This window comes from Lichenostomus cassidix, chromosome 1Ab (genome assembly GCF_008360975.1).
Source record: "Lichenostomus cassidix isolate B80296 chromosome 1Ab, HeHo_3.0, whole genome shotgun sequence".
Taxonomy (NCBI): domain Eukaryota; kingdom Metazoa; phylum Chordata; class Aves; order Passeriformes; family Meliphagidae; genus Lichenostomus; species Lichenostomus cassidix.
In genome coordinates, this window is record NC_139481.1 from 6,342,236 (window position 1) to 6,486,414 (window position 144,179).

The 144,179-nt window shown below is 38.0% G+C and overlaps 1 protein-coding gene and 1 long non-coding RNA gene across 4 annotated transcripts in view; one reads left to right on the top strand and one right to left on the bottom strand.

Moving 5' to 3' along the window:
* Nucleotides 1-13,941: 13,941 nt before the first annotated feature.
* IGF1 (insulin like growth factor 1) lies at nt 13,942-67,906 on the bottom strand. 3 transcript variants are annotated; one of them, XM_085049625.1, is made up of 5 exons: nt 67,620-67,906; nt 65,110-65,180; nt 63,204-63,360; nt 28,859-29,040; nt 13,942-22,071 (listed from the first exon to the last, which is right to left on the bottom strand). In XM_085049625.1, the coding sequence occupies exons 3-5, from the start codon at nt 63,352-63,354 to the stop codon at nt 22,012-22,014; spliced, it is 393 nt and encodes a 130-aa protein (XP_084905751.1). In that variant the 5' UTR covers nt 63,355-63,360; nt 65,110-65,180; nt 67,620-67,906; the 3' UTR covers nt 13,942-22,011. The 3 variants fall into 3 exon arrangements, with proteins under 3 accessions (XP_084905751.1, XP_084905750.1, XP_084905752.1); XM_085049624.1 differs by lacking the exon at nt 65,110-65,180 and having other exon boundaries at nt 67,620-67,904; XM_085049626.1 differs by lacking the exons at nt 65,110-65,180; nt 67,620-67,906 and adding an exon at nt 65,742-65,778.
* A 70,465-nt stretch (nt 67,907-138,371) lies between these two features.
* LOC146442839 (uncharacterized) overlaps nt 138,372-144,179 on the top strand; it is a 17,879-nt gene continuing 12,071 nt past the window's right edge. Inside the window, exon 1 of the long non-coding RNA XR_014849414.1 lies at nt 138,372-138,458. This is a non-coding gene — a long non-coding RNA (uncharacterized LOC146442839). The remainder of the gene's footprint in view (nt 138,459-144,179) is intronic.

Sequence of the window (144,179 nt, forward strand, 5' to 3'; positions counted from 1 at the left end):
AAGTTACATCCAGAGTTTTGCTTACTGAGAGCTGTTACACATGAATATATTTCTTATTCATGTCTTGTGAAAAACTGAAAGATATCCTCCACACCAATTTTAACCCCTCAGTTCTTTCTACTCCAAACTTCATGAACTCTTCTTCTGCCCAGTGTTCATAACACTATGATGGTTAGTTATTTTTCTTCCTGGAGACTTCTTGTGCTTGCAGCCATGTAGAGCCTGAAATAAAAGGAACAATATCACCTTTTTTGGCTTAGTCTCAACACTTAAAGCAGTTACGAGAAGTTGTACTATTCTAACATCTCTTACAACATGCCTATATGCTGGTTTATTTTAAAAACAATTTTAATTTGTTAAACAGGAAAACAAAAATTGTAACCCAACCCCAAAAAGCCACCCTTTACTGCATCAGCCTGGATCAGTGTACCTTGGGTGGGCCAGAGCTGCTTAAAACTAAAGTTAGACTAGATCAAAACTGGGTTCCAAATCTTGTTTAAAAGTGCTCAAGTATAGTCCAAAACTATGTCTTTGGAACTTGTGTAAACTCACAGTGCTTGGAAGCATAAATAATTACTCTGACTGAAGTTACTATGACTTTTAAAGATATTACTTTCACAAGGAAGGATATTAACATCTCTAGCTACTTGCTGCTGCTATGTATTGCTGAATTTGGATGGCTGTCAAAAATCTAGAAACTTGCTAGAAGTCTAAGAATGAAAAAAAGCATACTCAAACTACTGAGTTTTTCAGATTAATTGCTGCTGAAACAGAAAATCTGCACCAGATCTTCTTTGTAAGTTCTATGTGTGACTTATGACCGTGAGACTACTTGATCTGGGAGATGAAACTGATTTTCTTCATGGTCTGTTTTTTTTGGCTTCTTATCACTTAAGTTTTCTATTTGTCATGGTAGCATTTTGATAGCAACAAAGATGAGCATTTCATTTATATAATGACAATGAAAAGTTTATTTAATTTGGTAATTGAAATTAAGAAAGATTTATTTCCTTTCCTTTTTTTTTTGTTGACATCTAAACTTTTTCCTATTTGACAACAAAGAGCTAGTCAGAAGAACATTTGCACTGAGTCTGGCTACTTTGTAACTAGTAGAATAATATATTTGTTTTCTTGGAGTCTTGGATTGTCTTAGATTTTGAATTGTTTTTTGCCAGAGATTTTTTTCCCAGCTGTGGCATAACTCAGTTACAACAAGATTGAAGAGTTCTTGTCTTGATTTGGCATTCGACTGCTACAGCAACTGCATCTTGGACTTTAAAAAGCTTTCAAAGCTGTCTGTCAGGTTTGTCAGTAATCTCAAAACTGTCCTTTTTTGACAGAAAATGTTGCTCTTCCTTCCCTTCCTTCCCTTCTTATTGAATTGATTCCCCTTAGAAACTTAGCCCCAGTGAGGGTATTGCTCAGTCATGCAGCTCATCCCATCAGTTTTATCAGCTGATAAAACTGTAATCTAACTGCATTAAGTGTATATTTAGAAATGAAAAATTCCAATGGTAGTTTGTATTAGAGGTCTAGGAGTCCAGGTGATAGGCAGATAAATCCTTTGCATGCCCTTTGGAGACATGATTTTGTTCTTGGTGATCTGAGTTTGTTTGAAATAAGTGTTCTCTTATTCCTGCTTTTTGTCCTCCCTTTTTGTTATTAAATAATTTTAATTTTTGTTATTAAATACCTTACCAATGATCCTTGACTATTCAGAGATGATCCAAACTTTGTCAACATCTCTCACCAAAGAATGTGAATTTCTCTTCTATAAAACTGTTTACCTACCCACTCAATCAATTCCAAAACTTCCTTTTCCTTTGTACAGAGTATAAGATCTGTGTTTTGAAACAATTCACCATTCCCAGTTTATAATTTGTGTATTTCTTCAGATAACTGTCACTTACAGCAGCAATGGTAATAATTGTTTGCAGGTTTACCTTCATTGTACAAGTGTGATAAATTTTGAAAGACTCCACAAAGGAGTTTGCTTCAGTGTAACTGATGTTTTTTAAAAGATGTTAAGTGTTATTGTCAGTGTCAGTATTTCCAAATGCGTAAAATTTGGCAAAGAGATTCCATAACTTATTTCTCCTAAGATGGCTAACATCTTGTATTTCCTTCAAGATTTTAGTAGGACTTCATTCTGCACCATGTCAAATTATGTTTTTAGTTTGGGCCAACAAATGCTCTGTAAAAATACTCTTTTTCTCTCCTGGAAAACTGAAATCTTGTGTAATTAATTCTTGATTGGTGATTATATTGCTTTTTACCTGATTTTTTATTTTCCTGGGTTTTTTGGTTTGGTGTTCTGGTTTTTTTGGGTTTTTTTTTTTGTGTTGGCATATTCTGGGCAGCAGAAAACCTCCAATTTTCCATTAAATATCCTTGCAGGTTTTAAGATAAAATTGATGTATCTTTCAGAACACAGGAAAGTAAGATTTGTAGCTGTCAGTAGAAATGAGTCTCAAGCAAAAGTTAAGAAAAATAAAATAACTAGTAAATTAACTTAAATTTCAGAAATCTGTACTTGGATGTTGTCTGATTGCAATTCCCATTTCCTACCAGCTAACTGAAAGCTTTATATAATTTCCACGAACACTGGAGTCTCAGCTCACATTGTTTGGCCCTTAGCTGGATTTCTTCTAATTTCTTTTCAACTTTAGTCAGAAACCCCGTTGGCTTTTGAAGAGATTTGCCATCCCTAGCAGTCATATTGTGCAGAACAAGAGGAAGAGTCTGTGCTTGGTCTTCTGTTTGACAGGAAGGCTGTCTTCAACAGAAGTGCTCCACTGCTATTGCTTTTGCAACATATCATTACAATCAGGAGCGTTTGTTCCCTGCTTTTTCAGCATCTGTGAAGCAGCAGCTGGTTAGTGCTTTCTTCATCATCAAAGTGCTTTCAAGGACATTGGGCTAGAAACTTCTAGGAGGGTTTTGTTAATTTGCAAACACGGGGACGGGAGGGTTGCGGTGTTGGTTTTAAATGTAGGTCAAGTGAGATGGTAAAAAATATTGGGGAAGGCTCATCCACCATGGGAATGTGTGTGTTAATCCAAATATGAAACATCCTCTTGGAAGCAGTGGGATATTCTTCTTGCAATTTGGATGATTCTCCATTATTTTGATGGTTTAATTTTTCTTCTTTGTAATTTTGTTTTGCTAGGGATACCAGAAATAAAATAGGTCCCTTTAAATTTTCATGTTGACATTAAAATGTCTACATTTGAGACACTTCACTCTGAGGATTTACATGGGTTTAACACAAGTAAATCTTCTTCCAAGAGACATCTTGGCACATTCTAGCCACCTATAATTCTTCTGCAAGGTTGAACATCTACAAGTTGTGCTTTATTGATAGCCCCCAGTCTGCATTTCACTTCTGTGAAGTTTGGCAATAAAACCAAAAAGATCTGGGAATTTCCATTTAGAAGGTATCATGCTGTTGGCATTGCCTTTGTTTATTTGTTCTTACATGAAAGTGGGATTCCATTTTTATGGCAAAGCTATCAAGACGTGTATCATGATGAAGAGACAGCTGCTGTCTTAGCTAATCAGCAACCTCTTTTTAATAATTCAGCATAATCTTGGAGAAGTTAAGATACAGAATGGTCAACATTTAAATGCTTTAAATGGGTAAGAAATGGTGGTAGAGACCCTAATGGACAGAAGAATATTAGATTATCTCAGTTTATATTATAATCTGTTATATTCTTCATTTAGCTAAGGCAAACCCATTGCAGATGGCATTGAATAAAACCATGAAATTGTAAATTGCTTGGAACATACTATATGATGACATCTCTGTGCTACTTGTTAGACCTAGAAATTCAAAACAATTCTTGCTTTCATAGCTCTTTTAAAATGAGCAAGGCTGGTCATTGTGGAAAGAGACACACTTTGCTCTTCGGAATTGTACACCTATCTACTTCTTGCTAAAATATCTATACTTCTACTGCATTTCATTTGGCAAATATAAATTTAAGTAATTAATTAGCTACTATAACTTTTCCCAAGGAGCCTCATTTAGTTTATTCTGTTGTTCCAAAATCATTGATGAGGGAAGGATCAACCTCCTTGCTCAAAGCAGAGTCAACTGCAGCACATTTTTACCTCCATTTGCAGGTGGGCTTGAACACCTCCAGGGGTGAAGACTTCACAGCTCAATAGCAGAACACTTTTTTCCATTGGAATATGATATTAAAGAACCATAATTTCATACAAATAGCAGGATATAAAAATAAGTAATAAAACACATTCTTCTGCAATATATCAAGGTATTGACCAAGTATTCAGGATGAGTGATGCAGCATCCTTGCTGTTTTTTCAGATGGATTTGAAAATGAAGATGCATGAATTCCAGTTAGATGTTAAGAAGAGATTCTTCACTGTGAGGGTGGTGAGGCACTGGAACAGATTGTCCAGAGAAGCTGAGGTTGTCCCATACCTGGAAGTGTTCAAGGTCAGTTTGGATTGGGATTTGCCTGGTCCAGGGTTGGAAACAGATCATCTTTAAGGTCACTTCCAACCCAAGCCATCCTATAATCAGCTGTGGAAACAGAGGAGTTTTTTTCCTGTCTTACTGATTTGTCCCATGTAGTCTTCATATTAACTTTCAGGTAACATTTTCATTTATCAAATACAGCTTCATTTAAAAGCCCAATTAAGATAATGGTTAAAATCCTAAAATTCCTTTTCCACCCCCCTTTCCCTTTCCCCATTCCCTATGTGTTTATGAGCTTGGTTATTGTGGGGAATGTTATATTATCCATATAAAATTTTTCAGTAACTGCATGATACTACAGGTCTTGTCTTGCATCAATCAATGAAGCTAAAATCTATGATTTATATCCAGTAAACTCCCTGACTGTAGTGGGATTTTTGCTCAATTTAAGACCTCCAGAGTTTGGTCTGTAGTTTTCCCTGTACTAAAAGAAGTTGATCATGTTTTCATGAAATAAATCTAGTATTCTGTTCTATTGGTTTCTCCCTTCCAGGATCTCATTTCCTCCAAGACATCTGGCATGTAAAACTGGCTGACAGGAATGTTGCCTGGTGCATGAGCCTTGGAATGTTAGCACTCTAAAGCTCAGTGCCATATCATGAGTGTGTTTTTCATAATGTTGGGAAGGAGAAGTTTCCAGTTTATTCTTGTGCACAGACTCAGGATTTTTCTTTTAACAGTGCCTTCACCAGTTGTTATATGTAGGAGCTAAACCTGTAATGTGCAGAGAGCCACTCTGTGCTCTATTAACCATTCCCAAAACAAGACATCAAAGCTGAAAGGCTTGAATTCCTCTCTGAATTGAATGCCATGAAAACATCCACAATGATTGTAGATGTTTCTTTCTCCAGCTTGTGTTTTTACTTATCTATTACAAGGTTGATGGACTGTAAAAATATTTGCTTTGCAGGATAGTCATGCTCTGTGTCTTTCTAGTAAAACAAACAAACCCAAACACCAGTCAAACAGAAATCATTCTTTGGTTCCACTAATATAAGAGCTTTCAACTGATCATGCTTTATTTTGGATGGGGCTCTTAGGCAGGCTTATAGCTGAACTATTTTTAGCTTTTTAATATAAGGAATGTGTAATTGAACTATTCTGAGCTGCTGTCATCTACAGCACATAACATATGAGAGGTATTATTCCATTAGTCAGAATTGCATCACCCCTGAGCTGTCACACATTCAGCTACACTGAAGTCAGGCAGCTTCTTGTTGCTGTTGAGCAGCTAGCAGAGTAATGAAGGCACCAGTTCTCAGTGGCAAGAAGGAATGACCTTTATTGTTTTGATTTCATCATATATATAGAGTTCTCAAAAGTCACCCAGATTGGTCAGTCAGAAGCCTGATTGGCCAGGCCTGCACTGCCCAAGTTCTGGGACACTGTTCCAACAACATCCAAACTTTATCTTTATTTATGAAATACAAGAAAAATTCTCATGGGAAAATCCTGTGCTAGCCACAGCTTCTCTCAAAACCTTCTCACGGTTCTGTGTCTGTCACATTAAATGATCAGGTGAGTGCCAAATTCAGCGGAGCTCACTGAATATACTGAGGCTGTAATTGCTGTGAGAAGTTAGAAAAGTAAAGCTAAGGAGCAAACAGGGGTAGGGTGAGGAGGAAGAGGAATAAAAAGGCAGGGCTTGAAAGCAAGCAAGCAAAAAAGAATTTGTTAGAATCAAGGGGCAGAGAGAACAAATGTGCACTGCTTGAGCTTCCTCAGAGGTAGTCTGGTCAGTCATGCCTGGCAAACATTCCCAGCTTCTCAGGCTGTTTTATCCTTGGGGTCTCACTGCTCCTCTTTCCTGCTCAGAGCAGGCTGAGGCTTTCTCTGTTCTAGGTTCCCTCTTGGCATATTGGATTTTCCTTTCCCGTCTGGTTCTCCTTAATTCTGTATTATGCAAAAATTTGGCTGCTTTAAATCTGTGGAATTCCAAGAGGAGAAATCAGATTTTTTTTTTTCAGATCAATAACAAATATAACAGTGAAATAGCCTACTAGCTGCCCTACAAACTGTAAATATCCTCACACTTGTACTGTAATAAATGTGTATTAACTCCTAGGATTTCCATTGCTATGGAGGTAGGGAACCTGCTTTGATTTTTGTTTTACTGAAAGATAGCAAGTCACCAAAAAAGTATTTTAAAAAAAATCTCATTTTAGAGAGCAGAACATTTTGCATGCCCTGCATAACCCTGAATCTCTGCTGAGAATTTGCTCCAGAGACAGAATCTAAAATAATGTAGCCCTAGAAAGGAGACTGCATGAATCTGAAATCTCTGCCTGCTTCAAGTTTCAGCTGTTGGTTTTGCACAAAGGAAATAGTTTCTTGTCTGGCAGATGTAAAGTAAAGCTTTCTGTGTCACATACATGTACAGCTTAGAGGAACATTTTTAAAAAATTTGTCAGTTGGTTATTTCTAATTTCCAGTAAATGACATAGTTTTTCATAATGCTGTGTGCATAAAGGATTTAAAATTTTACAGTAGAAGCAGATTTCAGCACCTTCCTTGGACAATTAAAAAGAAATGTGCAGAATCTGAATTTTGAACTCCAGCTTATGCATATCTGTAATATCCTTTTAAACATTTAATAATTCTTCTGTGCTGTATAGATTCACTGAGATCTTTTGCTTGTCAGTCAGTGCAGTCAAAGAAATGCAATAATCTTTTAATGTGTTTCATTTACTCTTCCATCTCTTTTCAAGACTGAAAGAACCCAACTTTTCCTGTTTTCTTGTGTCATGTTTCCTAGGTCAGTGGTCATTTTTACATCCCTTTGGTACTTTTCATCCAACACCATTTATGGTCTTCAATCCAAAAACTGAGTACAGCATTCCAGTGGAAGCCTTAATGATTCTGAAATTGCTATATTTTCTTTGCATCTTTTATTCTTCCTCTCCTAGTTTTGAATATGACTTTTACTCTGAATTGGAAATAAATAGTTAAGTAAATTTAGCTCGTTAAAGATGAAGAATATTTCTTGTTGTATAATGAAATTTGTGTGCAAAATGTATGTGGTTTTTCTTTTTTTTCTTTACTTTGGTCTTTTTCTATTGGGATGTGAGAAATGTATCACTTGGGGGTTGTAATTTTGAATTTATAGCATGATGTTGACTGAGTGATAAGGTGTTCTAAGCTGCTCTATGAGAAGCCTTATAATTTCTCAGTCCTAGATTTGGTGCTAATTGAGAGGTGAAGCATTAATATTTAAAAGAGCTCATCCTACCCATGGCAGGATAAATTTATGGTACTTTCAGAGGACAGTTTTCTCCACTGTTTAACACTAAGTTCTGAAAACTAAGATTTTCAAGAGTTACAAGTAGTTGTAGTGAATGAGTTCAAATGCATAATGGAGAAAGAGGAATTTCCATTAAATTTCTCTCTCTTACTTTTTTCTATAGTGAATGAAGCAGATGCTAAGCTCAAGTTGGAAGTTAAAGTTACCAGAAATCGAAAATCACTTCTTCAGTGTGTCATGATGTCTAAAATTCTGCAGAGATAGGTGTGCATTTGTTTATAAGGATAACCAAATTTAGTACTTTTACCCCAGAGCTGTACCTGGGTCAGCTGGCATTCTTTTTTCAAGTTTCTATCCTGGATTAAAAAGCCAGAACCATGACAAATAATTGCATGAATTTGGTTTATTGATGTTTCCACACTGAAAAACTGCCCACATCTCATAAATGAAGATGATGAGATCTTTATTTATGAAGACTGTAAATGTATTGGTTTATTTTCTTGAACTATTTAGTTTTTCTTTTTTGTCTGTTTTGGAGTTTTTGCCATTTTGCCAGAGTAATCTCTGTTGTGCAGCCCTACAGGAAATCAAGGGTTGAAAATGATGTAGCCATTGCTGATTTCTCCTAATTCAGTATCACTTGATGGCTTAATTGATTTAAATTCTTGTTTTGATCCCATCTAGGCATAGATTTCTCAAGAGATTACTAGAGAAAGAGAAAAAATCCCCTTGCCATTTCTTCTGCTAGCTGAATTTCTATGTTTTTGACAGACCAATGAAACTGTTTGGACAGAAGAAAAATGAAAATAAACCTGGTTTGGGTATGTATGTTCAGATTGTCATTGAAACTGGTGCATGGTTTTTAAAATGATTGTAGAAAACACCTGAAACATTTATCTAACACTATGTTCAAATTAGTGCAATAAGTTAATTTTTCTTTGCAGTTACTCTGAAAAGTCTGGGTTGACTTTATGTGTTTTCAGCTCACAGGTTCATTACTTCAGCCAACAAAGAATTTAAAATAGTGATTAGGAATGATGAAAAGGCAAACTTAAAGGCACGAGCAACAAATTTAAATGTGTGAACTGGCATTGCTCCATGATATGTAAAGAGAAATAATCTCTTTGTAACTGGATAAAGTAAAAATGTCCAAGGCTTTGACAAAACTTCAGGTTTCAGTACCTTTCTCATCAGGTGTATCCTCCATGTGATGCTCTGTTTTCCAGATCTAGAATAATAGAATTGCTGCAGCAAAGTGTTTGGTTTTAACAGTGAATATAAAACCAAAGCTGGGATTCTTGAGTGCTGCTCTTGGTTTTGTTTTGAATTAGCTGTTTTTGAGCAAGTTAGCTAGGATTTGGCCTTTCCCTTTTGTCTGATGCAAAATGAAGATAATTCTGCTTCATTTTCTTCTGAAAAACACTGTGATATGTTCCATAAGTAGAAAGAATTATTCCTTCATGATCTCATAACACAATTATCTGTACTAGTTGCTGTCAACGTTTTTGTTATGTTCAAATTATATGGCATATCACCTTGATAATGTGTTCAGGCTCCACTAATCTGAGGTGCCACATGACACTTTTCTAAGCTGAGAGTTTTAGAGTTTTAATGCATAGATTATTATGTATTTACTGTTATGCTTTAGCTTTTACATTTTTACATTTGGCCTTTCAGTTTCCTGAATCTTTTTAGGTTAAAATTTTGCAGATTTGTTCTCTTCCCTGAGTATTACCTGTAATTGTATGGACATTCTGAAACTGGGCAAATAATAGACATTTCTGTGTAAGGTGGTAAGCTAGATAGGAAAAATAACTGTGTTATTGTAAATTATTGAGGATTCTTTTTAGCCAAATATTGAACAAATTTTTTTTTTAGAATGGAAGAGGCAATCCAAATAAAAATTGCCTTTTTTTGTTCCATTGTTTGCATTGATAGATTGATAACTCTTTTCAAACTGTATGTTGCACATTAAGTCAGCTTTTTGTGCAGCTGGAAAATCTCTCATCTGCACAAGCATGTGCTGCACACATCTAATGATTCTTGCTCTTTCTGCTGCTTGAGAGAGTTTAAGAAACTGATGTAACAAGTCAGGGAGAAATACCAAGATACTAGAAAAGCACTGTGGTGTTAGGGATTAAATTCTGATTTTTTAATCAAGGTCCCAGGTACAATTTACCTGAATCTGACACTATTGTGCTGAGTGATATTGGGAAGTTATTCTGTCCAATCCATAATAAAATGGAAACAGTGGGATTTCTCACATTTGGGAATGAAAGAGGCATAATGAAGGAGGTTTTTTAATATTCCTTGTAAATTTTTGTCTTTTAGTAAATAAATGACTGTGTTTATGTGCTGCTGGAAAGCTTGAAGGGATAGTGAGCCCTGCAAAGAGAAAGGCAAAGTTTCTTTCTCATGGCCTAGATTTTCTCTCACACAGAAGGCATAGAATATGGAAAATGCTTTCTGAGAGATTCTCTGGATGTATAATTGTTGGAATATAAGGGATGGGAAAAGAACGTTTAGCACTGATGTTTTTTTGTACAGAGAAAGTTGTTCACACAGAACAAAACAGCTGAAAAAGAAGCAGAGAGTAAAAAAGAAAGTTCTTCCAGTGCTGATGAATGCTAAAGGTAATGCTCTGGCAAGGGAAAAACTTTGAGCTATATGAAATATAAGAAGCCTGAAGTTTATAATTTGCAATTTATCTGAAAGGCATATAGTAATTTCAAACCTTAAAGAAAATGCAGTTTAAATGTACCAGGTATTGAATATTGCTGAAGAATGTCAGTGAAGAAAGCAAAAAGAAGAGAGAAATAAAAAAGGAATAAAACACCTTGCACAGCCTTCTTTTGAAGTAGCAAGAGGCATATCAAGAGTTCATAAAGAAAAGAAATATAATAGTAAATCTATATTAATAGACATATTACAGGGAAAATACTCCTGGAGTTAGAATTTTAATAACTGTATCAATATCACTTTTATTATTGAGAAAGATTTTAAAATGGACCTAGTTATGGTATATGTTTATACATTGATTCAAATACCTTACTGAGTCTTGGCCAAAGGCTTGGAGAGCATTTCTATCCTGGTAACTGTGTTACTGCACTGGAGCTTAGAACAAATGAGTTTAAAGAATCACTCTGTTTCCTTGTAGAAAGGAAACAGAAATGCAGAAAGACTAAAGGAGAAACCATGCAAAGTAGAGATTTTCTTTATTTGGTGCCCAGGAAAGTTCTAGTCTATCTCAGTAGAGAATGGTTAGAAAGAGGGTTGAGTCTATCCTCAAAAGCACGGAAGTAGTCAGAGCCAGACTTGCTGACCATTGGCATTCAAAAGGGTATAAAAATACAAGCTGTAAATTGATATAAAGGAAAACCCTGAATGTCAGTTACCTGTGAGGGCAGTAAAAGTGTCCACATTGAACATGAGTTCTAAGCTTGTATTAAGCTTGGATAGGGATAGGGTTAGCATGCTGCAAGTTCAGCCATGAAGTCGTCTTGATTTTGAGGTTAGAAACAGTGTGGATGGTGAGATAGGTAGAGCAAAAAGTGAAATTAAGTGTAGGATGACATGTTTTAATATTGACTGGTGCAGTTGTTCTGGCTGGCATAGCAGAGAATATGTAATATTTGAACAAAGATTAGAAGATGGATAAAAAAAGATAAATGCTGTTTAAACAAGACAAGAACAGCAGGAAATGTGTTTGATGGCAAGTTGTACTTGCAGAAAAGGCTACTTGAAGTGTTTTGTCTGAAGTCAATTGCTTATTTATTGATTACTAACACAACAACAGGATGTGCTTAAAGCAGTACAGGATTGTTTTCAGCATGTTAAATTACCAAGAAATTTACTGACTGATTTGGCTGTAGGAGTTTTGTGTACTAAAAAATATTTGAAGCTGGGAAGTACCAACAATGATAACAATATCCAGATGAAGATCTGCAGGAAAGGCAATGATATAAAGCATTTTTTGGAAAGAGAGGATTTGAAGAATGTGGAATGAAGAAATACTCTCCCCCTTGCACGGTATGAATACTGATTCTGGTAGGGAGTCTGCAGGCAGGTAGTTTTAATAAAATCCATGTGAATTCAAACACAGGTAAGAGACTGATTTGAATTAGAATACAAATGGTGGATGTGACATAAATAATAAATAATAATAAATATAATAATAAATAAATAATAATAATAGCAACATAAATAATTTGAAAGAATTAAGGAAAATTATACGTTAAATACTAAAGCCCAGACAAAACCAAGAAAAATTGGCAGCTTCTCTGTGCTCTGTTAACGGTGGAAATAACTGGTTTTCCCTGCTCTATCTGCTTTTGAACCCAAAATATGTTCAAGTGATTCCTGTGTGCCATGAGAGGCTGAGGACATGCTTAATGGTGTAGCACTGGGCACCCCAAAAATTCTGCCATTGTGGCTTTGCCTTCTCCCACCCCTGAAATTTGAGCTAATTATATGACATGTAGAATCAATGGGAGATGTGTTTTCATTCCATATTTTCTCAGCATGCCCAGCAGACTCACCAGCTTTTTTTTGTGGCAAGGACTGGGAAGATGTTTGCCACTTTTCCTATTTCACTGGGGCTTTGTGTAGCCAGATTAGGTGGTAGATGGAACAGAAGGAAAAAGCAAACAGAAAGAGTGAAAACATTACTTAGTGGAGAGAGCACACGCTGAGCAGTGAGTCCTGGAGAGCTTGGAGTCTGATACAAAGACAGTGCATTTGAATTGAATTGGTTGTTTTAATAAAGATTAAGTCCAAGCACTCCCCAAACAAACAAAACCAGCCCAGTGGTAATCTGGAAATCCTGCTTTTAATCTTTGTTTTATCTCAGTTTGACTAACACTTCTCTTCCTGATCTGTTCAATTTCTCCTCAGCGTTTTGGTTGTCAAAATACAGAGATGACAAATGACTTCTTTGCAGAAAATCTGTGTACAGCTGATGCCTCTCGCCACATGTGTGAGCTGTGGTGAATGTTAATGGCTCTGTCACCCTCTGCCTTGGGAAAACACACTTCTCAGAGGTAAATCCTTCTCTCAGAGATGAAATGTTGGCTTAAAACCACCCCTAATTGACTTTATCTGGAAAGTGTGTGCGAGAGATATCATCAGTAAAAATAGAAAGTCGTAAGCCAAACTTTAGGCACAGATGTTTGAATAAGGGTATTTTTAACCAAGTCTAAAGCAGGATGAAAATACGCTGCAAAACCACACACAGCTGAGTGAAGTTGCCCATGATTAAAAAAAAATCAGTTTAGTTCTCCCTATACAATATAAACTTTGCACTAATGTCACTTCCATGGCATAATTAACAGCTGCTGTTGATAGTCCTAATTTTTACTAAGCTTCCACAAGTTCTGCTGGACTTCATATAGCAGTGGATTTCTAGACTGACTTTTCTGTTTCTCTTTCTCTTTGTGATCCAAAAACTGTTTCAAGTTAGGGCAATAAATAAGATGATTTATTCTTGCTGTTTTCTCTCTTCTTTAATCAGCTGTGTGAAGAACTTGCCTCTCTTTCTGTGAGAGTTTAGTGTTTTAAAGAACTTTGGATGAGGGACCTAATTTGCAAAATTTAAGAACTATAAGGTCACCCTGATCTTCCTTGGCTAGGTGCTTGTCCTTTTCTTTTTTCAAAGAACTCCCACTGGATTTTTTGAGGCTTAACTTCACAACAACCACCTTCCTTTTCATGCAAAACACCAAATTTCTCATATAATATTTTTTCCCCTACCCACAAATTCTGCTCTTGAGAAGTGATAGAGACACAAGGCAGAGTATTTTGTAGTTCCTTAAATGCCCCTTGGATATTTTTAAAATAATCCATATCCCTTGGCTGCCACTAAATTCTAATGTGGTGAGGAGTTTTTGAGAGAGCTCTGAGCAACAGAATTCAGTCATTTTCCTCTGTGCCTGAATACAGTTGGTTCCTGGTTGTTCACTCCTATTAATTTTGTCTGTAGGTTCCCTAATTTCATCTGCTGACACTTCCTTTCATGGAGGCTCTTGAGCCACTTTCCCTGCCAGTTCTATTTTAGGATGGATGAATCCTGCTCATCCTGCTAAGGTATGTCCTGATTTTGGTGTGCTCTGAGCAAATTGAAATGTGCATGCCAGGGAAGAGAGAGGAAAAATGCAAACTGCTGCAAAATCTGCAGGGATGAGGAATTTTCAACGCATTTTTTATTAACCATAATCCTTTATTAGACCTCACAGAGGTGTAAACTATACATACAAATACATTAGAAAGATACCCTCTTAACAGTAATGCTTCACATTTTGGACCTGATACCAAGAGGGTCGCAAACATTTCAGTACATTCTACAAACCAAAGGGTGCATTAGCCTTTATGTATACAGAGTGACAAAGCCCTTTACTGAAATCAAAGTAGATAAAAGTGAAAATCAGTCAACTACCTCTTCCAACCTTTACCTACCATAAATGCATATAAAAGCCTTTAAAAGCATGAATACACTATTATTAATGGAGCAAGGTTTACTGTTCTAGACAGCTCATAGAGAGAGGGGAAGAGAATGGTCAAGATGGCATTACATGAACTGCAAACTAGCAAAACTTCTTGAATTTTTTTTTTATATTTGTACATATCAAGAGCTCCATTTTTTTTTTTTTAATTTATTGGTTGTTACTAGAAAAGCTTGTAAGTGCTAAATGGGGAGAATAGCGCAACAAAGACATTGTTGAGGTATTTGGGGGATTCTGCAACACAATGATGTTACATACACAGTATGAAATATTATTTGTCATCAAGTAGTGACATTGTATTATGAGTAAGCACAAGAAAATAAAAAAGAAAGAATAAATCCAGTTAGAACTTTAATAGATATTTAAATGGTTTCTAGTAAATGAACACTTAACACTTGTCACTGTTTGGTTATAATGACTTGAAATGTTAATAGTAGGATTATTCAGTAGTGAAATCAGAAATTCATGTATCCACATTCATGCTTTGCATCATGGAAACCCCAGTTTTAGTCAGGATACCAATTGATGTCCAACACTGAAGAAAGGGAGGACAGGCACTCCTTATGGAAAGGCTGTCCTGAAAACCAAGTGCTGTTAATCTCTTCATTTAGCATTCTGGGTGGCTTTGCAGTAATTTGGGAGAAAAGAAAGCTTATACACGGTTTGATTATCAGCAGCAGGTGGTGCTGCTTCTTCTACTTTAAGTTTGTTTCCTACAATCCTTAGCCTTGACAAACATGTTTAATATTCAACCCAAAGGCTGTGAGGATTAAGGAAGTGTGAAACAGAACCATCTCACTCTGGTAAAAGCAACGGGAGGTGTCAGACTGCAGGTGAAGCTTTCAGAGCATGATGAAGAACCAGTGTGCTTTCAGTGGAGCACTTTATGACTCATGGCTGATGAGACTCACTTTAATCAGGCAACTGTTGATACACTTTTGACAAGAATTTTTTTCACCTTGCACAGGATTTCTATAGAATTTTGTTGGACTAATTCCTTAGAGATGATAATAAATGAAAAGGTGTGATTTATATACTGGCTCATGCAGTGTCACTTGCATGTGATTAATTATATTCCAACTTGTTTCCAAGTGGAAATAATGAAGAGAACCCTAATTCTTATGCAGTATTTATATAAATTTCCTTTCAAATTCTAATGTAAAAACAAAAATTAAGGTTGAATTAATTGCTGTGCACAAAAAAGGACATTTTACCTCTTTACTGATAACACTTTAGTCTGTTGGTCTTGGATCATTTGTCTTTGATCATTGTTAAAATGAGAGTTTTGCCACAATATAAGTCAGGTTACTGCCAGTAAACCAGGAAGAGCAGAACATTCATATGATTTTTTAATTGATGAAGTTAAATATTTCACTACAAAATAGGAGTTCCATTTAATCAGTTGTAGATATAGTTATCTGGCTAAACCTTTTTCTTTAACATTAATACATGAAGCACAATCCCATTTGCCATTATAGAGTCCTTTTTGTTGCTGCTTTAGAGGAATGAAATTTCACTGATGAATGGAAAATACAATAAAATGCAATGCCTTTGATTTAGTTACAAAATAGCAGAAAAATTATCTCTCAATGGTATTTGTTTTGTTTCTTAAGAACTTCAATAAAGTGTGAATATGTAGATATTTTAGGTGGGTGAATGTTAAATACTTGTGGGAAAGAATGTCTAGCAGCAGAAGTATCACATTGGTGCTTTTTATGATTTTTGTGAGCCAAGCTGGCAAAATAAAAAGTTACTGAAGAACGCAGAGAAATCAAGAATTATTATAAATAATCTGGGATATAGGAATTTGCTAAATCTTTTCCACTTCTGATATAGTTAAGGGTGCAGTAGAGAGGGACGAATTATTCTTACAAAAACCACAGAAATGACAAATTAATAGTTGAGGTGATAACAAAAATTTCATTCTGCTCTCTTGATATTACCCATTATTCTTACTTTGAAGAGATGCTTACACTTAAAAAAATTACATTGAATAGAGGTTTTATGGAGAACAACGAAATGAAAGATAAAATTTTAATAGAAGTTTTCATAATATGGCCCTCAGAGTCAGTATTTTATATCTGTATCTAAACAGATAAATATATTTGCCTGATGACAATGAAGAGGTGTCTGATGGTTTAAATATCTGGCCCTTTCTTTAGGTATGAAAAACAAAGACATGATCTCAATTGTGACATCCACATTACACAATGTCCTTATAAAATTAGATTCCAGGTGGATTACTGAACATAATCCACAAGATTTGAAGAGTAAAAAGCAAGCATTTCAAATTGTACTTGACAGGGAAAAGAAAAGCATCATATACATGTGCACACAACATGCACATAGACATGCACACGCTGGAACACTGTGTATATATACACATATTTATATATATATCCATGTGTCTGTATGTGTATAGATACACAAATACACCCTTTATGCAATTAGTATAGATTTCCTAATGCGAGCATCAGGGAGATCCTTCTCCTTTTGGTCTCTGCTAGAATGGTATCTCTGCACTGCCTGATGTGTAATCGAATTTCAGACATCCCCATAACAACCTCCAGGTGACAAAAAATGTGAAAAAAAAAAAAAAATTATATATATATATATATATATATCAGGTACTCTGTGTTTGGACACTTCTAGTCCAGTAGAATATTCTGATGCTGTGAGAAGGGAAATGTTTGGTGTAGGATTAGAATGGGTAAAAACTTGGCGTTAAAAATCTGTTTTCCTCCTTTCCAGACAAATTTAATCTGCTTGTTTTGCTTAATGCTACTTCCACACATTAACTGGATAATTAGCAATCTCATTAAGACAAATTCTTTATTTTATGAGGATTGTACCCAAGAGAAAGAAAAAAAAAAATCACTCAAAAGACTCATCTGCTCTTCCTTACCCCTCACCCCTGGAATCAAGACAAAGTGAATCAGAGAAAACAACCCTCCCAGACAAACAGACAAACAATAAAATTATGTTGCAATAGTATTTTAACTGAGTGGAGCAAGAGGGAGGAATAAATGTTGGTTTTGATTAGAAGTTGGGTGTTTGGAAGACTAATTTCCGCTGAACAGTCTCCTAAAAAGAGGGACCAGTATAAGTAGAATCCCCAAATAAATTATTACTATTCCTTTGCAGACTAAAAATAAAACATTTTAAATATATTGGTTATACCTTCATCAGAACAACATAAGTATTCTGTCTGGCCTATAGGTTCTCAGAATCTCTATTTGGGCTTAACTTAGTATAAGTTTCAAAACAAAAAAATGAAATGTGAAATTTTGCACATTAGGATGTTCATAGTGACCACATAAAATAATAAAAAAAAGGAATTCACAGACTGTTAGCCATATATTTCAACTTTTTCTCACAATTTGAAACTGGTAAGAATTAATAAAACCATCAGTTTCCTGGTCTGAATATTTTTTTTTTCATTCCGTGTTATATTCAGCTGTGTTTCTGTCTTTTGCAGGTTTTTTTAGAGAATATTAAGTTTTGGAGGATTTGCCATGAATGAGAAAGAATCAGGTAAAACTAAAAAAGTGTGCTTAGTGAAAATCTCAGTCATATCATGCCACTGACCAAGCCAAACTCTGCACTGATTTCAGGCTAGAGTGTGGTTCCAAAATCTCTGGAATGATACAGGACTCACCTAATCTGAAAGGATTTCTGTCATATCCATTTTTTCCCTGACTTCTAACACTTTTCTGCATCTGTATTTCTGACTTGGAGTAAAAATTCAGAATTTCATTTAAAAATGAAATTTTAAAATTAATTTTAAATGAAATTCAAAATTTCATTTGAATTTTTGTGGCATTTTGACTCTTTTTCCTGCATCGATATAAGATCACTTGGCTGTTTTCTGAGTGACAAAAAGTTGTAAAATTATGGCTAGTTTTATTTCTATTTCAATAACCATACCTACGTAATTGTCATTTTCATACATTAAAAAAATATTTATGCTTTCTTTTATATTTTAGTCAAGTACTTTCTTAAACAAAACAATAGCACCACTTTGGCATTGTTGGCCAAATCAGGAACAGGTAAAGCAAATATGTAAATACATTTTTCCAATCTTGTCATATTGTGCATTTCTTGTTGAATGGAGAGCCAAGGAGACAGAGAGTGCTTGGCCTAAAATCTTCATTAATTAACTTTAACCACTGATACTGAGAGGTTTTAATGGATCTACAAGGACTGGATGCAATATCCCAGATTTTGATTTTCTTTTCTCTCTTGGCTGAATGGTGCAAATGAGCTCATAGAAGTCTTTCATGGAAATGGAAGTGTAGGTTTGTTGAGTACATTTTGAGTGGAATAAAGAATTTATTCATTTGCCATTTAAACTCTAAATGACTGATTATGTTAACTGTGGAGATGAGATTTAAATTTTTCTACCTTGATGAAAGAGAGATATTAACTTCAGTGGGTTTAGATCTGCAATGCTTTTTTGGAATGACTGGAAATAATGAGGCTTAATGAACTTTTTTACTTCTGCATTTCAGCGACATTCTGTGTAACAACTGGAGTTTTAAGTCTATTCTAGAATGCAAAAATCTGTGATCTCTGTCATGTGACTTACATGATAGGGAAGGATGGGAAATTAGCTTTTCTTTATCATTTAAGTGATTTATGAGAATCAATGGCATCCAGTGGTTGCCCTGTTCCTATCTGGAGTGCTTTTAAAAATCCAGTTTCACTAATTAGAAGTTTTTCAATACAGACTGCTTTGTACTTTTGGGAGGGAGAAGCTTTGGCTCAGGCTGCAGCTTCTTTAAGTGGTGGATTTATTGAGATTGTTAAGCTAATGCTGCCCTTTATCTTTCTCCCTAACTGGTTTATCATGCCCTCCCTGCCATACAACTGGAGATTTCTTATCCAAAATGCATTTTCCCCACCTGCAGGGCTGGGGCCACTTTCCATTTTGTGACACAATTTATTTTCTAGTAAAGCAAAGTCTTGCCTTTGACGTTTGCAGCTATTCATTATTTAGTTTAGTTGCTTTCAATAATTTGTTTAGACAGTTCTCAAATTGTGATAAATATTGCTGTCTCTGAGTGACATTTTCTAATTATGGTTTCTCAACAGGAGAAATATGGTGACATGAATATGAGTGTGTGAATCCCAAGATAAGACCGAAATTTTGAATTAATTTACGGGAATTAATGTAAAATGGTGTATAGTTATTCAGTTAAGTTAACAGTGCATCAGTAAAAAAGTTATCTACAAAGAAACTTGCTGCCACAGATCTCTGCAAATTGCTTTTTACACTCACACCTTTCTTCCCTCTTCCCCTTAGAACTTCACAGGAGATGGGGGACAGAAAGGGTCATGGGGCATGAAATAGAAATATGTATTATGCCTGTGACATCAAAATAATGGCTTTTTCTCAGATTGCATTTCAGAATTCTTACAGCCATTAAAGTCCTTCCCTCTCCATCCCCCCTGCCAAAAAAAGGCCTGTAGGAGCTGACAGGCATCAGAATTGCTAACTCTGCTTATTGAATTGGTGGTAAATAATTTAGCTTAGCTTCCACATCTCTTCCTCTTTACTTTCTTCCTTTTTCAACATAACTACCTCAGTCAGTGAGAGCTGTGACATATTCTTTTTTATTCATTTGCTGTTCTACTTTTACATTGCTACGGCAGCTTACTGTGCATATAGACATCCATCTCACAGCAAGCAGAGGCTTTAAAGGGTTGCATAGGAATACATTGCACTTGGGAAAAACACAAACCGCAGGTTTTCTGTGGGAATAAAAAAGGAACTTCAATAATTTGTTCGATTTTTATGACCTTTCCTAGTCGCTTAGTGAGGAATTATTGAGGAGCTGTGCATGTGCAGTGTGGAGAGAACTTCCTCTTGGGTTTTAGTCAATAGTTATCCACTCCCTTGGTTGGAGAAGGAAGAAAGGGAGATTTGAGCAGCCTTCCAAAGGAGATATTTCCTTTGTGGATCTAATCTACTATCTCCCTAATTTCTCCCTTCACACACTGATCTCCAGCCCCCCTTTGGAGCTGACCAGGAGCTGCTTCATCCCCTGCCTGAGCTTACCACCTGCAGCATGGTGAGTGGAGAAAATTGAGTTGGACCACACTGAGCTTCTTGGCCAGAGTGGAGCAACTCACCCTCCTCTGCCTTCTTTCTCTTCCCTGCTCACCTGGGGACACTGCTGGCTCCTTATCCCCTTCCCTGCCTGGCCAGCTCACTCTGAGCTGATTTACAGAAGTGCAGCAGAGGTTTTTCTGGTTGTTCTTCAGGTGTTATTCAGGGTGGAAGCAGTGCCCTGCCTGTTCAAGTTCCGTGGCACAGATTGTCTGGGATCTCTGTCTCCCACGGGAATGGCAATTGTAACTCAGGGTGTGAGGGTGTTGTGGTTCATCTCTCCTCCAGGACTCTTTCTACAGCCCTAATTTGGTGATTTGATTAGCTTTTCTGATTTACAGAGAGATGCAGCAGCCCAACTAACAGACAGATAAGTCACATGTGATTGTGGGAAGAATTGAAATGGAGGGGAACTTGAGTGTCCCTTTATGAATGAATAAAATGCTGATTCTTCAGGAAGATTTAGGTCCTGGTGGAAAACCCTTTGAAGTCACTTGAGGGCTGTTTTACAAATTCTCTGCTCTGGGCTTAGACATCTATGAGTTTGTGTTCCACATAATCAGAGGTCAAAACACCACCCTTCAAACATCTAAAAGGAAACAAATATCTGAATTTTCTTTTGAAGATGGGAACATTATTTCCATTTTGAAATCTGAAGCCATTTTAGTTGATTTAAGCAGAATATTTTTGCAAGTATTTTGTTTTTTAATCTTTGGCTTGGTCTTTCCATATTTGCTTTTACCTGTTACTGTTTTGGCCAGACCCTTTCATGTAACAAACTATAAAATAGCACCGTTGTACTATAAAACAGAGATTTTTACATACTGTTTGATATATGTGTATTATTGATATGCTAAATTTTACATACTGCATTATATGGAGGAAGAAAGAAGTTACCTATACTGTTGCAAAATAATTACCTGGAAGAATCATTACTGGTTCGAGAGCCTATGTATGCTTTAACTGCTTTTAAAAATCTTTTGTCTCACAAATTGCAAAAAAAATTGCACGTTTGCAAGAGAAGGAAGAATAAAACTGTCTGAAAACAAATGCATCTATAACCCATATTCTGTCGAAATGCCACAGATGGAATTAATGGATGTTGAAAACTGTATCTGTTACCTTACTGCTGCTGTTACTGGGAATGTCAAACTGTGCAAATATGAAGGGGAAGACAAACAATGTTATCAGACACTGTAAAACAAACAGCCTCTTGCTTGTAAAGAAGTGCAAATAAAAAAAACCCACCACTTAGACAAGGCTGATGAATGACTCCAGCAGCCAATGTTCATAGGTTAATTTAGTGCAATTGGATCCATCAAAGGCCCATAAATTTGTAGGCTTTTGAGGGGCACAGGACTTTAAGAAAACTTTTCGTGCAGGACATTTAAAACAGGTTAACAAACAGCAATATATCAACCACAGACTTTTTTTAGCTCTGGGCTGGTTGAAATGTTCTGTTCTCTAAAGACTTAATATTGGAATGTTTAGTTGCATTGTTCACTGGGAGAATGCCCATTGGTTGAAATTGCATCAAGCTTTTTAAAACAAAGGTTTTTTTTTTAAGTCTTCCAATGTTTAACAAATAATTTATTTACAGCAAAGTATCCTGCAGATGGCACATTCATTCTTCATTCTTGTGGATGGCGTGTTCTTACATTCTGTAGTTTCTGTTTCCTGTGTTCCCTCTACTTGTATTCTTCAAATGCACTTCCTGAAAGTTCAGAAAGAAAAAATTATTTCAGGTAAGTTTAAATATGCTGTATGATCACAAAACCTGTAATAGTGGGGAAACCGCAGTCCAGGGTGCTGGAACAGTTAGATAATTATGTTTTAATCAATAATTCAATTATCTGCTGAGAATTTAACTATGCAGAATTCTGTACCTGAAATTCCCTGTTCTCCTAGACACAAACACTACAACAGTTGGCATTATTATCTTGGCAGAGGAGACATCTGCACGCTGGAACCTGGATGGGCTCAGACACTCACAGATTTGGACCAAAGATTTCCTTTCTCTCCCAAAGACATTTGCAAAAGCAGGAGGTTGAGGGGCCAGGGGACTTTAGAGCTGCAACTGCAGGATTTATGGAATCTCTTGGGTACCACATGTTTCCAAAATTGCTCTGCTAACTGCATATTAGATACATTGGATTTTTTGTAGATAAGACCTTAATGGGGAGAAAAAGTGTGGGTTACCTGTAGGAGCTGAGGCCATATAATCTGTATTTTTAGCACAGACAAGGTGATGTGCCAGGCAAATCAAGAGAGCTTTGGAGTGAATAATGTCCCCAGTTCCCTGTCATTCCATGCACAGGCCAGTTTTCAGCAGGAGCCATGGATGTTTTATGTACATTTCAATTTGATTTCCATATTTGCCACACTAGTAAATATCAGCCAGGCCCAAAACTCTGCATATTCTGTATCAGACTAAAGGCAGAATTGTTAAGTGACTCTCCATATTTATAATCCTCATCAGAAGTCAAATTATTAATTAACTCAACATATGGGTTTTGTTCCAAGAGAAGCCAAAAAGAAAAAAAAACCTCTTTGAATGGTGAAGCTGTTTGTATACAGCTCTACCAGTGTGTTAGCTGTTATTTAAGCCCTAAAAATAAGGATACTCTAGAACTTCAAAAGTAATAACATTTTCTTGCTTTTCTAATGGACAGCAAGAAAATGGCAGCTAATTTGGTGCATTAAAGTTTTGTAGGGATATTAGTAATTTCCCATATAAAATACTGTTCTCTATACATAACCTTTCCACTTCCCTTCAGTATCTATTAAATACAAAATAAATCAGAAGCTTTCAAAGGATCACAAATCTTGAGCTCGCATAGAGCTTATTAATTTACACTGGATTTGTATTGGACTCTGATGGATACGAGCTGAATTATTATTTTAAGTGTATAAAACAAAAACCAGGCAGTACTAGTAATTGTTAAATAATTACACCACCACCAAGTATAAAACATTGAGCCAAACTAGGATTTATCATCACTGACAAGCCAAGTTGTTAACAGCAAAATAGTCATAATGAAGAAATGTTTTTGTTAGGAATTTGCCATTACAGACTAGATTAATAATCTAGTCACCATTCCTGTGAACAGATGAGGATGCTGGCTTGTCCTCATCCAGTTTGGCTAATATTGCTGTAGAATAGCATCAATCAACTGCAGAATCAGAAATGTCAACAGAATTCTGCTTTTCCATAAATTAAAATATACTTTGCCTTTCGTTGCCTGTTTCCCTTCCAATTTTTCCAAAACTGCCTTTGCTGTCTTTGCTTTTTCCTAAGTTTTACCTTAGTTTTCACCCTGAAGTGCTCATTCTGGGTGAACCCTTAAATTTTCACTGATTTTCATTAAAATCATCACTGCAGAATTTCTCAGGAGTTGCCAACACTAAGGATCCTGACTTATCCTACAAATGCTTATATTGGTTACAATGAGCTAAGAAAACAGGAATTTCTTTACTCATCTGCCCAGTTTTTTTTTTTTTTTTCTACAAGGCAACAAAACAAAATATTCTCCTCAGTGCTAACCCTAGATTCTCCTCCTCAAAGAGAGTTTACCAGCATATAGGAAAAGTTGTATGCTTCATTTTATTTGCCAAAAGTCATACATTTTAAAAGATTACAAACTCTTGATCTATAAAATATAAAAGCCTTATGATGAAACAGCAGCCATTTTGCACTGCAGTGGCTTTCAAAGTATATTTAGATTGAAAATTAACTGTGTGCTTCCCAAATGAAAATATAAGTTCTTTCCACCGCTGTTGTTGTGAAGAGAGCTTATGACTGACTTGAAATGGTTTTATCATCCAAATAAAGCAGATACTGAGATGCAGGAAGGTTTCACTTACAGCTTTTAATACTGATCTGTAGGTGGGAAAAGAGCTGTCATGACACAGACTAGCTTTGAAATGGAGGGAAGATGACTTTTAGAGCACTTCCTTCTCCAGAAGCAGCATTTTGATGAATAACTACCAATAAGTGTACTGCTACATGCATGCCAGCAATGCTTTGACCCACAGAACACTTTTTTTTCAAGTATGCAATGCTCAGACCACTGGGGGGAAAACCCCAAACCCAAAAATCCAGGTGTGAATGCCTGAATTAGGTTCTCAGACCTGCATTTGTACTGGTATAGAAAAGTTTGGTTCATCTCTCAAGTCTTTGAGAAGAAGATTATTAGAAATAAAATTGCTCTGAGCTGATATTCACACCCAGACCAAGAAATTGTAATTTTAAGGTGAGAGATGCAAAATGTGAGCTTTGTGTAACTCAGCTCAAGAGCAGGGAAGCACAGACAATCTCATCACCTTCAGCATGGATCTTTGGAGAAAAGGCATCATTACCAGTAGGACAACAACCACCTTGGTGATGGCAGTGCTCATTTGGCTGAGCTGGAAGGGTCTGGGGAAGCCTGCAGCAACATTCTTATCCTAATAGGACAGACATTCCAACCTCCTATTGGCATTAAAGTCCTCTTGCTCTACCCATAATGAATGGAAAGTCGTGTTTGTAGTGAGAGGAATGATCCTTTAGCTCTGAACTCCCAGGGGTCTCTTTGAAACCTTTCTAGTTCTGTGATCAGGAGCATAAAAACAGGGCTGCAAAGCAAGCAAGCAGAAAAATATCATTCTCTGGAAAGGCCAAGTCCTTCTATCTGCTGCACCTAAAAGTTCCCTCGTTGGCTTGGCCATGTGGCATGGCTTCAACAGAAATTAGGATTGGTGCCATGGTGCATATTTTGGCCTGTAAATGGATTTGTGAGTTGATACTGAGCCAATTAGAAAAGAATCTTCCAGTCTTAGAAAAATTAATGAAAAATAATGCAATACTTTTTGTGTTTTCTTAATGGCATTTTCTTAAACTAGAAATACTAATATCTTTTCCCATTCACTCTTAGTCCTACTCAGTATTATTTAAATTTTGAAGATTGGATAAAATCTGAAAAGTGTTTTTGAGAGAATCCATTGCCTCTTCATACTTATTTGGTATATATATTTATGTCTATTTTTCACATATGAGGCCTTAAGAAGAATATGGACTGAAAATCAGAGGAAGAGCAAAATTCTTTCTAAATATCCACTTTTTTGCCCTTTTTTTTCAGGTTGCAAAGGGATGGCACAACCCTACGCTCGTGAACAAGTTCCAGTTGTGCCAGGGGTGGTTTAGATTGGGTGGCAGGAAAACTTCTTCATGGCAAACATTGTCCAGCACTGAAAAGACTGCCTGAGAGAGCTGTGGAGTCTCTGTCCCTGGAGGTATTTCAAACTTGTGCAGATGTGGCACTTAGGCTTTACTGGTGCACTTGGCAATGCTGAGTTGATGGCTGAACTCGATGTTCTTAAGGCTCTTTTCCAACCTAAAAGATTGTGAGATTCTTTTTAAACTGGGTTTTAAAAGCAGCCTCAGCAGTGCTCACATTCAGTCGTAATTTTCGAGGTACCTTGTAATCTTACACTGATAAGAACTTTGTGACATCAGTTGTGTGACACTTGGAAAGGTCACAGTCTTCCCTCCTGTGCAGTTGTGGAAATTGCTCAGCTGTTTCCTTTGGTGGAGCAGTTGTTTATCGAGGTGCTACCCACTAGTTTTCTAAATTGTTGTTAAAATTTAGTTCGCTGAAGGGTTATTGACTAAACTTCTAGCATTTTTCAGAACGGAAAGAAAGAAATGAAAGAGAAGTTAGATGACACTGAAGACAGGACTTTAACTCCCCTTCTTGCTCTTGTTTTGCACTTTAGAAGTCTAAATATAAAGTTCCTGTAAAACTAGGAGAAACCATTCCTTTGCTTTCTAGCAGAAATACTGAAATTGGAAACAAAAGCAGATCTTGCTCCGTTGAACTAAGAGCTTCCTCTAAATTGTGTCTAGGAGGAACAATCTGCCCAAGGAACTGGGGAAATAGACCACCTAAGCACTAGAAATACTTAAACAAAAACCCAATCCTGGATTTGTCATTTAAAAAGATTACGAGGATATGCTAAACAAAGACTATATCAGATGTATGAATCACATAAGAAACTGATTGCCTATGAAATCTGAGAGTAACTGTGCAGCATCTTATATATTCCACATAATCTTACCTTACATCTTGCATGTAAATGAGAAAATTTCAAGGAGGTCATATATATATTATCATACATATGTATATATATATATGTATTTTCTATGAATAAGGTATATATCTCATATATAACATATAATGTTAAGAGAAACAAATTTAACTGAAAAATAATTTGACTTTAAGCATATATATTTTTTTTTAGATAAAATCATTGGCACATCAACACTATGAAGCAGCTAAATGCATTCATATTGGGAGAGTCTATGAAAAATAATGAACAAAATTGACTTCCTTAATGCAGTCATGTACAACTGACTGCAAAATGATAAGAGAAAGAACAAAAATTACATGAGAATATGTAGCAGAGTTTTCCTAATGAGTTTTGCTTCTCTTCTCTCCATTGTGTTTTCCTTTTATCCATCATAAATCTGAATTATAGTTTCTCCTACCTCTTCTGCATTTTTGCTTCCTCAATATAATTTTCTCCATCCGGAGACAAAAATGAAAATCTGTTTGTATTTCCCTCAGATTTGTTATTTTATTGCCAAGTTCCTATGAAGAAATATGCATGATTTCTTCTGCTCCACAGGCTCATTTTCACATACAGTTTCTTTAAAGGTGTTGTTTTCTTTAATATTATTTTTTTCTAATTTCATTTTCTCTTCAGTTTTCTCAAAGTTTTATGCGTGACGCACCTTGGTTCATTCAGTTTTGCAATATTTTACATCTTCCAACCTCTTTGGTCTCATTCCCTCCCCTTTTCTTTTTCTTCTGCTGCTCATTGTCCTTTTACTGCCATTTTTACCTCTTGATTTTTTCCCTTTTTAACTGGATGATTTCTCCTGCAGCTAGGCTCTCTCAATTACTCAGTTACAAACTCCTCTATTTTTTCCCTTCTTCCAGTACACCTCCTGAGTGTTTCCTCCCCTGATAAAGACCCAAAAGTCCTTCCTGTCTGTAAGAAAAGTTTTCTCCTGCCTGTGTTTTGAGCTGGGGAGAGGACAGCTGCCTGAAGATGACATCATTCCTCATTCCTCCAAGGAAACTGGTGTGGAGATCCATCAAAGAGCTGGCAGGTATCTTGTCTCCTTCACTGGGATGTTTTATCCATCGCCTTAGCAACCAGCATGGGAAGGAGCTCAGGGATTCCTGGCCAAGCCTGTTTCCTCCTTTTCCAGCAAGAATTAATTTTATGTGTGCCCAGATAGCAATAAAGCACAGGGGTTTCTTGTCCACAGCTGAGCTCTACCTGAGGAAATTCTCTCTTGTTGCCCTGTGTGCCCTTTGGGGTGTCAAGGGCCAAGGTGATATTTCCCAGAAAGGATCACAGAAACACTGATTTTTGGGAAACCCTTGAGGAAGAGGTGAAGGAATCCATTCCGTGGATTGACTTAAGGAAAAGAGTGGATGCTGGAATGGTTACAATAGTTCTTTTCATAAAGTTGATATTAAGGATTTTAATATACAGCACTGGTTTCCTATGAGATCTTAGGTTCCAGGTCTTGTAAGCAGAAATTTTCAGATAACTGCAGGAGTGGTGCCAACATATGTGTAGGACAGACAGGGTCAACAGCAATAAAATAAATCACGGGAGACTCACAGCAGAAGACAGATAATATGTAAAACAGATGTTCAGACCTCAAGCAGGAGAGACAGTTGGACATGAGCTTAATTGTAGCCTAGGCTAAGTTGGGTTTTCTGAACTATAGGCTCTGTTGATAAATATATATACAGTATAGCTGTTATCAGAGGAACAAAACTCTGAATACTCAGAACTCCACTGCTATAAAAATAATACCAATCAATATTGGAAGTGGTTGGAGAATACAGATATTGAACTTTAAATAGTTAAAATGGAGTATGCAATGATTGCAGTAACTATCCATAAAATTCAGTTCTGATAAATTAAAAAAAAAGGCAAAAATAATGAAGAAAAAAAAATTGTTCATTTAAATATAAAATGAATAGCAGAATGGCTGATTTCCTTCTTGAGCATTCATTCTACCTCTCCTTAAAAGTGGAGGATGAGTGAGGACATTCTGGATAGATGAGTTGTTAAACATTCAGCGCTTAGTTTCACTTTTGAAAGAAATCTGAGGTGAAATTTCTGATTGGCTGATGTGAGCTCTTGTCACTTACTACCCTACGGCAGGATAAAACTTCACAACCACTAGCTTAGCAATCCCATGTTTTATTCAGTGTTCTGAGAGATGAGCTGGAGCACACCACTTCCCACTTATTTCCCACCTTGGAAACCATTTCCCAAAGTCCCGCTAAACCCAGCAGGCAGAACACATCAATTGTTTTCCACGCTACCAGCCTTGATACGTATTTTAGGGAAGGGAAATTCTAAGGTTTTTTTCGTTGGGTTTTTTTTTGTTGGTTTGGTTTGTTTGTTGCGAGTTTTCCCCCAAACTGGCCTACCTTCTGTGCTTTTGGCATGTCGGTGTGGCGCTGAGCGCGGACAGAGCGTGCGGATTTGGGTGGCTTGATTGGAGCACAGTACATCTCCAGCCTCCTCAGGTCACAGCTCTGGAAGCAGCATTCATCCACTATGCCCTTGTGGTGTAAACGTCGACTGCTGGAGCCATACCCCGTGGGCTTACCTGGGCAAACACAGAGGGAAGGGGTGGATGTTAGACTGAAAATGCAAAGTGCTCAGAAAAAGCCATGCTTTGGAGCTGTCTGATGTTAGCTGAATCACCAGTGACCATGGCAGAGCCTGCCTGTGTGTGGCTATTCTGAGATCTTGTTGTCAGCTGCACCTTTGGAAGATATTCCTGGAAATGGACAGCTTTGATCTCTGCCTATGGCTGGTTGCTGTTTAAAAATTTGCTCAATTCTATGCCTTGTTAGAAAAGTATTATTGAAATATTTTCTTCAACTAGCATTGAAGAATATTTTCTTTCTCTAGCACTGGAAATGGAGAGGGAGGAAGCTGAAATCTGACATTTAGAAACCTTACAAAGGAAATTTGCCATTTAGCTTTTGTATAAAAATGGATTGTTGAGCCATCTGAGGTCGCTGGTGTGTGAAGATCACAGATCAGGACTGTGTGGCAGACATGTATTTCCTAATAAAAAGGCTGCACTGAGGTGCTGTGGGAAGGCAGAGTGTGTTCCAAAGGGGAAATAAATGCTGAGTACAACTGCACAGGCTGTAGGGTCTGCAAGCTCAAAAGTGGGAAGCAGGAATTGAAATAACAAGGTAACGATGAAATAGGAAGTCTGATGGAACAGAGAAAAGCAGATTTTCTGTTCCCTAGGTTTGCACAAGATAAGAAATGGGACTGACATAGTGTGGCTTTCCTGGGTTTTGCATTTACACCAGGCGTCTGTGGAAACTCCTTCACTGGCAAATATTTTGCATTTTTCCCTCAGCTCCAGGAAAGGCCAACACTTTCATTCATACAACTCTTACACCCTTATATTTTTGTCCTTTTCCCCTCAGTGGTTTATGATTTCCTTAGTAACCACTGAGTTCTGTGTTATCCTACGCAGAGATTAAAAGCTCATTATTTCCTGGGATCATTTGTACACAACCCACTCGGATGTGCTGTTGCCCTGTCAGGAATAACTGGAAATGAAGGAACAGTAAATTCACAAAAAATAACTAGTTGCTTACTTGCTACATGGATCTTAAAATTCTGATAGAATTTGATTTCAGACAGTAAAATTCTGAAAAGATTAAGTGTTTTGTTTTGACATTTTCAGCATTAAATGTTTCCATTTACAGAATGATCCACATTGGTTAAGAACTGAAAAATATGGGAAAAAAAAGACAAGAGTGCCAAGAGCCAAAAAATGAAGTAACTAAATTCAGTCAGCTCTACCAATTTCTTTTCTTGCTTTTTTTTTTTTTTCTTTTCTCCTTCTCAGCTTTATCACTGAGACCAAAAAATCTGTTATTCACAGAGATTGGCAGGAGTTTACATTTGAAGAATTACTCAAGTTAGATGAAGGATAAGGATATCAAAAAAGATGAATATTCACTTTCTCTTCAGGAAATTATTGCCCCCAATGCTTATACAGCAAAGTCTAGGTTAATACCCATGAGTTTGTCCTGCAGTTGGCAATTTGAACAGACAGAACTACATTTTCCAGTTCCCTGTAATTAAAACTTGTATTCACTGATGAGGAACCCTTGAGGCCTCAGAACCTCAGTGAATGAAAAGACCTCTAGTGGTACAGGATGTCTCACATTTTAGCCAGCTAAGAACTAACTATCCCAATGAGCTTTATAAACCCAGAAAACAGGTTTTTAAAATGTCTTTTTTTTTTTTTTTTCCCAGGGACTATAAATTAAACAAAAAGAAAAACATGCTTACTTTGTATATTGCAATCCACTGGGGGCCTCTATATTGTACATTGCCTGCTAAATTATTTGTTTCATAAGACTAAACAGAGCAGCAAGCCAGGAGTAGATTACAGCAATATTTTGGTTTGTGTTTGTTTATGTGTTTTATGTGTATCACTGAAAAGTATTATAAATACTAAGATGTGGAGTTTGGTTGGGTTTTTTTTTTTTTCCCCAGACTATTTTCCCTCAGTGAGTTATAATATGAAATACAAACTTTTCCCTGGAGTTTTTTTCCTGAAATCTGTTAATCTGATTGTTTTAGCCTAATACTTTTAAAATTCACCACTCATAATAACATGTGGAGTGTCATTACTTTGCAGAATACCCAGAGCTATGGCACAGTTGGTTTTGCTCCCATTTAGAGCATGGAAGGGCAAATTCTCTTCCTGGATATGCAGGTGTAACTTCCTAAAAAATCCAGCTGAACTATAGGTACAAGAACTGATTAGTTAATCTTCACTTTCTTAATCTGCCAATTTTTCATAAGCAAGCACACCACAAAAGCTTCTGTTCAAGGTATTTTACCCTTCAGTGTCCAAATTTAATAATTTATAAAATTGATAAAATATCTTTACTAACCTATGCCTGCTGCCTGCTTTATTTAGTAATCAGTAGCAGCATTTTTCCTACTATCATATACATAAATAGTTACTACAAATCCTGAGTCCTGGAATCTTTTTTGGTTAAAATGTCAGAGTACTTCAAAATCATTTTTTAGTGTAGCCAGACCAAAGACATCCATGATTGATTTTTCTTTCTGACAGAACAATAATTTTATGAAGGATTATCTAATGTCTAACAGCTCTTTAAAAAGCCTGTATGGTACATGTAACAAGACTGGAATGGAACCTCTGTCCCATCAGTGATGGTGTTAGCTATGAACATCACTTTATTTGTAGGCTTGAATATTTGTGTATCACATGGCATACTAAATGCTCATCCTTTACATAAAACTAACAATAGTGTTGAGAAGTCAGAATTTTTTTGTTTTTCAAGCAATGTTTTCCCAAGGCTTTTGAAAGAGCTAAGCAATCAAATAGACATAAAATTTGTGTGATGTAGAAAGTGATATTGCCTAAAGTGCTTTACAACAGAGAGAGAAAATTAACAATAAATGTTCCTTTTCACTAATCATGACCTGCAATCATGATTAAGAGGTATCTGATGACCAAAGTAATTTTAAAACAATCAATTTTAAATTGCTGCTGACCTCTGAAGAGCTGCACACAAAGATGCTATCACAGAGAAAGATGAGATAGAGAATTACAAGGAGATACTACCACTTCTGCAGATGTTATCACTGTTTGGCCCATCTGTTCTGGCAGGGCTGAAGGGTCAGATGGTCCAAGTTCATCCAGTTACCAAAGTGTGCACTTAGATCCAGGCAAGTGTTCAAGCTCCTACGTGGTGTGCTGGACTAAATCATTACTGAGCAGTGACCACATGCCTGAGTGCTCTTCTGCATGAGGACTGATAGAACTAAGCACTTCAGTCAATTGCTAGACAAAAATCCATATTAGTACATAAATGGCTGGTGGTTCTCCTTTCTTAATATGATTTCTCCTTTTTTTTTTTTTTTTTTTTTTTTTTTTTTTTAATAATATTGCCTTCAGCATGGACTGGACCTTCTGTGTCACTATACTGGGAACTCACATAGTCTTTTCTCATCTTTCAGACATAATTTGAGTGCTGCCTTCCAGCTGTTATCAAAAATTCCTCATATTTACTCAACCTTCACAGTGCTGCCTGTGGACACACAACAGTCCTAGGCATTCCTTTTTGCTGATGTACACTGATTTCCTTGGGGGTTTCTTTCCTTTTTTTCAGTTGCTAGCTCAAAACAATTTCATCTCGTGTCGGTCAAAGTTTACTTGGAGTATTTGTCTCTTATTTAATCTCCTCTATCAAATCTGTGAAGCTTTCAGTGTGTGACAAGCAGATACAAAGTCAGTCCCACTGTTTGAAGTGCCCTGAAAGCAGGCCAAGGTGTGGAATTCCAATAGTTAAACAGTTGGCTTCTGTGCTCACAGCACAGCCTTTTAAATAATGCAGGCAGTGAAGTAATTCAGCATGGTCTGTTTACACTTGGTTCCTCTGCTCCTCCCCATCCCTCCAAAATATCCTACTGTTGCTGCCACTGGTTTTCCTCTGTCACTGGTTCCAGTGTGAGGAGCACTGGTGCAGGAGGACTGTAGAGATTTCAAATGTCAAGTTATCCAGGCTTTCTGTGTAGGATCAAAATCTACTGCTGTAGTGTTAAATTGAAAATTACATGAGGAATACCCTGGGATAAAGCAAAGCTAATCTGCTCTAGGACTCTGGGAAAGAGCTGGGGTTGTGTGTCCTGGAACTTTTGTGTGACTCTTTGTATTTGCTGTAAGTAATGTCTATTTTAGCCAAGCAGTAGAACTCAAGAGTGCCATGTAGGCTGGAATTCAGAAACACATCATAAATATGAAAATCAGTGGGCTTAATCCTAATCTAATATCAGAATCAATCTTCAGCTGCAACTACAGCTTTTAAAATATGGTGAAAGGCCATTGAGCTGTTAGAGTGCTGCAGCCTTGTAGGGAGAAACTCAAAATGTTTCCACCAGAACATCAGGAAGGCACAATTCTGATGCTCTGATAACAGCTCACACCACCAGAAAGCATGTGAGCATCCTGGGAGGCAGCAGGTGGGTCAGACAGGATGTTCCTGTGGCCTGAACAACAGGCTGAGAGTTTGTAGTGCTGTTTTATTACACAGTCATTGAACAACCATATCCTGTATGCTAGCTCCAGAGTGGGAGTGGTGGTTGGAGTGGGTTTGGATGAGGGATGCTGAGCTTGAGATTCATCTTGCTCATCTCTGGGCTCTGAAAATTAGGGATCTGGTTCAAGGGAGTGAAGTCACCAGAGAGGTGTGCATGGAGACTGAATTATTCCTGTTCTGAATGCTTTGCTTAAAATTAAATTTATTCTTGTCCTCTGAAAGAAACTGTGCTCTTTCATCAGCTGCAGATAAAGCTGATTGATGTAGTCTTAGCATATGTGCACAGTTTCTTCTAGGAAACTGAACTCAAGGAAAATGAATTAAATGAAAAATTATTTGTCCTAAATCACAGAAAGTATACCGCTGGTGGAGTACAAAGCAATTCTCTTCAATTTCCAATTTAACAACTAAATATAATGGCAAATTGTTCCCAAAACCATACCAGCCAGTGTACTATTTAATTATGTATCTCCATACCTCTTTGACTATATTCTGAATGACTATTTTTGCATTATAAATGTCTGCATATGCAAAATAAGGGATTGTTGATATCACTTTTCATCTCCTTGTAATCTTAGACAAATGGGTTAATGTTATATTGGTAACACTTCTGGAGGGTGCTCTGGAATTTCTCATCTGTATTTGAAAAATTATGAGTCAATGTTCAATCAGCAGGAAATGCCTGGGTTTTGATACTTCTATGAAGTGTTAAAACAAACAAACAAGCAAATAAACAAACAAGCAAATAACAAATCTTGGGGGTTGTTGTAAAGTCCCTTAACAGAAATACCTCAAGGTTTAAAAGTGCAAAGTAGGCAACCTGATTTTCATGTAAATAAGTTGCATATATTTTAAAGTGACAATATTTAATATTTAGTTTCCATTTGCCTTCAATGTTTTGTTAATGCAAAAAAAATTATTATGCTTAGACTGATTTTTGTTTGTATTCATCAAAATGAGCATATATTAGCATTTATAAATTCTCAATGAATGGATGCCCTAGCTCTGAAATCTAATTTAATATGCATGAGAATAGAGGATAAGCTTTATCAGTATGCACAAGTAAAATCTTTATGAAAGCACATGCATTTGTTAATATTGAGATATTGCACTACAGCTACTGCTTTGTGGAACACTAGATTGTATTAATTACTGAGTCCAAGGCAAGAAAATGTTTGCTCCTTGCTCTGAAATCCTAGGCAAGTAAGACTGGGAAAACATGGACACTCAGTATTGTCCTGTAAGAGAACTCTATCAAGACTTCACAGAGTGTTTTGCCTGAATAAGTGAGATTTATAAACTTCACCATTTGAAAAAAAAGAGAAAAGATAACTCACTGATGTTTCAAATGCACAGTAAAATAACTATTTCACTTTAAAGTCAGTGAGACAAGTGTAGCTTTATTCCAGAAGATGTCTTCATTTGTAATTTGTATGTCTGTGCTTATTTAGTCTGTGACATAGTTGAATACTTTTTTTTCTTCTAGAAATATCCTTTCAGAAACACTTTCCCCTCCTACATTGTGTATAGAATTGGGAAGAAATTAGTCTCTCCCCCTAAATTTATTTCCAGAGTGCAGAACTTGTAACAATTTCTGCTCACATTTAGGAGTGCTGTGCTCTGCCTGTAGTACAGAGCTGTAGTTTCAAATGTTGTACTGGGATATGAAGCAGGAATTCCAGAGTTTAGACACTTTTGAGGAAAAAAAAAATTGGAAAAAGAATGGGAAACAACATAATGTCTTATTTTACACCAATTCAGTGCTCTGGAGGGTGAAAACCTTGCCGACCTAGCACAATTTACAAGCCTACATCAGATTCCAGGGCTGGAAAGTGCCAGAGGCTGCCAAAAAATATATACTTTGGCAAGAGAAATGCTTTGCTGAAGAGAAATTCACCATTGCAAGAATAGCCAGGTTGATCAGGGTTTAGGACAAGATAATTAGGAGCCAGTAGGTCATTGTTACATTTGAATTTTGCCCCTTACAGTGCACTGAGGAGGGCAATGACAATACAGACATCCATCCATAATGAAAATATATCCTCTCCCCTCTTTGTAAATGCTCTGACAGGAAATAATTACTGCTTACCCTGGTGTGTGGTGGAATTAGGAACAGTGGTGATAGAACCTTTCATATCCTCCTTAGCCCAAGCCAAAAAAATACAAAATTTTATTTGGATTAAAAAATTAATAGCAATGAAACCCCATAACTAGGTGAAATTGTAGCATTGCTGAAGTCACTGGTAAATCATTTAGTGCAGTTGGGATTACGTCTTGATGAATTAGGCACCAGAATTTACTTCTATATAACCTGATCTGAGATCTACTAAAATCAATGGAAATGTTTCCATTGTCCTTAGTGGGCTTTTCAACATGCTGAACACTTGATTTTTCTTCCAACCTTACAGGTCAGTAAGTAAGGCTGGAAGAAAATCTCTTAGTGGCATCTAGAGAGATTGCAGGGAATGGATGGGATGAGATTCCATGAAGGAGGAAAGAAGAACAGGATGCTGATTACAGTGTGGAACAGAATGACTGATATGTGGTTAAAGCCAGTGACCAAGACATGGCTTTGCACTTTGCAATCAGAATTTTCAGCTCTGTAGTTCCTCTTTCTCAGCTGTGCTCTTGGAAAAGGAGAGCAAACAGCAAATGACAAACATGGCACTCTTGCTCTTTCATTTTGGCATCATCACCTGGTTAGAGGCAGGAGGTGGGAATGGCTGTTCCAAGTCCCAACAATTCCTTCCCCATTGTCCAGCAGTGCACATACTGACACAATTTTAATTTTTATACATACAGAATAGTTCTTACAGGAGGATAGGTAGGTTAGCACAGGCCAATGTCACCTGCTATAGAGGTAGACAATTTTCATTCCCTTCTTAGAAACAAGTACTGGTTGACAGCAGCTGAACAAGAGCCAGGAGTGTGCCCAGGTGGCCAAGAGGGCCAAGGGCATGCTGGCCTGGATCAGCAGCAGTGTGGCCAGCAGGACCAGGGCAGTGATGCTCCCTCTGTTCTTGGCTCTGGTGAGGTCACATCTCAAATCCTGTGCTCATTTCTGGGTTCCTCACTGCGAGGAATATCTGGAGGTGGTGTGCAGAGAAGGACAGCAGAGCTGGGGAAGGGTTTGGAGCACAGGTCTGGTGAGGAACAGCTGAGGGAGCTGGGGCTGATTAATCTGGAGAAAAGGAGGTTCAGAAGAGACCTTATCACTCTGTACAACCACCTGAAAGGAGACTGGGGTGAGAAGAGGGCTGGTTTTTACTTCTTCCAAGTAAAAAGTGATAGGAAAAGGGAAAATGGCCTCAAGGAGCATCAGGGGAGGTGCAGATTGGATATCAGGAAAAATTTCTTCACTGAAAGGGTGATCAAGCATTGGACCAGGCTGATCAGGGGAGTGGGGCAATGACTACCCCTGAGAGTGTCCAAAAAACATGCAGGCACTTTGTGCTATGGTTTGGTTCAGTCAAAGGCTGCACTCGACCATCTTGAAGGTCTTTTCTGACCTCAATGATCCTGTAAGTGAGGCAATAGAAGAGAAAGGAGGAGGGGACAAGAAGGCAAGGCCAGCAAGGCCTGGCTCACTCCTCGCTGACACCACTTGTGCAGTTGTCTGCACCATTAAATTTTGTGGATTTGCTCTCATGTACTCTCAGCTCTGACTGTTAAGGTCTCACATCATTGCCAAGGGCTTTGCCAGTGAAAAGTGTCCAACATTTTGCTGTGATGCAGCAACAGAGCATGAGGAATAAACAAAATTCAGTTTTGTATCTGTGAAGTGGTGCCTGAATCTCCTTCAGACTTGCAGTCCTTGAACCTTTCTGTACAAGTCAGAATGACATTAATTACTCCAGAAATTACTTTGAGCATGGTGGGATGACTTAATGCTTTGGTGAAAGTCCAGCATGTAGTTTTCTTACGGCCAACACTTCAGATGTGAATAATTTCCCAGAAAAATTGTTTTTTATTGTCTGCTACTTTTGCCATATTGGGATGCTTTTACTTGTGAAGATTGACTTGCAAGATTCCTGATTCAAAAGTACAAATTAACCACTGCATTCAGAATGGAAATTAAGACAGAGAGATGAAGAGATAGATTCTTTTATCTTCTCTGATGTTAAACAGCACTGCATCCTAAATTACAAGAGCTCTTTGCAGAGCAAGATAGCACTTGATTTGAGCAATATTTATGGAATCTAACTATCAATTATTTGCACAGGAGAAGACTGTGTCAGTGCCAGGAACTGAACCTACATCAACACAAGCACCAGGGCAATGCTTTAATTATATACCTGTCTGTCTTTAACCTCATTTTTGAGTCAGCAAGACATGAAAAAATCTAATCTTGACATGAAACATTCATTGGAGGTCATGATGCTCCTGTTAAATTTGTCAAAGGAAATAAAAGAAAAGTGAAACTTTCCAGAGGACTGCACGGTCATTAGGGAGTGAGGATGAGGTCACTGGGATGAGAAAGGGACAGTGAATTGTGGCTGGAAACAAAACCAGAACTAAACCTTTCTAAAATATAGTGTTGTTTGATTCATCTTTTACTCACACTGGTTTCTTACCAGTTGTAGCTCCATTCTTTAGTGATTTAATATTGCAGTAGGAGCTAGGAGAATCAATTCTGGTGATAGGAACAGAAGGAAAAAGAAGTCAGTGCTGAATAACAAATGAAATTACATTTGCTCTCCTTGTCCTTCCAGCTCACCTTGTTCTTGCTGAAGACATCAGGGAGATTGTCAAGGAGCAATTAGTTCCAGTATAGCACCTTAAATACCAAAACTACAGTTCTTCCTACAGATCTTTGGAAATGGAAGTGCTTGTAGGCAGTAAAGTTGTTTTATTAAATAAATAGGATGTAATCCTTCTTTTATGGGGCTGACAATGCCCTCTGCAGTCACAATTTTTAAAAGAGAATCTAGTTTCTGAGAAGGTTTTTTTTTCAGTTCTCACTTGCTAAGTTTCAGTGGCCTTTTCAGGGAAGTTCAAAGGTTTTAAAAGTTCATTTCCTTTAAGAGAGAAGTCTTTCTAAGCAACCAGAATTATTCCTTTCTTTTATTATTTCCTTTCCAACCTGTTTAAGTTTGATTAATGATTGAAACCTTTGCATCAGTTAAAGCTGTTTTTCAATGGCTTCTCTTATTTTGCAATCCTGCTGTCCTTTTGTTTCACTAGGCTTCTCCTCTGGGTCATATGGGAATATTTTAAACTTTCAAAGGGCTGTGGCAATGCTGAAGTTGATCTTTAAATTTTAGGTACTCACTGACTTTTTTTGAACCACAACATCCACAATTATTTAAGCAAATGAATCCAGTGGAGCAGAAAAGCAGTAGGATGGATATTCTTACAATAGTGTAGAGTTTTTCATTTTTCTTATAGATGTTGTAATGTGTAGCTTAATGTTGACTCTGTAAATCCTGTTAGATGCACTTTGTCTGTAAAATCATTTTTATGAAAATGATTTTCACATCATGTCATCCACTTCATCAGTTTGAGCCTACTGCTGCTCAGGATCTGTGGTGGTTATTAGAAAAAAAAAAGTGAAAAAAAATTTTTGTGGAAAAAATACTTGTTTAGGCATCATTGGCCAGTGGAAGGCTTACATGGTATCAGAGCAAATGGGAAAGGAGAACCAAGTAATTCCTGTAAAATGTGTTTCTAAAGAACCTCTTTCATTCCCATGTTGGTTATTAGAAATCACAGCCATTTTAATTCTCAGCTCTTCAACACCTATCATTCATTTTTTATTCTTTTAAATGCTGATAAATCTCAAAGCCTGGAGGACTTTGAAGAAATCTTTTCATCATCTGAAAGCCTAGATTCTGAGTTTTGCCTTGGACACAAACATCAGTGGGAATATCTTTGCTGTGAATCTCCAGATTTTCAGTTCTGTAGTTACAAATTACTTAGCTGTATTTAAAATTAACAGTCCAGTATTCAAATGAAGAGTCAAGATGTACAAAGGAGAATTATGTTGAGGGTGGGTACCCTGTTGGTACCCACAATTTGATTTAATGAGATCATAAATATTTCCAAATAACTATTCTTAAGTAGTTAATTGTAGTTAATTTTACAATGAAATCTGGTATTGGTATAGATAAACTGAATCAAATAGATTAGAAATCCACATAAGAAAACCACCTAAACACCAAAATCCTCATAATTTTTCATCTTTGCTTCTTCTGATTTGCTAAAACTAAAGGAGTGGGTGAATGTCCTGGTGAGGTTAAGCAATTTTCAGGTTTTTTAGGTGTGCAGTTGAAGAGTTTTTCATTTAATAGCATGTCCAAATTAACCTTGTCATTATCCACTCAAATGTTATTGAAAAAAAAGAAAAAAATAATACTTTCAGCCTCCTGCACTATTAGTATTTATACAGTTTTAGTGTGGATGTAGATGCCAACAGTACAATATTTCTTCCTCTTAGGTCTTCTGTAGCAAAACCTTTCAGAGTTCTTTCCATTGAGAGTGATTTTTTGGATAAAATACGACCATTGCTCTTGCTGAAGCTGTGGGCAAAATGTATCCCAAATTAAATTGAATTTTTTGTGGTTTGGGAAAGTTGTATTAATTTTTTCCCTTGTTTTTTTTCTTTTAAATTCCTCTAAACTCCTCGTTGCTTGCCAGAAAAGGAGGTGCCAAAAAAACCCAAGGAGGCTGAGCAGCCTCTCCAGAAGTGAGAAGTTCAGCAAGTTTAGTGAGAGTGGCTGTTCACTCATTTTCCCCATTTGTGAAATTTAGAAAAGTTTCAGCTCTGCATCCAGGATTAAACCCTAAATGGAAGTACAATGAAGTCACTTTCACAATTCTGCTTGTCTAAAATGGGTCTGAGCTTTCATTTCTTTGTTTCCAAATGATTACCTAAACTGCGTCTCTTGTGATTTGGCTGAATTATTTGCAGTTTCTCATCATCTGTTAGCTGCTTATGCCTCTCATGTATCCCTTCCTGACTTCTTCTGATGCCACTTCATAACTTTTCAAATGCATTTCCTAAACTCATTCCAGCATTCTAGGTGTTCTTTGTTTATCCCTCTAGCAGTTAGACAGCAGGGCATTAAATAGATTGTTATCAATTTCAACTTCAGAATTGTCTTGACTTTCCATTCAGCATCATAAAGCTGCTATGCAATCAGCTGTGATCACTCTAAAGACAAAACCCACAAAAAATAAACTATTGCATATGGTTTTCTCTATGCAACTTCAGAGCAGTATTGCTTTAAACCAGATAAATTCAATGTATATCTCATTTAGAACTGGTGACAATAAAATAAACAACATCCTTGCTATTGTTTTTTCTAATCTTAGTGATACAAAGCATAAACCAAAAGGTTTTTATGCAGAAATAGCTGTGTATTATGGACCTGTGTGGGACTGAATATCTTTCTCTCTTTATATGTCTTTCTCTACTTGCATGTCTGTGATCTTTTGCCATACTAAGGAACCACAGAGGCATAAATTGCCTTTCCAGTGGCTTCTCATCAACTGCATGTATTATGTGAATATTACATTAATTATATGCTGTAGTGGAATATATAGATTTTTTTTCTCTATGATATGAATTAGAATGATGGAGCTGCTGTAATGAAACTCTATCACTTGCAAATAGATCTGAGCACTGGAATTTCCTGGGTATGGTTATATTAAAGTGCAACCTGGCTTTGTCTCTGGAAGATTTGAACGATTCTGTGACAATTGATAAAATTTATCTTAGTGCATAAAGTTTAATAAAAGGCTTTCTGCCCTTCAAATTGTCCTTACCAATTGTTCTTAAGGTCAAGGTCCACTGAAAAATTTAAACAAAATAGTTATCCGATGAGATTATATTTCTACATCATTCTCAGGTTTTTGGATCCTTTTTGCAATTAAGGCTGTCTTTATGGTAAGTCATCCACTAGCCCTGAAATCACATTATTACATATTTGTTTGTTTGTTTGTTTGTTTGACATCAGGGTTGAGATCCAGGAGGTTTTACAATTGCTGAACCTCCTGGGCAGTGTGTGCTGCTGAAATCCTGGAGCCTGACAGTGACCCTGTTGGTATTCATTGTTTTCCTGTGTGGTTTCTGTGCACAACATGGGCTCTAGGTCCCTTTTCATTCACACTAGAGGGCTCCTTCCCACTTGCTCAGCAGTGTGGCAGCTCCTCCAAGTCAGAGCAGAGGAAACTCAGCAGTGCCAGGGTTTGCCTGCATTTCAGGACATCACAGCCTCCTGTGTCTCCTCTGCACAGAAACTGCAGAAATTGTAATGCTGTCACCTCATGAGCAGTGTCAGGATGGCCTGGGATCATTTTCTCTCCTCACCACATAATGTGGGAAGAGCAGAAACTCTACAGAACTATTTCTGTACCAAGAGAAGTCAGGATTTTCTCCCTCTTCAACTTGAAGGTGCTCATGAGGATAATAAATGTCATAACCAAGCCAGCTTACAAACTGGAAATCCTACCTTGAATGTTTCCTATAATTAGGTTAAGACTGTTGGAAATCTATGTCTATCAATCCACTAGTGAAAATCATGTTGAGTTCTCTTTCTGCCTTTGGAGTGGCTGAGTTGATGTAATTTCAGTAGTGGCAGTAGTGTTTTTACAGATTGAAGAAAATGCTTCTGCTAACTGCATGTTGCAGTAGTTTTTCCTGTCGGTGTTTGGATCTTGGAGTACAGTAGCTCAGATCACAGAAAAGAAATAGAAAATTAGAAGAAAGCTTAGCTGTTGGAAGAAAGCATTCCATGTGATAATTACTCTTGGCCTTTTTTTAGACTAGAATTTCATATTGTTTTGGCCTGTAAATACAGCTCTGAAATTTGAAAATTAAGTTGGTGGAGAAGATGTGTAAATCAGGAAGCAAAACACTTCTCAAATATCTGCCCTGTTCTCTGTTATTTGTCCTCTTTTTCACAATATTAATAGTTTTCTTAATTGTCTATGTAGAAATCTCTTAGTATTAATCAGATTAGGCTTTCCTAATGTCTAATTTAAATGAAGTATTATGGCAGAAAAACATGACATTTACTGACAAAATAGCTGTGTGCCACAGTTGAGTAACTTTATAATTTTCTAAAATAACTGAATTATGTTCAGAGCGAGAGGCTGTGTAGTAAACAGTGTCCATTCAAGCAACACTATCAGAAATTGCTCCCAAAACACTGAGTTCTGTTGATATTTTAAAACACTGCTACTGTTTTCCACAGCTTCAGCACTTCAACTCTGCCCTGCTCTTTGTCAGCTTCCCGCTTGGGAAATGTCACTGCAGTGACAGCTGGTGGAGTGAGGGCACAGAGCAGAGGAGAAGCACTGAAAAAGGCAAAGAGCACAGACAAAGCACTGAAAAACGCCTGGAACATGCTCCTGTGCAGGGAGAAAAAACGCCAGAAATTAAGAAAATTGGGTTTTAACAAGCACAACGTGCTCCATCCTATACAAAAGGCTGTTCAGTGATGGTTGCATTTAAACATCCCTGCAGGATGGGCAGCAAATTTGTCAGGACTCCTTGCATTCCTCAATAATGCAGCAACAAGGCAGATTATCTTTCTCCTACTCCAGGGTGACGTCACTGCACCGATAAGTAGGACTTAGGAAAGGTTTATGTTCTTAGCACTAGATTTAAAGAATATAATGCTCCTTTTAATGTAGTAATTTCCAGCTCTTATTAATTTTCAGTGTTTATCTTGTGAGATCGTTAGGAAATTCAGAGATGGTTTGTCTGGTTGGAGAGGGAAAGAGTGGGGTGAGCTGAGGATAAATGAGCTCTCTGCTGTAGAGCTCCTTTACCACTCTATCACATCTGGCAAGTGTCCACGAGGTCTTTCAAAGTGATATGCTGTAAAATTGCTAAAAAATTGCACTATTTAGCAGTTAAAAATATTGTTAAATTGTTAGTGTTGAAATTGGTAGTAGTTATTGAGTAGTTGATTTGCTTCCTAACAGAACAGACATTTTTAATTTATTATTTCACCTTTTAAAGTTTCACATTAGACACCATACTGGCTCAAGAGAAAGTATCAGTGACAGGATATTTGTTCTTTCCTTTTAATCAGAAGCAAACAGATATTATTGTTCCATGTCCTGCATCTTGTTCAGATTCATTTTGACTCTTTTCCTTGCAGAAATTGCTGAAACCTCTCCAGAGTTCTTCATGAACCATTCATTATTGTCTCACTGCTCTGGCACAATTATATTAAGTTGTATTTAGTGGATGTAGAAGAAGAAAGAGAAGAATTAGTTCTTCTGGATTTGCTCTGTGGCATCTGCTATAGCTTGAACTGGAATCAGTGGGGGGCAAGCCAATCCCTAAAGAAAAAATCATCCTGATTTATTTCACTAAGTGCATTGAAGCGTTTGAGAATTAAACACTTCTGAAAAAGCAAAATAAATATCCTTGCAACACTATCATCAACTGAGCAGCAGAACACAAAGTTTGGTGGTGAGACATATTAATTCTTATTTGTCACAGTAGTATTGCCAGTAATTGTTGGAACAGGTGATGACACCTAATCTTCAGATTGCCTGACACTTTCTAATATTAATATTTGCCTTAATGCTGTTGTAACTTAACCAAAGAAAATTTTTTTTCTTTGTCTGGGTTTCAGGCTTTGTGAATTGTGCATATTCTCTACATCCTTGAGGTGTTTTGTTTTCTTCTTGCAGAGGAATTGTAATGAGAAAGGTGCAGCTAAACCCATTGAGTGATTTCTGACGGTAAGATTAGAAGTTAAATGGTTTTTTCCCTGTTAAAACATAATCCCCTCTTCCCTGAAGTGCAGACCTGTTCTACTGAACAACCTTTGTGCTTCCATCATGTGAAAGTGGAATTTGGGGAAGAGGCAAAAAGGAATCATGGCTTGGGTTGGAAGGGATCTTAAAGATCCTCTAGTTCTGAGCACCCTGGAAATTCCTTTGGTTCAGATATTTTTCGTGTTATATTCCCTTCATGACAATAATTCCAAGGAGTTGCCATCTAGCAACTTCCCTGCTGTTCAGAGTGCTTGCTGTCATTGTTGCTGCTGCCATAAGTGAACCTGCTGTCTGATATTGACTTTTCCCCATCTGAACATCAATGTTTCTCCTAAAAACATTTTTTCTTGGAACCCACTGCTGTTGAAGTTAACCAAGGTGTGGCTGCACTGTGCTCAGGCAGGTTGGTGTGGGTATTTCTGCAGAGATGCTTCCCACTCTGCCCTGCCCAGGGCTGCAGAACCCATATTGCTGTGTCCCTCCCTGCCATGCAGCAGCTCCCACACGGGGCAGGCACTGCCCAACCCAGATCTGGGCAGGAAAATGTGACAAGGTGGCATGTGCTGTGCGTTTGGGAGAGGAGAACTGTCCTTGACTCCTGGTTCAAACACCATTCACCCTCACTGCAGTCAAAGTCCCAGGTCAGCTGAGGTAGCTGCCAAACACAGAACTTGGGTAGCAACTTTTAAAGGCTCCCCTGGCTTAAATTAAATTTTCTTCTGATTCATCTTTTTCACCTCTCCCCAGATGAAGTTTTTCTGCCTTCCTTGTAACACCTTTCTCTTGCTGTTAATTCTCACCTTCTCTTCTCTTGTATGCAACTCTGTTGTATAATGAACATTTTAAAGGGAATATACTTGAGTATTGACTCCTTTAAATTCATTATGGGTATCTCAAAGCTCAGACTGACTTTTTTTTCCCCCTATTGTTTCTGCATTAAGAATACTGGAAACTTTTCATCAGAGTTTCTGTTAAATTTGAAAGAGCAAAAATTTTCTCAACTGATTTGTCCAAGTCAAAATCACTTAGCAATTCTGAAAAATAATGCCTTCACAGCTCATCAGCACAGTATTGACCCAGAACTGACAGATATCCTACCTACAGGGAAGTCACTGACTTCAGGAAATTACCCTCATGGGAATATTGATAGAAATGGGGCTTGGAAAAGAGCATTCAAGGCAAGTGAGCTCTTCTCTGAGGTAATCCTCTTGATTTATTGGCAGAACGTTGTGGAAAATAAAAGAAATTGCTTACTAGGCTCTACCACTTTATTGAGAGGATGCAAAGGAAGTGTGAAAAGTGGAATGTGTGGGGAATTAGAGTGAGAGCACAGTATTTTGTTGCTGGCAGATGTGTGCTAGGCTTCACCATTTTCCTGGGGTGGTACAATTCAGTTGTTATGACACATCCAGGAAGAAAAACAGAAAACACGAGCTGGAGGCTTGGAGAAAATTAAATGATGATGATGACTCAGAACTTACACCCCAAAGTAAAATGAAGATTGAAACACTGCACCAATTTGTTCAGCAGAGAAATCTGAAGCAAACATGAAGAAATGAGCTTCCTTCAAGTTAGGGAAGCTTTGCACTGATCCTCAGATGAAAGGGGAATATTAGAAAGTCAGTGTCAAGGTGAAAGGCAAGGATGATTGCAGATAAACTGCAAACTGAGCTCATGTTTTTGCTGTCCTTTTCTTTCCAAAGTGTTCTTTTTGTTAGCTGTGCAGGCAGCCCCACATCTGCTTCTGCTGAAAACCAAGGAGAAGTGTTTCAGTGCCTGAAAGTGTTATTGTTTGACTCCTTTGGCTGGGAGAATGAGTCTCAAGTAACCTCTGAACTCTGTGCCATATTCCTGCAGCAAGCAGAGGGCCTGCTGGGGTGATCTACTTAACTTGCCATTAAGTTTTATGTAAACTGTTAGAACATTGTTTTAAAAGGGTTTGCAGGATTCTCTGCAGTAATATGGCATATATTAGCTTCTAGGCTGAAAGTAGTAGCCAATTTGTATCCCTTATGTAAACAGATCTATTTTTTTTTTGTATTTACTGAGCTGTCTTCCTAGGTTTTATAGACTATTACCTATAATTTATCATCAGTACTGCAATTGACACTTTGCTTAAAATTTTAACCCTTGCAGTATTTGGGTTATGTGTGGGTGAGCTTCTAAAAAGTAGTATTTCCTTGGATCTGAATTGTTACCTGAATCAGGGGATTTCAAAAGCATTTTTAAAAGGTGAATAAACATCATTGCCTCATTTTCACACATGGTGAAAGTAAGACAAATACAGATAAAATTAGTTGGTTCAAGGTAATGTAAACCAGTTGGTCCCATAGCCAGAAATAGTCATTGCCCTCCCACCTGCTGGCTTTTTATCTATTTTCTGACTAAAGAAACACTTTTTCTGTCCTCTGGAATATAGAAAATGGGAGGTGGTTTACACCAATTAGGCTTCTCATATTAGGAAGTCTAATTTCTGGGTTCTTGGAATGCACAGAAAGGGACTGTGCTAGTCATAATAGCGTGCTGCTGGACTCCTACATTTCAACATCTCATAATTTCTTTTTGTGGCTGTAAAATTTATAATTAATTTTTTCTGTACATAGGAGAAAACGGCTAGCAACAAGATCATCTTATGCAGCATGTCAATCAAGTGGCTGTGTGTTTGATTCTGTAGGTAATCTGTGTCCAGAATTCTTGTGCTCTTTAAGTAGCATTTACATTGCCTGGTGTTGAAAGGCAAGATGGTGGTCTTGGTATTTGTTACCAGAGAAATTCAGGTCTTTTATCATTGCCAAAGAAGCTGTAATGCTGTCTGGCCCACAGGATGTTGTATGGAGCAAATCATCCCTTCTCTTCTGCAAGCACAACCTCAAACATCACTGGGCAGCCCAAGGGGCACAGAGAGCCTTTATTTCGTATTTTCATGCATTTAAAGACAGTGCTACTGCTCTCCTTGATGAATTATCAGGAGGGCAAAGGCTGCATTACACCACTGCTGCTGTGACCCCAGCAAGGCACAGCCAGACCCACTTTAGCCCCTGTGGCCTGCAGCTCCAGCGTTCTGCTATTCCAAAAGGGCTGATCACAGATAACTGCACACCACGTGTCACCCCAGGCAGAGGCTACGTGTCCTTCCCTTTACTAGGAGCTGGCAGTGCCTGCTGGGCTCTGTTTATCACCAACCTCCTGGCAGCAAGGACTACTCTTGGTCAGGGCTTTGCTGGTGCCCTGCTGAGCAGCTATTCTGGAATTTCTGCAGCTCGCAAGAGTGAGGCAATTTCTGCTGTTCCAGTGAGAGCAGGAATAGGCTAATGATTCTCTGGAAGGGCACTTAGGGTTGAGAAAAAGGGAGAGGAGGATTACATTCCCAATTTCTGTTCCGTGTTGTTCCCCATTGCTTGTAGTTGTTGGGGTGAACCTAAATTAAGTTCACTCAGGCTGACAGCTACACCATTTATCAGCAATTTGGATGTGCTATGGATTTTTTTTATTTGACTGCATACATTTTGGTGCATTTTGGCCCATTTGCAATGTAAAAGCCCTAGTGTTTTGCTGTCCATGAAAATGCTCATGATTAGCTCTCTTACTAGACTATATCACTGTGAGTTAGATTGGTGATGAAAACTGTTCTCACTGTGTCTCTTGTCTGAATCCAAACTTCCAGTGTTAACATTGGCTTAACAAGCTTTATATTTGCTGTTTCCTTCATAAAAAAAAAATTACAAAGAGCTCATATTTCAAAATAAATCTCCTAAACTGTACTTTATTTAACAGCTGACACAGCTGAGATTTTAAGCAGCTGAATGCACATACAATGCATTTTAAGGAGTGACATTGCTATGGTTATGAGTTACACAACAACATGATGTCAACCCTCTGATTGGTGCCATGGTCTTTAGCAATGCCACTTGGACAGGAAAGTTCACACACAGAAGCCTGTCCAACAGTTCTAAGAATTTTATATCTTTTGAAGTATTCAATATATTTCTTTATGTGTTGAGGCACTGGCCTTCCAAAACCTTTGTTTTCATTTTCCAGCAATCTCAGTGAACTTGGGGTCATTGGATTGTTTGCTTTCTCACTGGCTGCACTGAAATCAAGCAGCCATCAGCTAAATTACTATAGCTTAAATGCATCTAGAAAGAATTCAAAGCAGTCCTTTAAAACAACATTATGACTGTGCTTTTAACGTAGCATGAGGATATAATAGAAAATTAAGAGGTAGAGGTGCTTCAAAGGAAAGGTGGATTTATAGTACTGGCTCAAAATAAGAAATGATGGGACTTTCAGATTTCAGCTGCATGCTTCAGTTTTCTGGGATTGTAGTTTTTTCAGCGAGAAAACAATCTACTTTTGATACAAATTAGGTTTTAGTTTTCCAAGCCATCTCTCCATCTCCTGAGACTATAGGGAAGCACCAAAATGAAAACTCTAGCAAGATATTATCAATCTATGGTGGCATTTTGGCAAAGATAGCCTATCAACTCCCTTGTCTGAAAAATAATTAAAGGCAAATTAAGACAGATTTCATTAAAAAAAATCATATTTATCTGTTTAGGTTGGTCAGAATCAACAGTTTTCCAAGTGTTGTGTACAACGTGGTAATGGATAATGGAAAAAGGATGGAAATTGGGCAACATACAAAATGACTTTTAATTTAGTAGATCACTGTCCATTGCAAACAAGGCTTGGTGTGAGGAAAAACACTAAATTTTTATGGTGACTGTTGAGAAGTGCACTGGTGGTCTCTGCTAAACACTCACATCATAAAATCACTGAAATGGATTCTCAGTCAGTTGGTAGTTCCGACTGACTACCCACGTGGATAATCCTAATTCATGTCACCACGGAGGACAGGGAATTGCTGAAGGTTTAGGATGGAGCTCTGAGCTGGCAGTGTGCCCTGGCAGCCAGGAGGGCCAATGGCTCCCTGGGATGCTTTGGGAAGAGTGTGGCCAGCAGGTCCAGGAGCTGATCCTCCCTCAAGGTCTGGAGTGTCTCTCCTGTGATGACATCTGTAGCAGCTGGGTATTTTTGGTCTAGAGAGGGCTGAGAGGGATCTCAGTGATGCCTACACAACCTCCAAGGTGCCACGAGGATGGTGCCAGACTCTTGTCAGTGGTGCCCAGGACGAGGGGCAAAAGCCATAAAGTGAAACACAAGAAGTTTCACCTCAACATGAGGAAGAATTTTCTCCCCATTGAGGATGGCAGAGCAGCTGCCCAGGGAGATGGTGGAATCTCCCTCTTTGGAGACACTCCAAAGCCACCTGGACTCGTTCCTGTGTCACCTGCTCTAGGTGACCTGGGCTTGGCAGGGTTCTTGGACTACGTGATTTCCAGAGATCCCTTCCAACCCTAGCAGTTCTGTGATTCTGTGAACTCTGAGAAGAGTTAACACAGCTACAGTACTTGATGAGCCTTTTGTGAACAGATTCAGGGGTTTTCTGTACCACATTTCATGGGATCCTTCACTAGCTGAAAAGCAAAATTAATTATTTTATATTCTTTCTTAATTGTTTCTAACCTCTTCTTCTAAAATCTGGTCTCTTGACCAAGAGACTTCAATGATTTAAAACTTTAAATATATTTGCTTTGAATTCTATTTATCACCAAGCAAACCTTGATCTTGGTCAGAGCTTTGCTGCTCTCCTGCCCAGGAGCCTCTCTGGAATTTCTGCAGCTCTCAAGAATGAGGCAATTTCTGTCACTCCAAAAAAAGTAGAAAGAAGCTAATGATCCTTTGGAAAGGTGTTCAGATTTGAACAAAACTAGGGGAGTTTACTTTGCTTCCGTTTCCAGCTCTTTTGGTAAAAGATCTTTATTAGTTCAGGTAGAATAGGGTAGATGCTGAAGCTGCTTTGGAGGAAATGAAGCACTTGCAGCTGCATGCTTTGGAGATGGTTTTGTCTTTATCCTTCATTTTTTCCCTCTATAAAAGGAAGGTACTACTTCACTGTATCCCTAGGTTAAAGTCACTGACGTTTGTATTCTATTTGGACCATGCAAAGTTCCAGCAGAAATATTAGAATTATTTCAGGACAAAAAAGTTCTTGCCATCTCCAGTTGGATAGGCAATCACTAGGGCAAAAATATTTACAAATGTTCCAAGAAATAGGTGATTTCCTGGGATATTGTGGCATATAATGCATTTGTCTGAAGGCTGCAATCAAATACTTCTATGACAAGCCCTTCAGAGGAGTTTGGGGAAAACATTAATTCTTCTTGTCTGCCGTGTTTGGATCTTGGAAGTCAATGAGCCATGAGACCACCCATTACATAATGAAGACAATGGTTTTTTTCCTTCTCCCAAGAAGTGTATCTTCTGCATAACTATGAATACAACTTTTTTGTTAAAGGCTTCAGTCATTTGTTGATGGGCTGTGTGTCATAAAAAAAAATCATTGTCCTGTGACCAAAAGTAAGGCTAGTATTCCCTGATTTTAAGGAATTCTTAAAGACACATCTTCAGTCACTGGTTCTTTCCCTAAACTCTTCTGTTTGCATTGCACCATGTTTAAAAGTGAGTTTAATTTACATGTTCCTGTATTACTTGTTACACAAAGTAATACTTTTTAATGAAACTTATTCCTTCTATTACAATGTAATTTGAATTATTGCAGTAAATTTAAGTGCTGTCAGATAGTCTAACTGCAGGGGAGACAAAGTCTAAGTCACAAGTATGTGAAACTCCTAAATAAAACATCCTAAAGGAGTTTGTGAGAATTTAAATTAAGTTTTCCTGGTTAGAAGACACAGAAAATTACAAGATATGCATTGTCTCCAACTTTCAGCAGGGACTATAATTTTTCTCATGTTTGAAATTCATCCAGTATTGTTTGTGGTGCATGTTTAGGCTTTGGCCTCTTGCAAATGAGGTTAGCAAAAAGGTAGTTTTACAGCACTTATTAACCACTGTCTGCTCCAGAATGCCTCCTTTAGAATATTTATTCAAATTCAGCCATCATTATTTTTAGCTCACTTGGGAAATTATTAGCTTTCATCTGATGCCTCACATATTTATGCTAGAAATAAGAAGATTTCATCCTAAGCGTATTAGTGTGTTTAACGTCAGAGAGGAAGCCAAGTCATTATGCCAATTCTTGTTTTGAAGAGCTTTTAATAGTGATAGCTTGGTCACAAGTAGTCAATAAGGTCCATAAGGAAAGTTTAGACAAGTAGCTAAGGACCCTGACTTGTATTTCCAAAGGTGCTGAGGCAACTAAAAGCACATATGTCTAGAAGGATTAGAAAAACAAAACAAAACAAAAAGCCTGCCTAGGATCACCTATCGTTGATTTTAGCGGAAATTAGATACATGACTGCTTTTGAAAAATCTCTTGAGTGTCCATCTGCCTCTTCAGTGCCTAAAAACCACTGAAAATCTGACTCATATGCCTGTAGGAGCATCAAAGGTCTCCCTGGCTCTCCATGAGACTCGTGCTGATTTTTGAAAATAGAGTAACACTTCTCAAAAGTTAGTTTCCAATCTTTTAGATGGGTGATTGAGCACTGGACAAGCTCCCCAGGGCAGTGGCCACAGCACCAAGCCTGACAGAGCTCAACAAGTATTTGGCCAATGCTCTCAAGCACATGGTGTGATTCTTGGATTGTCCTCTGCAGGGTCAGGAGCTGGATTCCCTGATCCTGATGGGTTTGCTCCAACTCAGCATATTCTGTGATTCGGTGAAGAGCTGAATGGTAGGTGAACTTTTAAATTGCACTACAAACTTTTCAGGTTGGGCTGAATAATGTTAAAAATGAGGAGTTTTTTGATGCGTGTGTTCCGTTTTCAAATCAGGAACAAATAGTATCTATTGATTGCTCAAAAGAGCCTTTATTTGCTGTATTTATACACAGAAAGAAAAATATCAGAAGTTCAGCTGGTAGTTCTTAGGAAAAACAGGTGACTGGTAAGAAAGAAAGCAATGGGAATCCAGTCAAGGGAAAATATTTGTGGTGTAATGATACTTATGGCCAAAAGACCTTGGAAAATCGATGATCAATGTTTTCTTTAGTGAGCATAGCACAGAACTCATGGAATGGATTTCCTCAGGCTAACTCCCACTGTCCTCAATGAACTGAGCTGAAACCATGTGAAGTTAACAGATAAACCTGAGTGAGTATCCTTGGACTCATAATTTTGGGTTATGAAGAAACTCCTGGACAGGGCCAGCCTGGATTATTATTAACATTACTCTTTTCCAATTCTTTGACATCATCTTTGTCCTTTCTTTATTACACTACTTATCAGCTTTTCCTTAACGTTTTCCTCTGCCACATGAAAGAGTAGAGATACACTTTTAAAATATTACATCCTTAAAAAAAAAGAAGAAGGAACTTCCACGTGTTTCATAATTCAAATATAATCATTTTGCATTCAAAATCTGTTGCAAGTTATTTGATTCTTGATGGGGGCAGGGAAAGCCTTATTTATTAAAAAAGTTTTGGTCTTTTTTCACAGATCTGAATTTCATCTGTTTCATATCAGAGTATAAATTTCTATTTGAGAAGAACAGCAGACAGTAAGAATATCACCACTTATGAATTCTGCTCATTTTATTAGTCTTCATCTTAGTGATAACAGGAAATAGTTGTATTTTATGGCACCAAGTCCTGCTGCTTTCAAAAACTAGAATAAAATGACTAGGAAAGAAAAATTAGGGAAGTTGACTTCATGCCATTAGGGTTGCAGTTGTAGAATTCCATTCTGTTTTTGCAAAAATAAAGGGTAAATTCTGCAGAGGAGCTTCCTTTTTTTTTTTTTTTTTTAATGGGCAGGTTTTCTTGACCATTCCTCTTTTGGAAATGTTTGTATCTTGGAATAGCTATATTAAATCTAGTGTATGTAATTCCTGAAATGGTGGAACTCTGTAAGTGTATGAAAAACATTTTTTGTGTCTCATATGAGAACATCCTTTATGTCTTTTAAATGCAGAAGCAAAAACATAACTGTAAAGTGAGAGACTAATTTCTACCCCATTTTCCTCAAGCCAAACCAACTGGGAATTATACAGCATACAATACTAAGAGTACCTTGAAATAAGATCAATCATATACATATTTATTCATAGCATAGTTCTTTCTTGGGTTTAGTGCTTGTTTTCACTCTGCTTCAAAACAAAACAGTTATTGAGAAAGGATTATCAATGTCTGAACGACCTGAAGGACAGTTCCTATCCCCATAGGTGGTTTGGAAATTTAACTACTGTGATTTCTGTTCCCTGCAAAGGGATCACCTTAGAGAGGATCATGAAAGGTGGTTGTGTTTGAAGTGGTTCTGTGCTGTTCTGTATTGCTTTGGATGAAGAGGTGCACTGAGGTGAGGAAAGCAGAGATGCTCTGTGGTGTTGTTTCAACTCACTGAGTGATTTACAGCCTCAGGTGGGATTCTTTCTTTATCCTGTCAGCTTTTAGAGGTGAGCTCATTAGGTCAGCAGTAGCTATTTTTTTAAAGTCTTCAAATTCATAGAATAGTTTGGCTTGGAAGAGACCTGTAAAGGACCAAATCCAGCCCCTTGCAATGAGCAAGAACATGATCTAGAAAATGAGCAAGAAAATGATCTAATTTGCACTTAGATCAGGTTGCCCAAAGCCCTGTCCAACCTGACTTTGAACATGTCATTGCCTGAGTATATTGAATCTACATGAGCATCATTCTGTGTCCTTTCTCCATGATGATACCATGACAGAATTCACAGCATTCTAACAGAGAAAATCCTTCTTTAATGACATCTGATATTTAGATATCAGTCACCGTAGGTTATAAACATTATTATTGCCTCAATTGTTCAAAAAACTGCTGGGAGATGAATATTCATAGGACTAGGAATGATCTTGTGCGAACAGCAGTGTAAAAAACTGCTTCATTACTTATGCATGGGAAAGTGCACCTTATTTTAGGAACAAAACTTGAAGGAGTTTCACCTACTATGGCATGTAAGAGTATATTCTGTTTATTATCTCAAGAAAGAAAAGCTAGATAAGCTTTTCCCTTGTACTTTACTGTGTCAAACTGGAGGATTTCTCCAAAAAGATTCACACTTAGTCAGACTAAAGCCTGGGAGTTTTTAAGAGCCAAAGGAGCAGCTCTAACTGGTGTTACTTGCACAAGGCACTTTCTGGGTCTTTGCTTAACTCTATTATACCACAGAGCCTAAAATAAGCTTGGATTTGCCTTGATCTAAAGAATGATCTCCATGAGTGCATCCTTACCTCTACATGGAAGTTCATTGTGTGGTTTTAAACAGATTAATTCCGCCAAAATTCAGGCTCTTAACAGAAGGTCCTTACTCAACTGACTTAACAAGCAAAAGGACACAATTGTAACTTCCTTGCTTAATTTAGTGGAGAAGAAAAAAGTTTGTCTGAGGGAAAATTCACAACTTAATGAGAGCTCTGAAATTTTGTTAGTCCTCTCACTGACTGCAGGATGAGCTTGATTGGGCTTCTAGCTCAGAATCCCCATTTAAGTGCCCAAAAGGTGATGGACTGAATCTGAACCAGAATCTCCTTGTTTTGGATCAAACTCTGTTCAGTGTTTGTCGTTCGGCAAGTTTGTTCTGTATGTGGATAAATGAAAATTATCTATGTCTAGAAAGGTCTGAATTTAAAAGTCTTTTGTCTGAAAAGACATGAAAGGAACAATGTAGTCAATAACCTAAAAATGAGAGCTTTTCTAATATATCCTTCTCTGTATGAATCATGGAGGAATAATAACATTACCTATTCTTCCTACACCTCTATCCTCTCTCGTAAAAACCAAAAAACCCCAAAAAACCACCACCAGAAAACATCATAAGGAGCCCTTTTATAATCCTGAATTCCAAAATATAAGTAGGATTGTAATGCAAATTGTTTCAACTAGTGCCTCTGCTTTTCATTCAGCGCCCATTGATTTAGAGTAAAATGCCAGAAACAATTAGAAAAAAACCCAGAAGTGCTCTAAAAGCAAATAGATATGGTGGTTTTGCATTTAATCTTAGCTATATATTTCAGAAATAAACATGGCTTTTATTCAGAACATGTACTTGCCAATAATGCATTTGATTAAACTAGGAAAATTAGACATACTATCAGTAGCTTGCTCCCAAATTACACAAGAAGAAATTAGATACATTTTCAGTAGCTTGCTCTCAAATTTCTACAGTCTATGAGTCACCAGATTCTTCCTGCCAAACTAAATATGTCTGTGAAAGGCTGGAAACTTTAATGGAAAGAAACATAAAACTTGAAATACGTAGGAAAAAGTAAGTTTATTTTCATGGAAGACCTGTTGACTAGTAATTCAGGAATTCAGGGGATGTAGAAACAAATTATTACAACAATATTATTATTTGTCCACAGTAGTTTCAAGGTGAGAAACATATTCAATTTAAACCTGCTCTGTTAGCCTAAAATAGATATCCTTTTTGCTTTCATGTAATCTGAAGTAATCAATGAAAACTTACAAAAAGAAGCTGTAAAATTTTCATTATAAGAGTAGAAGCTCAAATCCAATCATTTTAATGGGGCTGAGTTAAAAGAAACCTTCAGTATAGTTAATGCAAATCTGAAAAAAATCCCTCTTGTAAATTGGATTTATTAGACGTGGTCTGGCATAGCCATCAAACATAATTAGGAATGTACTCATCTTTTCAGATCCACAAGCAGAATGACATCTTCCCTACAATATTCCCCACAACACTTAGACTTTTTATACCTCTGCATAAACCAAACATTTAAAATTTTTCTTTTGAATACAGTCTTGTGAAACACAGAGTTTTTGTGCATAATTTAAGATTTTATCCGTTGCCTTAGTAGGATATGGCTGCTAATGAACCTTCTTTTGAAGTCAAACCAATTTTCAGCAGTATTTGTTTAACTTAGAACCTGCTGTTTATGGGATCTGGGGGTATTAAGTGTTTACTTTTTTGGAGATAGAAGCAGTGTTCCTAGAATATTTATTTTCAGAAAGAAAACAGTTTCGTTCACTGAGCTGGATGGAATCAGAATGCTCTGAGCCAACACCTCCTTTTTTCTGCATACTCAGCCTTGTGCAAATCTCTGCCCAACACACCAAGACACAAACAATAGAAACAAATAGTTCTGGATAAAAAACATCATATAATTTCAGGTTTGGGTGAGTCAGAATTTCCCAAAGGAAGTGCTTTCACAGGACACTCTTCCCCTACTTCCACACTTTCATGGGCACAGAAGGAAGCAGAAGAACCTCCTGTCTGGGAGCATTCTCTTGCTCTAGAAGAGTTATATTACATAAATGGGAAGAACTGGGATCACAGCTGAATTTCAAAATAAGATGGGAAATATTTAAATATGCTGTAAACTCAGGAAAAAAAAAAATGAAGAGGCACATGAGCCCTAGAAAATTTCTCTGATAAAAGGAAGCTATTCCAGTTTTCCCTAGCAAAGGGTTTTAACATGAGGTAAGCAATGCTTTCTGCTCTGTTGAAAACAAAATTTCTCTGCATGTGGAATTCAACCTGAAAACACAACAAGTATCTCAGACTTGGGTTGGATTTTTGTAGGAATTTAAGTCACTTTCCTCAAGCTGGAGTGACCCACTGGTATTGCCCTCCAAAGACTATGGATGTGTTAAAATTCTTGTTCTCAGAACCTCATTGACTGATGCAAACATGAAATATGCCTGTCATTTGTTAAAAGTTCACCCCAATACTTGGGCTTTGTCTTTCATAATGCTTTTGCACTAAATGCACCACATAGAAAGTATGAATTAATGGCTTTTTCTTCCTCTTGACATTGAAGTTCCTGTGGTTATTACCAGAGATAAATTTAGCATAAATTCTTCAATAAGTATACATTTGTGGTATTTCTTTTGTCTTGATTTCTAGACTGAGAAATTACTTAACTGTTGGTTATCCCTTTCACTTGTTATATTTTTGAACAATTAAGCTTGTGTCACAGAGAAATACTGACATTAGGGAATGGTTTAATAAACAAGTCCAGATCCATCCTTTTTCAGCAAAGCTCTGAGATGAAAAGGGCTTCAAGCCTCCATTTGATTTTTCAGTGATGTGAAAGGGTTTGAAATGTGTGTAAGAGTTAACTGCTGAACAAACCCTAGAGAAATGGCTCTATGAATTTCTGTCTCTGAGCACACTGCACAGAATGCCCTTTGTGCACAGGTAGCAAATGCAGAAGGTTTTCATGAGCAGAGTGTGGTTTTGCCAGGCTGAGTGATTCTCTTTGTGATTCCTCCTGCTGTTAATCGAGAATCACAAACCCATTATTGACACCACAGCAAACAAAAAGAGGTCCACATGCAAAGGGTTTGGCCAATTGCATAAAGCATGAGCCAGAACTGAAGGCAGTGAAGGGTTTTTCTTGGTATTTAGGATTCAGTGGAAAAGTAAGAGGGGCAGCTATGCCAAGAATTAATGCTGATCTTGCCAAGCGCTTCTTTGAGTGACTTTATCCAACATGAGACTAAACAATGTATTAAATACACATATAGCAGTTAGGGAGTCAAATGTCAAGTAACAGCTTTCTGTTATTTGAGACCAAATTTGAAGCTTGGTCTAGTGCATGAAAAGAAGGTAAACATCATAGAAAGCATTAACATCTCTAATATCTAACAGCTAATAAGGACATGTATAAATTGAACTTCTGGAGAAAATGTACTTATTTGGTTTTGATAGTAGGCACTTTTTGCAGAGATATTTCTTGTTGAAATTTTGATCAATGGTTTGTTTCCAGGCACTTCATTAAAATTATGATACTACTTTAGTCCCTCTGAAGGAAAATGTTAAAAAAGTGTAAAATTATATTCTCAGTTAGCGACCTGAGAAACTAGCTGTAGAGGAGAGACCTGTTTGCAGGGACTAAATTTAGTGTATATCAGTCTAAATCCTCCTAGATTCACTCTGCAATCCATGGAGAAAGAAGACAGAACCTCTCTCTGTTATTAAAGAGGTAACTTAAGAAGATTAACCACACTAAACTAAGGTTAGCCTTTCCGAACACTCCTTACCCTTTCTTAATGTGGTAAAAAAGGAGAAAATTCTTTCAAAGCCTGGCTTAATTTCAGAGCACTTCCTCCACGTTTACTACCAGGGGCAGCAAAGCACACATCAAACTTGTGTCAGCTGTTTGACTCTACAGTGATATCACTCCAGAGCTGTTTTCTTACAGAAATACATCAGTAGCTGTGCCTGTAGCTCTGGTTCCCTGAGCACTGACCCTGTAGACCTGGATAAAACACGTGATAAAACCCATCTGAGCTCATTCCCAGGTTAGCTGTACTGTAAGAACTAGGGAACCTGGGGATTGTCAGAGGAACTCCCTCAGACCTTCCACAGATCCAGCACTTGGACATGAATGGGGCACTCAGCCAGCCCAAGGAACTCACAAACACTCTCAGATCTCGCCCTGTGAGCACAGCCAAGATGACCAGCGTTTGTTTGCAAAGATCTGTGAGACTGTCACCGACACCAGAGCCTGTGTGTGTCCGTGGCAGCTTTTCAGCAAGCCTCTGCTGGGCTCCTGGCATTAGCATTCCTTTCAATCAGGGCTGCAGAGAGCAGCTAATGACTCACAGCTCCTACAGGTATGGAGTGCTTCAAGAACTGAGTGCCATGCCATCTCTGGTAATTATGCTGATAGCTCTGACAGGCCTGGAAACTTTAATAACGTCTTAAAAGCAGACTTCCTGAAGTAAACAAGGAGCTCTTAGCTAGAGGGAGATGGAGGAAGAGAAATGTGATTGCCTGTTGCTGTGCTGCTGGTTTCCTCTTTTCCAAGGCAGCAATTCCTCCACAGATACCTGAGTTCTGCAAAGCAATGAGATCTCATGACAGCTCTCACTACCCAAAATTGTGTTCATGGGCTTATCCTGATTTTCTGATGATTATAAACTAATAGCCTTACATTGTGCATAGCTGGGGATTTTCCCAAGGACAACACATAATTTTGATTGTCTTAGTGGACAGAAAAAAAATGGATTAAAAATCTGCAGTAATTCTCCACAAAGCAGTTGACACAGGGAAAATTAAGCTGAATACCAGGAAAGCCCATTTTTTATGGGATTCACTGCTTTTCACATGGAAGCATGTGCTAGACCATTCTCCATTCTCTAAAGAATATCAGAGGAACTCCAGTGTCTCGGGTATCTAAATTCTTATTAATTCAAGTGATGGTTCAGAAGATTCACCACAAGACTAAAGCAGTGTTTTTAGGAGGAGAAAAGCCGGAGTTTTATGAATGAAGTTGATTGTCGTGATTTCAAACAGGGATTGCTATCTAACTTAGGCTTTAGAAATTAAAAGACTAAAAATGTCTAAGGAAATAAGAAATCTGTTTCTTTATTGGCACTCATGTGTATTGTTAGCCAGACTACTATGTATTTATTGTAAAAGGAAAAGGTATATTTTTGAAGGAGAAGAAACTAGATAAAAAGGAAAATAGTGTTTTCTCCTTAGAACAAGCTGCCTGATCTTTCCTTTCTCAAGGTAGTAACAGTCCTCAGAAAAGAGTATGAGCAAGAATGAATGATTGTCCAACATATCCAAAATTTACAAAGAAAGAAATAATTCTTTTTTTGAGTAATACACAAAGTAATTTCCTGTGACAAGTCTAGACTATTTCAAGGAAAATTTCCCCCTCTTAGGCTATCACTTTTGCAAGCTTCCTGTTTTTCCAACATTCCCTGCTTTCAGCACTGTTTTTTAATAAGTGTACCATGGTAGGCCTTTCTAGACATTGAAATTCAAATGAAGCTTGAAGCCATCTCACTTTGCTCCATGACTGCTGGATCCAGAGGTTTTGAGATTGGAGAAATATCATTAATTGAGGAAAGCTGAGTTAAGTGCAGCCACTCGTGGAGCTGTGGCCAAATTCTCTGTCACCTTCTCCTAACAAAATCCAGGAATTTGAGGGGCAAAAGATGTCCTGGGGAGATGTCCCTAGGTATAAAAGGTGGCAACAAACTGCTTTTGCCTTGTAAATCATGGGAGACAAAAAGCTGTCTGAGGAGTAGCCAGGGCTGCTTGGAGATAAATGTGACCAAGGCAAACAGTAGATGCTGAATTTGGGGATTTGTGCTGTGTTTTCCCCTAACAAAACTTTAAAAAATGCTCCTTGTCAGTTTATCTCCAGACAAAAGAGAGTGGTAGAAACCACATCTGACTTCCTCTTGAAGTCAATGCTTTTCTTGGTGTGTGGTAAGCAGCTGGGGCATCTCCTGAGAAACTATATGGAGTTTCCTTTTATAGCCAAAAAGTTGGGCAGAGTGGACTATATAAAGGAAATTTTTGTCTTCCAGTCCTAGCCATAGATAAAGCCTTGTGGTTGGGAAGTACAGAGTTTCAACAGAAAGTAACACAATTATTTCTATCATCTTCACATCCACCCACAGCTCCCAAGGAATAGTCAGAAGCTTTGACCTTGACTCTGAACCAGGAGTTCCACCTCATCCAAAAGGTATTCTTTATATTTGGAGTCTCTAGTGAAATACAGAATGATGGAAGAAAAAAAATTTTCCTCACAGCTATTTCCTGTGCAAGTTAAAGGCAAACACTGCCATTGATTATACTTTGTTTAAAGGAACCAGAGTATGAGAATAGAAGGTTTAAAATGCTACTTTTATTGACATACTCTTTACAACAACAACAAAAAAAATTCACTGGATTTTTACCTCTACAAGTGATGTAGCATTCTTAAAAGTCCCAAGAAATGGAGCAATATTTTTTACTTTCAATAATATGCTGCACTCTGTAGTATATTTAATATGAAGATCTCAATTTATTTTACCAGTGTTACTGGGTTTACTTTTCCATAGTTTTGTGCTTTAGATTGAACTCTAACAAATAAGAGGAGAAGGTTAAAACACATTAAATTTCTTCCTTGTGAATAAGAAATTGTCAGGTAGAGTGCACTCTAAGCATCCAAGGGGCCATGTAAATATCATCTTCATAAAATTCCTATTGAATGATGCAATAAAATTCCTCTAGAATGATGCATTCTATTGATTACAAGTGTGCAAGGCTTTCCCAAACCAGGGTGGTCATTCATGAATAAAACCTTCCTTACTTTTCCAACTAAACCAAGGTCGCCATTTATGGTGTTGTTAAATTATTTCGAGTGAAAACTCAGAATGTCAGAAAACAGCAAAAACCAGAGAGAAAGTCTAAATTGACAGCAGATAAAAGTCAATATTGCAAAGGCAATGATCTCCTGTGAAACTCTGGAAACCCATCCTGGTGTTTTAAAGTGAGGATGACCTGGTTTAGGGCAGGGATTTGAAACAGATTGTGAAACCTCAGAATAACTGAGATTGAAACCCAAGGGAGCTATTGCTAATGATTAGCATTTCACATGACCTCTTACCTTGAGGAACACAAAGTACACACTGCAGTAGGTCTGATTGCTTGGCAGTGACAGCTACTCTTGTGGAAAGCAAGCATGAGAGGTCTCTGAGCCAGCAGCTAACATTGTGCTGCGAGAGAAACACCTGAGGTACACACAGTGTAAAATAAAAATTGCTGTTCTAAGGATGGAGTGTAACATCTCTGTGTTTTGGTGCAGAAACAGGAGGGGAAGGTGACACTCTTTACAGACACTCCAGCTGCAAAGTGTTTGTAGGACACTCAAATAACCCCTGACTCCTCTGCTAGTAAGTGCAGATTTTGGGGTGTCAATGAACACCTGCAGAGTAGGTAGAAAAATGTGAATTCCCGTGTGAGAGATTCCAGCATTTTTAATGTTGTGTTTAGCAGCAGAATACTGAGCTAAGGAGCACCCTGAAGTAGGTGCTTATTGACAATAGCTGAGGTGTTAAATACAGAAAAAAAGGGTTTTTTTGTGAGTAGTGAATTACTTTGCATATGTGAAACTAAAGTTTCAAAAGTGAACTTTAATGGAATGTACCAAGAAGATAGTGAAAATCTCTACAGTTTATATGTTGAGGAAATTAGGATTTTCTGTAATTTGGAAGTGCAAGAATCTGAATTTCTATTTTTATTGCAAGCAGGGAGAAAATATTAAAAGCAATGTCTCCATGGATAGAAATAAATAGGAATAGGGTGAGTATGATCAGAACATCAAAAATGGTTGCTTGGAAGACAAGAATTTTCAGCCATGAAGAAATATCAAGAATATCATGAAAGCACATATTGTTATCAAAAGTAAATTCTAGCTTAAGAATAAGAGCACAAGAGGCTATAAGAGCACAAATTCTAGCATGTTTTGAAAAAATATATTAATGAATGTATTCAGAATAAATATATTCCTAGCTAAAAATTTCGTTAACTGCTGAAAATCAGAAATAGATTTCTATTACTTAAAAACTGAGTATTTCTTGATCCACACCATTGCAGAGTTAATTTTATCTGTTGCCTGTGCTGGTGTTAGTCTTTATTATCTCACCATGCATGAATTTCCCTCCACCTGTATTTAACTGATGAAGCATGTGCATACTTGGATGTGGTAACTTTCTGCTTGCTGCCTTCCAGCTCTTCTCCAAACCAGATGTTGAAGCTTAGTGTGTTTTTAATATGATACAGTGTGTACTTCGTCTGTTTACTAGCAGTCTGACATAACAGGTACATGTAGTTCTGCCTCATCAATGTCTTGGGTTTAGTGTGTTCTCTCATTCAGTTAATGTCAGTGACAGGGCAGTGGAAAGCAGGGACAGAGCAGGTGGAATAGCAACAGCTGGAAAGTGGTGAAAAACAAGGCTGAAAATGAAAATTTGTCAGAAACTCAGAGGGATTGACCACAGGCACAGCTTTATTCTTTACTGAGGCTTTATGGTAACTGAAGGCTTGAGCATCTTCCAGATATAAGATACCAGTGATAGTTGGCAGCCTTGATAATCATAGTAAACTCATTTAGAGAGCTGCAGACACCAGTGGATTACATGAAAATGTTTAGCAGATAAATGAAAGAAAGGGTTGACTTACTGAAGTAAAAGCCTCTGTCTCCACACACGAACTGAAGAGCATCAACCAGCTCAGCACCACAGAGTGTTTCTGGGCCAGCAGCAACAGAACTGGTTAAGGTGAGCAAACACAGGCCAAGGTAGAAGAAATGGGTGTAGGATACAGTGTGCATCTTCACCTGCCAAGGAAGCAAAAGCAGTGTCAGAATTTCCCCAGACTCTTAGAGAAAATGACTCCTGCAGCCTTGTGGATGAGAATGAATGTGTACTGTGATTTCTTGGACAATAGACATGGTGTCAGGAAATTTCTCACCCTGATTTTGCAACTGCCTACATGTTCTAGTCCATGTATTTTGCCAACTGATTATTTATTCCGGTGAATATTCACAATCACATCTAGTTAGGGAATCCTGTAGTTACTATGATTTATATTTGCCTTTGCAAAGGGAGGATGTGGAAGAGTGGAATAGACAGACAAAGGGAAGACCAGAGTAATGGGAATAAGGAAAACAAATTTGAATTGGTTTGTCTCAGACCAGATAAACTGAGAGGGAATATAACAGGTGCCTGCCAATGTGCTGTGGAAAGTGGGGGCAGCAGGTGATGGAGAACTATTTAAACTAAAACTAACATTGTCACCAGAATAAATGCTCTAAACTTGCTGGAAGGAAATTGGGCCCAATAGGAAAAGAGCTCATTATTAGCAGTCCACAATTCTCCAACCACCTTTAAAAGGAAAATACCAGGACAAACCCAAAACATTGCAAGGCTCGTCTTGCCAAAGTTACAGGAGTTGATGTGGGACCTTCTGGAGCAGAGGATCCATTGGCTCTAACAGTCTCTCTTACCAGCTGGCAAACATTTGAGAAATGACCAGGAGCATGAGCAGGACTATTAAAGATTTGTGTTTTTACATGCTGTGAGCAGCTTCACTTCACTGACCCTCATTACTCCCTCATAGGCAGCTGTGGCTATGAGGAATCCACAGAGGTGATAACTCTTTCCTCATTTACATTGGGTTAAAAACTATCTTTTTCCTGTACTTATGATTGAAGAGAGGCCAGTCCTCAATGGGTGTAAAATTGCACCAATCCATTTATCCACTTGTCTTTGTATCACTTTATGTCCACCAAAGTTCTTACCCAACATGCAAAGATAGCTTTTCCTAGGATTAAAAGAAAAAGCTATTCATGTATAGTAGCAGGACACTGAGTAATGTGCTTAATGCATATTCTGAACTTATTGAGATCACTTGCCAAAATTGAGAGTTTTGAAAGGTGTAAATCTGCATTTAATCTCATTCTCTTCCAAGGTTAACAGTAGCATTGCAGTCAGGTAAGAAGTTACAAGTCTGTCTTCCACATACAGTTAAACTTAGCTTAAAACTGTTTTGCATTAGGAGTCTAGTGCAAAGTAATTGGAGTAAAATGGTTAATCTTCCCTCAAGTTTCTTTCAGGATTTCAGGGACCATTAAAACTTTAATATTTCTTCACTGAACTTTTGAAAAGAAGATGAAATTATCTATTTTCTGATCAATTGGGATCTGATCCAGTGGGCTATTGAGCCTTTTTCAGTCAATAATTTTTAAGAGTTCTTATTTTCTTGGCAAGAGATCTTAGTGCCTTGCTGGATGAGTCCCTTATTTCCACTGTGAAAATAAAGAACACTTTGAAATCCCATGATATATCATAAAAAAGGGAAGAAAAATTATTTTCCCATTCACAAGTGTCTTTAGCCAACTTTGCCATGCAAAACCCAGCAAGCCTGAATGCATGGACATGATTTCAATGGCAGATGGAGAAAGGTCAGATCATAAATGAATGATGATAACATGAGGCACTATTTCCTGTGATGATTCCAAAGATCAACAACCATTCCTTTTTTTCCTTTGCCATATTTTTGGATTTATAAGATAAATGTGATGCACCTGCAGTTTAAGATGGTTCCCAGTTCTGAGGAGGTAAAGCAGAAAGCTGTTTAGCACACTGCCTCAGAAAGCTGAAAGACATTACAAATACAAGAACATTATGTATTTAACAATTTGTTCTCGTATAACACTTGGTCCAGAAATAAACATAAATTTTAGACATTTAACAATTTTTTATTTTTCAAGACTTCTCAGCTGGCTTACATTTTCAGATAAATATCAGCACTGAACTACGACAAAACAGATTATCTACTGTTTTTCCTTCAGTGGAAGCCAAAAAGGCTGCACAGTATAAACCACAGAGAATTTCTAACTTTATCTCCAAATTTAACAACAGTCAAGAACTTTCAAACAAGTAAAAACTTCGCAGAAAAGAAAACAGGCTCACATGTTTCTAGGGCTCAATCAATTATTTGATAAATTAAGCACTGATTCATCAAAGCAAATTCCAAAACACAGTTGCAAACTTGAACTTTACCTCATCATTTTAATTAAACACAACATTAATTGGTTCAACATGCTGGTGATAAAATCAAAGTCCCCCTTTCTATCTGAGGGGAATATCCTTAAGAAAACACAAAGTTGTAATCCAATATTGCTCCAGCTTCTCTACAATCAAGCAGAGTACTTACATTGTCCCCAGTTTGAGCAGAAAGTTGAGAGCTTAAAAGAAAATGCAGTGGCATGTGGGTGGGGTTTATCAAGGCATCTAATTACACTGGGAAATTGAATGCAGGTTCAGGATGAGCCTGGTTAAGCACTTCTTTCAGTTGCATAGAATGACTGACCATATTTTCACAGCTGGAATTTCCTCTTTTTTTTCAGTGAAATAGCCAGCTTTTGCTACATTCCTCCTTTAGTAGTCCAGAAGGGTAGCACCACAAAGGAATGTCATACATGAACACTCTACACCTCATTTACTTCTTAATTCTTCTATGTAAGTCCTCTTCATCTAACAAACTAGCAGTTGACACAAGTTGTGCACAAGAATTCTTCACAAGCTTGGTCATTTAATAACATGTAAGAACATCTGCAATAATTATGAGTGTCTTGAAGGAGGAACATTTTTATGGGGAGTATATGCTATAGAAAGAAATCAAGAGTTATATATTCAAAATTACATTTTATTCCAGAGGGGTTGGGCCTGATTATCAAGGCTTAGTAATAATATGTATTTATTTTGCAATATCAGCATTCACTAGTAATTGTTCAATAAATAAAGCATATATCCTCTAGAGTGGATCAAGGTTTAAATACTGTTAACTTTGAGTAGAGAATCTGGGCTACATGCTAACCTAAATCAATATGTTCCATTGATTCCAAGGAAGCTTGGCAGGATGCACAGCTGAGGAACTAGCACATTACTTTTATGTCTCTTAGTGCCTTGCTCAATACTTTAAAAAAAAAAAACCAAAACCAACAAACCCTTCATCCTTCAAGTATATTGGAAAGGATGCCCATTTATACATTAAGGGAATGATTTCATCCCTTGCAATTACAGACCTGTAATTAGGTCATAAAGGAATGAGATAAGTGTGTTTTAAGTGTAACACCCTCTGAAAAAATAATTAGGCCCATAACAATTAAAACAGGATAATACTTTCAACTGCATAAATGCCCTTGCACAATATTAAGGAGAAAAAAAAACTTTTTTGAGGATATAAATTTGCAGATAATGGAAAGTTGGACTGGAGCCAATTGACAGAAACAGAGGTCAATGCACCTCCTGAAGTCAAATTCACCTTAAGACAGTTTCTACTGCTGTGCAGAAATTACAGGGTCATAACATCAAACTTCACATGCAAACTTTCCTGAAGCAGCCCTCCCTGGAAGGGAAAACTTGGAGATGAACATGTAAGGGAATTTCCATTTTCTTTATGTACAATTGCTTAAGCTGTACAAATATGCAAGGTCAGCAAGAGTCGCAGCTGGTTTCTAATGTAGAAAACAAACTGAACTTCTCATTTACTTTTAATTTATGAAAGCAGAAAAAACCAAGTAAATGCTACGATGCTGCCAGAAAATTGCTGCAGTGACAACATCCCTTAAAAGTTTCCTTGTGAAAGCATGAACATTTTCTCTATAATTGTGTATAATAAAACTGCAGAAACTTAACATGTGAATAATACCTTTTTTTCCTATAAAACCCTGCACCTGCAGAAAATAGCTAAAAGTTCTCGTTTTCAGAAGCATTCATTAACAATATAGACAATGATGTAATTGGACCTTTTAATAATGACATAACTGAAATATTACAAAGTTCCCTGAATAGAAGTGAAATTTAAGACATGTATTTGCAATAGTTTACCCTTATAGTTATCTATGTAATTGCAACTATTACATACAGCCATTTTCCAGATCACATAAAATTGCATGTTCAGCAATTTATAAATAATTCTCAGTTCTAAAATAATGTTATTGAAAAGTGCACAATACTCTCCAAGCCAGAAGCAGACAATACACAGCAAAATAAAACTAAAAAATTATTTGAAATAGTAATAAAGATTTACCTTCAAGAAATCACACAAGCAGCACTTAACTAATTGTGTTGAAAGACTGTTGATTTTTTCCATTGCTTCTTAAAAGTGCAAAGTCTGGAAATGAATTTGTTAGCAGTAATGATGAGAAAAAAGAAATCCAGAGAGATGTGAGATGTTGAGAGCAATGTCACATTTCAATATTGAGGACTTTATTCCATTGCGCAGGCTCTATCTGCTCTGATTTTAGCAGTGACAGTGAGATTTAGCAAACAGAAGAGGGATTTAGAGAAAATCCTCACATTTATCTACATTACACAGACACTGTAGACAGGAAACAGCTGGGGGAGCATTTGCCTCTCTCTCTCTCCCTCTTCTGGCAAAGTTACCGAGTAAGGACTTTTTTGGGCATGGTGACAAATAACATCATACCTTTGCATTTTAAAACTAGAGCACAGAAGCATATTTTTTTCCCCCTTTAAAAGAATGTGAATTAGTGACTGAGGGGTTAGCAGACAAAAAGAGCTTGTGCTGCCATGAAAAATAAGAGAATGTATTCTGGTTAACTTTCAGGTAGCTGTGTGTGCATTTGGATTTCTGTGTGTCTGCATTTCAAATATATAAAAACTTACACATGTATGGACAATGTTTGTATATAAGCACACCTTTGTGTATATATATATCCACATTTTATTTATGCATAGAAGCATAGGTATTTTATTTATATACTACAGAAAGGCAGGCAGTTATCTACTTTCCTCTTCATGTGTCTTTATGTTATTAAACTTGGCACGCCTATATGCTGAGTAACAATTAATACCTCCAACTCTCTGTGCAATTAACCCTGAAATAGCAGCTTGTAATTTGCTAAAAATAACAGAATTGTTGAGAACTGCTTGTAAATAGGGCAAAATAGCTTTGTGATCTTTCAGCAACCACACGGGAGAAATCATGTAATTTCCTAGAACTTACAGTATTATGAATATAGTAACACAAATAGCCCAGCTTGGGGGGCTTCCATGACATTGCTGTCAAATCTGCTGTGGTAATTATAAAGTGATTAACCCCCCTTTTTAGTAGTAATCTTCAAACTCCTCTCGATAACAATGTAAATGACACCGGGAAAGAGAGAATTCAACTTTATTAGTTCTGCAATACCTAACTTCTGCCTTTTTTATTTTTCCTCAATTATGAGCATATTATAAATAACACCAGCTGGCCAGCAACATGCTCTCACGGGTTATGATGTCATTCAAATCCCTCAACTGTGTTAGTGGCTTGCAATGTGCTCCAAGCCAGCTGTTTTTCTATTTATAATGTATGCTTGAATTTCAATACTTAGCTATCGAGAAGAAAGTTGTGATGTTGTTTTATAGCCACAGCTCATGCTTGTCACCCTCTGGGTTTGGAGGATGGCATTTAAAAGTAGAGGGCCAAACGGGACTGCAGCTCCAGAGAGCAAACACATGTCACAAACAGGGCATGATTTCCATAAAAGCTGAATTTTGTCCCTGTCCGCTTGCACTAAGGGAGAGTTGCATGCTGAGGTGCTAGCTGTGCTTTATTATTGAAAATAACAATTGAGGTCATGTTGGCCCAGATCTGCTCTCAGTTTTCAGATCCACCTTGAGCTGTAGGGTGCTTGCCAGGCAGAAAGGACACATTTAGCTATTTGTGGGCTCGATGAGTGGCTGATACTCAGCTCTGGGCAGTTTGAAACAGGGTATGGTTAGCTAAGCTGATTAATCTTTGGAAGGGATTTCTCCTAATGTACCATGATGGCAGAAGCACAGGGGGCTTTGAGGTAAGTTTGCTTAGTTCAGGTTATACTAGTATTTCAGGTGTTCTAGTACACCTTTGCACTGCAGGTGCTGTATTTTGATATTCTGGGGTGGTTTATTGTCCCCCTGCATTCCCCAGGGCACTGATGGTGGCACCACTCTGCACAGAGCTTTTGGATCCTGCAGCATCTCCCAGCACATGGATCACTGACTGCCCTGGCCTGAGAGGACAATGTGGGAAGAGAAACTAGCAAAGCTCTGATAATCCTCATCTTCTCTTTGGTTTCACAGTACTACAGATGGGTGCACACAGCCCTGCCTTTTTCTTCCCAAATCAGAGAAGGAATTCACTCATTCCTAACCTCCTGCAGCTTGAGCTTCCAGCCCTCAGCTCACTCCTCATTTCTTGCTTTCTCCTAGGATTCCCCAGGCCTCTCTAGGTCATGCAGCATGCAGTAGAAGATTCAATTTTGGGCTTTCAGGGCAATCAGAGAATCCCTAAACATCTGCTAATCCTGGTTCTTCCACAAAGCCATTCTCAGCACCTTCCCTCAATGCATCAGACCAGCAGGTTTTGCTGCTCTTCACTTCTGTCTCCTGGTTCTGGTTTTAAAGTGGTGTCGTGGAAAGGCAGGAAAACAGAATAGATTCCAGAAAGGTTTTTGTTAGTGATTTTTAGACTTAGGGCAGCGCTTCTCTTCACTTAGTAATTCCATTTTTTAAAATAGAAAATTAAAAATCCCTCAGGTCATGCTGATCTGGGGATCACTAGTTTCCTAAAATACAGCTTCTATGCTGATGATAATATTCTAGTCAGTCTAGCACTCAGTTAACTATTGGAGATAGATTAATTTCTCCCTTGTTAAATATAATAACTTTTGAAATCACTTAGAATAAAGTTCTCTATGACTGCAGGCTTCTGCAGTTGCATACATTCCCTTGGATAAAATGCACCTGTAAACTACAGAATTTATGGCAGTCTTCAAAGTACTCATAAAATCTGTCCAGGTCACAAAAAGTTATCTAATTGAAATGCGTGTAGCTATTATAATACTAAAATGCAATAGCATATATATCCTTGCTTGGCTTCTTCAGTATAACCTTCAGTAGTATATTAGCCACAAAGATAGATGAAGTGTGTGAGAGATGTAATCAGGTATTTAGGAATTTATATGTCCTGATCCTCATCTTTTGTACATTAATGCTCCCAGGATTTCACTAACATGCTCTAAGGCTGAAGAGCTCCTCTGTCAGTTTTTCCAGGGACAACTCTGTTTTATAGAAGATAATAAATATACAAATAAGCAATAATCCTAATTAATATATTGTCCCCCCTTAAATCCTTTCCTAAAAGGTAGGAACATTGCCACAATGCCTGAAAAAGCCTGAATCAGTGTGCCTTTGTCTTGCACTCTTCTGTGTCAGATCACTCTTACCTGTATGCAGTTATTTATAGCTGGAGTTTGTTTTTCTGGTTTTTTTTTTTACACTGGGATTGTGATTTCTGATAGAAAACCAAGATAGAACCTCTGGAATAGATATCACCACTACAATAAATATCCCCTGAGAGGGTGATGAGGCAGAGAGCATGGTGGAAGGGAGGATGGAAAAAGACAATAAGCACAGTGGTTGGCAAACAGCTGTTCTTCATGACATAAAATAGCAATGAGACAAATTGTCTTTGGAGAAAGAGATGAAGGGGAGTATTTTCTGAACATGGAACTCTGTGTTGAAGTTAGTGATTGGTCAAAGAGATGGTGGAAAATTCCTATCATCAAGTTAAAAGTTGGAAAGTCAAGCAAAAAGTCATTTTCCTAATTCATTTGAGCTAATGAACTGTTTAAAAAAAAAGCCTCAAACACCTTTTGTCACAGTGACCTAAGCATCATCATCACTAGATGAAATAAAAGGGACAAATCTGATGGGAAGGATGAAGATTTGCAATTTGAGGTGTCATTCCATGGTCAGTATTGAAGAGACACCAAGGGGAGAGCAGAGCCTTAAATATCAATTTCTCATTTGGGCAAAACAGGGAGAGTTCAAGCTTCAGGACTGAATTTTAGAGATGATCACATGAATTGAAATCCTTTATGTTTGCTGATCAAGTAAACACCAAAGTGGATTACTGAAAAGTAATCCATGGACATGTAAAGAGAAAGCATGTGGTGAGAATGCTGTGATGAATAAAATAACATTACTGCATAATTTTAATATATAGTATAAATTAAGGTAGCTACTGTTTGAATATCTTTGTATTAATATGGGATTTTCCCTTGTTTTAGAAACAACTGTGCTGAGAATAATACAAAGCCAAATATTGGTCTTGTTTTCCTACTCAAATGAAATGTACATCAACTATTGGATATGATTGCTCACAACTTGAACAATTAAGTTTTTTTAAATTATAATATATTGTGGAAATTACACATTAATTAAGTGGCGTGAGATGAGCTATAGTCAAGACTGTGAAACAAAAATACTAATTCTGAAAAGTAATATTAAATTAACAAAACTAAAATGCTCAAACAAAATGTGTTTCAACATTTTTGAAAGCACTTTTTTTAGCATTTTTTAATTTCTGCTTTGTGGGAAATTTTGAAATAGTTTGTTCTGATTCAGAATAATCAAAATACCAGCATTTTCCATTAAACTGGAAATTCCCAGTTTTAGCTGTTTGTAGTCTTGCTCTCACTTTCCCAATGCTAAGCCCTGAATAGATCATCTTTGCTCAAAAAAATTGCTTACTTTCTTATTCCTAAAAGCAGCTAAAAAGTCAGAATTAGCAAAGAAAGAAAATTAGGAGATATGACTGCATAAGCTCTATCTGTGCATGTGTAGAGAAAAGGTGAAATAAGTGGGAATTGGGATGGGCAACCATTGATATATTTGTGTCTGAAGGGTGATTTCCATGAGTCATTGGAGTGCCTCTATCACAGCAGGAAAAATTCATAACCTTAGATATTCCCTTTATTTCCACATTTAGGTGAAATTTAGAGTTATTCTGATTTTTTTCCTGAGTCATCATTAGCATCAAGGCTAAATCTGGGCCCAGAGGTTTTTATCAATATATAGCACATATGTTTAATGGTATTTTGCTTTTCCTATCAGTTAGACACATGAATGCCAATGCCTACGTGTGATATTTTATTATTTGCTGATTTAGGAAAAACTGTGAAGGGAACAGAATACTGTAAATTTTATTACAAGTAGGCTGGGTATGTCCATACAAAGCAAACAGTGTAAAATGCCTATCTATTTTATCTTGGCCTGCAGAGTTCTTGCATGAGTCAGAGACTTCAGAAACGACTCCTTACTGTACTTATGAGCAAAGTCTCTTTGGAGATGAAATGAGATGTCTCTAAACTGAACAGAACATCTGCTTCGTCCCTTTTTAATTTATTTAATTTACAATTAGTCTGGTTCTTACTCTGTGTTTTAGGACTATTTCTTCTGGGCTCATTTCTCTTCACTCTCATGATTTACTATTCAGAAGGGGCTTATCCCATTAAATTTATAAATTTATACACTCTTTTGTGGACTAAAGCCAATATGTTCTGCACCTTCAAATACTAGGCTCCCTCCTTGACATTTTTCTGTATATTTTATTCAAATAGAACTTAGGTATAAGTCAGTCTTCTCTAGTTTGGCTTATTGATACAGTGATGCTCTGGTTTATTTTGAACAAAGCTTTAAAAGCTAATGGAAAAAAAATTAACCCAAACCCATAAACAACCTCATCTAATTATGATTCTTAGGTTTTGGTCAACTATGCTTTCATTAAGAAACTACTGAATAATTAAAGTCCTGAAAAGAACCCACAGAAGGACAAAGTTGCTCCAAATAAAAGCTGTATTGACACTGATTCATGAGTGCTTCTGTCTAATAGACTTGTGTGCCTTTTAAAGCTCAGACTGCAATCTATACTGTAACCCTAGGATTTAGCAACCTTCTCTTCAAATGTTGTTTTATACAGGATTGTCTGACCAAGTGACCAAATCTAATTTCCTTTCCTTATTTTCTTCTTAAAATATGAAGTCCATTGAACTATGGCAGAATGATCTTGGCTCATGCATGGATTTCGTGGTTCTGAGCAATATTGGCTTAGCAAACTTGATGTATTTTACACCTTTTATTTTTATCTGCTCTGCTTTTATGGTATTTTGTCACTGGTTTTAGGTTTTTCTGAAAGGCAGTGGCAGCTTAGGCCACTGAGTTTGCAAACCTGTGGTTCTGGGTTTCAGGGCATCGAGGATGTGAATGAATTAAAACAAACAAAACTGCACCTTTGATCTCCAACAGATCTCAAATCTGGTCTCATTGAACTTGGCTCTCATTATCATTTCTGCCTTTGAATTACTTGAGCCACTTGAGTGATTTCTCCAATCAGTTTTCCTGCCTGTGAAATAGGAATAATAGGTACTTTAGGTACTTTGAGCCTCATAGAGGGCGAGCAGAACAGGCCATATTATGTATTTTTTGGAAAATGTTATCATGGCTGGAAGAACACCTCTGTGTGTTTATAGGAAGTGACAAGCTACTGTGTTAGCCTTGCACATGTTATGTCTCTGTCATCTTCCAAATGTGTTAAGCACAGCTGGAAGAATTCCCAACAGATGCTTCCTTTTACTTATTTTCTTCTTTTTTTCTATTGCACCATTCACAAGTGTGCTTGTCAAAGACCTTCTGCCCAAAACTTTTTTCTGGAATGATTGTTGTACAATCCAACTATAATCCAGTATGATAAAAAATTATACTTCATTACTGTGCTGATTAAAAAAGCAAATTATTTAAGCTTGAGTAAGTGAGGAGTAACATTTCTAAAAACTGAAATATAGGTTTAATAAAACAAAATATGAATATGAAAGGCTTCAGTTATATGAAAAAAGAAAGAAAGTAAGAAAATGTTTTAACTTGTTAAGAGGAGCAAGTCCTGTGAGGAGTATCATGGGCTAGAAGCTTAAATTATGAAGATAAATAAATCTTAACTGATTTTGTTTTATTGTTTGGAATTTTAGCTTTTCTCACAAAAGATTAAGAGAAGGAGAACACATTTACTTCATATTCTGTGTTATCTGTTTAAACAGGACTTTCCTGTTTCTATGTCTACTTCACAGCTATCATGTTTCAGTTTCCTAAGTCTTTATTTTTCTTGGGGTTTTTTTGTTACATGGGATATTTTCTACATCAAAGATTATTATTGCTTCTTTAAAAAAATATTACCGTTTGAAAGATTTCTTTTTTTATGGGCAACAGCATCAACATTATGGTAAAGAACTGAATATTGGTGAAGTTTTGAGATCATCACACATCATCAGCGTTTCAAAACCACTGAGATTTGAAAAGCAGAGCAGGCTGGGTGGCAGATTTTACCAGTGGAGTAAAAATCTTTGTTTAATATTTGATTTTAAATGTATCTCACTTGTTAGAAATTTATATTTCTGTTCTTTTTCCTTTCGACATAAAAGTAAAATATCCATGCAAGCAGAGTATTTTGTGATGCTCGTATTTATTTGGGATTTTTTTAAAATATATTTTTCTGCCTTCTGGTGAGTGATTCCCACTGTAACAGCTCTTCTTGCTGTGCCTGCAGTCATTATATTGGACGGTAAGGTCCAGTGAGGTCACTGAGGAGCACAAGTGAGGCAGATCAGCTGAGAGCACCAGACCCCATTGCAGAGCAGCAGCCAGCAGTGTGTGCCTTTGGGCTGGGTGCAGGAGGAGCAGTGACATTGCATTCTTCCCAGCATTGCAGGGGGGAGGCAATGGGGGTGTGAGCTGCCAGAAAGGCTGCAGGTACAGCGTTAACCTGGCCAAACTCCAGCAGGTTTGAACAGGCACACTCTGGTTTGAAGCTTTGTGTCAGGTGTGCCTGGAATATTTTTGTCTGGTGTTAGGAGCCCTAAAATTCAGTGCTAATAATTGAACTGTGGACTCTAGCAGGATTGGGACATACTGGCTTGGAATCAGTTGGTTTTTTAAAATTCTAAAATTATCTTCCATTCTCTCTATAGAAGGATATAGTGCTCTGATAGGTGCATTAAGTTTGCTTCTTTTAGTCTAATATTTACTGATAATTTCTATCATTTTCTTCTACTCTTATTTTAGAGATATTGTTTACAGGGAAACCAGAAGTATGTTAGCTGCTTTTCTGTCCACTTTTTGTTGTGATAATTATATATGATTCCAGTCACATTGAAACACATGTAAATTTACTGTTCAGTTCATTACTGGAAAAGCATTTGTCTATTTTGCAAATATTTCTTCCACCACAAGAATCCATAACATCGCTACTGCATAAGAATACCTTTCACTCTAAATTAAATAATGGGATTTTATGGTTGAAGAATCAGGCACAGGATGTGATAAGAATAAGATACAGTTGCACCTAAACACTTTCATCAGCCCCCACTGTGCATTCAGCTTCTTTCCTGAATGAAAATTGAATATTTTTGGGGAAATACGCTGTGGCTGTGTAATTACAGGTTAATAAAAGGATGGACTCAAGGCTACCTGAATGAACACATATTTGGCATTTCCAAGACCACTTTCCAGGCTTGCAAAGCACCCAGCTGAATAGCAAGGAAATAATTTCTTGGGCTTTGTTTTTTTAAAGGCATTGTTTGAATAACAGGTGAGACAGAATAGTTTGATAAAAAGAAAAAAAATTTCTATTCCATCCAAAATGGTTGTTGGCTTGCTTACTACCTACAGAACTGTAAATGTTTACATGTGTATTAAACACTGTTCAGTGCTGTATAGGTTGTGAAATCTGTCCTCAAACCAGAGGTTAGTCATCCTAATATTAATGAAAATGTTCTCAAAATCATGTTTTACAATGCAGCCCTTTAAACATGCATTATGTGTACACGTCTGGTTTGAGTTGATTGTGTGTTATAAGAACCAGCTGAAGCTCATGATGTAACCATGTTAACACTTTTTAATAGCTTTTTGAGAACACAACACAATTGTGTTAATGATAATCAGTTAAAGACTCTATTTGTTCCAGATGTTACTTTCCTAGGCAAAAAAAAAAAAAATTAAAAAAAAAAATTCTTCTATATCCCTGCTTAATATCAAGTACTCAGAAAAGTCCTAATGTGAACCTAATCTCTTTCTTTAGATAACATATACTGAGCCCTAGCTTGAACTGGATATGTGAATACAATTGTGAAAGAAACATAGATGCCTAGAATTGCTTTTTTTTTTTTTCTGGCATGGATCTTTAACTCCCAGTGGCCTAAAGTCCCACACCACAAAATCACTATAATTGGCATGGCTGGCAACTTCTTCTCTCATTGTCAAACAGATCTTTTACAGTAAATTTGTAGGAACTCTGAAACTGAGCTAATACCAGAAGTATCAAAAGAGAAAAAAGAAAGCAAACCACACACAGATTCAAGCATACCATTAAATGACTGATTTTTGATAAACTGTAATATTAAGTGAACTATATTGACAAAAAAAGAAGCACTTATTTATTAGTTGCTTACATTTCAAATGGTCTTCCAAGATAAATTTGAAATTTAATGCCCCATCAATAAGATGGGTACATTTTACTAGACTGATAATGAATACACATTTCCAGGATTGTTAATAAATAAATATTGATCTTAAGGAATATATCTTCAGGAAAGAAAAAAATGGGGAACTTTGGAGGTGGGGAAACAATATGTATGTAAGTAGTAGCTGGAAAAGATCTTTAGTCATTACAGTAGACTGCAAGAAATACCTTTTTCTAGGACTTTTCATTCCTGCATAAAATAAGCATAGGTATGATGGCCCAGAAACTCTCCTGCACTAAGAAAAAGAGAAGTTAATTATGGGTTTTAAATTCCTACAGTATTGTAATTTTCTGCATTGCTCCAGAGTATCTCCCCAATAAAGATATTTCAAGGTATATTTATATATAAGATATATATATACATATATATAAAGACCACAATGAATGAGTGACCCCATGGAATCACCACACAATTTTCAGCTGCTCCATTCACATTCACAGGAGCTCCTTGGTCTGCAGTCACCTGTTTCAAGGATCCTTCCTCCCTTCTTTGCTTTATACCCTAAACACTCTGTGACCATCATGCTCCTTTTCATAAATGAGACTTCTCCCTGCTGCCCTTCAATATTGCCACTGGCCCTGATGGCTGACGATTTTTTGCCTTTTCTATACCCTTTTATACATTTTTACAACCTTTTCCTATTTTCTGTACCCTTTATACACTGTTTGTAACCTTAGCCTGCATACTTGTAATTTTTGCAGTCTGATATTCTAGCTTAGTTTTGGGTCCTGCAGGCAAAAAGACCAAACATCCTCAGTAAGAGGCCAGAGAGATCTATGCTATCAAAAACTTGAGGTTTCAGCCTTGGTTGAAGCCTTCTCTCTGGAATATATTTTATTAAGTGGGCTCTAACCTCATTTGGGGTGTGGTGATTGGAATAAGGGGACAGTTACCTCATTTTTTAAGTTTCTTATTGGAGGGTTATTAGGTAGATATGCTAATTTGCAAGGTCCTTAAAATTGTATGCACGTTGTACAAGTGTGTGCATCTCGGTGTGTTCCACCTGCAAAGAGCTGTGCACCTCAGATCCTATTAAAATACCAAAGCAAAACCCTTTTACCCCCTTTTAGCTGGGTCTGTGTCACATTTCTACCAACTAAAAGGCAACAGCCTTTCCATGACTGTGTTCTTACTGGCCATGACAGTGCTGAATAGGAGTGAGGAGGGAAGCAGGAAGCTCCAAGGAAAAGTAACCCAACTGCCCCCAAAAAAGCAGAATTATTCTGCCCTGGCACATCCAGGGCATGCTTTGTAAATATCCCCGCTGCTCCCCAGTGAGGTGACTACAAGGAATTTAGCTGCAGGGAGCAGGTGCCACATATCTGCTGAGATTTCCTCTAATTTAGCCAAATAGCAAAGGCATTGCCCACGAGGCAGGTGGACTGGCAGGGTGGAGAGTGCTGTAATGATCACTCAGGACTATAGAGCCCTTCAAAATGCCAGCAGGGAGAGCATGGATTGTCACTGTTTATACAAATTCAGTGAGGACCTTGACCTTGGTGGATGCTGCTCTTGCAAGGTAAGGGAAATATACCATCTGTATCAACATATATTGGGCACTAGGCCAAAGCAATAGTCCCTTTGCAAACAGCAAAACCAGTTTTTTTTTTTTGGTCAAGGGTAAAAGTCACTTCTGTTTCCCCATTTCACTCCAGTTTTACAGTTTTGGATGATTTTATTAGCCTTATGTAGAGAAAAGAGTTGTAAAAAGTAGTAAAATCTGAAAGACAGACCCTTTTTTTTCTCAGTTGTTAAATACAAACACTCTTCCCCAAAAGGCATAAAATTATTTTTGCCAATCCAGACAGAATCTGTATAAAAAGGCTACCCATACTAATCACAGTCAGATTAAGCACTGACTTTTTTTAGAAGCACTATAGCATGTTTATGCCCTTGATGGGCTGCCTTATTTTGATGTTTTTATAGTGTTAGCGAATTTTGCAGCTCAGGGAAAACCAGAAAATTTAAATACCAGTCATGCAGTGAAAAGGTTGGTTTTTTCCAAAGTATTTAAGGAAAAAAAGCATCCCCTAACAGCCATATGTGTATGTGAAAGAACAGTGGGCAAAGAGTGAGCACCACTAACCTTCTCTGTCATGCAGACTGCTGAATTCTCTACTGAGTGTGCATTAAAAAATGTCTTTTATCACATTTTCTGTATATGACTGAATATCCTGTGAAGTATATCCTGTGAAGGGAACAGTGGCCATATAGACAGGAGAGATGTTCCACTGCCTTTAAATTCAACCTCATGACTGTAAGCTCATTTTACTTCACCAAATTTCCCCTCCTAGGGGATGATGTACTGCACTTCCTCTTGCCTGTCCCAGATATCAAGGTCACACCTTGTCTCCAAAGGATCAAAATGCTTTCCCATGAGTTTGGTGTGCTCAGCAGGGTTTTGGAAAGGACAAATCCTGTGTAGAGCTAGAGGGGTTAAGCAGTCTGAGCTGAGGTTGGGGCAGGATGGGTTGTGCTGTGCTGGGCATGATGTTTTGGAATACTGGGGTGGGCTGGCAGGAATGCAGATCATCCAAGCAGTGTCAGGAATTCAGGAATTCAAGCCGGAGGGAAACTCTCCAAAGGTTTACTTCTTGACATTAAAACTGCAAAGCTCTCAGTTTCACATGAAGGAGATGTGAAGTGCTAGACAATGTGGGCAGTCAGGGAATCTGCTCTTGAGTGTGTTGCTGAAACTCTAACAAGGCAAACTGTAACTGCAGCCCAGCAGTTGACTCGACTCGTTCTGGCCATAGCCCTGGCATGGGTGTTTCAACATGTGCCAAGCTGATTATAGTCTGCAGGAGACTATGTGCCAACTGAGAATTGCTGGAAGGCAGGCCAACATCAAAACAGTTGGAGGGTAAACTGCTTGTTGACTGTGAGTGACTTCTGGGAAGAGGGGCAGCCTCTGGCAGCCTGTGAAATTGCTGAGAATGGAAGGAAGTAGTGTCCTCTCAGAAATGCAGTTTGGAGTGGTTATGAGAAAAAATAACCCTTGTGCTTCTTTGAGATGAGAGTTGTGGGAAAGATGAAGGGAGAGCATGGACTTGGTGTGGGGGTAGGGAATGAAGAAACTTGCTGGGTTTGTTAGGAAATTGGTTAGTTTTGCCTTGTTCAGTCCAGTTCAGTCTGGAGGATTGGGACCCTATATCAGCCAGGGAAGTCAGGATGGTTTGGATTACATTGGTCTTTATTTGCCACAAATGCCAAAAAGAGGAGGTAAATAAGTACAGCCTTTTAATAAAAATGGGTACACCTCATGCAGATACCCTTGCACTTTATTCTTTTTCTGGTAATAGGTTGACCAACACCCCTCAGCTGATCCTTGCCAGTTTTCTTAATAGGGACTGAAATTCATAAGTCATAGCTGTATTTCTTGGCTTTGGTCTGCGCTTAAAATCATTGCAGATGGAGCAGGAGTGGATAGGTAAACTTGTGGCACTTAAATCCAGGCACTTATTCATGATAAATTGCATTTAGTTCATTAAGTCAATCTCTCTGAGCATTTTTTTTTCTCCTGCCCTCAATTCCTTGTATCACTACAACCGAAGGGAGTTGTAGTGTCTGCATGTTTTTAAAATAAACACAAAAAAATCCTTGATGGTGCTGGACTAGATGTTCCTGATAACATGCTGCCAACAGAAAAGTTCTCATCCTTGAAGAAAGTTTTTCAAGTGGTCATGACACTCTCGAGCGCGTAAGCCTCTCTTCAGAACAGACATTCGGTGCCCTCAAATGACTCTTCAGACTTGGCTCAGCAGCAGGCTGACACAAAAGGGGCTAATTAACACACACATTTTCATGGGGAGGAATCTGGTTTCCAAACAGATTTTTACCAGTAATATAGCTGACAAGCTGAATCTGCTAGGACTGTTTCTTCCGTCCAATTTGAATGAAAATGGGAACAAGGGGTAGGAGAAAGAGATGTTTCATTGCAGGGACGGTGCAGACATGATGAATTCCTCTGAGCCCCACTTCTGTCATGTTATAGTTCTTCTGGAATGGAGGGATGCACAGAACAGAAGAGGAAACAAATTAAAATAGAGATAAATGTTGCATGTGGCATGTGCATATCCACAGAAAATGTGGGTTTGAGCATTTCAGGAGTATGGAGGCATTTATGGAGGAGAGAGAGAACATGGCTAAAAGGGTGGTGGTTCTACATTATAGCCCTGGCACATTATAAACTCCATTTTTCACTCCTGCTACAGACTTCACATCTTGCAATTCCCTTATAATGGTTGCAGCTGTATAGCCCTACTCTGCACAAAGGAATTAAGAGTGTATGTGCATCAGCCCAGCCAATTGTAACAGCACTTGGAGTTAAAAGCAGTGCAATTAGTGGAACTCAGAATTCAAACTCTTCCTATAATCTCTCACACTCCCCCAACACCAGTTAGGAAAACACATCCTTAACATGCAGGGCCTTGGGCTCTCCTGCTTACTGTCATATTCTCTCTGTTCCACCTAGATTGATTGTGAACCAATTATTATTCTACTACCACCTTTATGGGAAATTATATATATACCTCTCTCCTACCATAGCAGCAACTCCCAAGTGTTGATAGCTAATTGCTCCAGACTTATCCTCTGCCTGTAACCCTGAATCTGGCAGGGTGTTGTAGTGGCTCCTAGTAAAGGACTCTGAAGATAAGAACAGATTTTCACATGTTTTGGTGAGACTCACAAGGAGTCCATTGTAACACTGTGCCCTTTGGATTAAGATTAAAGGAATGGCTTTTTTGTCAGTTTATCAAAGGAAAATTAAAGTTCCTCAGACATCAGTTACATTGAATCTGAGCCTTTAATCATACTGACAAGGAAAGATAGAGAATTTGAGCTAAAAAATGTGTTCCTAGCCTTGTTGTTGGACGATTGGTATTTAACTCTGTGTAAACTACAGATTTTTACCAGGAAGTGTTATAGCTCACCAGAGTTATATTCTTCTGTATCATTTCAGTTTAAAGTGTTCTACCCCACATCACTCTATACATTTATCCCATATGGTGGACTGGATCACTCCAAAGACTATTAGACAAAATTCTGGAAATGCTTCATTCAGAAACCTGTTTGGTTTGCATCCAGCAATACAAGGAGCTTGAGCAGAAGTTTAGGGGGAAAAAAAAAGTTGTGATTCTCAATGACACTGCCTGGGCAGTCTTTATTCCATGTGAAACTCTATTTGCAGTATTATCAAATATTAATATACTGAAAGATGTTATAAATGGGAGCTGGACCAACTCCCAGAAAAACCTTTAGGAAATGCTTAATGAAAAAAAGTGCTTAACTTGATGGTTATCTTTGAGGAAGTAAGAGAATGCTAAGTGGAAATCATATGCAAACAGGTGATCTGGTTATTACATGAATCACTATACAGTTATTTCAGATTACAGGTCTGACCAATAGAAAAATGTACAAACAAGTTATAGCTCCAGATAGAAAGCCCCCTGGACAAACATCTGGGGGTAATTGCAAGACCATGACCAAGGCATCAACAGTGTAGGTGTTACTTTCAGGTCAGAGCCAAAGGGAAAAGGAGGAAGTTCCAAAAGTGCTCTGGGGAGGAGAAGGACAGAGCTGTAAATACAATAACAAAGAGGGCCACCTTAAGAAATACTAGTAGCAGTAGAGAGCATGCAAGGAATAAAAAATATACGTGTTTAAAAGAAAAACAGATTTTTAGAAGTAGGAAAGTGTAGAAATAGATTAGGAGTTGTGTGAATCAGATGCTACAACTCCCTCCCACAAAATCTAAATAGAACATGCATCTAATTTTCTCTTCTACTCTTCCTAGGGTGGGTTTGTGACAAGCTTTTTGTCTACTGCCCTATAGTTTTCTGTTTTCTCTTTCTATATATTTTGCAGTGCACCACAAGTTTTGTTACTCCCTTGTGTTATGGGCTATTCTTTAGTTTTATTAATGTGCACTTTCTTGGATTCTCTGCCTCCTTTGGCATTAATTCTCCTTTTCACTGCTATTTACTGACTCTACCATGCTGAAGATTTGGGATGATTAACTTCAGGTGGAATGAGGTATACAAGAGACTTTTCTTTAAAAAGCTTTTCTTCTAATTAAACAATTTTTTTCTTTTTTGTTTTTTTTCCCCCTATGAGGAATGTCCACTCATTGAATGCCATGGGTGGTAACTTCTGCCATAAAACATGAATAGGAGTTCACTGGAGTCTAACATCGTGGTCAGGTACATTTTGGAGAGATACAATCATTACAATCATCTACTTTACATCTCTCATGGCCTTTACTCAACAGAGCAATGTTAAATTCAGTATTGCTAAATAGCTGAGAGGACTAGAATTGTCAGCTCTGCAGTGATGTAAGATGCAGAAAGAGATTTATCAGTGGTGTTGATCCAGAAAGAGTAATTTTTCTTTCTGAACCCTTAAAAATGTAAGCAAGACTGACCAGTTCCAGGCCCTGGAGGGACTAGGAGATGACATTCAGCTCTCATTCAGAGCCAAGGAAAATAATTATGAGAGAAGGTCAATATGCATTCATACAAGAAATGAGGAATGAAAATCAAAGAGGCTAAATCCTGTCACTAAGTCTCATCTGAAACACCTGGTGCAAGCAGAGATGTAGCTCCCTAGTTTTCTTACAACTTGATTAAAGCTGAATTTTGGTTGATTTTGAATTATAGACTTTCTGCTATGTGTTCTACCTTTTAAATAGTTCATTTTTTTCCCATTTCATAAATTGCCTGTTCAGGCTTTGTAACTTGCTTCTTACCTTTGGACCTACTGGTTAGTGCTCTGAAATTCTGGTTTATAATTTGGTCAACACTAGGAGCTATCAGGTACACTACACATAGATTTTGAGCATTTTTTTAGCCTAAGTTCTTGTAGGAAACACCATGCAAACACCAGGAAATCTTTTGACAAAAAAAAAAAAATCTTGAAGGCTGTTGAAAGAAAATATTGAGCTATGAGGAGAAAAAAAAAAAAAACCAAACCATGAAAAAGATGTAATTTTAACTTGTTATGTTGGTGTGGACTGAGCATGTATTCCAGAGTCTGGGAGGTGTCAAGTTGAACTTGCTATCTTAACCACAGCCCTTTCTAGTGGCTGAGGGCTAAACTTGACCCAAGTGCATGTTTAGCCAGATGTCACTTGTGATTACAGGAATTTGGACTGACTTGCAGCTAAACCACAAACCTGGATGAATGAATGTTGTTCCAGATGCATTATCTCATAATCCTAAAGAAAACAGCATCTCAGATGAAAGGGCTATAGAACTTTCCTTTGTAGGAGCTTTGAAAGCTAAGGCTAATCCTGAGATCATTGAGGAGGTTTAACCTACCACTGCATGAAATTTTAGCCAAACAGAACTTAAGAGCTTTAATGCTTTTAGAATCCCCTCCAATTAGTAAAGGAATATTCAAAATTAATTGAACTGGAAGCAGTGATCTTGAAACTTATAACAATTTCTCACTTTAAAACATTTCAATAAATTTTTATGTCTTTGATAGCTTACATTGTGCTAGTTACATCTTGATGATATATGGAATATGCTTCATTGTGGGGAACCCTTTATATGTATTATTATCCAGAAAAATCCCAGAGTAGGGTAAAAAATTCAGTTGCCGTAGAATCTTTTAGGTTGGAAAAGATATTTAAGATATCTTTTATATTATATAAAAGACATTTGTATATATATAAAAAAGATATTTATATATATAAAAGATATTAATCATAAAGTCCAACCATTAACCCAGCACTGTGAAGCCAAAATTTGTTGACATAAAGCCTTGTTTTGAATACCTGGAGAAAAAGGAACTGGGAGAATGTTTTGGGGAGCTCCAATAAATAACTAGCTACTGCACATTTCTAATCATATATACATGTATATATGAGTAATATTGTCACTCTCACTTCAGAAGACACTCCAGGTTACTAGTTTAGTTATTGGCTTTTAGCTTAAGACCTTGGATAAATTCTCCTACCCCCAAAAATATTTCAGAAGACACAAAAATAAGCAGGGCTTTCAAACAGCATGTAAAACCTTTATGTTCAGTGCACAGCTGAAGGTCTACTGTAGTCAGTGCTATTCTATCAACCTGGATTTCAAATCAAACTGTGCTCTGTTAACACGTTTCCTGTCAGCTGAGTTGTTGCAAATATAAGTGGTTCCTCTTAGCCTCTAGCAGGAGCAGCAATGAGCCTCAGTTTTAGCTCTTTTCTTTGTGGACTGACCTCAGTCACAGCAATTTCCCCTTGTTTCTGGCAGAGTGAACTGGCAAACAGAGATCATGTGTTGTACACTGATTTGTCAAGCAACTTGGTGGTGTGTCTGAGTCTTCATTGAGAGCTATCTGAGATACTCTAACAAAACTTAAAACAAAACAAAACTTAAAACTTCCAAAGCAAGCTGATTAATGATTTATAATGATTAAATTAAATGATTATAATTAAATTAAATTATTATAATTAAATTATTTATATGCAGATGAAATAATTAACAAAAGCAGCCCCATTTTCTTAATGGTGGGACAATTCGTTGGGTTACTCAAGTACAGAATTAAAAGAGGGAAAATAACATGTACCTCCCTAAAAGACTATGAGGATCATTTTTGATTCCTTTGGTGAGACCAGAATGGTTAATAATTTTTGAACTCCAACTGTGGAAGCACCCAGAAAATGAATGTATGCAGAGGTGTGTGAAACAGTGACAAGGGCTAAATATGCAAGTACTGGAAATCTGTTATGCTGAAGGTATTACTGTTAATATCTTAGAAAAAATATTTGGCTTTGCTCACAGGATATATAGCTCTGAGATGTATGCATTAAGCTAATGATGAAGGATTAGGTAGCTAATTTAGGTAGATAATTCATACATGCTTGTGTCAAAAAGAAAGGATATTCTCTTAGTTGGAATTTGACATCTTGTTGCACATAATTTAGAGTGTATGAGTGTGTCTTTTTGATGCCAAATAGAAATCTCCAATAATGGCCAGCATTGTTATAATAAGCATCACAGATTTGAGTAGTTATTCCTTCCAAGTATACCCTTTTGTGGGGAAGTGAGTGTCTGCTAACATGATATCCAATTATTTCCTTTCCTTCTTAAAATTTAACCTGCATCAGCCAAGAAGTCTCCTTTCACTGACTGTTTACACAGCTAATGTTTCCCACCATGGACAATTTAAGATAAATGTCACCTATTCAGTGAAATAAACTTTATTCTGCTTTTGTTTCATGATTTATTTAAACTCGGGTGATGCTCTTCTGGTCTTGGGAAGAATAAGGAGAATAAGCAGTTGTCTGGCTTTGCTGGCTGATAGCTAGGGGAAAGAATCACCTGAAGTAGATTTAAACTCTTTACCTGTGCAACATAAATCAGAAAACTCAGCTGTCACACAATTCAAGGTTTGTTTTCCACATATACCTATAAATTAGCTACAGGAATGCTTTGATAGTGTTCTCTAAATGTGTTGTAACACTGCAGAGGAAATAATCATTTAAGAGTGCTGAGGTAGCCTTCCAATGTCATTGCAAGGCTGCTCTAAAAACAATTTTGAAAAGTCATAGCAGTTGGGCAAAATTCTCAAGCACTGGCAGACAGCAAAGGCACTCGTGTTTTCAAGAAGAATGACAAAAAGCAGCTGATATTGTTTATTTTGACCTTTACAAGGCTTTCAACACTGTCTCCTATAATATCTGCATAGACAAAGTGATGAAATTTTGCTGTAAGGTGGGTTGAAGAGTGGCTGAACTGCTGGGATCAAAGGGAAGCAGCATGCAGTTGTACTGGAAAGAAGTCATGATTTGTGTGCTGCAAGGCTGGGGCAGTGGAGCTGATGGTGTTTAACATCTTCACTCAGGGTCTGGAGAAAGGGGCAGAGTGAACACCCAGCAGGTCTGGGGAGGATGCAGAATTAGAATGATTAACACACTAAATGGTTGTGAATGGTTCCTTTCAGGGAGGCCTTGACAGGCTGGAGAAATGGCTCAACAGAAATCTCATGGTTTCTAACCAAGGGAAATGTGAAGTTCTGTGCCTGTGAAGCTTCATTGCTTAGGAATGGTGTTCCCAAACTTAGCCTTCCCACTGACAGCACCCCAAGACACACACTGCTTGTTTGCTCCTTGCCGTGGGCTGGAGAGGAGAGTTGTAGACACAAAAGGTAAAGATCATGGCTTGAGGTAAGAACAATTCACTGGAAGCAGCAATAACATCAGTAAAAAAACAGTAACAGCAAGAATGCTAATAACAGAGGGTAGAAGAACAGAAAATGGATAATTACCAGAAGATGGAGGGAAACAACCCTTTCCCTTTTTCCACTCCAGCCCTGGACTCCCTTATGTACAAAAAGGATACTGTTGTGCTGAAATGATGCCAGTAAAGGGCATGAAGATGATTTAGGGACTGGAGAATTTGACATTTCGATGAGAGACTGAGAACCAGAATTGTTAAACCAAGAGAAGACTTAGAGGGATCTTTCAAAGGGGGAGAAGGAGCAAGAAAGAAGTTGAATTCTTCTCACTGATACCCTGCGAACAGGAAGCAAAGGAAACAAATTGAAACAATACATTTATTTTAAATATATTAATTAAATTTTAATATTAATTAAAATAATATATTTTAGTACTGAGCCAGGAGCTTCAACTGACCCAACTCACACCAAAAGGGGGGTGGATAAGGGGAGAACAGCTGATATTTTAGAGGATTGATAGGCAACATCCAGAGGCTGCTTCCAGTCCCAATGATTCCATCATTCTGTGAAATGACTTTCAAGAACCACACTTTCCCCACACTCTTCACAAGCTGTGATGTCCAGGATGCTGATGTACAGCTGTCATGACTTGCATGACTGAAACTCTCAGAAAATCTGCCTGACTGGGCAAAATGTTGTTTTGTGAACCACAGTGCACAAGAATTTAACCTTGACCTTTTTGCTGAGGTTGTGACAAGTTGGTTGTGTACACAGGTAGCAGGGAAGTACAGCCAGGGCAGCTCTCTGGGAGAAGCTCCTTTTGTTTCCTCTTCCAGCCTGTGAGAAAGTTTTGACATTTGCCTTGGCATGGAGATGTTTACAGGAAACAATATGCAAAAAGTCTGAAACTGCTGAGCATTCTTCAGTTTTCATGAGACTACATTCCTACAGAAAAAGCAGTTCACATATATTGACTTATTATTAAGATGGAGAGTATTTTGTCTCTAAATAAAGAAGACTTCTGTTAAGTCTTCTTAACACTTCTCCCATTCCCTGTGAAATACCTTATTGGGTATTTCATAAATTGAGAAGAGCAACATTTCTAGTTCTCAGTATTAACTTATTTGGGATAACATATTTTTTTTTCTTGTATGGAGACAAATAGCTGGGTAAAGCATACTATTATTACTAATTTGGCTCAAGTCACAATGATGATGTTCAAAACTAGACAGTACTTCTACAAATATCTTGCTTTTTTTGCTGTCTGAAGTTTCATATGTTTTAACTTTCAGCAGTAAATGTGTCACTCATCCAGCAGCCTTATCCAAAAGTCGTAGTTGGCACACACTCCATTATACCAAATAATACAAAATAATGAAGAAGAATGGAGACTGATTATTAATGCAAAATGGCTTGAATAAGCGAATGACTAGAGTGACAAAAATAGATTAAATAATTGAGTCTCAGAAAGGATGTTAAAATGTACGTCTTACATAAATCAAAAATGAAGTGTGTACGACTCAGAGTGAGTCACCCTGTGAATAAGAGGAAGATGAATTCAAATGTTATTTGCCAGTAGTAATAGATGGTACCACTCTGGTTCTGTCAATCTGCTAAATAATAAAGATGGACCTCATGCAGGAAGTCAGGAGGAGTTTTGCTTGGCTGAGGAATGTAGCATAGAGCATTAGGAAAGTATATGGATTTAAATATGAAATATCTGTTGTGTTGGCCTACATTCTAATCCTGTCTCCAGTGAATTAACTAGCTAAATGTTTATTAGCATCACTGAGAACAGGGAAGGACCCCCTCTCCTCTGGTACAAACTAATTTCTTTGTTAGTCGAAAAGTACAATTTAAAATAATCTGCAAATAGCCTATAATGTTAATTTAATCAAAAGAGTTAAATTTTTAACAGGCTTTTTTAGTAATATCCATCACTGAAAGACAAGGTAGAAATGCTCTTCATTTCAGGGTCAGTAGAAATTTGAATTTTTGTCATATGCCAGAGTATACATGAAAGAAATGGAAACCTACAGGACAAGAGACTTCTAATGTTTAGCATTCAGATAGTATCACATTATCAAATCTGAATTATATAAATAGGTATGACTACATTCAGCACTGAACTTTTCATTATTGGATTAGAAAATGTAAGTTTAGTATCAAATGGCATTTCCAAATGAATTTCTCACTATGCATAAAATATCACAAATGAGGCTTGAAAGTTGCTATTGTTTTTAGCAATGTCCAGACTGGATAAGTTGTTAAAAGTCTCCCTCTTTTCTCTACATATTAGGCAGAAAAAAAAATAGGACAATAACTGCTATTTTATCACTCTTACTAATCTGAATTCTCAAGTTTTAGTTTGTCACTGCTAAAGAGAAAATAAAAGAAGAAGTAGTAGTGGCATGGTTTTAGTGCACTGAGAGTAGAAAAAGAGGAGAGAAGTAAAAGGAGGCTAGAGAGACAGAGAGGAAATAAACTTGGCAAAAAAAGTCTGGAAGTGCAGGAAGGTCAGAACAGGAGAGAAAGCTTGGAGGAGACAGATGTGCTTGGGAACAAAAAGGGTAAATGCAATTTCTGGAGTAGAGCGAAGCCTTGGACTCATTAAAGCAGAGCAAAATAATCAAGAGGGAGACTTTGGGGAGCAAAGAGAGCAATCACACCTTGGAAGGGAAAAGAGAAAGAAACTGGGAAGTGGGCCTGAAAGAGGAGAGCAGGGGAGAATTGAGAAATGAGGTTTTGGGAGAAGAGACAGGGCTTTGTTAGGATGGAGTTAAGCAAAAAATATTGCTAAAGGCTCCAGCTCTCTGAAATGTCAGCCAAGGTGGCTCTCTGTAAATCTCTGGGTTTATTTATTTGTCTTGCCACAATATATAAAGGAATTTATTTAGTTAGTGAAACGCATTTTTCTTGCATTCTGCAGAGCCTGTTCTCCCTTCAGTGTACATGCTAACAGGAGATTGTTGAATAAATCGATGGGAGAACAGATGTCTTTGAGTAGTTTTCCATTGGCAATTTTTTTCTTGCTATTTAGAATTTTAAAGAATATGCAAACTTTTGGAAAAGTTTGCATAGAATGTGCTTAATTCATGCAGGCTGGAAACTTAGGAATTTATGCTTAATTGTGAAATACAATTAAGGGCTGACAAATGGCTAGATGATATAACCCTGAATCACTTAATCACTAACATGGTTAGATTGTCTGTGATGTTATTCCACCAGAAAGTGCTCCCCTACATGAAAAACAGTTGTACATTCTATTCCAAAGGCTGTCTTGGACAGTGAATTAGGCAGTCTGGGTGATTAATGGATTCGGTGAATGCTGGAATAGATTCATCAGACTTTGATTATGGTGTTCAGAGAAGTAAAGAAGTGATGAGAAAAAGAGAGGAGTTCTGTTAACAGTATAGCTCTTCCATTTAAATACATAAAGTTTCATAGAATTTGTCCAATTATACAATCAGACATGTCACTTTAGGGAAAGAGTCTGCTTCCTTTGCTCACAACAATTAGAATGTCACTTTTCAGCTGGGATACCTGAAGGCAGCAGAAGGTCTTGGAAAGTAATGTATTGTTCTTCATATAAAGATGAAGAGTAGGTAAGGAGTTTAAAAGCTTCTTTCAATATTTTCCTTTTTTTTTTTTTCACTGTGTATCAGCTCAATGCTTTGAAAAGTTTCCCTCTTTGTTTGATCTGATTGCTGGCTTGCAACACTGAGCTGCAAACTGAGCTAAACCAAAGCAACCAAAACCCCGATGAATTTTCAATGTCTCATCTACTAATGGCCACGTCTTGTCACAGGTTTCATAATTAGTTTAGTACACAAGAATGTGTTTGTACCTGTTGGCAAGTCTATAGCTGATCTACTCTGAAGAGAAAAATGAGGAATGCAAAATGTTTTCACAGCAATTACCAAAAATACTATTTTTCTTCTAATATGATGTGACATTTGTTTTATTTTGGATGAGGATATTAAGAACTAAATATTAAAGACCTTCTTGTACTTAGGCAATGCACCTTATTTGGGATCCTGATGGTCTAATTCTGTTCAATTGAGTAAAAATATAAATACTCATGTATATAGAAAGTTCTTTCCTCATTGAGTGTTACAATGACACACACATACATGAATCAGTCTAAAAAGAAGAAGGCAGATGGGTTCCACAAATTCCTTTAGGTTTCTGTGATGTGGGTAGAGAGGACAAACCCTTCCCAAAAACTGGAAGATTGAGAGTTCTCTGCCATGTCATTGAGTGGAGGAAAGGACAGACTTAGGTGTGTTAGATGCAGGAATTGGTGTGTTCCATGTGTGCAACCAGCTGCCATGACCAGAGAGTTTCTGCCATCTGGTGTGAATCATCTGCTGGAGGCTACATTGACCCCAAACCATCATATAGAGAGAGGGAAACTGTCTGGAGTCCATCTGAGTGCTGACTGTCACAGGGCTCTTTGTCCTTAGCAGGGACCTCAAACCAGGATGAATAGAATTCTGAACTATTCATTTAAATCTTGGCTGCAGGAAAGATTATTTCCCTTATTTTGACTGGTCTAGAAAAGGTGGATACAATCCTTGTTCTGAATGTTCTCCCTTTGGGTTTCCCATCTCCAAACCAGACCATTTTGTCACGGTGTGAGTGACTAATGCACAAGAGGTTGGTGTCACAAAATTTGCACTGGCAAGTGACCTCCCTGAGACTAAACCCACAGCTTCCCATCGGGATCTGAGTGAATACTAGACCCCCAACAGGTCAGAGAATTCTGCCAGCTTGCATCAAGTTTACATTAAAACAAGAGAGGAAAAATAAATTTTCAAACCTTTCAAATGGAGGAACGTTTTTTGAATTAAGATTTATTACTTGGTTTCATAATCTGTTACTTGACAGCAGCTGGCTATACAAAATGTGGAGTCTATTGGATTAGTTTATATAACAGATGGTTCTGTTTTCAAATTTACTCCAAATGTTCAGATGCTTTAGTAAATTAATATTTCCCATCTGATAATAGCTCATGGATTCAGCTTTAATCTTCGGTCTTTCAAAAGAAAAAAAAAAGAATTAATAAAGACCACTGGGAATCATTGACACTCAATTTGAAAATGATAGCATGGGGAGTGACAGGACTGGGGCAAACTGCACAAGAAATGGCAGAAAGAGTATTGTACTGAGGTTTGAGCTAAAATCACAGGGTATGCAGTGTTGAGGGTGTTCTTCACAAAATATTTTTATTGGAAGATTTCAAAATCTGTTTCATGTCTTAGACAGTTGAGCATGTTTTTTGCACTATCCATAAGTTCCACTTATATAAAAATCAGTCTTGAAAGAGCATAAATAAAGCAAGACCAGGACGATAAATTCATTAAGCTCTGTAAAGTGGGTGAAGTTATCATTGCAGTGCAACACCCTATTGCAGTATAATAATTACAAGGAATGGACCATCCCATATGCTTTTGAATCATTGGAAGAAAAACAAAAAAGAAATCCAAGACAGCTTCTAAACACCTGCAGGCAGTACAGTGTTGTCTGTTTCTTGCTCAGAAGACATATGGAGATGTTCTATGTCTGCATGTCAACCTTACATCAACTTTCAACAATTTTCTTGCTTTGTCTAAACTGACATCTAAAAAAACCTTACTAAGGGGTGTGAAGAAAATAGGAACTGCAAATATTGAAATTGCTGTTTCAGTGTATTTGCTCTCTGTATATAGATGTGACATGGTACCAGTTTATATTAAAGAGCAATTTTAATTAGGCAGCCCAATTTTTCTACAGAACTCCAGCCTCATTAATGACTATGACAAATGGTGCTCACTGAAAATTGGTCTTTATTTGGCAGCTCTTCACAGTCTCATTTTTCAATATATGACCATATAAATTATTTATGGTGTGCCATCTACACCCTGTCCTGAATATAGAAATTTTACTGTGTACAGGAATATTTCTGCTGGGCTCTTGCATTAGTGCCAGTGGATTACTTCAAAAAGGATATGTGGCTGTAGACAGGATTTCAGAACCCTGGAGTTCTGTGCCCAAACTGCACATGTGATGTAAAGGGAGAGTAAAGATATTTCAGAGAGCTCTGTGGATTGACTCTCAGGTTGAGTATAGACTGCTGTCCAGGGATGACACACAGAGGGTTACTGAAAAGAAAAAAATGCATTAAAAGTCTTTCCACTGTGAAAACTTAGAAATCTTAATGAGAGAATGGGATCACACATCCTTGCACTTTGGGCAGAAGTCTGTCCCTAATCCTTTGTGAAGTATCTAAGTTCTTGCTTTCCATAAAGAGCAGGAAACATCATTATTGCGGAATTTGAGTAGAAGAGGAGGCAGCAAAGGATTTGAGGTACTCTTACTGTGATGTTGTGCAATCATTTACTGGTTAAGCATTCACCTGATGTTTTAGAAATCCAGGTTTCATTACTTTCCATCTCACTCTGATAGAGGGCAAAAAAAGTGTGCTCAACAGCCATTCCACTGTGCACTAAAGTTCTTCTTGATAAGGCAAGAAAGACTAAGTGAACCAATATTTCGTAATTTAATGCTTGGAAAATGCAGTTGTGAATGAAGGAGGAAATTAGGGAGTAGCTGCTACCCAAAACAGGGAATATCTATTTTGCTGCTTTTTCCTAATGAGGAATCCTTAAAAAAAATACGACAATGGAGTGCAGGGCTTTCTGATCCAGTCCTGCTGTTGCCTGGAGCCTCAAGCTTGTCCAGAAAGTTTATGCACATCATCCTTTCATGTTGTGGCAGAGCTCCAAAAGGAACCAATGTTTCTACCCTCCCTTCCTTGCATTCCCCAAAGCCCATTGTGTGGAAGCTTTGAGTATGACTCACCTCAGAAGAAAGGGGAAATTGAAAATGAGCCTCCTACATCCCCAAGAAATGCCATATTGGCTAGACTGCTGTCTAACAGGAGGCACCACCTTCTTGGTCAGCCAGGTTTTGAGAGAAAGCAGTGGGAGTTAGCCTCTTTATAGATAGAGATGGGAGTTTCCAGAGCCAAATCAGGCTGAGGAAAGCCTGACAGACTGAAATCAGCCCTATTTACAGTGAGATAGCTCTCAGTGAATAAGCAGAAGTGGAATTTTAGACACCTGTAGGTGATTGAGGCTCTTATGGAGATGAGGTGATTCCAAGGTTGGGTGGAAAGAGACTCAGATGTTAGAGGAGCTCAGAATGATTTTATCTTAGTGGCAGTCCTGTCTAGTAAGGGACTATTTTTATCATAGAGCTATGACAGACTGTAGATAAAACAGTGAAAGAGCATGAAATGGCCACTCTGACCATTTGGTTGACATTATAAGGACAGAGTAGGTCAAGAGTAGAGCTCATCTTGAGGCCTCTTTGGTCTGACTGCTCTCAGTCACAGGAGGAAGAGCTCAGTTCACTTGCTGTGTGGTTTCATACTGCACAACAAAGAGCAACCATGTTGTTCACTTCAGAAAATTTCAGATTCTTTGACATTCCCAGCAGCACCTTCAAGCTGCAACAGGAGCTGAGACAGATTCAATTTACCCAGGGAAGCTTTAATTACTCCAGCCTTGAGGACATCCTCCTGCATGTTTCAGTCTCAATGTTAGGTTTTATGGCAAAACTCTGGCAGCTCTCCTCATTCAACAGCCTTGAGTTTATGTATTAAGAAAGGCTTCCCTTGGAAGGACCTCATTGCCATGGACTGGGATTGTGTCTACACATGCACAAGGGAGGCACATCACAGCTTTCTGAGGAATTTTGCAATGCTGTAACACAGGAACAAAGATTGGACCAAAAAACCACTGGGCATTCAACCCTGGGATGTGTTGTGGATCCTCATGTGGCTCAGCAGTGGCTCTGGGTTCTTGAAATTTCCAGCACAGCTCTTTAGCACTCAAGCTGACAAAGGAAATTGTAGTAGCAGAAGACTTTTCCACTAGGGGGGAATGGATACACATCCTTTGGTGGTGAGTTAACAAAGCTCTGCTAGCTCAGGAGCAAATGATGAGACTTGGGGTTGGTGAGTGAACTGGTCTGAAGGCAAAGGTTAAGAAAGTCACAGTCTGAAAACAGAAACAGCCCCCCAAGAATGACAACTTGTTTCTTTTTATCTGTCTGTAGTTCTGTGAGTTTGTGGAACTGTTGAGGTCAAACTTTTTTTCTGCGACTAAGAGGGGACAAAAAAGCAAAAGTAGGATTTTAGGGAGGGCACCATGTACTGCAAGATGCACAGCGAAGTGCATGGATAGGTGAAATAGATAGTATTTTGGTGACTGAAGCAGAGTTCTCAGTTCCAAAACCCTGAGCTGCCTGCACTGCAGACACATCAGTTCCTGTGCTACCCACAGTGGCCCAAAGCTCCCTCCATCCATTCACTGCAGTCTGCAGCAGCTGACCTGACAAACCATCCAGCTGTTTCTGCACCAAATGACTGTGAAGCAGAGGTGACATGACCTGATGTTTAGCAAAAGGCCTTTCCAAAACAGTGAGGTGAAGATCACAGCTCTTAGATCTTTGGTTGCTGAAGCCGGGAGAGTTTTTGGGTTTGGGTCTCCATCTCACTCCTGCGATGTGCCAAGGGCTCCTGCCTTCCCACCAGCCTTATAGATGGAATTTCTTCTGGCTGTCACCTTGGACCTCACTTACTGCTCTCAGCTCTTCATTTCCCTGTGCCTGTTCATTCTTCTATTCGTGCCAGCTCTCCACCCTTTCCCACCCTCCTGGGAAGGAATTTTCATTCACTATGGGCTTCTCCAGTTCCCACTGTAGTCAACCAGTGCTTTGCCATTGACTTCCATGGGAACAAGATCTGGCCTTTCCTATTTTTTCTCTCTTCACCCACCCACAGCTGTCATCTATCTATTCTTATGCTGTTTCTCTAGGTATTTTTTTTTAAATTCTGTGTCCAACATCATAAACTTCATAATTTTTTTAATATTTCTCTGGCCTCTTTATGCACTGTAATCTGAACCCTTTGCTCTAAACCTCCCTAACTTTTCACACACCCATTCCCTTGTCCCTCTTTCATTCTGTTTCTTTTCCAGCTTTTGGCTTTCCTGTTTTAACCTCTCTGACTGAAATAGGAAACAGAAAAATAAACCAAAATACTAAGACGTTCATACAGTAGCTGGATGAGGTGGTGGTTTGAATTCATCAAAGGGTATTCGTTTTTCAAATTTTAATAGCCTGGGTAGGAATCTTGTTCATTATTAATCTGTGTTAGAATTGTAATGAAACACTGTGGTGGTGGTAATTAAGTTTCAAGACAGATGCTTCATAAATAAAGAAGCATTTCATAAATATCAAATTATGCCACTATCTTAGCATGTGCAGGTTCTCTGTCATTACAGAAATGTGATAATTATCTCTGGTTATTCATTCTAATTTAAGAATGGGTAAAGAATAGAAAATGTAGGCATGAAGGAGGGAAATACCTGTAGCACTGTGGTTTTACCTCAGGTCTTTTTTACGTGAATTTTAGAGGGATTTGCATTTTTAATTCAGCACTCATTTCAGCAGGGAAAATTAGTATGTAGTTAAGCAGGACCTGTCTTCAAATTTAACTGTATGTTTCACCAACTGCTGAATAGCACTTTTTCCTTGTATCTGACTCCCTCCTTGAACACTACTCTGTTCCCACAGGTGCTTTCATTGATATGGTCAACTTGAAAAGTTGGTTTTTTTTGTTTTAAAATCTATTGAAGTGAGACTGACAGGCCTGTAGAGTCCAAGGTTCTCCTCACCCATCCTGAAAATCAGAACAATGTTTGCCAACTTCCAGTGAGCTGGGACCTCTCTGGATTCCCAAGAGTGTTCAAAAATCACCCAGAGAGGTTTTACAATTCCCAAAGTGAAGTCCATTTGGGGAACTGGGGAGAAGTTTCAATTATGCATCACTAGTACACAATATTCCTATGGAATACTTGCATATAAACGTAGCAGACTCATCCCTGAATTGTATCCACGTTAATATTTTGTGTGTGCAGAGGTGTGCTTTGTTGTATAATTCCAAATCATGTGGTAAAATCCAGTCAACACCTTTGTGGATTTAGATGCAAATCAAGTAGTTCTGGCATGTAATTTTTATTAATCACAAAGTACTCTAAACTTTCTCAGAGTCTGATCTTTTCATCCTAAGCTTATTTGATCTTCATCCAAGTAACCAGCATGATTCAGTATTCTCCCAGGATATAATATTATAGTTTGCAAAGTGATTGTTAAATGCATTAATAATTTCAATGGGATCATTAATAACATCTCTTGTCAGCGACCTAGCTTGGATAATAACTTTCTTGTGACTTGCATGAAGTAAATTTTTTTCCTGGGGGGAAGGGTATCCTTTTCCAGAGGTTTCTAGATGTCTTTCAGTTGTTTTCCAGTGGCTGAAATAGCTTTTAACTGTGGTATATCTTGAGGTTTATGCACTCATTTCTAAGAAAATGTGATAATTAGTTAACCAACCAATCCTCTGTAGTTGCCCTGATTGCTTAACCTAACAACTCCACCAATATTTTCTGTAAATAACAGTAATTATACGTCTTTTTCATAATAATGTCTTCTTGTTGAAGAATAATTTAAGGGAGCAAATGTCCATTGACAGAAGTCATATTAATCTATTAAAATAGTTAATAGACATGACAGCATAGTCATGTCTTGTGGACTGAAAATTAATTTAGCAGAATTTCAGTTTATAAGAGCGATGCATTATCATTGCTAGAATTTTCATACCAAGATAGATGATTGCAAAGGGTGTCTCTCTGGCTGCTGCCATATGATTATGAAGCCCAAAATGCAATGTAACTTGGGGAGAGACAGGAATCACCTTTGTCTCCCTATTTCCCCTGCCAGTCTGACAGATTTCTGTCCGACAACACTCATCTTGCAGATCACTTTGTCCTCCCTGAATGACAGCAGCCTGTCTCTGTGCATCTCCACATTCCCTGTATTGCTCTCTCCTCTTTCCTGTGTGTGAATAAAGCAAATCCAACATCTTGCTGGCCACAATCAAGCAAGGATCACTGCTTTATCTGCCTTGCTGTAATGTGCAGCAGTGGAGTCAAGGGCCAAGGTGTCACCCTTTATCAGGGGAAGGAAGTTAACACAAGTAATTCAGTTGTGGAAACAGCAATATACCCTGCTAAAACAATGAGAGGGAAATCCCTGCCAAACGTTGACATAACTCACTAGCAACCAGCTAAGAAGTTGCCTCTGTGCATTGTCTGAAGTCTGCAAGCCAGATTTCACTGTCCTAGGAAAATGAGAAAGTCCTCAGGTAGATCTGTTTGTAGCTGTCCTTCACTGAGACATATTCTGGTTACTCTTCTCTGCTGTCTCCTTCCATCTGATACATCATTCTGTGGTTCTATGATTCTAATTCTATGTCTTCTCTCTTTCCAAGCCTAGCCTAGAAATTTTAAATAGCATTTTGCAGAAGCATGTCGTTACAACTGTATTTTCAGAGGGTTATCTTGGATCTGTTATTCCTCAGTCCATTCCCCAGGTCAAGCTAGAGTCACCCATAAGAATCTTCATCTCAGGTCAGCAGCAGTGGGTTCAGCTGAGCTGGGAAATGCAGGCATTCCCACAATGTCACTGTGTGCATTGGCATGAGAGTCACTACTGGAACTTTGCCCTGTTGTGCTTACCCTCTTCCCTCACCTTTCTCAGAAAAAAACCAAACAAATTCACCATTTAGAGGTTGCTTTACTCTTCTGAATCATCTCACTGAAGCAATGCCTAGCACAAAATAAAGCTACACAATTAGCTAAAGACAGGATTTTCCAACAAACTCCAGCTCAGACAATGATTAGCAGAGTGGAAAGAAGGATATTCAATCTGCCCTTGTTTCACACAGTCCCTATAGGTGTTACTGATTATCAAAGTACTAAACAAGATGCTAATCAAGCATTGTAGCTTCAGTCCTGTGAATTCCTCCATCCTGAAATTTTAATTCTTCTTTGCATGCAGGCAAACTGGGTAAGTATTTATCTCCTCTGCTCAGATGAGAGGCTGAAACTTATGTTGTTAGCATTACAGAATCGTAGAAATTAAAGATGGAAAAATTTTATTAGATCATCTACAGTAGTAGTTCCTCCTCTTGCCAATACAAGCATTTTACTATAGAACAAGGCCTGCTTGCCCAAAGCCGCAGAGAGAAGCAGTGTCAGAGCCAGGATTCAAACTCAAGGAGTTTCTGGCTCCTTGTCCTCCACTCAGACAGAGAGCACACTGCAGAAAAGCTAGATTGTCCAAACATTAACAAAAACCAGCAGGGATGATTTGATTAATTCAGATTTGTTGCTAAAAGGCCTGTAGTGTTTTTGATTAGCTCTTGGGCCCTCATCAGGCTTAGAGGGGTGTGTGTGGTAAATTTCCTTTTACCAGTGTGGTACCTACAAGGTCCTGAAGTGTTATGTATTCTTGAGCAACATGCAATTAAAACACCACTTCAAGCAGATCCCTGTGAATATATGGCTCAGCATCTTCATGATAAATAGGTCAGACTTCATCCTGGGAGCTCCTGAAGACAGGGGTTGTGTTTTCAATATGTCCATGCAGTGCCTGACTGGACACTCTGAAAAGTACTGTGATATCTATTAATGATAATAAATATTTATTTGTTTTTATTGTAAAGTTAGAAGTTATTGCTGAGGGGTAGCTTCACTTGTTCATTACCAACAGCACCATGAATATTCTATGTGCTTAATCTATATATTCTCTACATTTTATGGGTTATTTGTGAATATCAGTTATTCTACATCCCACAAATATTTGCAAGCATATTACATGGGAGATATTTAATATTGTTGTTATTACTGTCCCTGCCTCACTCAGTGTATATATTTTATGTATGCTCATGTAGCACCTACAGAAAGAAGACTTTAAAAGTCAATATTTGCTGCACAGCTTGGTTTTCACTTCCACACTAGGATTTTCACACACAGGTTTCTGCGATAAAAATATTATTATTGGTACTGGAAAAACTGCCTACTATTACAGATTTCAGATGTATCTCATTATAAGGTCTTGTTTTCAGTAGCTGAACTTTAACTGTGTAAGGAAACTTCTCATTTATATGTATCCACCTCTGGATTTTTTCAGAAAATTTCCAAGAAACTGAGATGAACAATTGCAACTATTTCAGTGAGATCTGAAACCCTGTGTTTTGTAACAGGAATATAAGATTTGTCAAAAGGGGATCTTTATGTTGGATGTCTGCTTTCTTTCTGTTTTGAACAAAAGTTTCAGGATATTCTGAAATGTTCTGGAAGCAGTTTTTCTTCACTTAACTTTTTCCCACTTAAAGAGAAGTTTTCCACTGGTCTGATTCTGTTTACTCTTGAACACCAAGGTCTTTGCCTCTTCAGTGCTCTTTTGGTCCTTCCCCCATTGTCAGATGACTTCTCAGACACTAAAAAATGACACTCAGTGTTGAGTTTTACGTTGCATTTTAGCAGGAATCTGAGAATGAGTGGTTACACGCTGTGGCAATGCAGAAGATAATGAGAATTAACTCTGCGTGCAGCTAAGGTTGTGCTTTCACAATCACTTGAAGATGATCTAAGTAGATGCTTCTGCCAAAAGTGGTGACCTCACCTATCCCCAGACAATGGTGGCACATTCTTTCTTGACTTTGAGAGAACTAATCCGGATGAGAACTGCTAACTTTTTGGCTGAATTGGTTTCCTGCCACTGTGGCTCTGAAGATGGCAAGGGGACAGGGAATGCTGGTTCACACAGGCAGCAGGAATTATCTTTAATTAGTACTTTTAGTCATGTCCTCCTCACCTTTCCACTGACTGCATGGAATTCAATTCCGTCAACAGTCTGTCAGTATAGAGATTAGTTAATAGAACATGGCTGGTAAACATCACCAACTTTTGAATATGCTACCTGAGCTACTTACCTGCTACTTAAAAATTATTAGGGATGTTCATAGGGATTTTGTGGTATGACTGTACTTTATTGTGTTCCAGACCACCTGAGCTGCACATTTAATTGGGCCATGGAGGATGGAATTCATTTTATTTTAAATGTCTGTAGTGTAAACTTTGGAAACTGACCTGACCAGCTAGAGTCCCTGTAAACATCAATGAAATGTTACTGGGACCAATCTGTCCTTAGGATTAATCATGCTCTAGAAATGCTTACCTTGCTCTATTGAGTAAATAAAAAAATGAATTTTCTGCAGATGAGTAGTGACACGACAACATATACATTGTTATGTGAAATGAAGCCAATCAGAAAGCCTAACCATCTAACCTGATGAACTCCAGGGCTGGTTAGGCCAGCAGAACAAAAAAGATAAATCTTCCTTATGGGAATATCTATGCTAACATCTGTGCCAATCATCAGTGCAGCTCTGCTGTCCCCTTCAGTTCAGACCTGCTGGCTCACTTGGGGCTGCAGTGTCCAGGCTGAAGGTAATTAGATATAAAGAATAAATCCTTCACCAGGAGTGTGTTGGGACACTGAGCACATTGCCCAGAGGAGCTGTGGGTGCTCCATCCCTAGAAGTGTTCCAGGCCAGGATGGAGTGATCAGTGCAAGGTGTCCCTCCCTGCCCATGACAGGGGGTTGGAACTAGACCACCTTTAATAACCCTTCCAAAGCATTCAAATATGTGAGATTTTGTCAGAGAGGCTGGAACTGGTTGGCAAATTCATGATGCAGCTGGGAATAAATGGGGCTGAAGGCAAAAACCACCAGTGAGATCAACTACCAACTCACTTGCTCTACTAAACCACATTAGTCTGTGCCATGCAGCCCCATTCCTGACCTGTGGGTAACAGAGCAGTGCAGTGTGATGGATGTTGCCATTTCCCTACTTTTCTGTTTTAAAAATTCAGGGATTGATTCAAAGTCAAGCACTAAAAAGTGAGAATTACCATTAAGTTAATCCCTAGAGCATCATCATCTATGCTACATTTTCCATAAAAGAGAAATCTCAGGTGGGAATTTGCACTGTACCAGCTCAAGGTTAGCATAATTCCCTGAATTTCAAGGTTATACAGGCCTATGATAGAAAACTAAAAAAGAGATGTGACTTAAAGAAAGCAATTAGTAGCCTCTCCCCACATTTCAAGTGGAGGAAAAAACAAACAGGCAAGAACATGTGAGTCAGTCAAGTATGCTCTTCTACTGCTGCATGCAAATATCTTAAAAGTATCTAAACAAATAGAGAATTCTAAAAAAAAAAAAATCAAAATTTAGGATTAAATAATCTTTGCAAAATATAAATAGCTTCCTAAAACCTTTGTGAGCATAAACCTTTGTAAGCATTTCTGTTTGTTTTTAAACTAAATCTGATGAATGGCACTGTGTACAGTATATTGTCAGGCTTTGTTTGGTGTTATGTACTGCAGACCAACTGAATCAGAGATCTAGCTACACAATGAAAATCAGACAAATTTTACATATTTGTCAAATGGAGGCCAAAGCTAACATCCAGTTCGATTAAATTATGTTTTAAACATAAAAACTAGACCTGTGTTAACTTCACCTGAGTAATATGCAAGAAATAAACAGCTCACTTTCCAGCTGGGCATTTACAACCTGTGGCAGGTAACAAATAGAGATTTAAGAGCTCAGTTAAGTGCTAGGCATGGGAGGATGAGGCACGAGAAGAACTTCAGCATATGGGAACAGGGATGATGCCAAGGAAAAGCACATCTGTGCATTTCCCATCCTGTGGGTTCTCTAGCTGGAGATCATGCCATTGTTCCTAACCAGCTCTGAGATTCCCCCCTGTGTCAGTGCAAAGCATTGTTAAAGTTTAATGCTGCTTCTGTGCTCTTCGGTTTTTGAGCTTTCTTGGCACACTCCACTGAGGAAGAGGAATGCTCAGGGCTAAAAATGAATAACTTAATTACTGGGCCAAATTCTGAGTCCCTCAACTGAGCAGAACTCCCACTAATCTGAGAGGAACTTTTGTTCAACTGACTGCATGGCTGGAATCATTGTCCCATGTTAACCTCTGGTAGCTGGGTTAGTCTCATTGCAAGATGCACAGGGAAAACATCTTAATCCTGAGGAACTGAGTCTGAAAATGTGTCACTAACAGCTCTCTGTTAACGGAGTTTTTATGTTCTAGCTTCAGCTTGATTTAATATTCTCCACTTCTGATGGTGCAGGGGTACCTCATCATGCTTTGTGTTAAAATTCTTTTGTGTTTTGTGTTAAACTTCTGCATCTCGGGTGAGCAAGAGTAAAATTTTGGGCTGCTGTTCAGTAAAACAAAATCTACTAGTAAAATCACTTGCATGCTCTTGCAAGATGATTGCTTTTGCTAATCCAGCTAGCTGCCTCAAATTCTCTATAGTTTCAGGTGAGCAAACCACGGGGAAGTTGTTGTGTTGCACTCAGGGATGGTGCATTTCACAGAGGGATTAAAATTGGGGTTCTCCCTCCAGCTCTGTTTGTGACAGTCAGTTAACAATATGCTCTGTAATGCTTCTGGAAGAAAGAAATAGTGCTGCGAGAAGTATGGCTTAAAATGCTGGTTTTTAAGGTTTCTGGTCTGGTTGCATGCATGGTTGCTTTGCTCTCAAAGCAAAAGCACCTTAAGTGAGAACTGTTATTGGCATTTTTATTGCTTAAGGAGTTTATTATGAAAAGGATGTAAAGGAGAAAACCAGCCAGCTCCTTGACAGTTGTCAGCTTTTGTGACAGTAAGGGTAAGACTTTCAGAAGTACTCAAATTTACTTTACACGATGCATTTTCAAGTCAGAAAGAAAAATAGCATTAACTTTGATGGAACTTAGAATCAGAATGAAAAAAAAATCATTAGAAATTTCAGAAATAGAAAATTCCAGATTGCATTGTCATCTGTTTGTCTCGTATACTGACATTTTTGGGAATATTTCCATTCTGTTTTCATGTCTTGTGACTGAGGTTATCACAATCTTATTCTAAATCTTGTCTTAATAACCTTAGTGCTAAGCCCCTTTTGATGGATTTAGGAAAAACAGTTTAAGACATTTGTTTTTCATTCAATGACTTAAAGTGGTGAATGACTTCACCACAACACTTGTAAGTTATTTGTTATTATCTCGATAATCCAAAACATGCACCTCAGTTTTGTTCTCAATTTGTCAGGCTTCAATTTCCAGTTATTCCTTCTTGATATTTATCTTCTTTAATTAAAAAAAAAAAAACCAACAAAACCAACCAACAAAACAACAAATCTACTACCAAAAGTATTCCTATTTAATCACTAATAAGCTATTATCAGGTCATCTAGTTATCCTTGGACACATTGACTAGACTGAGCTGTTCTGTTCTGTCATTCCATGACTAATTTTCCACACTATGATTCATCCTTACTCTGCTTTCCTGAGCCCTGCACAGTTTTTTAACATCTTTGTTTTAAGTCTGGACACCAAGAATTGCACACACCATCCTAGCAGTGGCCTCACTGGTGAGAATCCCATGTAAAAATCACTACAAAATGCATTATTCAAATACTTTTGCCATAGGGCCAGAGAGCACCTAGCTGCCATGATAGATATAAGAGCTGTAATAACATTCCTTCCCAGCCTTTCCTTTGGTTTTGGTTCCTGTGGTTCCATGCACTCACCATGCCCATTTAACTTGGAGTTTTGGTTGTTCCAAAACTGTAAAGTGAAACTCATCTCAGCCCACAGTTCTTCCCTTTCTGCCCCCTGAATTTTGTGCTGAAACTATGCAAAAATGTGCATTTTTGTTATTTTTATTTAAACAGCAAAAATAGTTTGGCTCCACTGTGCTGAAAACTGGGTCATGGCTTGTTCAAAATATTTGCAGCCCTTTCAAGGAACATTGGTTTTTCTTAGGGCTTGTAATGAACTCTGAATTTAAAAGTTTTCGGTGGCAGGTGAGAACATTGCCCTGAGTTAAATGACTTTGATTTTTTGTGTTTCAGAATATGCTATTGCAAGGTAACTCTGTCAATTTTCTTCCGGTGAGTTAATGATTGAAGTTAAAAGTTAAAATATTTTTCATGTTCAGAAGGTGCCTCATTGGATTTAAATGAAGTTTACTGAATATGAAAATCTCTCCATCCTGCATCAGCAGAGCAACAGTTACAGCATGGAGGATGTCCTCAGCTCAAAGCAAATATAAGGTCATCCAACAAGAATGTTCAGGCACATGGTTGAATTACAGAAGCTTTTTTTAAGTCTTGGTAGCTGAATTTGTGTGTCCTCTCAGTCAGCCAGTGGTAAATTAATAAAACCTAGCTCAAGTCTCAGGGAAAAAGTAGGGAAAAGGTTGTATTGCCTTGCATGTGGAGGAGGTTAGCTAACAAGACAAATATAAAATGGCACAAAATTCCAGCTGGTGTATGGTGACTTGATTGTCTCTATCTAGTAATGCAGATTGCTTTTCCAAAGGATATCTCTTGTGGTACATGTTTGGTATTATGAAACTTCTGGTAAATGGACTCCAACTCATGGATTTGAACATGGACTACAAATCTTTTGGAAAAATAGGCTGGAATTCCAGCAAATACAGAGCAAACTTTTCTTTGGAGGGGAACTGTGTAAAGCCTACATGTTTCAGCTATTGTTTTTTTGCTTTTGATCTGATGCAAACCTATAGGCTTAGCTGAAAAAACCCTGTTCTTTAGCAGCTGGTCAGTCTAGCTCTGAAAGCTGAACTAGACTGGATTTATGGGAAGAGCAGCTTCCATATTTTATCTCTAAATGTGAGTGGGAGAATGATAACCACTTTGTACTTCCATCATTTTCACCCTGAGCATGGATGAGAGAGCACCAGTGAAAATGAAGCTGTCAGTTCATTAATGCTATTTTTATAAAGAGATGGCAGCATGTTTACAAGAACTCAGTTTGTTCAGGGAGTGAGGAAATCAAACCTTAGGCTTTGAGATGATTGTAATCACCACAATTTCAGGTTAGCATGGAGAGATTTAAAAGAGTGAATCCCATGTATATCACTTATTAAATCTTTATGCTGTGCCTTGAAATTAAAACAAGATGTACAACACAAGAAGCATGGAGTGATTAGGTATAACTATTGCAAAAACGACATGGAATCACAGGTTGCTGTATTGCTCATGTGAAGAAACCTAGAAATAAAACAACAAGTTCTGAAAATCATTGCAGATCCTAAACCCATTCCAGCCCTGTGAAATGCTTGGGAAACCTTAAAGTGCTCTGAATTTTTGGAAAGTGTGAATCAATACCTGATTCACTAAACAGCACATGATTTTGCTGTGATGAAGTCTCAGCACTCCTGTGCAGTGCAGGGGGAGGAGGGAAGGGATTTGCAGTGTCAGGTTATCTACTGCACTCAAACCAGTTGTTTCTGACTTCCTTAAAAATAATGTAGAACATGAAACCAAAGTCCTCTGTAAATTTTTTTTGGTTACATTTTTAAGACTGTGGAAAAATTGCAAGTCACCTGAGTTAATAATACTTCAGGAAACCCTTGGGTAGGTGGCCTTAATTCAGCCTAAAGGTACATTTTTTCCATGTAACTGCACCTCAGAATATAATAATCTCAAAGAAAAACTAATGAAGTATGGCTTATTTGCAGGGATGCAGGTATTATTCATAATATTTACTAGAATGATTCAAAGATTGGCCAAAATCCACTTGGTAAAACCCTGAGTATTTTTAAACTTGTGATAACAAACATACAAAATCTTTTGGGTGTTCCAGAAAGCAGTCACTCTTCACTTTGGCAAGCATAAGGCATAGATATGGCTAAATAAAATATATGCATTTGTTTCTCTGTTTCTCTCTCTTTACACCTTCAACTCAAACAGATACAAATATTTTTTGTATCATATTTTTCTTAGGGATCAGACAAAAGTCTCCTTCAACTCACTTTCGTTGCTAATTTTCTACTTCAAGCTGCTTCTTGAGCTCATCTCTCAACCTGTTGTTAATTCTTAAGTGTCCTTTTCCTTGAATCTCATCATTTTCATCAGATGATCACACGTTTTCCACTAGAGCTTCATTGCTAATTATCAATCCACTGTGCTTCCTTGGTGTTTTGGCTTTTTTTCTTCAGCACATTCAGCTATCAGTCTGTGATCACTCAGCCCAGAGCTGTGTAGTGACACAGGTGACTCCTGTGAGTCCCAGCAGACATCTCCAAAAGCAATCACCAGTCTGAAGCCCAGGAAAATGGATCACAAAGTTCACCAGCTCAAGGGATGTGTATTATTAGCATTTAATGAAGAGGTTTATTTGTCACAGAATCTTCCACTCCATCAGAAGGCTTTGTCAGCTCTAGCAGAACCAACAAAACCTACCCAGGGCAGATAAATATCAAATTTTGGGTTATCCCTTGTAAACCAACACCATCATGCTCCAGGTAGCTCTCTCCATATCTGCTGTAATACCTAAACAAAACGGGGTGAATTGAGGACAGAGCTGCAGCCCTAACTCTGAATTTCCTGGCTTTTGTGGGCTTAAGTCATACCCTTAATGTTATTTGAAAGTATTTTTTTGTGGTTTAATATATACTATAACTTTTTCTTTTGTGACAACTGGATTTATACTGGCTTCATCCCTAATACCACTGGAAACTGGAAGCAGGTCATGGTGTGAGCCTGTCTTCCAAATATTTTCAACAGAAAGTCACCATTCGGCACTCATCGCTCTTGTTCTCCAATAAAAGTTCAGTGTTCCATTTTAATTAGAATGATACCTCTTGTGGCAATACCACATCCAACTTGTAGGCTATTTGTCCTCCTGAATGTTAAAGGTGAACAAATGAACAATAGTCTCTTTGTGCTTTTCTGCTTTCTATTTTATTCCAATGAAAAGACCTGTATATAGTGAAGAAAAAAAGGAGTTTTTTGGTTTTTTTACCTAGAAATTCCTTTTTTTTTTTCAAATTTGATTTTCCATGGTTGATTCCATAGTTACTCTATTCTATGGTTGAATATTTTAATACTACAGACTGAATTCACAATGGCAAAAATCTGCCTATCTGACTATCTCACCAGCAAGCACTGTTTAATATCTTCATATTAGAGCCACAGTCCTTGGTTATCTGAGTAAGGTTACATCACAGAACGAAATAAGTTCATGGGAAGTTGTTGATGTGAAGTTCTGCCTCCAAATGACTTCTCAGGTCACAGAGCTGAAGTGTATTGCTGGAAGTCAAATCACTTCCATCCAAATGCTCTTCCTCCCACATATGTCCACTAGCATTAATTTAAAAAAAAAAAAAAATTTCTTGTCACATCAATTCCACGTAGCACTGACTGCCTGCAGAATGAAATACTTACAAACCCCAGAGCTGACATCATGTTTGTAATTCAAAAGCTTTTGTTGTATATCCAGAAAGTCAGTAAACACTTATTTTTAGACAGACAACTGTTGTTTGCAATTTGCTTGGTTCCTTATATTGTCATAAAGGTGTTATTCAGCATGTCAAAGCAGTTTGAGAGAAGCAGTTTTAGGACCTGTGATTTGTGATTTTCAGGCCTCTGCATCTCTTTGTTTTGCCAGCAGAATACAGTTAGACTTGTTTTCTATGTCATGCAAAAGTTGATAGAATATAATTTGGGATGGTGGGCATTGTGATGAGTATATAATTTGAGGATGTGCTGGTGTCTGTCTCTTCTAAGGCTGTTTGCAATTATTTTTTAATTTTATAAATTGGATAATTGAGCAATAATCATCACTGCCACATCAATGGCAGGCTAGATTTTGCCCCATTCCAAGAAGCTGAGAAGCTGAAACAGTGTTAGCCTTATGAAAAATGGTCAAAATTAAGTTCAGAGGACATTACCTCTGTGCCAAGCACTGGTTAAAAGAGATTGCTGAGAACACTGTTTAAGGTCTGTATTTGCAGGAGAAATCCCTTTTACACAGATCTGTGTCTCAGTTAAATACTGCCTCATTTCATTAAGGAGCTCTGAAGAAAGCTTCATTTTTGCAGCTGTCTGAAGTGGTTTTTTCCTCCATTAAACTAAACCTGTACAAACCCACTCTTCCTTCATTGTCTGATGTAGCTTTCACTTTGGAGAACATCTCTACCTTCTTACTCTTGGAAGTCAGCTATCAAATTTTGTCATAGGGCAGATTAAGTGTTCATTTTTTGTCATCTTATTGGACCCCAGTTGTTCTCACCTGCTCTGAGGTCCACACACTTGTACCACTTCTACTTTTCTGACAATGCAGAGAAGTCAAACTGTTTTGCTTGGTAGGGGTAATTTTAAATACATTTGGAGATTGTCATGGTGAACCACATGGCCTATTTTTCCCCCTTCCCTCCTTTTTGCTGGCTAGCAGAAGTGTGCACTCTGGAAATCCCAGACTGAAAAATGTATTTTTCTAGTAATATTGCTGCAAGGGCCTTAAAATGAAATGTTTTCATCTGTATGCAGAAACAGCAAAAGTTCACAGGACGGTGAATTTGTGAAAAATATGGCAACATTCTGGTAAAGAGGACTTCTGCCCAGATTTTCAAAGTTAGAACATCTCACCACAATGACAGGGCTGGTATTGTGGCAGGTGAATAGCAGAAAGGTCACTGTCTTGCTGCATCTCCCGGTGGCAAATCATCCCTTCCATCTTTTATTCCATCATGTTGTGCTGTCTCTAAATAGCAAAAAGAGGGTTTTTTTCTCCCTCAAAATGCAGTACAGTGCAGAGGAATGTGTGTGTCTATGTATGGATTCACATCAGTGCACCAAACCACAGAGGTTAGTTTTCATTTGCTTTCAAATGCGTAAGTGTATTCGGGAGATGGAAACTAAGAAAATTCATAATAAGGCTGAACGTAATCCAGGAACCTTGTAAGATTTGAGAATAGAAAGAAGTTTTCCAAACTTTCATGTATGGAAATACCAGATGAGTCAATGGGTGTTCTCTGGGCTGGGAGCTTCCAGGGCTGATTTCTCTGTGTCAGCAGCATTGCCTTATAACTTGATTTTTAGAGGCCACCCACTATCCAGAGCCACTCCTGATTTAACTGGGTGCTCAGCAGCCCTAAAATTGGGCTTCCAAGAGGATTCTGTTAACAAAAATAGTTTGGGGTGTTTAACATCTGGAATTTGGGTTAATGTAAGGCTTGCTAAAGGTGATGATTCCTGGTAAAAAATGACACTGGAGATTTTAAAACAAACAAACAAACGGACAAAAAAAAACCTAAAACAAAACAAACAGACCAAAAAAACCCCTAAAAAACAAAAAGCAAAGGAAAGAAAACCTGACAACAAAACAAAACAAAACACAAAGGAAAGAAAACCTGACTTACTCATCGTATAATAACACTGCGCTCTTAAAATGCTTTTGACCACAAGCAGTTTGGAGCAACCAACTGCAATCTATTACATTTCAGCTCATAGGGATTTTACTTTTTTCCTCAACATTTTCTTCTATATTATATAAGTATTTTTAGGCGATTCACAGTTCTTATGGAATTTAAAAGAAATATCTAGTTTTATGAGGAGAAAACAATGAATATCCATACCTTCTAAGGTTGACTTTGAAATCAAAGGAGATTTTCCACCATTGATTGATGGATATGTTCTATATTTAATTATTTTTCTTTTTCCACCTGGGACTTATTTCATTTTAAATGTAGGGTCAAATCCAGCCTGATTTATGCAAGTGTCATTGTGTAGAGTGCTGGAATTTTTATTACCTCTCTTTCTTTGGGATGAATAAAGTAAGCAGAAGTTGCCTCAGAGAGTCACTATCTACAGCAAGAATTTTTCCAATATCTAGCTTATATGGGAGAGATTTTTACATTTAATAATTCATGAAGGAGAAATATGTAAGTTATATAGGCAATATTTAAATGCTATATAGGTAATTCTGACTAGACTAATTCTTTATCCACATAGACCTTTCAGGAGTTTCACTGAGAACCAAAACCTGCTCATCTCAGTGGTCATGGAAATACTTACTTTTGCAAATGAATTTTAAAAATAGGTTATATTGTTTAGGGTAATCTGTTTTGGAAGCCAAGAAGCAATGAAATCTAATGACTACATCCTTCTTTCATTGGTTTTTAGAAGCAGTCCATCATCTATTCTACATTGGTAGGTTTAGCAAATATCCTATGGAGAAGTCTCATTTTACATTGCATTAGGCTCTCTTAGGATGGTGCTCTTGTTTCTAGGAATAGAAGTGTTCTTAATGGCTAGAAGTGTTCTATGATGCTTCTTGGAAGTTGATTAAAGACAATTAGTGTTTGTTTTGGACCCGTGATGAGTTTTAGCCTTATTAGAGGATTCCTCCAGTATCCTTCCTTGCCCCACCATACTTTTTTTCCTTTTTTTTGCTTTGCCAGATATAAACAACTGAATGGTTTGTGAGATTAAATTTATGAGCTAATTTTTAGCAAAGTTTCCATCCAAACAATTTTGAGTGGTGTCAGAAAAGGTGGGGATGTGGGGATGAGGATTGGGCTTTTCCTTACATGGAGGAAATAGTGGTTTTTAGGTAACACATGTGAGGTGACAGGGAGAGAAAGGAGCTGCTTGGTGAACCAAATATCAATATTATATATATAATATAATATAATTTATATTTTATCAATTTATATGTTTTATAATTTTACATATAATTTATGTAATAATATAATTTATATATTATATTATATTATATCTAATAATATACATTGTATATATTATAATATTATATATATAAATGTTAATATTATAATATGGGAGAAGAGGCAGTAGGAACAGGAGACAGATTTCGCTTGGGAAATACTTCTGATTTTGATACCTGATTCAGAACAAAACCATTTTTATCTTGGACCTTGAAACTAACTGATGGAAGAATTAAAAGAAAATGTAAGTGATGGGGGGAAAAAAATTACTTGGAAGCATCTCTGCCTACCTATTTTGGCTGGAGAATAACACTGGATTTGGTTTCCATTTCATGCAAAAATTGATGGGATATAATTTGTGATGATGGGCTGAGTATATAATTTGGGCATGTGTTAGAATCTGCCTCTTTTAAGGCTGTCTGCAATTATTGTTTTATAAATTGGATAATTAAGCAATAATCATCACTGTCACAGAAATGGGAGGCTAGATTTTGTCTCACTTCAAGAAGCTGGGAAGCTGAAACAATGCTAACCTTATGGAGAATTGTCAAAAGGCATCTGTACTGTGCATTCCCCTTGAAAACAAAATACATATATTCTCAGGTTTAAGAAATAAATAAGAAATTTGGTGCTCACAGGAAAGTCTCTTGATTTCAGGGGAAACACTCTGCATAGAAGAGTGAATGGATCTTAAGCCTTCAGCCTTCCCACTGCTTTTCTGGGGATAAATTCAGACAGAGGTAGGAATTTGTGATAGAGAGTCTGTAAATAATCATAAATTAATACCCTACACAGCATTCTAAATTCCTATTTTTCTAGGAAAAAAGTGTATATTATAAAAATTATCAATATTATAGTAATGTGGTATATTGATAAAGTAATTTAACTCAAAATCTTCTAGTAATGAAGCTATTCTAGAACCAGACATTGTCCTGCAGTTCATGGAGTTTTACACATTGCCAAATGAAGCCAAAACACACACTTTGGTGTTATTTGAAAGCAGGCCTGGTGAAGAGCATCATACTAATGCTGCAAAGCTTAGCAAATATTTCTGAGATTTCCAGGAACTAACTTCCTGCGTAAAAAAGGTGGAAAAGGAACATTTGCTGCTGGGACTAAGGTTACTGGGGAAAGGTCATGGACTCAGGCAGGTTTGCAGGGTGATTAACCTCAGGTGCCAAGGCTGAGCCATAGGATTTTTTTCTCTGAGAAATAACTCACAGGGATCTGATTGGATTAAAGAGGTGCAGCAGATATGTTCTTACAGCTGGCTGTGCCAACACTTCTGGATGAAATGTTGTGTATTCCAATTTAGGACAAAGCTCTGTGTTGAACAAAGGACAGGTGGAAAGGTGAATTTAAACAGACTCTCCAGTAATTCTTTCTGGGCTCCTCATGTAGAGGATGATTGCCTGCCTGATGAGCTAGATTTGTATAAAAGGTCTTCATTGCTTTATGAATTTTTGCCTCTGAAGCTTTTATTGTTCTGTATAGATGATTATTAACATACTTATAGATGACTCTGCATTTTCTAACCCTGATGTTGTCCCAGTGAGAACATCATGGCTAAAAGTTCTTCCATGGAGTCAGTTCTGCAGAGATCATCTCAAAAACCCACCAGCTCAATCTCCTCCTGGATAGTGGAAAAATAAATGTCTTTTTATCAAAATATTGTGTCATTTCAAGGTTTTAAGGCTTAACTAGGACCAGTGGAAGAGCCACAATGGATTAGAGGTGCATTAAACACAGAAACTGTTCCAGAGACCCTCAGGGACACAGCAATCTGTGAGAGTTTTGTGAAGAAGAAAGGTAAAAGAAAGGTTAGATAGGTCTTCAGTGTGCTGAATGTGCCTCACATTTTTTTATAGAATAATGTAACTGAACTGTGCTTAACTCAATTTCAAATTTTACTTTGTGGTTGACCTTTTCCAGCTTAATGACACAGTTTCAGTGGTAGGACACAGGAGACATGCCAGCTAGAGTGATTAAATAACAAAAACCATTAAGAGAAACCATGTATATTGTTGCCTAGCAGAGAACCAAAACATCTTTTTCCTGCAAGCCACATGAATTTATTTTGCAGGTGTTAAAAAGGGCATTGGACATCAAGAGGAAAGAGCTGGAGGAGAGAGCTGGTTGGTAGTAGTTGTCCTTTGGATAGGGATGATAATTATTATAATATCTCCAAATGATTTTTATATGAAAATAAACATTGAATTTGAAAAATAGATTTAAGTAGTGTTAAGGTCACACTCCAAGTAGATATTTTCAAAAGTGCTTCACTCTGCTGACTTTAATTACTATCTCTCTCTACCTATTTCCAGATGTTACCTCAAATCTGTGATGGATAAATGAAGCCTTAATCTTTTCCCTGTTAATCCCTTTTTGCCTCCTTTCTAATCAGTATGAACAATGCTAATCTGTTTACTCAGCCCCAGAACTCAGGCACAACCTTTGGCTTGGGCTTCATTCCAGATCTTCCCATCCACACCTGCAAAGTGTCTTTGCCACCTGAGACCTCTGATTTGGGCTGGGAGAAATCTCCCTCTGAACATGTCAGTTTATATATCCTAATTATATATAGGATATATATAATTAGGATATAGATACTTGCAAAAGCAAGTTGTTTGGATTAGATAAATTTTTAGCAGGACACAGTTGGATAAAGTGAATGTCCAAGTGAGGTGATGTGGGTCTGGATGAAGGATTTTGCAGCATGTAAGGGTAGGAAAGGTGGAATATGAAAGATGATCTGGAGAAGGAACTTTTAGGAATAGCATCATTTTGAGACGTCTAGGCAAAGAGGTTGTTTTTATTCTGTCTGGAGTTAGTAAGAACTGCTTCTTTCTCTCTCTCTTTTTGTATTTTTCTTTTTCTTTTAAATCTCCAAGAAAAGGCAGATCCCTGACTTTTGTTCTCTTCAAAACAGGAATTAAGATACATGTGTTGGAAGACTATTTCTGAAGTCACCTGAAGTATAAGTATTAAAAAAAAAAAGGCACATTGAAGATAGCATTGAAAAGCACAGTTTTTACAGCAGACAAGGAATAGGTGCAGTAAATCAAACCTCAGCCAGAGGATTCTGTTAATTTCTGGTAGCAGAGACAATGGGCTGATTGGGACAGTTTATATTCTTCACTCCCTGAAGGCTTGAAGCTGTGAGAGTGGAATATGAGCTGGGAAGTTTCTGCTGCCTTCATGGCCTTGAATTCTTGCTTTCCCATGATTTGGAGAATTGCTTTTAAATTTTTAAAGGGTTTTTTTTTTTTAAGTTTTCCCTTTTTTGTTTGCTTGTTTGTTTGGGTTGGTTACGGTCTCTTTGTAAATTATAAAAATGGAAGCTTATTTTTAAGCAGGAAGCAATTGGTTTAATTATTGTCATTTCTTTGAAACTTGATTCCAAGGTCAGACTTCCATTTCTTCAACACCAGGGTTATGCCTATGAGGTGTTGATTTGCAGTTGGAGATTATCATTTGGTTTGCTTATGAGGACTCTAATTACAACCAAAGTGGATTTTTATTTCTTTAAAGAGATCTGTGAATGTTCCTAAGATAGATATTTAGATTACCTGAATGAATACCCATTTCTTCAGACAGGCAAGGCACATAAATTTATTCCATGTTCCCAGATTTTTTTCTACTTCTCTGGAAATCTGAAATACAAAATTCTCATCTGCCTCTTTCTGGCCTTCATCACACATCAAAAGCCTGACAAACACTATATGAAATCTGATTTTTTTTCCTTTTCAAATGGATATTCAAACAAGCTGTGTTGTCCAGATATCCAAAATCTCTATGTGGTATTCACTGCTAAGGAGAACCCAAATTCAGGAAGACTGAAGTTAGTAGATTTCATGGACATCACTTAAATAAAATTACCACCTAAGTAAAATGGGAAAACATCACATGAAAATCAAACAAAACTGTCTTGTAAAAAGATGTCTCAAGCCCAAATGAAGTAAGAATATCATTGAGTCTAGTTAAAAATGTAGGTGAAAAATTGGAAGAAATTTGCAGGAAACTTTTCCATTTTGTTTTACCAAAAATGAATGGACGTATTCCCATTCCTGTGGAAAATTCTGGAGGTACCTCACATAATTCATAATTGATTTTCCACTAAACTGTTGAAGAATCATTTTTGCTTCTGCTGTTAAAGTGCAGCACCAGCAAAAAAACCTGCAGAACATCTTGGCAAATTCTTCAGAAATTACCTCTACCTCAAAAACCTGAAAGTATGATTTTTTGGGGGTTTCTTGGTTTTGTTTTTTTTGTATTTGAAAAAGAGAACACCATAAGTGTGTGGAATACATTAATTCCATAATTCAGTAGCCATAGTACTGCAGTGCATTCTAGCAGGACATTTCAAATGACACTTTTAAGGTAAATTGTATATTTTTAGATTTTAAATTTAATACCTTTTTAGAGCTCTTGGATCTAATCTGTGACTTAAAAGCCACACATGAACAAGTGTCAAACCTGCATTTGGTTTGCTGTTTCCTAGATTTCCAAGCGTCTGAATTTGAGAATTTTTTAAAATAATCACCTCATGAGGAGTTTTATTTCTGTGTAATGAGTCTCTCAGCTTTGAGTTGCTGCTGAATTTTCTGTAGCAACAAAAATGCTTTATTATCTGGACTTCTGCAGGGCCTGTGATTTGGTCCATGACAAAATTCTGGCTGCCAAATTGATGTGATGCAGGTTTTGTGGGTAGAATCTTAGAGGGATAAGGGATTGGCTGGATGGCTGTGCCCAAAGAGTTGTGTTCAAGAGCTCAGTGTTCAAAAAAACCAGCAAAAAGTGGTTTGTCCCTCGAAGATCCATACTGAGATCAGTAATATGTGATATCTTCATCAGCCAAGCTGGGATGGAGAACACCCTCAGAAGTTTGCACACAACAGATCCACCCTAGAGAATTTAGCTTTAAGCAATTCCCTTTAGCAAATCAGACTTTTTACTGTGGAGACAGTAGGAGGGGCAGTGCTTTGAAACTGATAAATTTAACTTGGACATAAGGAATCTTTCACAGTTCCAGGAATAAAACACTGGAACAGGTTGCCCAGAGGAGGAGCTGTGGGTGGCCCATGGTTGGAAGTGTTCTAGGTCAGGGTGAGTGAGGCTTTTGGGCAAATTGATAGTGGAGATGTCCCTGGGGGGAATCAGCTGGATGGTTTTTAAAGGTCATTTCCAATGCTCACTTTCTCAGTTTCTTCTCCTGCCATTTATTGCATTAGCTCAGGTTGTAAATGACTGTGTTGTGATTCTAAAAGCTGTGATTCAGATCAGGACCAATAGACTACTTTGGGTCAGACCTCTAGTTTGCAAGATAAATTTCAGGAAATTACACTAAAAACACTACAAGTGTGTTATAGTTGAAAAGTCAAATACTTCGCAACTGTGCCAAAATTGAAGATATTTGTTCTTTTTCCAGTAGAGCTGTGTGAATGCATTACAACAGTACTTTTAACTGTGTTTTTGGCTGCTAAACACTTGTCTTTGCTCCACTGATGAGGCAAAGTTGTTAATGGATGGTAGGACAAATGCTGGACATTTTGGCTGCTGGAAAAGATGGATTAAAAAAGCAGAAAGCAACAAGTGAGGATACAGGAGAGGAGGGGAGGAGCATTGCTTGCTCTTCACTTCACTGGCAGATAGCAAGGAAGAAAGGGCTGTGAGGGAAGGGAAGCTGGATAAAACAAGTACTGGTTTTGCATGACTTTGTCTGAGACAACTGCATGGATAATCTGATTATTCCACGAAAGGTACCCTCAAAAAGGAGACCTTTTACCCCTACTGAAACAAGAGCTCTCCTCTCCTCTCTCTCTCCTCTCTCTCTCCTCTCTCTCTCCTCTCTCTCTCCTCTCTCTCCTCTCTCTCCTCTCTCTCCTCTTTTTTTTTTTTATTTTATTTTTTAAAAATTTTTTTGCTACTTCAGTGAAATGATTAATCCATCCCGTGTTTGTGCTTTTGGCTGAAGCACCTATTCCTGGAGCAGCTACACCCTCCCAGCCTAACGATGGGCCATTAACACCCCACGGCTTGCATACCCTGCCTTGAAGGTCCTCACAGCTGGACCTCCTCGGTGCCAGCAACCACCTCCATCCTCCCACTCACAGCTCGTCCAGGAGCCAAGCTCTCTGCATGCCTATTCCCCTGCAAAGGCAGGAAGGGACCACTGTTCAACAACCCATGGACCAGGCATGGAGCTTGGCGTGACAGCCAAAAATCTGAGTGGGAGGAACACCTGCAGCTGAGCAGGAATGTGTCAGCAAAAGAGCTCGAACAACAGCAGATTTTTATTCACTGGGAGGGCCAACGTGACCCATAAATTGTCAGAAGGTGAAGAGGGAGGGAGATTTGGGGGATGTGAGCCAAAGAGGGGTCAGGGTAGCTGGTATGCCCACAACTCAGAAATTCCTTAGCAAGATAGCTTGGCCCTCTAAGGACTAAAACCCTCAAAATGCCAGTTTAGCAGTTCTTACCCACCAGGATTGTTGAGAGGACCAGAAAGGCCCAGCAGGTGCCCTGCTGTGTAAATCCTGCTGACAGGCCTTGCTGCCCTGGGCCAGTTTGGAAACATAAAGGGTGTTTCTGAGGACTGAGGATGGAGTGAGACCCCACCTGGAGTGCTGCTCAGGTCTTCCCACCAAAACAAGGACATGGAACTACTGGATCAATTCCAGAGCAGGGCTAGGAAGGGGATAGGAGGATTTGTGCATTTTCCTTACTAAGACAGGCTGAGAAAACTGGGGCTGCTCAGCCTGGAGAGCTCAGAGCACCTTCCAGCATCTCCAGGGTCACTGCAGGGAAGTCAGAAAGGGACTCTGTGTTCATCTGCTAAGAGGCTGTGGTGGAAAGAAACAGAACATCTTCTTGGGCTGGCTAATGAAAAATATCTGTGCTTATATTACATAATTATTGGAGCTGACACCTCGTCCTGAGTCTGTCTATTCTTTCAAATTCAAGCTGTCTTTGACTACTATGTAATACTAATGTGAATTTCAGGTATTTGTTACAATGAAGCTATTTTCACCAGCACCTTTGTAAAGGTTATTTGTCCATTTTGCTTATCTTTGTAAAACTTAATCAATGAGACTCTTTCTGTTTTTTTTATTTTTCATATGACTTTAGCTTCTAAGGCCAAGTTATTCTTTTATTGTCACTATTCAGGTGTCTGCAGATTGCATTTTACATCTGAGATAAATGACTTTAAAACAGTCAGTATTTTGCCTTAGTAAATTTCACCTTTTTGTTCAAAATAATGAAGATCAACTACAAGATCCTCTCAATGACAATGCTGTTAATTGTCCAGTCTTCTTTAATTTTTCTATTTCATTACTCTTTAATATTTGCCAGAAAATTGTACTAATGATTTAGAGGTTTCCTCAGCTAATTGATATCTTAGGTCCCTTGAATCTAAGATATCTGAGTCTGGTTTTGTAAATGTTTAGTTGTCACAGAGATTACCCCACATCCTCCTTTGCTATGAAGGGCTAATTATTTGACCTATCAGTAATACATTCAGAAATAACTACACAGCTCTTTTCCTTCCAAATTCCACTGAAATATCTACTGGACATTTCTGCTTCTCCTTGATCCCACTTCACCAACCCACTGTCTGGATCTAGGCATTGACTTGTAATTAATGCACTGAGTTTATTGCTTCTGCAGGACTTAATATTTAAATTTTGTCGATTCATGAAAACTCATTCCTTCACGCTAATAACCTCATTACCCACTTTTTTCTACTTCTATTTTATAGTAATTTCATTGTGTTTTTAATTCCCTCTCCATGTATAAATGCACATACATGTACTATATGCTTGTATGTCTGCACAGGTGTATGTAAATACAGAATTTATATGATTGCTTTCACCAAGAAAGCAATTTTTTTTCACTATGAAGAATATTCACATGAATATGAAGAATATCAAGTATATTTTTTTGAATATGAAGAATCCTGGCTTCTTGGGCATCCAGCAGGATGCTTCTGAAGAATTCCCAGTTGTTTTAGCACAACTTCCTTTAAATGGATTTCCCCAACTCTACTCTCAACCGTTACTCTCAGCTTCCAAATCTGCAGGTCTTAAAAGATCCAACGAGAGATATTTCAGGTTGGTGACATATCCTGTTTGCATTGAATAAATCAAACCTCATTTCATTGGGCAATTTTTCAATTTTTCAATTTTTGTAAAAGCCATTAACTGTTCCTTATTTATCATAATGAGGTTCATTATGGTGAGTAATATGGACATTACTGAGTTACTTGATATGCCATGCAGGATTTCTGTGTTAAGAAAAAAATCCATTACTTCTAGAAATTTCTGAAGTTGTATTACTGGCTGTGCAGACTGAAAAAAATGATCTGCAGGATGAAAGTCACTTTAGGTAATAGAATTTTCCTTTCTGCTCTTAACAACCGGATTTTTTGAGGGGAAGCTCCTATATTTTTGTGAAATGGGGCAGTTGGTTTGAAGAGACCTTCTAGTTTGATTTTGTTTGTTTGGCTAATTAGTACTTTAACCACAAACACTGTGGAGCCCACTCAGTCATTCCTGACTTTCTAATCACATAACAGGATATTGGATGCAAAATATCAGCACTACCTGATCTGATTTTCCACTGTAGCTTTTATGGAACACATTAGACATGAAACCCAATCCTCCAAAACCCATTGGACTCACCCCATCAGCTCTCTCTATTATTAATCACATAATTTCTTTTCTCCTACATGACCATTTCCAGCTACCCTTATTGACTCTCCGGGCTCCACATGATAATACTCATATTACCTCTCAGCATACTTACTTGCTTTTTGTTTTGTCATGAAAAAATGATGCTTTTATTTGGCCTGTGGGCTTGGATATGTATGTCTTGTTCTGTCATCGTGATTCTCTCCTTTCATGGAGTTTGAGTCGATTAAGTCTTTCTGACTACTTCATCTGTCAACCAGAAGGCTGGTAGATATTTTGCTGAAATTAAAGCCATAATACCATGTGATATTTTATTTCTATACAGGTTATTTTGCTGTTTTATTGAACCAAAATCTTCTCTTACTTCACCTACCCCCTGACTGTTGAACTATATTATCTTCTGCCTGATTTTTAATTCTGCTTCAAAACAAGAGTTTAATGTTTTTAAAGCATAGGCTAGGGTAGCTTTTTTCACCTTTACTCAGTTGCCTGGTTGATTAATGTTTTTACCTGGAATAAATAAATAAATAATCCTAGCTTCAAAGCTTTTTAATTGCCTTTTAGTGTTTCCTGTTGGATGGGAGAAATCATCCTGTTGTCTGTGGTGTATTGTGGAATACATCTTGGGCACAAGCCCAGGATATTTCTGGGGCACTTTTGTGGTTCGAGCAGAACATCAGCTCTGTGAATTTTCCTCTGCTAAACTAATAGATCAGTCCTTGCAGGCTGTTGTTTGCTGATGCCTCACACACTATCAGGTAGTTATTTGATACTTCCAGCTGGGAGCAATAGACTCTGGAGACTCTCAAAACGTAGAGTGAAAAGAGAGTAATATTTGTAGTTTCTCACTCGACTCAGTTAGTTGTCATTGGGAAACTGGAAGATCTGCTGTCATGCCAGCTGAGCTGATGCACTGGGGAAACCCACATTTGCACAGTGTATGAACCTCAGAATCATGGATTGCTTCCCTATTTTGGCTACCAGAGTGAACCTCATGTAGAGGTGAAATCATTCCTACTCACAGGGAAGGATGCAGATAATACTAGATCTGTTGGTCACAGAAAGTGATGACTGTTCATCTTTGTTGCTATAGCAAAACCACATGTATACAGCAAAACTTATAAACACTGCTCTGCAAATTCTGATGGAAACTCTGCTGCTAAGTGCTCTGTTTATATTTCACAGTGTCTGCATTAGCTAGCTTTTATTCACTGCTCAAACCAGCCCCATCCTGTGTCAAGAATTGTCAGCAAAGTTCAAACACCAGATGAAGAGCACACACCTTAGGTGGTGTGCCTGAAAATCAACCATACATTCCTGTAATTGTTCATGGAATTTCCAGCCAGGAGGGTTTTACTGGGCTGAGCATTCAGCTCTTTCCTCTGGTGATGAAATACTGCTTGAACTCCTCCTTTGCTCTCTCCCTGTTTGTCACCCTGGCTGCTCCATGGTTTGGTTCTACTCCTGGTTGTGGAAGCATTTTGAAGTCATTACGCCTTTGTTTTCTGAGAAGCAAGATTTATAGGGAAGGTAATATCCTTTATTAGACCGTTCGGTTCATTTGGAAAAAATGGGCATTCTTGTGGGGTCAGAGTCCCTTCATTACACTTGTTTTCTGCCTGGTTTTTCCAAAAAATTGGTTTTTCCATTTCTGGAAGCGCTGCTTAGAGAAAGCAAGCCTGTTCATTTTGTTCTTTTTTGGTTGCTGCTTTTTCTTCCACAGCAATAGAGAGAACACATGGACCTGTGTTATTTTGTGGAGTCTTGTGTGCTTGTTTTTCCAAAATCCAAAATAAAAATAATAAAACCAATTTTAGGCCAAACATCTGTATTTTGGCCCTGGCGTATGGAAACCTCACTGCCTCCAGGTTTTTTGGAAAAAGTCCTGGACTGATATGATCAACTTCTCTTGTTCTTAGAGGAAAAATAAAAATCTGCTTTACCAGTTACATAAGAGGCAGGGGGAAACCCTATGGAGAATAGCAAGATATATGCATTGATTTAAAAATGACAAACAGAAACATTCCAAATATTTGCAAATTATTTCTTCTGCTGCTTACACCCCAAGTAATGGAAAAACAATCTGTATTGAGTAAGAGACTGTAGGTTTTGAATATTTTTAAGGTCTAATGCAGTCCTGAATTCCAGACCCATGCAACTTCTCAGCTATCTAGCAGAATTTACGTAAGTTTTAAGTGATTTAAATACCAATATATTTTTGTTGACAGCATGGCCTATGCATAGTAGGCAAAGAGTTCTTACACTCTTCTAGTAATTCCATTCTATGCTTTTCTCACTCTGTTTACTTCTCCCTGAAACGACCGTGACCTTCTGCCAGATTTTCTTGAAGGTTATGCTAATCTTTATTGGCAAGGGAAACAGTAGCTGGAGCAAAAAAAAAAAAAAAAAAAAAGTGAAAGAGAATGCCACATGAGAATGAGCAGCATGCAGAGCGTGAGAAGTTCCTGCAATAACTGGAACTGGAGCAGAAAGTGGGGATGAACACACTGGAATGTGCAAGAATGAACTCTTAATTAATGTTCAGGCGCTCAGGAAGGCATTTGGGATAAAACCTTTGCTCAGGTGTTTTCCATGAAGTTTTGTGTGTCTCACACAGCCCCTCCTTTGGCCCCAAATCTCATTTCTTTTGTGTTTAAATCCAAATGAATCTGTGTCCCTGAGAGTTCTGTGCACAGCCTTTCACACATAAATGGCAAATGTGTTTATGTCTGGGGTCAGACAAACTTCCCACAATATTTTCTGACCTGATATCAACCAACCACATCTTGAAACATGTTCAAAATCAAGCTGCCTCACATTAGATTCATGCAGATTAGTACAATTAATACAATGGAATTATTCTTAAGATTAGTATAATTTAAAAAATGGAATATTCTTATGGAGGGGAGGGAAAGTGTTAATGCCACTCTCTTTAAGGAGCTGGAATTGCTGCTGCAGCTTCCTAGAAGATCCCAAGCATTGCAGTTTCAGCCACTTCAGGCTCTAGGACATTGCAACATCTGCAGTGTGGTTCAGGGCCAACATGCAAAGGGTTATGTCACATCTACTTTACAGGATGGAACGTGGCTTAACCAAGCTGAGGGGCAAGCCTGCTGTAAGGAGGCCCCACAATATGTTTGTTTTTGTAGAACAGATGAACCCTAAATTAGTACCAGATGTCAGTGCTAGGTCTGCTGTATGGGGAACACAGCAGGGAACAAGCAATTATGGTGGAGCCACTGTGAGGCCATATTTAAGGTTGCATTCTGTTTTACACTGACAGTGAGCTCTTAGCCTTTTTTTTTGTTGTATTAAAACACCATATTGCTCCTTCCAGTGTTGCTCCATGTGTGCATCTTCTGGGGGATGACAAAGTGCCTTCTGCTCTCAAACCAAAGCTCTCTTTGCCTCTTTCTGTTTGTGCTCTGCTCTGAGCTTGTGAAGAGTGGTGTGAGCTTCCTCTTCCTTGGTTTGCTTCAACTGCCTTTGGCTTCAGATGTGGCTCTGCTCTCATCACAGGCTGCAATGTTTTTGGCCTTGTGATCATTTTTCTGTCATTTTTGCTTGTTAGTTTGTTCATTGGTTACTTAGCAATTTTCTTTGTTTTCCCAGACTTTTTTTGTTGCCAAGAACTTTCCTCTTGGCACTCAGGGAAAGTAGGAGGTTTTCAGTTTGAGCTAAGCCATGTGGCTTCCAATGGCCTTTCAGTTCTCTGCCTCAGAACAGTTTAGTCCTCTATCCCACATGGCTTTTTGTGACAAGGTCTCCTTGCTTGCACTTCCCATCCCATGTGTTGAGGGAATGTGTCAGGAAGAATCCTTATTGTCAGGAAGATAATTGCTTTCAGAAAGAATGCTTTGTTCTGGAGATTCTGCAAACTCCAGGTCTTTCACTTGCTCAGATGAAGGAAAAGGTCTTCAGTACCATCTCTTGAACTTTAATGGAAATTTTTGAGTATTTCTTCAGACACCAGCAGGGCAAATCAGAGGGTGAGGACTCCATGTTTGGAAAATCTTTTTTTCTCATTAATGCCTGAGTAGTTTTCCTTTGGTGCAACAGAGTGCATGGGGAGTTCAAGGAAGATAATTTAATCCAATGTCTTCAAATAAATGCCTCTTGTTTCTTCCTTGCTTTTTAACTTTCATGACTTAGTGGTCCCACAGGCTCCATCTGTAGCAGAACACTGTAAAGGGCCATGATTTAGGATTTGGCTACCATTCCCTGACAATCCACAGTGTTTAGCTGACAGCACACACCTCTGCACAGGTTGCATGACAACCAACATTCTCCAAAGTGAGTAACATTCTCAGTTGTGGTTGAGGTTACAGTAAAGGCCAGGGGCTGTTTGTAGAAAACAATCTGGGTAAAATCACCTGCTTTGGGGTAGTTACAGTGTGTGGTTGTGAGGGCACAAGTTGGATCTCAAGAGAATACCACTCCTTCTGAAGGACAGAAAATGGACCCTGGAATGTTTTATTTGCCTGTGCAGCTGTAGCTGAATTGGTCCTGAAGAGGTTCAGATGTATGTTTGTAGGAATAACTCAATCCTGAGCTCCTGTGATGACCCAAAATCATCAGGAACAGCAGGAAGCCTTTGGTGTTCACCTACTGGGGTAAGAAATTGTATCTTCTGAGAACTGTTGATCCAACTGTGGAGACCCTGTTGGTCACTCCATGACTGCAAGGAGAGCTGTTGCTACTCAGAGAAATTTCTGTACACAGTTTTGCCCACTGGAAATTATTCTTCTAGTAACACAAACTTTTTTTACAGGACCAGAAAAAGTCTTTGTTTTGACAGAAGCTAATTTTATTCCTCTCTTCACTATTCTGAGGACAGCCTTGCAACACATTACCCATCTTCTTCAGGCCAAATGAAGGTTTATTTAAAGGTAAGTGCCAGCTAATGAACTGCAGTGCCCCAAATGTACAAACTTCAGCTCCTCTAGATGAGTCTGTAGTCTCTCCTGATACTTAGAAGATTATTTAAAATGGTTCAAAAATCACTAGGTTGTCCAGTTTGTTTTTTCACAGTCAAACATTGTATGTCTGTGAAAATTCACAATTAAATTAGCTCTTTAAATAAATAATTAATTAATAAAACCTGAATGGACTGAAGAGCTTAAAAAAAGGTATTGATAACTGTCTTAGTGAATTGATTCAAAATTTTCTTCAGTATGTTACTGCACACTTCAGAATTGCATACTTTTCAGTCCCCTCTGCCTTAACATTTCAAAAAGCAAAAGATGGAATGAAAGTTTGATAGATTTTCTGGAGTTAAAGCATATTTTTTGTCTCTGTTTGTCAACCAAGTTTTATTTTTTCAGTGGCAATTTTATGTATATTACAGTAAGCTAATGGTAAAAACATTCTGCTCAACTTCTGTCCTCTGACTCAATATCCAGAGACAAAAACCCAGTAATATATTACTTTAGTTGATATGCCCCATATCTTTAGGGATAAAACCCAGATTTTGCCTGGTTGGAGAAAAAAAGCAATAACGGAGTTCTGAAGTTATACAAAGAAGACATTGGTTATTGAACATTACGATATTTTAATGTTTAGGTGAGACAATTCTAAATATATGTCAGCAGGCAAATCACTGTCCTTGGTTGTGGGGACAAAGTACTGATGAATTTTGAAGAAGGCAACCCTGAACAAGCAAGATTTGCCATGCTATCAGGGATCATGATGCTGCCTGTGGAACAAAGCTCTGTGCCACTGGGAGCTTCACTAAACTTCATGGAATATTTATAATTAGATTAATGGAAGGCTTTTTCAGGGTGAGAGAAAAACACACATCACAATAATGCTGGAGAAATACATTGTGTGACTCGCCCTGAGTGAATGCTTTCCAGCCAAGGGGTTGAAGAATGGGATTTCTGATACTTCTACTAATTAAATGAGGTGTAAGGTATTCAAAATATTGGTGTCTTGGTTGATATTCCAGCTGATAACCGTGCAGATGGATGGGATTAGGGAATAGGGGAGGAACAGCCCATGGCACAATTACAATACATTGTAAGGAAATAAGTCCTGGGGCTGTTAGAGGTTTCCAGCTCACCCAACACCTAACACTTCACCTAATTTTTGACTCGTCTCTGAGTGAGAAAAGAGGAAACTCCCATTATAGGTTGCTGCCAGTGTCTGAGATGTTTTTTGCTTTGGTTACTGTAATCTTCTGTCTGACCCTGTGGATCCTCTGCTCTCTCCCTCTCATCTGCCCTAACTGTTTCTGCTCAAGCCATACTCATTTCCTCCCACCCATTAGCACTCCACTGATTTCCTGTCACTTGCCATGGCAAAATCAAGCTGCTCATCCTTACCTACAACGCCCTGATGGTGTGCTCCTGCCTGTATATTCATTTCCATTTCCTGACTCCCCCTCCCACACCTCTGATCTGAAAATGACCTCAGTTCACAGGGTTTGTGGTCCACAAAAGAAAAGACAGAAGTGGAACTGTTTTTAATCAGCACTGGTTGATTAAAATCAGCTTGATTTTAATCAGCTGGTTTCTACAGCAAGTCATACCTTCCCAATAGAATTGTATCGACCTGGTATCATTTTAGGTCAAGATAATCAGACCAGGGCAGCTTCCTTTGGGGGTATTCCTCTTATTCTTGTATGATTATTCTTATTCTTGTATTCTATGATGCATACATTAGCTTGCATTGGTCTGCAGAAGTTAAACTGATAAAACCATTTTGAGAGCCAATTGTTGACAATTGGAATATATAATATTTAAAACAATTTTCTTCCGTTATACACTTCTGAGATTTGAAAAGAAAAAATAAATATCCTGTCTCCCAGCTGAAACAAAGCCCTCAGAGCTTTGCTAGAAATGGTAAGGACCTACACCAGGAACACAACTGTGAGGCATGGAAAGAATATTGATTCCTTGTGAATGAAGCAGAGGAAAGTTGATCCTTGGTTGGTCTTTCCTGGTTTCTCACATTTTGCCTGCTTACTAAGATCTTCATTGGTCTGTAATCTGGAGGGAAGCTGTGCTTCCTTTCCCTCATGCTACCAGCTCATCTTCCTAATTTCCCAGCACACCTTTTTTTTTTTTTTTTTGCTCTTTGCTTATTGCCTTTCTAGCCATGGTGTAGAGGAGATGAGCACCTAGAGCAGCATTAAGATAAGACTGCTATAAATGGGTTTATACCAGTATGAAGAAGGGCTTTACATGGTCCACATTGCCAACTGTACCTGTGTACAGTTTTGACCATGGATTTGTTCAGTGTGACAATCTAATCACCCAATATCCCATCTGTGCACACCTCTGTGGATAGCTCCATAGGATCCTTGCTATGTCCTAACACGTCCTTTGCTACATCTTCTGCCCACTCCTGATGCGGGAAAAATTAATCTATTTACTAGTTGCATCTAGTTAATTCAGCTTAATAACTAATTTGTAAAATAACTCCAACTTCCTCATTTCCCTATCCCTTTCCCACAGTGAAATCTGATTATTTTATTATTATTTTTTATTATTTTATTATTATCCCTGTCTGGGGGATAGGGAGACTGGCCTTTTTGTCCTTTTTTCTGTGCTGAAAGAGAAGCCTACAGCTACCTGCATGTACACAGAGAGTCCTTCAACTTCTAGTAGCTCTCAGGTCAATTTTATGCAGCTGCTCACATCACCTAAATATCCCTATGGAGATTTTATGCTTAAGACCTGTTGATTCTTTCTTTTTCTCATTGTCAAGAAGATATGGTTGGGAAGGTTCTTGTTTAGAGAACCTAGAGTTAAAAATAAGCTCAGTAAACATGACACTGTTTTCCTTATAAAACTCCTGCAAAATGTGTCATTATTGGAGGAAATATCCTGACTTTTGCCATGCTGCAGAAACTTGCATAGGGCAGCTCTAAGGGCTCACTTCTCGTGCAATAAAACAGAAGAAGGGAGAAGCCAAGAACAGAGTGCACACTGCACATATGTGTGCATGTTTGTGTGATGATCAGGGTGGTTTTTTTATTCCTGACATTGTATTCTTTCAGACTGAAGGTGAAAACAAGCAGACTGAAGTCACAAAAGGTCAACTGCAGCCTGTAAAAGTGGTTTGTCCTCCTGGTTGTGCTCACCTGAGCCAGCAGTGAGTTTATGGACCACATTTATTTCACTGTCAGGAGAGCTAAAGCAAGCTGAGGCAGGAGGGCTGGGGGTTACACGAGAGGCCAAGGGCAGGGAGCTCTCCGTGCAGCCTCTCAAACACTTTGATTGTAGTTTGGGATTTTTCAAAGCTGCACATGTTGTGTAATATCTGCCAATAAACACAGCTCAGTGGGTGAGAAATCTGTCTGCCTCTTGCTGAGGATTAGAAGAGAAAAAGACACCAAACGAGCAGTTTCCTCACATGTGGGTCATGCCCCTCACTGGGGTACTTGCCCCTGACCTAATCTTGTTCTACTTTGTCTCCCTCCCTCCCTCCTGCCTTCCTTCCCCCTTCCACTCCTCTGCTGCTGCACTACTGGTGGTCTGCTGCATGCTGCACAGATGTTTTCCCCACGCTATTATAAGATTATTTTTCAAGTGGCTTCTTGGAACAGATGTTCCAGTGTATGCACTCTCCTTCTCTTGGCTGAAAGTGCTCTTTGCAAAGAGCAGATTGCATTGCTGCTCTCCTTTTGATCTGCAGAGCGAGAGGGAGGAAGAAAATCCCCACACAAGTGATGCTGGGTTTTGTTTCGGGCTGCTTGGCAGTGCTGCACCTGGGTGTGTGTCTCCTGCTTCTTTTCTCCCCAGCACTAGAGCTGCTTGCAGATGTTTTTTTCTGTGCCTTTCTTCCTCAGCCCATTTTTTTTTTTTTTTTTTTTAGATTTGTGATCCAATACTGTACTTCCACTGCCTTTAAATTTTCTTTCATCTAACACTCTGGTATTGGTGCTTCCAAAATAATTCTCTGCCCATTGCCAGCACCTCATCTTTATTTTTTTCCTTCCTTTGGCAACCCCTGGACTGTTAGGATGGATTATTCCCATGAGTTTGGGTACATGACCTCTCCCCTTTTTGGTCTTTTCACTTTGAATTTATATTCATTGCTTAGTTTCTCAATTGTCACTGTGAATTCACCTGAATGTTGTTGCTTCTGCTTTTTTAGTTTATTTCTCCTATAGGATCAGGAACATTTTCCAGAACCAGAGGTCTTATGATGTCAAAGGAACATCTTTTCCAAGTGTCACTTAATTTAGAGATGTAACAAAGGCATGGCCCAAGGAGGTTGTGAAATGGATGTTTTAGGACTCTGTCACTAGACTTAAACAACAGAATCACATCTTCTGGGATTAAAAAAAATGAATTAAAAAATCTTTATTTGCTCACATCCGGTCCTTCAAACAGACAGCATGTCAGCTTCAACTCCATCTGTTGCCCTTCCTTAAAAATTCAACTGCCACGAATTTGGTATATAAGGAGAAAAATAAATATAGCTGATCTTTTCTGAGCCAATGAGATAGAATTTTGAGTGGGTTCCTAACTCACTATTAATCAGGTTCAGTTGATTCAGGAAGATTTGCATTTGGTTTAGCCAACTTCAAAAAAACCTGCCCATTTTTATTATTCTTGTTTTAATATGGCCAGCACTGCATGCACTCATTGCCTCTTTTTACATTGTCTTCTTATGGAAAAGTTCTGCAGAATTTAATGGAGAATAATAGACTCACATAAGAATGTAAAGGATTCTCTAACAGGAATATTACTATTGCTTTCCCAGGTCCTAGATTCCTCCAGAAATGTTGATACTCTTGTTTATTTACAGCCATGCAGAGAAATTTCTCTAGAACTCAGCTGAGCTAAAATTATAAACTATCACACCTTCCTGGGATATATTTAAACCACAATTGTAACCTAGTGAACCTTTCCCTTCTCTAGCTTCCCTCATAAGATTGTTCTATGGCATTGAACTTCAGTGTGTATTAGCAATAAACTAACAAAACCCCAAACAGATATGTGTGTATATATATATAAATATATATATAAAATATAAAATATAAAAATATATAAATATATAAATATATAAATATATAAATATATAAATAGATATATATATTAAAAAATATATATATATGGGCATATATGCTTTGGCAGCATTTCCCATCCATTAAACTACTCCTAACCTGGGAGCTAAGCCTGTGAGAACAGCTGTGGTTTTGATGCAATGCTTTCAAAGTAACACCTCTAAAACTGACCTATGGTTATAAATTCACCTACAATCCAAATAATCCATTTCAGATAAAAGATTCCATCTCTGTTCGCATTTGGGACCAGACTAGCACACATCCTTCTTCTCTGGAAATTCAGAATACTGTCCTTTCAGTACTACTGCTGGCAGGTTTCTCCTTCCCCTTGCATTCTGCACTGAAGTTTTAAAAACCTGCCTTAGCCACCTCAGTATTGTTAACATCTGAAAGGGTAGTGGAAGGGAGAAGGTAAAGAAGAAATCTGACTGGTTTAGTGATGATTTTCAACAGGTTTATGAAAGACTCAATGATAGAAAGTGTGTGATCTCAGGAAACTGGATTCTCATGCTACAAGAGAATTCTCATGCCCTTGGTTGCAAAAATGAAAAGCAAAGATCCTAAATGATTGAAGCTGAACACTCCAAGAAAGATTTAATAAGGGTAAAATGCTATATCTGCTATAATCCTATTATTCAATAATGAAGGAAAACAACAACAAGGTAATAAATTTGAGGAAATATTACTCACAATAGACTGCTGTCAGTAACTTGAATCAATTCTGTGTATTCATTAACAGTTATACTCAATCAGAGCACTTTGAAATTAGATGGCAAATCTTGTCCTATTTTATCTGAGAAGGTAGAAGGGACAGACTCATCACAGCAAAGGTAAAGGAAGTATTGGAGTAACTTGGAGTTTTGAACTTCAGTCCCTAAAGCACACTGAGTAGTCCTCCTTGGGGGCTTTAATTAACTTTTGATAACTTTCCATCCGGGTTTCTGCCTCCTGCTCTCTGTCACAGACACACCTAGAGATATATGGGCACCTTGAACCTCAACCCCACAGTTTATAGGCTGCAGATGAGGTGGAGTTCCAAGGACTTCAGTTCATCTTCCACAGTGACAGGTTTGTGCTCTTGGACCAAGATCTCTGTGCTACATCTTTCTGAAGCATAATAAATAATTTATTTTTTTTCTGACCAGCATTCTTACATCTCTGATGTACAGAATATGATGTTCCTGAAAGATAGAGAAGAAGATATTTGTTAGGATATTTGTTTTGCCCTTTGGCTGTATAATTGCCTTTTTATTCTATATGCACATTTTATAACACCTACACCTTGTGCTTTGAAGCTTCCACAGGGTTATGGACTTGGCAGAGACCTGAAAAGCCTGATTTAACATCACTATTTTCTGTGATTTCCATCCTATCTATCCACAGCTTCCTGAGCCATCCTGGGCAACCTTTTTCTGGGCTGTGGAATGGTTTGTTTGATCTGACTCTATATTGCTTAGAAGTAGGGCTATTAATTTGGGCTTGTAATTGTAACTAAATATCAAATAAGTGCAAAAACGGTAAAAAAACCCCATCCCAAACATTGTGAGAATAAACTGAGAATAAGTACCATTTTCCTGGAAGTTTTTCTGTTCCATCAGGGTCTGAACATTCCCTTTTCTTCACAGGTAATGCTGGACATTCCTGTTCTCTCTTTCCCACATGCCTTTGGATACCACAGTTTATCACCCATATATTCCTTCTATCCCTCTTCCCTTCCTCACTCCTGCACAGCTCTGGATGTCTCTGGATATATTACTGCTGATACTAATCTTGCTAGAACTGTCTGGCCCTGGATATTTGAGGCTGAAAATCTTAAACTGCTTTGTAGGAAGGAGAGGGTTAAAAATCATCATGGGGTTCACAGGAAAGTATTCTGTGAGCAAGGATAATCTAATCCATCAGTACCTTACAATTGTCCTACAGGACTAATTGTAAATAGTCAGTAATCATAAGGTGGGAAATGTTTTCTTAAGACAAATGTCACTCCCGAAGCTTCTGTGTCCCTTCTCCCTGGACAAACAGATCTATTAATATTCAACCAAACCTTGCTTATTTAACTGATAAATGGGAATCATGTTATTGGTTAACAGCCCTGTTTGCAAACAGCGTTTTAGAGGTGATCATGGAACAAAATGGGAGGAGACCCAAGTGGCAACACAGAGCATTAAAGCTGAGGTGGTAACGAATGCAGGCAGCTAGGAAAGGCTGTCAGAGCTTAAAAGGAGGAGAACAGGGAGGTTTGATTTGGAAATCAGGTTTTTAAGCCATATTTTCTGATTGCACAACTGAATTTAACTCTTAGCTAGCAAACAGACCTAGCATTTGAAGTTGCAAAGTCCATTTCACAGGATGTTTTCCTCCTGGCTCAGAAGTCGTAGGAAGTAGAATTTTTTTTTTTTTTTTTTTTTTTTTGTCACTGCAGTGCAGTTGATTTCAGAGAAGGCTTAAATAACATTGCAGAAGTCTTCCTTTCCAAAGGACAGCCAAAACTTCCCTGGCTCACCTGCCAGCTCCATTCTGACTCTCGTGTGTCACACAGCTGTCAGCTCACACCACACAGCTGGATGACTACTGAGTTTATGAGAATATTTGTGACCACTCTTAACTGAGGTGAAAGCTATGACTCCAGCAGCCAATAGCAGGCAAACATTGGCTGCCTAAAAGATATGAGCACTTTCTTTTGTAAGAATGCATTCTGGTTTCTGGCACTTCCTAGGTGGCTGAGCTCAAGGGCTGGACAAAGTGAGGTTGGGACACTGTGATTCAGCTGTTTGCTCTATAGCATTCATTATTATCTTGTGGGTTTTCCCACAAGGACAGTTATAAATAATTTTGTCGTGATCAGATGGGAAAAGTAAGCACAAGCCTTACTCAGCACAACTGGAGAACAAACTCGCCATCATCCCTCCATCCCTTTATCTCAGAAATCCTTGTTGCTCCCTGATTTTCCCCCTGGGCTGGTGGCCCCAGCCTGGTGCTGCAGAGACTCCTCACCTCCTCCTGGGGTGAGCAGGAGGGCAAAGAACCAGGAGGAACACAAGGAACCTGCCTGTGCCTCCATCTCCCTATGCCAGCTAGGTCAGATGGCTCTGGTCTGACTCAGGTCCTCTGAAATCCAGGCAAATATTTGTGGTGATTTCAGTGCCTTTGGATCAGCACCTGGGTACACAAAGGAAGGGGTTTTTTTTCCCATAAAAGGGCAAATCCATGTTTTCCTTTCATAGAGAGAAGGGAAGCACCAATCCTGTCTTCCCTGCTCTGCTCTGGGGTTGTCCCTCCTGATGCTGCTGTGCATCCTGGTGAGTTCTGGTTGATCCCTAGAAAGTCTCACTCACACACACAGCTCTGTTCTGCCTGTTCTGAGACACAGAACTCATGCCTGCTGTTTGCTGCCTCAGAGCTTTCAAAGGGGCAAGGAAAGGCCAGGAATGTTTTATGAAATGTGTCCATTCCAAGAGAGGGAAAATGAAGTTTTCAGTACACGAGGCAACTGTAAGTCAGTGTGACAAACCACTTTAGTTCTTTAAACATGCATTCCACTTGTGCTACCATGTGATTCCTGGTTTTCCTTTCAAGCCCTCATACCTGAAGCTGTGTGGATTAACTGATTTATTTGGGTTTTTTCCCTTGGAAGAATATAGTCGAGGAACTCACAAGCAAATAAAGTCTAAGACTGCAGTCCAGATAAATTTACCACTTCACAAGTCACTTAAGTGTATGCTTATGTTCCTGCATCTCTGAGGAAAAATGTGTAATAAGGTCAAGCCCCAGGGACCTGCATGATTTCAAAAGAAAAAAAAAGAATTTATAGCCTCTGATTTGTCAGTTTGATTGACTGCTGTGGAGTTAATGACCTGTGTTTAATCCATTTTCTTCACTTTAATTCTGTGGTTTCAAACTCTGTCTCATAGGTTGATCAACTCCCTCATTATAAAGCCCTGCTTTGGAATTTGGACCACAAAAACTTTCTCTTATATGTCATCAAGATCACAATGAAGTAGAAATGAAAACGATTATGGCAGTAATTCTGTGGGATTAAAAAATTATTTCATATTGTTTTTCAGCTGGAAGGGAAAGATGGCTTTCTGTATTCTTTTGAAATGCAAAGGAGTTCAGTTATTCTATTCCTGGAGAATGTTTCTATTGATCCCCTATGATTCATCTCTGGAAGAAGTCTCTGGATAAAACACTTCTAAATAAAAATCGTGTCGTTTGGGGGAAAATGGACATTAATGGTGTTTTGAGAGCTCTTGCAATGCTTTCAGAAGTGACAGTGTTTATTGAAGGCTAAGATTCTGTGTTCTGGTCAATAATACAAACTTTTTCAACTCTTTATGGAGCTCCAGCTCCCTTTGGGGCAAAGTGGAAGTGGTGAAGCACTGCAGGAGGGGATGGAGGTAAGTTTGTGTGCAAATAAGGAGAAATTAGGGAGATGTTGGTAACAGAACTATCTGGCAGCAATGGTAGATTTGGATGTTGGAGAATTGTGAAGAGTCAAAGATCACAGAAATGTGGAGAAGCATGTGGCACAGGGAACAGCTTCACCCTGCAAGCCAGGAGGGCAAATTAACCACAGAGAGGGGAAAAGTGAGTGAGAGGAATGAAATTTATTAACTCAAGAGTCTCAAATGAAATGGGGAATGAAATTTGTTGACTCAAAATCCTGTTTAGCCATGGGAGATACATTAAGGGTGGTTGACTAAATGAATTGAATTCTTGGAGAAGAGCATGAAGTTGGGAGAGATGTCATTGATCCGGGCAGAAACTGCTGCTGTGTGATTTCTGCCAGGCTTCTGGAACAGTCAGGGCAAAAATTGCTGGCAGATGTCCTAAGTCCTTCTTCTTTGGCTGTCTGCAGATAATTCAACCTGCCTTATCCACCAGAGATAGTTCTTGGATTAAAGAATCCTGGTAGCTCTGGGTAGAGTCAAACTTTTGCTAAAGGGGAGAGTTGGAGGTTTTAAAACTGTGAGGTGCAAATATATAAAAAAAATAAATATAATATAAAATAAAAAGAATATTATATACATAAATATATATTATATATAGAGATATAATATTATATAAAAATATAATTATAATATAATATAAAAGAAAAAAAAAGGCACTGTCTATTGAGTAGCAAAAGTTTGGGAGTGAGAGTAGCTGTCAGCAAAACCAGAGCAGATTTGGCTCAATTTAAGGTGTGCTAAAAGCCTTTGGCTGTGAGGACAGATGGGGCATTTCAGCCAAATCCTATAATCAGCAGTGCTGGTGAGGTGTGGATGTGACCAAAAGGTAATTTATGGTGTCTGCCAGAATCCCAGGGCTTTGCAAAGGAGGGATTTTGAGAGTGGAACATCATATTGCTGTGACAAAATACCTGTGCTGCCTTATCCAGCTGTCTGAGCTCATGCAGAAGAGACAAAAATAGGACAAGTTGGAAATAATGTAAAGTGTCTGCCATATGACAAAAAAAAAGGAGATTGTAATGAGTGTGGGAAATAAAATTGAAGTATAACTTTATCTGATTATGAAACTACACAGTGGAAGGAGAGTCACACTGGTAGCCTATTATTTAAAAATTTTATCTGCTAAAGTGGTAAATCATTTATGTTTTAACATGAATATTTTCTCATTAAAATATGGAACTCTTGATGACTTTCTTTTTTGAGAAACTGGACTTAGATATTCAGCAAAAATTCTCCCAAATCTTGAAGTCCTCTGAAAGTCTGGTTTGGATAGGGGTGAGAGTAGAGGATAGGGGCTCTTCTAAAAAAATATGCCCTAAATCCACAGTGAGGAATAATAATTTCCATTCACACTGAAGAACTCCTGTTTTACTATAGAGTTTGAACTGGCTCATCCTTGTGGATTTTCTGATTTACTCTAGAAGTAGAAAAATTAAAACGGAATCAGTGGAACTGGTTCTTTAATACAACAGGTTGGAGTTTGCAAGGCCAGCTGCTCTTTCACATACCCAAGAGAGTCAGGTGAAGGCCAAATAAATTCCTGGAGTAATTAAGGTGAAGGCCAAACAAATTCTTGGAGTAATTACTCAGCAGAGAGGGGCTTGAATGGAGTGGAGGGGAATTAATTCTGGCAGAAATCTCAGAAAAGGAAGATGCAATCAAGGTATGGTTCTTTCAAGAATCACAGACTATTGCTTTGCAGAGAGGTGACAGAAAATCAGTGCTTTTACCAGTGCATATTAGGGGTCATAAAATTCATCTAGGAATTAAGAGAGTGGCTCAAAATGAGATTCCAACAGTCTAAAATGGTGAGCTGAGCCAGACCAAGGTCTTGGGATTGTTAAAATACAAATTAGAAAGGAGTATAGAACTGAATGGTCAGAAAAACACACAGATTATAGAAGACCTGTGACAAAAATTATACTCAGGAAATATTTCACATTTCAAAACCATGGAAGTACAAAGCCTGATAAGGTAGGCTAGACTTGAGTCTTTTGTAGGAAATTACTGTTTAGACTTATTTTTTCTAACCTTATTTTTTCTAACCTCAAATTTCTGTGTTTGAGGGAATTGTTCTCGGCATTTTTTGGAAAGCTAAGGTCTGGAAGTTGTTCTTTGCTAAAGAGGTTTTTCTGGGACAATATTTTGTTACACTTCTATCTTAGTTTCCCTTTAGAATGATCTCCCTGTCATTGTGGTATTTAAATTCCATGCACAAAATTAAAAAAAAAATCATTGCAAACATACTCAGGTGACATAGAAGTAGTGAATATACATGGAAAATTATACATTTCTGCAAGCAGAAATGTAATACAAAAATGTATTTAAATGACAACAACAATCATGGCTCTGTAACTGTAGATTTCTCACGTTGAAAGCTTACAATTTTAGACATTGAACAGTAGGTAGGAAAATACAATCTTGATTTCAACTGCAATATCTGTGAGTGGTTTTTCTTATATAACTATATTCCAATTTGTAAGAGCTCTGCTCTGCCACACTCAGTGTGCAACTTGGTCAGTTTTGTTTAGAACCATCAACCTAAATGAGGAGCATATTTGGGGTCAAACTTCCCAAAAGGGGGAAAAAAGTTAAAAATTTACTCACACACATGATAGGTTCAGTGTAACTGCTCAGATATGGACAGATATTTATGGATTTGCAGGAGGAAGTTATTAGGTCTAGATCTTGTTTTAGATTCTGGTCCAATTTATTACTTTGTCTGGCCAGAAATAAATGCATGTTTTAGATCTTAGGGATTAATCTTTCAAATACATAATGCAGGTTTGATTTCACCATATCTGAAAAGGTTTTAAGGTATGTTAATATTATCAGAATAAGGTTCTCTGGGCAAGGGAAAGCTGACTTTCTCATTGAATTTCAATTGGTATCAGCAGAGTCAGAATTTGCACTGATATCCATGATATATGAGTTTATATACATGATATAAACCATAAGGAACACAAATATGTTTTTATTGTCCTTTAGGGACTTTCAGACCATTTTCCTGTGACTTTGGGGTTTGTTTCAGACCTTGCTTTCTGGCAAACTCTAAAACCAGGATGCAAAAAAGTTTAAGGGAACTAAGAGCCATCTCATTTGTTGTCTGAATGCTCATAATAATGGGTCAGTAATCAGAGGAAGAGCCCCGTGGTTCTTATGGAATTCTTGTGTAATTCTTCTGTGAATAACACCTGAGTTAGCAGGTCCTTAACAGGCACCAGGTTGCTGATATCCACATCTGATTGCAGTGCTAGATCTGAAGGAAAATTAAGGTTGACTACCTCAAAGAAGATGGGGTTTCTAGGAGTGTGTTTAGGAGGATTGTCATGGTTAAATTTGTGAGTTTTCTCTGAAGTCACTAAAGACAGAGTTATAATTTTATCACTTTTTTTTAAAGTGTAGAATAATGGATTAATTCAGGGTGGAGGAGATTTCTTCTTTTTCTTCTTCTTGAGCAGGACCAGCTCTGAGATCAGACCAGGCTGCTCAGAGCTTTATTTAGTCTGGTCTTGAAACCTCCAGTGCTCTGTGTCACCCCTGCTGAACTGTCCTGCTGAAGAACAGCTCTGTGAGGCAGCAGGAGCTGCTGGGCTGCTTTCTTGGGGCAAGCAGGGAACAAGAGAAAATTGCTTTCCCAGCTGAAGTTTTCAAGAACCATGAGGAGAACATCCCTGGGAGGGGAAGAGGTGAGTTGCAATCTATTCCTGTGTATTCTGTAAGAGTGGAGGGATTTTGGGTGTGGAGCAGCTGTGGCATGTGATTATTCTGATTATTCTGCTTATTCTCTGCTGTGGTATATCTGCTTTCTTCAAAAGAGCTTTGTGAGACCAGCAGTGCTTTGAGAGTCAATTTCAAAACAATGTAATTGAAATATAAAATAATTAACAGAAAGGTTGATGGTTACTTGGTATTAGAACAGTAAAATTACTTTTAGGGAACAAAGAGGACAGGCACCTGAGGGAAAAAAATGACAGTAACATGGTAAAGCTAAATGATCAGCACTCAGCTTTTAAAACAGTCCAGTGCCATTCTGATAAACTTAAGGTGTTTAGCAGATCTACTGGATGGAGCATAGATAGTCTTATAACTGTATAAATTATAATTACTATTATTTAATGGTGAGAAAAGTACCAAGTATGTAACACAGCAATTCAGAGCTTAGCTTTATGCCAAAACAATACAGTTTATTAGTTTATGCCAAAACAAATACAGTGCCAATAATCCTTTCAGTGCCCTGTGGAAGAAAGTTAAAGGCTAGCAGACATAGAATATGTCTTTATTAATAAAAAATTCTTTATTAATGTTAAATAAATATTCCTTATTAATAGAGTCAGAAGTCAGTGGGCTGAAGTGATGGTATGGTCAGTATATCCATTTAGAAGGGAGGCAAAGCTATCAAATAATCCCTTAGCCTGTGAGAAAAGCTGGAGAGACCAAACCTACATTATTTCTTTAAATTATTTTATTTTTTCACTTTTTTTTTCCCCTCAAGCCTATGGTTTTGGCATGTTGAGTTAGAATCTTCTCCTTGGGCAGATGAGTTGAAGTGCTTTCATTGCAGGATTCCACTGACACATCAGATGGACCAAAATCTCTTTGACTGGAAATAATGATCAATGATGTGCTTATTTGGGACAGAAATTATTATGTGTTATAAAAATCTATGCAATGCATGCCAAGCAAAAATAATAAAAAAAAAGCCTTCAATTGAGTGAGAATTAATATCCAATTGGGATGAGTAAGACTGGTTATTTAGAAAACCTACCATGATTTGTGACACAGGAATTTGACTGAACATCAGTAAGGTAACTGGACAAGTGGAAAGGCTTCAAAAGAGAGAGGAGAGAGAGGCAACCCAGAGATTCACAGACTCATTATTATTTCTCATTATTACTATTCAAATCATCCAGAGATTCACAGACTCATTATTATTAAGCAAACCTATTCCCTGATTTATTGTAAATCTTCACTGAGCATATTGCTAGGGGATGATAGTGAATTCTCCTGTGATTACAAGGGGAAAGACTCAGGGGACAGCCACAGAGGGGCTGAAACTAATTTTTCTCTGCTTGAGGAAGAGTCCAAAATGATACAAATTTACATGGATTAGAGAGTGCACTTCTGGAACAAGATGATCTAGGGGCAAATCCTTTCAACACACAGATTTGATAGAACTCTACCCAGACTGGGAAATGCAACTGCTGGTCATTGGATTGGCTTAGGAGTGGTTTCTGTAGATGTTAATAAATCACTTGAAGTAAAAAAAGACCACATCACCACGGGGATCTATATGGTAGAAACTACTTCACAGATCCCCCTTTTAGCCTCAGCAAGTGTCCATTTATCATGAAATTGATGAACAGAAAAGCCTTCCATTTGAAAAGGGCATGATTAGAATAGCCATGATTGTGGGAGGAAGCATGAAGTGGGCAATGAGGGCTCTTTTCAGGGAGATCCTTGCCTAAGCACGGATTTTTGCAAAGGTGTTGGAAGTGGAATGGAACATGCTGGGATGGGGAGGGTGTCACTAGGTGGTGTCAAAGTGTCCCTGTGCTGGCTGTTGGAGAAGTGCTAATGGAATTTTAAATCATCTTTCCTTTGCTCCTTGGGTCTCACAATGTGTAGATTTCTTTGCTCCAAGGACCTGAGTGCTTTATCAGAGTTTAGGCATTAATGTGTTTCTAAGGAACAGAATGCTGAAAACAAACAAGGAGTTGAAACAATAGGAAGGTCCTGCTTGCTTTTGTCTGAATTTGATTCATCATTTCGGATTACATTATTTTTTAGTGAGAAAGGTTTTGTCTAAATTTAAATTGCTGGATGTGACATATGTATATTTCATATTGAAATGAAATTACATGTGAATCAAATTTCATATGAAATATGTGTATTTCAGAAAGCAACCACTCACAAATTTGTACTATAATCTCCCTTCCCCCCCCCCAGGATTCCAGATGAATTAATAACCAATTGTGTTCAGCAGTCCATAAATTTCTACTCTTTTCAGCCAACCTTTTATGAATATTTGCATGGGTTAGCAGAAATAGTTTGGTTATGAGAATATACTCTGGAGCGTGTAACAAATTTATTCTCATTGAGCACTATTGCAAAACATCATACATCTCCCTGCACAGAGATGATGTTAGAGACTTCAGGGCAGAGGAACAGAGCTCTGGTGCCAGAATGTAATGGGTTTCTTGAACCGAAGGTGGTTGGCTGTGGTTAGCCAAAAGCACTATACATCAAGGATGACGGATAGGGCAGAAAACAAACTCCAAGAATGTACAAGAGCTGCCATTAATGTCCCTGAGCTTATTCCAGGCAAATCAATGGGATTTCTGCTGAGGGAATAAGCTGGTGATCTGAACAGTGCCCTTTCTGATGAGCACTGGTGATGGTAAGTGCTGTCAGGAGAGAATGTCAGCAGTCTCTGGCTTTCTGTTTAAGAACAAATATAAAGCCCGTGCAGCCCTCAGAAATGGAAAGCCACAGGAGCTGCAAGTACAAACCTCCAGAAGTGCTCCCACTTGCAGAGTGGTTGGGCAGCCCAAAGAGCTCCAGAGCACAGAGTGACTGTGATGGTAAACCATGAGGAACATGGGGAATTGCTGACAGAGATCCCAAAGGCATCACTGCAGCCTGCTTATGAATGTGGGGAGCCCTGAGAGTTTATCCTGTCTTCTCTTCTAGAGTTGTTGATTTATTCTTTACTAACTGCTTGAATTCATCTAGGATAGTTGTTTTGGTCAAAACATTTGCTTTTCTTATCTAATTTTCCAAGATTAAAAAATATCTGGAAGGTAAGGGGATATAATTTAGCTTCTAAAACCAGTGCCTGGGTCTCTAATGACCCAGCCCATATAAATCCAGTGCCTGGGTCTTTAATGACCCAGCCCATATCCTATGGCTAATGCCAGGAAATACCAGCACTCCTCTGTGCTACACTGCAAGAATATTGTCTTTCATTAAATTAAACAATCCTTCAGCAGCTCCTCAGATAAGTCCTATAAGCAGTAATTGTATGTACTGCAGTAAAGGCTGAGATGCTCACTTTGCAGTTCAGAATCTTCCAAACTCTAACAGGGCTTTCTTTATGGGTAATCTATTATTGCCCCTGTATTACTGATTGCCACTAACAGAGTGCTGCTGGTGTCATGTAACCATAAGTATTTGTGTGAATGAGCTCTCAGTTGTCAGTAATTCCTCTGGCACATCACATCCCTTTTCAATGAATAAATGTACCTATCTGAAACAAACTCCACCAGGTTTAACTCTTCAGTGGTATTTTGTCTTTGACAGTTCTCTTTGCCTAGAAATATTTTAAAATGTTTTTCAAGATCTATTAGGACATAATTATTGCATGTCAAACATTCCTGGATTATTGATTGGGATTTTTAATGTAATGAGTCAGCTACAGTCTTTTCCAATAAACTTGCTTTGTGTCTTCATGGTCTGGTGCAGAACACTGAAATCTCATTTTTTCTGTCTGTGCATACATCACCCTTGATGAAAGCCTTTATTTTTAAATAGTGTTTAAGCCCAACATCCTAGTGAAGAACTGTAGGAACTATAATCCTAGAAAATAAAAAAAGTTCAGGTGGCGTTTTCTGCTGGTAAATAGAAGTGATGAAACAGTTTCACAGTTAAATTGCACCTTCTCAACTAAAATACTTTTAATTTACTGCAATTAGTTACTTAAGACTCTTTTGATGACTTCTCACTTTTTCATTATGAACAGTGAGAAGAATGACTTTATAGAAGATCTTGCATTTCTTTAGCTCCCATTTTTCTCTTTCAAGGATGAAGAAGTCTAGATTTCTGCTCAAACATGGGCTACCCCACACTTTTCATACTTGTCACCTTTTTCTATCCTGTTTCTAGTTCTTGGTTTGGTTAGTTTTTGGTTTTTGTTGGTTGGTTGGTTGGTCGGTCGTATGGTTTCTTTGGTTTTGTTTTGGCTTTTTTTTTTGAGAAGTCACTAGAAACATGTGGTAGCTTCATAATGTTCTTTGCTTTGGTTTTGAGAGAAGATGCTTAGAGAAGCATTAGAGAAGGTTATTGTACAGAATATCTCTGTTCTCCCAGTGCCTAGAGCTTACTTTATCAAAAGACGCTCTTTTATCAGAAGTATCTACAGCAAAGATGAACCCAAATTCTCCTCTCCAATTCACTGTGTATGTCGCTGTTGAGCCACTAGCAGAGAAAAGGACTCGGGTTCCCAGTGACAAGAAAAGAGGAGTTTATTATTTTGATTTCAGTTTATATAGACTTTTCAGAGGTCACCCAGATTGGTCAGTCAGAAACCTCCCCCTAGCCCTGACTGGCCAGGCCTGAACTGTCCAAATCTCGAGATACTGTTTTTAACAACATCCAAACTTTATCTTTGTTTATAAAACACAGGAGAAGTTCTCATGGGAAAGACCTGTGCTAGCCACATGTGTAGACCTGCATTTTTGCAGGGCAAAAGAGTTTTGGTATAAAGGAAGAATCGATCAGGGACTCCTTAATTTAGAGGGAGGAAGCAGTGTGAGACTCTGACCTAGGAAGGACATTCTGGATTAGAATTGAAGAAATCATTACCTTTTATTTAAATGCTACCTGGGGCTGGAGGAGGGAGATTCAGTGGTTGAACCCAAAATAAATATGCACTTGCAGTCAGCCCAAAATCAAATTTTTGTGTGAATTGAAACAAATAGTCATTGCCAGTAGGAATGTTCAAACCTTTATGGAGAAAATGCAGTTTCTACAATCTGATCTCAACAGCAAAGGTTCCCAACAAATATTCACCTTTTGCACTATATGCTTGCATGGCCCATTGTTACCCCACATCCTGTTGCTGTGGATAGGAATAAAGGCTTTCCTATAGAGGTTTTCATTTTTCCTGTTCCTGAAAGCAATGGGATGTTGTTTAGCAGCAAATCTAATTTGGATGTGATTATTACTGTGGAGAGAATAAGTGCTGGCTGGGTAGGGAGCCAGGAAAGGTTTCTAGCCACAGGCAAAGGAATCAGCAAGGTGGGACTCAGCAACCCCATGTCCTTGATAAAAAAGAGAATACAAGGTTTGAGGGAAAGTCTCTCTCACAGGTGTAAAAAAGGTGGGTACTGAGGTATATCACTGGGTGATATATATGGTTTTTTACAGTCCCAAAAAACCTGTGAGCAAGTGGGAGAGCTCATAAGCATTTGGTGTTTGCACTAAGAGCAGGTAAGAAATGCACATAACTCTCATTTCTTTACACTTTTGTATGTCTGCAAAAGAAGCAAAGTTTCATAGCTTTTTTCTGAGGGAGAAGATAATTGTTTGCTCTGTTCACAAGTACCATCCTGGCTGGGGTTGGGCTGAAGTTATTGCAGAGGACTGAGGCTCTGTGCTTGCAGTGGTGTTACAGCTATACCAAACTCTGG

Bases quoted from the DNA above. Each gene is read 5' to 3' on its own strand.
- IGF1 (XM_085049624.1), bottom strand. From the start codon at position 67,682: ATGGAAAAAATCAACAGTCTTTCAACACAATTAGTTAAGTGCTGCTTG. The intron at 63,361-67,619 runs GTAAATCTTTAT...CTTCCTTGGCAG, and splicing joins GCTTGTGTGATTTCTTGAAG to GTGAAGATGCACACTGTATC. The intron at 29,041-63,203 runs GTAAGTCAACCC...GTGTTTGCCCAG, and splicing joins AGACAGAGGCTTTTACTTCA to GTAAGCCCACGGGGTATGGC.